Source organism: Engraulis encrasicolus, chromosome 13, assembly GCF_034702125.1.
Source record: "Engraulis encrasicolus isolate BLACKSEA-1 chromosome 13, IST_EnEncr_1.0, whole genome shotgun sequence".
Lineage (NCBI taxonomy): Eukaryota > Metazoa > Chordata > Actinopteri > Clupeiformes > Engraulidae > Engraulis > Engraulis encrasicolus.
The window spans coordinates 16,911,584-17,033,505 of NC_085869.1; the positions used below are offsets into that span (position 1 = coordinate 16,911,584).

Below are 121,922 nucleotides of genomic sequence, written 5' to 3' on the forward strand. Positions count from 1 at the left end.
TTTGCCTAATGTAAAGCCCGTCTCTGGCTGCGGCAGCCGGCAGGGCTTGCACTGGGAGGGAGGCTGGAGGTGCCCACAGACACACAGTTGGCCAGATGGAACCCATCTTGATTCTTGACTGGAAGTGAGCAGCAACACTTAGGCTTGGCAAACAATGCTTCCATCTGCAAGTTACCATAGACAGCATGAAATTGAATGGAACCAATGTTTGAATTCAATCAAGCCAAGATGCCTAGTGATTATTATTAAGGTGCTTCTCTGATGACTTATGCTAGCTATGATATTTACTGTTGATACTGTTGATTCTCACTTGAATGTATTTATGGTAATTATGGTAATCATCAACAATTTTAGAGAAAATGAAAAAGTGTAGCCAACAATGCCAACAAAAATGTTTTACAGTATTTCAGGACATTGGACTTTTTCTATATAGTGTTGCTTGCATAACACAATGAAGTGTGTCTGCACACATCGTTTTTAGCATTGCAGTTCATTGTGACATTTGGGATTAATCTTACTGGGTCATTTTGCTGATAAAAGCAAAAAAAAAGAAAATGTGCTAGCGCTTTGGCAATGCTGTAACTTGTGCTACTAGAAAGTCCAAATGGTGAAGTAAAAAATGAGATTGTTTTGCCATGCAGGGCATTTTGTACAGCCTGTGACGTATGTGGTGGTTTTAATGGTTTTTGTGTAAATGTGTAAGGAAATGGCTACCATACACACCCGGATCCTGACGTGCGTATACATTAAAACACAAACATAAGGCCGCTTGTTGACCAGAAGTACCAGAACGATGTGTCATAGCACTACCAGGAGAGAGGCTGGTTCTGGCTGGCTGCCTTTTACACGGCCGTAAAAGAGCACAATATTTCATTTCTGAATAGTTGTTTGTTGGGGAAAAATTCTGGAGCCAGTATATGGTGGCCTTCTCTTCAAAGGGATAAGAATGCTTCTTGTTTGTTCATTCTCACAGGCAATGTGGATGTGGATTTCTGGAGAGTTTTAATTAATTCCCAGTGTTTTAATATTGATAGGCAAGTGGTGAGTCATAAATATGTAAGCATTTTTAAATATACAGTGTTGTGCATTTGATTTTGAGTTTGAGCATAAACACAGTGAAGTCATGAAAGTGGACAAGAACAATTGTGGTTGATGTACAGACGGTTTCCACTCATTCTTGTTAAGGATTGCTTTTGAAAATAAAAAGGTTAAGAAAGGGGTCATACCATGGGTTACGTTAAAATACATCTCAGCAAATGCAGCATGACACTTGCTAAGCTTTGATGACTACCATCTTTTGCTGCAGTGCAGATCCTGTCACTTGTGGATAAACATGGCATCCTCTCTCTCCATCACTAGAGGCCCAGCAGCATCAGCATGACATGCGCTTTACATTAAGATCTAAATAATGTCCTCGGACATGACATGAGTGGTGAAAAGAGATAAACGTAAGCCATTGAGCAGTATTCAAGTTACATACAATATACAGTGGTGTAGTCTACTTTTTTATGGTGGGTATACTGTATATTTGAGCAGTTTTTGAAGTGGGTATACTTTATATACTGTATTTGTGCCATTGAAAACAATGGATCAATCAATTTTAAGTGGGTATACTGAAATCCCTGAAATTTAGAAGTGGGTATACTCCGTATACCCGCGTTCTACGTAGACTACACCACTGACAATATATACTGTATATATATATATGATGGTCATGTGCATTGTGCTTGAAGGGGAACATGCCACTGGTTTGTTATGTGCTTAATATTCTCTGGATGTAGCAAAAGCAAGATACTGCACATTTGCAGGGGTTTGGCATGAGAGAAGCTCTGTGTCTACACTTTGAGTAGTGCAGTGGACTGCACTATGGTTGGCCCAATATACATGTAATGAAAAACATTCTGTGTCCCACATGTAATGCAGAAAACAAATGCTCAACTGTAACCCTCCTCTTTACAAAGACGCCAGAAGTTGGGACATTCTCCTGACATACATTTATGATGACATCAGAGGCGGACATTACATTCAGGCAAACCAAGGCAATTGCCTAGGGCCCTGACCAAATCTGCCCTCCATAGGGGCCCCCAACTTTCACACCAGCTTTCACACCATGCTTACATCCTCTTCAGAGGGTGCAAATCTAAGATAAATCGGAGGTAAGACCAATTAGAGGTTACCCTTGTTTTGTGTATGTGTTTAAAGAATACCTTTTGAGGACTCCATGTTTATATTTTGCCTAGGGCCCCAAAATAGCTAGATCCACCCCTGGATGGCATGAAATTCATTCATGATATTCCTGTGGCTCATACAGGTTGTCAATTTAACTTTTGTACGTCCTACACAATATCTCTGACATTGCTCAAAATTGATCCAATCTTCTATTTGAAAACAGAATGTTTCCATTTATTGTAAAATCAGATCTGGCGTCTTACGTTGTCATGAACAGTGGACAAAAAAAGTATAATTCTCCATCTTCTATCATAAATAACTCTTTATCACTACATAAACGTTCTGCTCTTGTATGCCGTCCAAATGTAGGCGTACTAGCCTACTTTTCGGTCTGAAATCTAATCACTGGAAAATTGTGTCCTGCTCCTTATCAAGCGATGTAATTAAAACTGTCAGTGCAATGGTATGCCATTTGGGTTGTAAATGTGGAGTCATTTTGAGGTGGTTTCTTTTTCAGTCCTACAGTAATTATTGTCCTAATTAGACCGTGCGTATATATCTCCACGAAAACTTGCAAAAGGTTATGTCACTTTTGCCACATCTGTGGACTACACATTAAAAAGTTATCCAATCAATACGCAATATGCTACTTTTTTCCCCACAGAACAAAGACAACGTCATATGCCAAGATTCTGCCTGTGATAATACTCTCTCTTGGATAGCGCTCTCTGTTTTGAAGTGGACATTTCCTGGCACGGTTTCTGATAATCCGACGGTTCATTTAACCTCCCCTACATTTCACTTAAGTGTTTTAGTGGTTGTAATTTTCTTTGACTCTAACACATGTGCTCTAGGAAAAATGAAAAAAGAAAAGAAAAAAAACACCTCATCACCAAGGGCTATGCCGACCCTTCACTTCAGACCGGCTGCAGGTCTTAAGTGCAAGTGCAAGCACATGACGTGAAAACATGATTTATTAAACTCTATGGTGCTAGTAGCTCCCTCGTACCCCTGTGAGCACTTGAATGTCTCGCCCACCAAATACCATCCACACAGCAATGAAGGCACGTCAGTATACCGTCTTGCGATGTACGTAAGGCCTGATCTCAGTGGAAAGGCTTACGTACCCGTACACCATTGCCATATGCATCACCCTGCAGTTTACTTCAGTGATGAGAGAGAGAGCACTTGATTTAGAATATGTCTGGCCCATTCCAAAGTTTACATCTACCTCATGGCGATACGCTGTCTGCTAATCAGATCAGAAGCACCCTGCCCATTGCATTTAATTTAGGTCTGTGGTATACCTCAATGTACAGTATAAACGAATAATTTTGCTATTTATTTGCTATCAATTAAGAGTGGTCAATAATAGCGGAACACTTAATTGAAGATCCATTATTGTGATTTCTGGGTAACTTTGAATCTGTGCATGTAGAGATACAGAAAAAACATACTCTTGCAGCACTAACATATTGACTCACACTTCCATAAATTAAAAACATAAATAATCTAACATCTCTATGGATAATGTGTTTTTAAGATGTTTGTGACAATCCCTGCAAGAACCATGTTTCTTGTAGTGGTGACAGCGGCTATGAGCGTAAGCACATGCGTGTACCTTCATATTTGTGTATTATTTTTGTGAAAGTCTCGGTGCATCCCTCTCTGAGCATCTTTGAACAATAAGCGTGTTGCCTCCGTGTGTGGGGATGTTTCTGCCTCCGGTGAGCATTAGTGGGGGGGCTTTCGGTGGTCTTCAGCAAGGGGCCCTTTAGCGTAACAACCCCCATCTGTTCCGCATTAGAGCGCTCCTCATGAAGGGGATGTGGACAGAGCTGGACTGGCCATCTGGCATAGCAGGCATTTCCCGGTGGGCCCTGCACGCTTGTGGGTCGTGGGCCCCTATTTTCAGAAATGGAAAAAATATGATTGTTTTTATAATAATTATTAAATATATATATATATATATATATATATATATGCCCCACGAGGGTGTGGGGTCCACCAGAGAGTCAGTTCTGCGTTGCTTATTATGAGGGGGGGCCCTTTAATCTAAAAGTGCCTGGGCCCTATTTCACCCCCAGTCCAGCCCTGGATGTGGAGGGTGCCTGCAAATACCTGACACTGGAGTGGCTCAAAACAAGCTGACTCGACTCGGACAGGAAGACCGCAGTCGGCCCGATAGGCAGTAACCAATTCAGCTGTGTGGCAGTGCAAGAGAAGTCAGTGTAAAACCCTGCTGAAATGCACAACACACACACACACACATACACACAGGCATGCTCATGCGTACACACACACACACACACACACACACACACACACACACACACACACACACACACACACACACACACACACACACACACACACACACACACACACACACTGTCCCTGACTCTCCCCCCAAGCAAGAATGATGACATCATACTGTACAATACAATATGTATATAACCTATGTCTTTTGGTTCTGTTGGTAAAATATTAGTATGCAGCACGTCACATCTGTTTGTAGTTGTGCTCAAAACAGCTGTGAGCCATTTATTACAAAACATAAAGCTAAAGTGTTAATGTCGACTCAACCTCCCTCACCACTTTTTAGTCACCAAAGAGCAACACTAGCACTCAGAGGAAAGATTATTATTTTTAAAGTATATCATTTAAATTGATTATTTTGTAACGTTCAAGTACCTCTTAATTGACCCAGAGCTCTGTCTACTATGCACAAAATGAGGGAAATGTTTACTTCTTGAATTTGTCTGGACTTAATCGTGTGCCATATGTTTACTCAGAGGACAGACAGAACTGAGGCCCTGTAGCAAGACTGTATTTCACTTTAAAGGAAAATGAGAACTGTAAGAGTGCAGGGATACCCTCAAAAATGCCCTCATAAAAGGCAGCAGGAAATGCGCAGGCCTGGTGACAATTAGAAATAATTACAATTTGTATCTGCTCAAAACAACATCTTGCGACTTTTTCACTTCTCTGTCCGTCTAGTGTCTGCTCCTTTTTAGTGTACACATCATACCACATGTTGTTGGGGATAGCATGCATGCACCAAACGATTTGTCACAGTCATTTGCATTGTATTTTTTTCATTTGTCATTGCTGTTTGATAGCATTTTTTTTTTTTAAATCTTTTAGACGTTTCAAATGGATTTCCACATACGTATACCAACACCTTACATCGAAGGCCAGTAAACGGGTCACGAGAAGTTGAGCTACACGCTGTGGAGAAAACAATCTTTCAGAAGTTTGTACTTGGGCTTACAAAGAAGCTTTCAATAGCACCCCAAAAACCATTAATCCCAACTTGGCACCGAATGCAGCCATGTTGGTTTATTCTATCTTTGGCTTTGGTTTGTTCTTTTGCTTCACAATAATGAAAAAAGGACTTTGAATGGATCAAAGCTGGATCTGTTGCTTTTCACACACACACACTTGCACACACAAAACAAAATGGTGTGTTATGTATGCTAGGCCTATTCCTATATTTCTGCCATGTTTTTCGCCTCAGTGACTCAACTGCTCATCTCATAATAATCCTGCATCACTGGAGCTATGAAGTGAAGGGGCATTTCATTTTGTACAAGCAGCAGTGAGTTGAAATAGATTATTATTACATGATGACAATGTACACCTTACTTTGTCTACTTAAACGGACATTGGACATTAAACGTACATTAAACATACATTAAACTTTTCATTTCTATGCTAAATTATTCTAGCCCATTCCTTGTTTATATATCTCATAAAAAGACTAACATGTGTTTGCGCAGCATGGGGTTCTCATGGTGACATAAATTGAAGGCATGAAGGAGAATAAGCCGATTTCAAAGCCTTTGCATTCACTTTATTCATAGTTTTTGCATTCTGCACTGCTCTGTGCTTCCCAAGAGTTGCACTCTATTCACCTCTCCTTCAGGTGCTTATACACAACCTAACAAAACATTGCACATTTATTCTCAAGCTGGACATACATTCGAAAAAAAACATGAATATAATTCATGAGCTGTTCAAATCTGTCTTCCTGTAATCAATCAGGACTTCACCTATGCTTTAGTGTTACCGACACATGTATTTGTCCTTTGAATAAGACCTTGGGAAAATATTTGATTTACCATACCAAGAACAGAAGGGGAAATTGAATGCCACCGGTGGAAAAGTAGAGCAAACAAGACATCAAGATTGCAGACAAATTCCTTGAGGAAACACAGGCAGATGACACAAACACATTGGACACATCACCTCTTCCACTATTTCACAAGAAATAGCTGTAATCTTTGACACAAAAAGATAACCACACAAACCACTGTTTTACAAACTGGTCCTAAAAGGAAAAGGGGTAGCCTACAATCTGTACAGGGTTTCTCTCAGGAGAAATGTGTTGATAATACAGTAATTAAATCCATGTGTCTCTTAATCCGCAACATTTTACACAGACATTAACTTATTGACCTGCACCTCTAACGTCCGACAGCGTAAATTAAAACAATGTACACACTCACATACTACACAAAGAAGGCTAATGATTATTCGAAGGTGTAAATGGTAGACTCTACATGTGCAAAACACCTACTACTGTAGATGTGAATGAAGCCATCGACAGTTCTGTTGAGTCAGTAACTCAGTTCAGATCACTGTTCACATGCCAGGTCTTTGAAGTGGTCCCTTTGACCTACATTTATGAGGAAAGGTCTCATTGTACTTTGCACTTACCAAGTTGTTAAACCCTTTTTATCTGCAGATTTTTTGTCCATCTAGTGTTGGGAATTACTTTTTGTTTGAAAAAGTGTCCAATATCAGCACAGCAGTTTTGCCTTTGCAGCATGATATAACCACACTCTGTCAAGATGGAATGTCACCAATTATGACTATGAGCCACTTTTCACATTATCCTAGTACTACACATTGACAGCAATGCTATTAAATCCAAGCTCATGCTATTATGTCATGTCTTATGTGAAGTCCGCCCACAGCATGGCAGTTGGGACAGTAGGGTGTTTTTGCTAGGTACTGTATATGATAGGTAGGCCTACTGTATTTTATAATACATACAGTGCATCACTGTATAGGCCTACAGCACAACTACAGTAGAGGTGCATTGAAGTCATTTTCGCAACATATATTTTCCTTTACCTTAGTGTTTCTCAACGGGGGCGATTCAGCTCCCCAGGGGACATTGAGGAGCCCTAGGGGGGGTGTTGAGAATGATACAGCTGAGAGGGGGCAGTGCTTATTTGCCATTGAGATGCATTAGTCTATTTTATTTTTTAAGGCGGGTGTTGGGAGGATTATGATGAGGTCAAGGAGGGGTTGTTCAAAGAAGGTTGAGAACCACTGACTTTACCTGGTGTAGCCTAAGTAGTGTTTGGTGTTAATGTGTGCTATACTTGACGCATCACAGAGCGGAAATTCACTGAACCCCAGAGAAGACCAGAGGAGGAAGCCAAATAAAGAGAGGAAGGACTAAATGAAAATAGCCCGGAGATGTGTGGTGCTCTGTGTGGTCTGCTGTTGCCTCAGCTGCTTGGATGTCAGTCACAGGCATGTGTTATGGTCAGAGGCGGACATTCCATTAGGCAAACCTAGGCAATTGCCTAGGGCCCCAGCCAAATCTGTCCTCCATAGGGGCCCCAACTGTCACACCAGTTGCAGTAAACACACAAAAAAAGTAGGCTTCGTCACTTATGCAAAGTAATCGAAGATACTGTATATATGTCTCAAAACACTTAAATAGCACAAAAACACAGAATTGTATGACTATATAATGGCTTTTTAGGGCCCCATGTTGACGTTTCACCTAGGGCCCCAAAGTGGCTAGATCCGCCCCTGGTTATGGTCACATGCTGGTCAGATACAGCACAGACGAAAGAGCCTGATGATCCCCCCTCAGGTCATTCGGGTCCCCCTCCTCCTCCTCCTCTTCCCATTCACGCTCAGCTTGAGTTTAAAGCTGGCTTTCGTCCCGCCATCATCAAACGAAACAATCAGACACTGTCAACAGGACGGTGTATAATGTCACCTCCTTAAGTCGCTAAAATTCTCCTCCTAAAGGCACTGCACTCTTAGGTGAAGACACAGATATCTTTTGTTTTGTCAATTTACTGTATTTTTCTGCCATAGAGTAGGGCCTATCTGGCAACACTTTCCAAATACAGATGAAGAACTATCTCGAGATAAATGCCTTGAAAGTCATCACCCTGTGTCTTATCTATACCAGGTGGTGGGTTACATGGTTAAATCGAAAAATAATTGTATTCCCCACAGTTACTGTTGACAACATCGGAAATGTATCTTGTTGGAGTGTGATACGGCCGGGTAATGCCGCACGCTCTCTGTAGTGACATCACTTCCAGCTCTGATGGTTGCGCTTTGATCTGCGGTGGCTGTGAAGGAGGAATGCAAAAGGCGGCCTGTATAGCTGATTAGCGGCAGCACATGCAGGAGCTAAAGGGGACCATATGGCAGGTGGAGCCCCCATAAACTCACTGCTTTTCTATAAATTCACTGTGTCAGAGGAAACCCGATCCAAAGCCTTCTAGTCATAAGACAGCTGTTGTTGTATCACTGTGGACTGAAATCAATAAAGATGAGTATGAGATCCTTTATATGTTTCTTTTGTAAACAGCACTCGCACTTGCACTCGCACTCACACAATTCTGCTTTCTGTGATTAAAAAATAAGGTGTGTTGTTTGCAAGAAAGCAGATATAATTTGAGGTATTGTTGAAGACAAACTGCTCGGAAAGAAGAAGGCCTATCTTTTTTAAAAACATTATTTCCGAAAATGTTTCCACTTCTCATGTTAAGAGATTAATAAAATGGACATGTTTTGAATGTGAAATGATAGCTGAACAATATAATAATAAAGCAGAGAAATGACAAACTTTTGGATGAATGACAGTGAATGCTTACATTTATTTTGAAGTGGAGTCCAAGCTAGTCTTGACTCATTTAAATTAAAAATGCATATCACTGCCTGTGCATTTTAATTGCTCAATAAAACCCTAATCGACCCGTAACCAATGTTTCATCAAGTCTAATCACATAGTGAAAATGGCCTGTGCTTCAGCAGTGATATTTTTGCATTGGAAGAGGAAAGAGATGGTTGTAGCTCTGACCAATAGCATACAGTACAGACAGTTGGCCGTTGACAGTTGTGGCCTTTTCAGAATGCTGAACTTAAAGGGACACTGTGTGACATTTTTAGTTGTTTATTTCCAGAATTCATGCTGCCCATTCACTAATGTTACCTTTTTCATGAATACTTACCACCACCATCAAATTCTAAATATTCATTATGACTGGAAATGTTGCAATTTTCATACATAAAAAGGGGGATCTTCTCCATGGTCCGCCATTTTGAATTTCCAAAAATAAAATTTTAGCTGCAAAAATCACTCTACTTGGACCATACAAGGAAATATTTGTTTATTACTTACTAAACTTTCATGTAAAGATCAAATTTGGCAATAGGCAGTCCAGTTTCAATGAGCAGCATAGTTGCAGTACCTTTTTTGACCATTTCCTGCACAGTGTACCTTTAAATCAGCTTGGCCAGACCAATGCTCGCAGAGCTCTATAGTGGCGATAGCCAGGGTAGGGAAATTTGGTTTATACTTTATACATATAGTAGTACAAGTAGTGTTCTCGAACTGTGATACTGCTACATGCAAAACTGTTATACGTAGCCTATATATAAAAAAACATCTGGATATTTGCCATAATGGACTTTGTTATTTACAATTCTAAATTGTAAGTGAAGCAAATATTAATGATCAGATCACATGAGTGATATAGGTTTTGACCACTTTCATCAACATTTAATCAACATGGAATCCACTGATGGTATGAAACTTTGTGGGCATGTGGCACTAGAAATTGCTGGGGCATGTGAGACGCCACCCAGTGAAATGGGTAAATGCAAAAAGAAAAAAAGACCATTTCTGGGAGGGAGGAGGCAGGAACTGCACAACTATGTCATCATTTGTCAAGGGCTGCTGTACTCACTGCAATGACCTCAATGCAATGATGAAAGTATGATGACAAACGTCAGTGGTGTTGGCCCCAGTACTCAGATGAGAGTGATGATTTCCAGCCTGAAAATTGCTCAAACCCCGCCTGGAGGCACGCTATCCCTGGAAGCAAGCTATCCATGGAAGCAAGCTATCCCTAGCCTGGTTCTGACTATCCCATAATACTACCATTTCATTTCGTATTCATGGTCTTGAGGTTGTGTGATCTGACGCGATTGCAGGAAGTGGGAAGTTTGCACTCAGTTATGGTTTGAAATGATTGGACAGCTCTCATCCAATTGCCGACAGTTACTCAACAACAACATAGCGCAGACGAGAGCCATTGGCGCAGACGTTTACGTTATCGTCACGGATGGTGTGCGAGGCTACTATATCCCGCCCAATTTGAACTAAATTCTATTGATTTCTATGCCCAAAAATTGGCAGAAAAACCCACCCAAATGTCATTTTTACCCTATTTCACCCACAGATGCCCATCCTAAGCAGCCCAATTTGGCAGGAAAACACCCAATCGGGCAACACTGGACATGAAGCCAGCTGAAAGCATGATATGTGGTAGGCTACAGGTGGACAAGGTCTTGCAGAGTAGCATTTAGTTCTTTGACTACAAGGGCTGCTAACTGTTGTGGGTTGTTTTTAAATGCAAACAAACCATTTCCAGCCTATTGTATTTGAATAGCCAGAGTTTCTTGATAAAGAAGAGAAAACAACATAATAGAAGAAGAACATATTAATCGAGACCTGGGTCAGGAGTCAAACCAGCAACCTTTGGGCAAGAAGTCTGACACCCTACCCACTTAGCCTACCCATGACTGCCCATAACATCATGTTGTTGGTCATTTTTAGACTAGGTCAAGTGGGGCTATCGCATGATCCCAAAGCGTGTGCATTTTTGTCAGTGCTTTTTATTTCTTCACCCTTCTTATAGTAGGTTTATCTCGATCAGGCACTACCAAAAACAAGACCAAGAGTGAAGAGAAACGTCATGCACACTAACCTGCAGTATGTCGCATAGTGATGTCAACAATGATCGATCCGGCGATGCAATCCAATGTGGGGCATGGACGATCCAATTCAATGCGGCAAGTTCCAGAATCGATGCAGCAATTTTTTCAAGTTTCAATTACTTCTGTGGATATTTCGGGAGCCAATGAATGTTAAATTAAATAAAAGTACTTCAAAGCATTTCAAGACTGATACAGACTGATCCAGACTGATACAGAAAACAGCCAATAAATTGTTGCTCAGTATCTGACTACTTGTATTGCCTCATCATGACTGATGAAACATTTGCTTTGCTTTCAGTAGAAATGTAATGCATTGCAATGCATTGTAGCCTGGCTCTCGCGCAGACCCTTCGGGCTTCGTGCATCTTCGTTAAACTTTGTGACCTCGCTCGAGGATGAATATCCATCTGCATGAGAACCAGGTTAAATGCATCGTAGAATTTAATTGGATCGGATCGCATAGAATCGAATCAAATCGAATCAAATTGCTACCTCCCAAATTGTCATCGAATCGGATCGTGAGGACAGTGCCAATCCACACCACTAATGTCTCATTGGAATATTCCCTGAGGCGATCACTAAATAGGGAAAGCTCCTTAATTATGGCCAAATGGCTTAGGTCTTGGTTACACACATATACGGATATTTTTTACATCAGATATTTATGTAGAACAGCTTATGGATTTAAAAAACACAGCTATTGCTACTTTTACATGAGGCATTTCATTCGGAATTAACTGACTTTAATTCTGAATAAAGCGTAATTTCGCTTTGAAAGCGTCATGTAAACATCTCTTAATTTGGAATTAAAGGAAAGATCAAAGTAAACTCGATGCAACTATTTAATTATGAATTATTAATTTAGAATTAAAAACATTATGTAAACGTAATGTATGACAGGTGTGATAGCATGCTGCTGATTAGTGAAAGTCTTTTATATAGAGAAGGTACTGTAGGGGAAGACTAAGAGTTAGCAGTTTGGTGGATGGTGCATTTGGAACTGAACCGTAATCTACAAAGACCATCAGGAAGTACCGTAGCTATGTGGATCAGTTTGTATGTATGTTAAAAACTCAAAGCCTACGGGTTGGAGGTCAAGGAAGGTTGGTCCTTAGGACCACTCTCTGAAAGCATTGCATGATGTGGAGTGCTTGTAGTGAAGGGGAGTACAGTTGCCCAGCCGGGGCTCGAACCCAGACCTTCTGGGGTAGTAAACTGGGGCTCTGAACGAGCCAGGCTTATTGGCGTGACAGTCAGAACACACCCACAACCCTAGTGATGGTCACTCCATTCCACTACCACAGGACGATAATCAGTTACTACAGTAGTGTACTGATGAGAGCTTTTTTTTGGCTCTGGGATGGAGCTGGGCAGCTGAATTCAGGATTAATGGAATGACTGGCTGGGTTAGACAGAAGTTGAAGACTAGGGAAAAAATGAGGTCAAACAGGTGGGCGTATGCTCTGAGCGTCTTGCCGGGTACGGTAGGCTGTCTGGGCAGCAGCTTACCTGGGTTTCCTTGCCAGGAGTAGCCATCAGGCATTGTGCTGTGTCAAGGGCGCAGGAACGAGTTTTAAAGTGGTGGTGCATTTTTTTTTCTTTATTAACAATGTTACTGCTGCTGCAATTCATTCATTTCTCTGTAGTAAAAGTTGAGTAAGCCTCATTTAGGGAGCCCAAAAGTGGGGATGCAAATGCACCACTGCATCCCTCTTTCCGGCACCTATATGGGTACAGTACAGTAAGTAGAAAGGAGTGCAGGAGCCAGGGCTAGTGGTGGGAAACGGTCGGAGCAGAGCTACATATGGCTGATGTGTTGACTGTCACTTGTACAGATGTCTTGATGTCTTCTCAGGTTGAAACATGATAAACCTGGCGCTGCCGTGTCCAAATGGTGCACTGGATTACTACGTTGGCGACCCAGGTTCGATTCTGGCCCGGATCATTTGGCGATCCCTCCCCGTCTCTTTCTCCTCACTCATTTCCTGTATCTACTCCACTGTCCTGTCAGAAATAAAGGCAAAAAAACCCTAAAAATATATTATTAACAAAACAACTTGATAACCCTGATTTCAGGCATACACTGCAGCCTCAGCACATCATGATGTCTAGAGTTTATAGTTGGTGTTAGTATGATGTTATACAGTAGCCACGGATTCAGTCTCCAGGAAGTCAGAGTAAAGGCCGTTGTCTGTGGTGTCCTTAACAGGAGTCCGTTTCTCGATTCTTGTCGTTGCTAACCGTCTTAAGTCGGTCTTGAGTTGGTCGTAAGTTGCTCTTGAGTTGGTCTTAAGTTGGTCTTAAGTTGGTCTTAAGTTGGTCTTTAGACGCAAGACCAACTTAAGAACAACTTAAGAACAACTTAAGAACAACTTAAGACCAACTCAAGACCTTGGTTACAACGTTGGTCTTAAGAACGAACAAAATGGCTAAAGTCGTTAGCAAAGGCACTGTCGAGAAACGACCCCCTGAGTAGCAGGGAGAGATGGATGTGCAAAAGCAGGACACAGACTGACAGCAGGGGTCTTTCATTTAAGATAAACAGTGATGTTGAAGTAAAGGCTGTCATCATAAAAAATGTTTTAACAGTGACCTACTGTACTCAGCCGAAGGGGCAGTTCTTCTCTCGCAATCCAGATGTTCCAACCAAAGCCACTCCAGTGTGTTTCCACTGTTTTGAGTAATAGCTCTCTGGACCATGATTTTAACACACAATTTCTTGTAGTGGACAAGTTGAAAGTTTCCACCGGCTCCTCCCCAATCCTGACCTATTTCCTCAGCGCAAATTGTGACTAGCGAGCTGTCTCAAAGAAAGTAGCCTACAAGGGAGGCTGAGAGCTGCAGCTTAGATTAACATTATCAGAGTCATTATTCGATTACGATGGTGCATACCTTAATGTCAATGCCAATTTAAAGGGTAGTTTCCATTTTTTTCATTTGGTATACACCTGTATTATGGTCTGTTTTGGAACTGCACTAAAGTTATTTTCCCAATGATTTTAATAACGATGCTGAATAAAGAAAACATATAAAGAAAATGTGTACAGCATTTTGGTATGTTATGGTACAACCCACTACCCTACCACAAAGGAGCTTGCATGCCCATGGGGACCCAAGTTCAAGTCCGGCCGGGGTCATTCCAGAGCCCTACCCCATCTCTCTCTCCTAGTCTCCCCCTGTTATAATCTATATTGTCCCATCCTAACGTGCACACACTCACACTCACACACACACACACACACACACACACACACACACACACACACACACACACACACACACACACACACACACACACACACACACACACACACACACACACACACACACACACACACACACACACACACACAATCATTTTAAAATGCTTGGCCCAAATACAGTAAGTGAGGTCAGAACAGCCCTGTGCTCTTCCTGATGCAAAACAGAGCAAAGTATACCCCCTCCACCCCCATCTGTGCTTTCTCTGCCTCAGCCGACTGTTAACGTCGAACTTCATAACTTTTGTTTGTTCTGCTGTAATGCTAGGTAATGGAAGCCTGGTGTCCGAAAGATGCTAGGATGCCTTGTGCAGGTTCACACGGGGTCATCATCACATATGACACACTCCAGCACAAAGTGAGATCAGAGATGCAATATTCCAATATGTGACCTTGGGTCCTCCACTTGTGCTTGTGGCCTCATACCAGGAAGTAATACGTTGTGATGACATCACTGACAACAGCACTATATTTCAATATCTTGCAAAAGCTCAATTGTAAAGTAATTTTCTCAATAGTGAATGAAGAATAGTCCCCCAAAAATTGTTGTGGCTAAGCTGACAGCGGGGAAACTTAAAGCGATGGTTTGGAGTAGAATCACCCTAATGCCATTTGAACCGTGACACCCATCCACCTTTACACCCGAAGTGTTTTCTGCCGCAGGCTTACATCAACAGAGTTGCCGTGTTATTCGATGTTTATTCCGGTTAGCTTGACTCAAGCGCATATGGATACTGGGCACCGTCTCCAAACTTTCCCCACAAAAATAACATGTCATGACACCAAACTTCTGCAGTAGCACAAATATGGTCTGTACTCACGAAACGAAGCATTTGGAAGTTTGGAAATAGTCCAGGAGTTTATTATTATCAACACAAGCCGAATAGCTTCTCTGCTGCTAAAGCTGCGCCAACGTTACTTCCGTCATATAAGACAAGCATGTAAGAGTCCTCAACGAAGCTCATAATATGCACAATGAAAAGTGAATTCAGCATCAGTATTGATAACGAAAATCCTTGTCTAATTGATAGTAGGTAAGATTTGAAATATCTTTTAAGTATTGCCTTGAAAATATAAGCCTTAATCACAATTCAGTGAAAACTTTTTTAACACTCTCGTCTGGAAGTTTGTTGAAGACTTTTACGGGCTTGTCTCATATGACGGAAGTAACGTTGGCACAGCTTTAGCAGCAGAGAAGCTATTCAGCTTGTGTTGATAATACTAAACTCCTGGACTATTTCCAAACTTCCAAATGCTTCGTTTCGTGAGTACAGACCATATTTGTGCTACTGCAGAAGTTTGGTGTAATGACATGTCATTTTTGTGGGGAAAGTTTGGAGACGGTGCCCAGTATCCATATGCGCTTGAGTCAAGCTAACCGGAATAAACATCGAATAACACGGCAACTCTGTTGATGTAAGTCTGCGGCAGAAAACACTTCGGGTGTAAAGGTGGATGGGTGTCACGGTTCAAATGGCATTAGGGTGATTCTACTCCGAACCATCGCTTTAATTGTTTTGTCCACGGAGACGGGACATCAGCAAAACTTGAGGCCATAAGTATGACAAGCACAAGTGGAGGACGCAAGGTCGCATATAGGAATGCACCCTCCAGGAGCATCTGTCTCTATCAGGCACAAGGCTGTGCAATCGCTGCATAACTGTTTACCGTAATGTGGGCCACAGTGTGTGGCATCCTCTTCTGGCATCCCAGGGCTGGATTGGCTCATCTCTATTTCGTAATAACAATAGGAATGCTGCAAATTGATCAAAGACCTCGCAAGTCAACACAAACACTGAGACAAAGCAGACAAGAATGCAATTCGCTCCATGTGGATAACAAAGCCATGTGAGTCTTGTTACTTTGTTACATCATTATTCAAAATGTAATCTTTATACTGACAGAAAACCCACAAAGTCACTAAGTATTTCTGTGATTTATTCTTTTTATTCTTTTATCCTTATTATTTATATTCTGTTATTCTGCAAATAGCTATAAACGTTTTCAACCTAAGTACTTAACTACAGTTTGCCACAAAGGATGGGACTATTGCAGCAGAAAGTGTGTCACTATGGGCCTCTCCTCGCTCACCCATTGGCAGTCCGAGGTTGCCGCCATTTCTCACAGCTGTTTCTGACATGGACTCTGTAATTTATTGCTGAGCGTTTGCTCCGAAACCCTTCATTTTACACAAAAGCCGCCCACGCATCTCTACTCACTCTTTCCAATTTATTGCAACAAGGCTGCTTGTCCAGTCGAAACAGCTGTCCTCCTCTTTTACCGCCTTGAGGGAGGGCGTGGAGTGGAGAAGAAGAGAAAGTCGAAAGAGATGTGTCACCCACACTGCCTCCCTAGACTCTTTAAGTGCCCCTCCTTCCTATTACTTGCTCTCATGTGGACAGGGCTGGACTGGCCATCTGGCATAGCAGACATTTCCCGGTGGGCCCCGCACCCTCGTAGGCTCCTATTTTCAGGAATGTAAAAAAAGTGGGTTTTTTTTTTTACACTTCTGAAAATCGCAGCCCACGAGGGTGCAGCGTTCACTGGTGTGTCAGTTCTGTGCCGCTAATTATGAGGGGGCCCTATGAGCCAAAAGTGCCCCGGCCCTATTTCTCCCCTAGTCCAGCCCTAAGCCCTAGTGCCCCTCCTTCCCATTGCTTACTCTCATGTGCATGCTGCTGTCACGGCTAATTGAACGTATTGCTATAAAAGGGGTAACACCCAGCCGTGTATCTTTTCACCACTGGTGATGTAGCTGAATCACACATACAGTACTGTATACACTTCGGATCTTCAATACTGTATGCACTGCCCTTCCTCTTTTTTTTAGGGATTTTATGCCTTTATTTTGACAGGACAGTGGAGGAGAGATAGGAAATGAGTGGGGAGAGAGAGAGAGAGAGAGATGGGGAAGGATTGGCAAATGACCCAGGCCGGAGGGCCACGGCAGGGCTTGTACGCCACTTTCAAGAGCATGGTTGTCATGACCAGGGGTCTATAGCAGCAAATACTGAAATAGGCCCTATGTACAATAAGCTCCAATGGACCCCCACCCCAGACATGTACACAGTAAATGTCGTGGTGTTAATTCAACACTTACAGAGTTCATTTAAGTCCAAATGGACTCAAATGAACTCTCTAAGTGTTAAATGAGCACTGCAGAATTTACTGTGTATAATGAATTGGACTCTGTGTGAAGCGCCTGCATACATTGGGCCCTGGTATGGTGACTCAGCAACACTTCACCCAGTCGTCATGACATTTGTTTTGCACGAATCAGCTATATGCAGTGTCTCCTCTATCAAGTTACAGCTTATACTGTATGTTGCAGTGTGGAAGGTTTGGGATTTACAATGAGACAACAATTCACAGACGTAACTCACGGAACTAAGTCCAGTCAATAGTACTATTGGCAACATTCAGTGGTGTAGTCTACGTAGAACACTTGAAATTGATTTATCCATTGTTTAGAATAGCATAAATATACTGTATACAGTATATGCCCACTTCAAAAAATGCTCGAATATACAGCATACCCACTTCAAAAAAAGTAGACTACACTGCTGGCAACATTGTACCATTGTACCTGGGCGGGCAGGCATCCTACCCAACTGTATCGCAGGGCTCTCCTAGTCCTAACAGATGACCGAACATCCCTGACATGTTAATGTCATCATGGAAAATGAAGGGAATGCGCCCTGCAGGCACATCAGTAATTAAGATTTCACCCTATGGGATTACATTTCAGTGTGTGAGAGGCAAGTAAGGGAAAGCTATTAGATGCAAATCAGAACGGCTAAATGGCCCAGTGACCTGACTAGGAGGGATGGGAACTGGTGTCTGCTAGCTGAATTTGGGAAGACACTGTCCTTATGTTAACCAGTCTCACAGGACCGGCTCGCCTCGCCTCATTGACCATACGTCTGGAAGATATGCATGTATTTCCTGCCCTCTGTCTTCAGGGAAAAGGCATACAAGTGCCTTTCGCTGGGGTGCATTTCTCGAAACCATAGTTGCTAACTTCATTGGCTGCTTTGTTGTTTGCAGTACTTTTTCCCATTCGCAACTACCCAAGTTGCTAACTGGCTAACAACTGTGCTTTCGACAAATGCACCCCTGACCTGAATTGTATGACATGGATGTCACTGTCAGGTCAAGTCATTATTCCGTAGAAAGCTGTTGGCACAATTTATGAAAGTCAAAGTAGTTTGCACGCAACTTGTGATAAAAATGGCTTAATATTGGTTGTTGTATTCACATACAACCTTAAAAAGCACAAACCAATGATGGAGGTCAGGTAACTAATAAACATTTGTTCGAAAATGTATTCTGGTATTTTTGTTGGCAATCGAACTATTCTATAAAAGCAATACATATGACCCTTGTGGTCGGGAGGGTGCTAACTGACATCCTCCCGGGTGTGATTGCCGACGGCACAAAAGAGCAACAGTGACCGTAATGAAGCGTACATGAAGATACTAGTTCACATATTGTATTAAAATATCACATTTATTATTGAAAAATGTTTGCAGTAGTAGAAAAGCGACTGACCACTGTTGTGGTCCAATTAAAATGATCACACTTTGTCTTTAAAACAGTTTTTGGCATGTAGGAAACGATAAGTTGGAGAAATGATCCAAAAAAGGTATTTCAACGGATCATTTTGATATGCTCATGAATGAGTAATGTTCATTTTGCTTTTCATATGAAGCTGTTTAAAGTAGTTACTGTATGTCCATTAATAAATGAAAATGTTTCACAAGTCTTGCAAAGACAAATAATTTAAGAAAATACATGTGTTTAATGCTTTGAAACACAAACACTAGAAAAATAAAATATAAAAAACAGAATATAAGGGTGTCTGTGTGAATTATCTGACAAACCTTGAAGCTTATTACAACACACACACACACACACACACACACACACACACACACACACACACACACACACACACACACACACACACACACACACACACACACACAGACATACACACACACACACACACACACACACACACACACACACACACACACACAAGAGCTGGTCTCTTAAACAATAAAACTCAAATTCCCTTCTTTACGTAACAAATACATAGTCAATTTGTATCATAATAAGGTATTAGTTGACAAAAGGTAAAGGTAAAATCAAATAATGCATTTGAGCAGTTAATTCTGAAGGACACTGGACAAAATAAGTTACAATTTTGTTCCCTGGTGTCACCAATTCAAAATGTTTAGTTTTGGCATCCGAATTCCCAGACACAAAATGCAGTAATTCAATTTTAATTTAGTAGAGATCAGTACAGAACATCTACAGAACATTTACAGAAGTGTAAACAGGTGCATGTTTTTTTCCCCCTGACATACACTACCACATGGATATTCCTTAAATATTGAAAGACTCAACGAACTCAGGTGTGTGAACAGTATCGTGTGCACCAAAATTACGCAGTTTTCTGGGCATGTAAAAAAAATGAAATATTTGTAACCATTAAAAAACATGTAAGTATGTTGACTTGGTGTCACTCCCTACAACATTTTTGGCAGTGCACTTATAGAACCCAGTGTCTCTGCTGGATGGGTTCTGAATGACTAGGGAACCTTGTGGATGAAGGTACTTATTACCATAGACCCGCGGCTGAGAGCCAGCTTTGAAAAGAGTTTTATCGGGCATTTCCCAGGACACATCAGCCTTGGGAATCCCGATGACCATGCAGTTCAGCTGAATGGCAACACCGGGCCTGGCGTACGTCACCGCCGCGGGGCCGTTTGTGATACGCGGTGGATAAGCAATGACGATCACAGGCACGGACAGCACAGATGTGCCGTGCTCATTGGTTGACTTGCACTGGTATGTCCCCCTGTCGTAAACGGAGGCCTGCTGCACCAGAAGGGTTCCGTTTTCCAGAACCGTGTAGCGTCCCATTGTCTGTGGTCTGGTGAGCACGACGCCACTTGGCAGACTCCACGTCACCTTAGGGTAGGGGTGCCCTTTGGAGAGACAGTTCAAGCGCAGGTTTTCCCCGTTTATAATGCTTACCAGTGAGTTGTATTTGTTGTTGATATCAGGCTTCTTTCCTGACTGCACTATGACAGTACGCTCAACAAACCCAGCAGAATTTCTACCGACACAACGGTAGCGACCTATCTCTGATGGGGTTGGGTTTTTAATGAGAAGGCTGCCGTCGGGCTTGTGGTGGTATCTGAAAATGCTTGTGCCACTGGTGATGGTTGTGCTGTTGGGGAGAATCCAGGTCACCTCGGGCGTCGGCCGGCCTTCAATGCTACAGTTCAAAGTCAGGGAAACGCCACTGGTGAGAGACACCGTTTCTGACGCTGGGCTCTTCAACTTGGGTTTCTCCACCTCATCGACGACATCCAGGGACACCTGTAAGCGTGCCTCCCCTCCCTCGTTACGTGCGATGCAGAGTAGCTGGACGGAGTCGGTCGTCCTCAGAGAACGGATGTCCAGCGTCCCATTGCGGTGCACTGTGATTCTGCTGCCGTAGTACGGGGCGGGCAGCACCACATTCTCGGGCAACACCCACATGACCCGCGGCACCGGGGTGCCCTCCGCTTTGCAGTGGAGCAACATGCGCTGGTCCCTCATGGCAGTCTCGTGAGAGGAGCTGACTGACTGGTTCAGCCCATTGATGATGGGAGGTGAGACGAGAACATCCACCGTCACAGACTTCCTGTCCATGCCTGCTGTGTTTCTCGCCATGCACGTGTAGGTGCCGTTGTCTAACCTCTGCACTTTCTGAACGAGCAGAGTCCCGTCTGACCGCAGCTGGTATTTGTCTGAGACGGGGGGTACGATACGGCTGGTGGGAGAGAGCCACGTGACGGTGGGAGTCGGCTCCCCTTTGGCACTGCATGCGAGCGCCACCGTATCCCCATAGTTCACTTTGACGATTTCATGGCTTTTATTCCTGATGACTGGGGGAGCAGCCACGACCTTGACGTGAACCCTCATCTCGTCCTTGCCAAGTCGGTTCTCGGCGTAGCATGTGTAGTCCCCCTCCTCTCTCATTCCCACCTCATTAAAGTAAAGGGTGCCGTTGTCGAAAAGCACATACCTTCTGGTGCGCACCGTGGCTCCGCTATCGTCCGCTTGCATAACGCTGTTAATCATAGTTCCATCTGGCAAACTCCACCTGATCTCCGGATTGGGGAGGCCGGAGGCGATGCAATCTACTTTCAAGTCTCCTCCGTAGGAGACCTTTTTCTGGCTGCTCCCTTGCTGCTTTGCTTCGATCTTGGCCGCCTTCATCATCACATTGGCCTTGAGGAGCACGTAGTCGTCCCCCATTTTGTTTCTGGCAACGCACAAGTAGTCTCCTTCGTCTTTATCGGTCACATCCTGAATTAATAATGTGCCATTGGCGTAGACTTTCATCCGGCGATCAAAGCTGAAAAACATGAAGATAATGAAAATGTGTTAAATTAAGTAGAAATACTGCACACCATAAAGGATATCAAACTATGAAACTAACTTAAAATTAATCTATTTAAACAAAAACTGTCCTAATATACACATGTCAGTTTCATACATTGAATGTATCGATAACAATTACACTATTTTAAATAAAACTACTGTATGTCTTATAGAGATGCACCGGATCCTGATTTTTAGGATCCTGCCGGATACCGGATCCACTGCTTAAGATCCTGCCGGATCCGGAACCGGATACCGGATCCTACGAAAGGGTTGAAACACATAGCCTACTCACACACGTGGGCCCTTTTTATCACGTTGGCTCAAACTATTTTGACTGAAAAGCCTCGGCTACCGGATCCTGGATCTTGGATCCTGGAACCGGATCCGGAACCCGTGAAAAACCCTATTATCCTGCCGGATCCGGAGCCGGATCTTGGATCCGGAGCCGGATCTTGGATCCGGTGCATCTCTAATGTCTTACTATGCACATGTCAGCTTCATACATTCAATGTATCAATACACTTCTTCATCTGACTTCAGAAATGATCTGATACTGCAAATGTTGGTCTTTAGAGTTGAACACACCTGTAATGAGCGTCTATTAATTTCTTGGACGGGGTCCTCCAGACAATCCTCGGAGGTGGGTCACCAGAGGCCCTGCAGTCTAGCAGCAGTGTCTCTCCATACAAGACATCCGTGCTTTGAGGAGACGTGGAGGTGATTTTAGCGGTAGCCGTGTTCTTTTTCACCACAAGGCTCACTGTCCTTCTTGCGGCCCCAACTGTGTTAATGGCCATGCACTCGTAGCTTCCAGAGTCCTTACCGGACAGATTGCGAATGTACAGCGTTCCGTTTGGGAAGACAAACATATTTCCCTTGACAAACTGCGACGGGCGTATCTGTGTGCCGTCAAAGACCGTCCAGCGTATGGCTGGCTGGGGCGCCCCCTTGGCGCTGCAGTTGATGAAGACGGCCTGGCCCTCCAGGACGGTTAAGTTCTCATGAAGAGGCTGCTGTATCATTGGAGGAAGTGCAGCGATGTGTAAGCGCACCGAGAGCGTGTCGGCCCCGGCCACGTTGCTGGCTATGCATTTATAAATCCCTCGGTCCGGGTAGTTGACCTGCTTGACCTGCAGAGTTCGGTTGGGTAGAAGCATGACGCGCTGCTCCGTCGTGCTCACTGTATGCAGCACAGACTTGTCAGGCAGGACCCAGGTGATGTGTGGCTCGGGCAGACCCTGGGCGCGGCACTCTAGATTGGTGTTTTCCCCAAGGTACACGGTCACGTCACGGTGCCTCGGGTTGATCACTTTGGGCTGTTGAGCCAAGACAAACAGTGTGATCGTCATCTTATCCACGCCGTAAAGGTTCTGGGCTGTGCAAAGATATTGGCCTCGGTCCTGAAGCTGCACATCACGGATGACAAAGGTCCCGTTGGGCAGCACTTCAAACCTCTGCAGCTGACTGTTGGCCGACATGATAGCACCTGGAACAAAATGACACAAAAAACAAAACAACATTGTTTATTTTCATGAAGCTGAGATTCATGGTCCAATAAATGTCCAATAAATGTGAGCTTTGGTTTAAGTAATACATTTTTAATGAAGGAATGCCTTTTTATTTTTTCCTTTGTGATGAATTGGTTATGACTCCTGCACAAAACCCATGTATCTGTAGGCAAAAAAAGAGGCTTAAACAAAGCTTTTTCGTATTAAGATATAGCTTTGTTTTACATAATTGTGATATTAATGGCCTCTGTTTGAACCACAGTTAAAGCTAAGAGATCAAAAGATTTACTGGATCCACAATTTCCTACCACCGATGTATCTTTTGGGTAATGACAGATATGTTTTACAGTCCTCAGCCTCATGGGAAAATAAGAGGAAAATGTGTTCTTTTCCACTGGCTGTCCACTCAGAAGTTATTGCTATCATTATATTTTATATTATGTTTACTTAGATAACACTTTATTTTAATGGTTTACTATTACAGTGGATCTACCACATTAGGTACAGTGAAATAATCAGTGTAGCAATATTTAATACCATGTAATACCAGTGTAATACCATGTACCAACCCTAACCCTAACCCTAATCCTAGATGTAAGTACAAAATTACACTGGTATTACATGGTATTCATGGTATTAAAATATTGTTACACTAGTTATTATTTAGTTATTATTACACTGTAACAAACAGGTGCGCCCCTACCTGTAGAAACTTTAGTCCATGTCAGGAACGGCTTGGGTTCGCCTACGGCATCACAGGGAAGCGACACATTTGTAGATGCATTGACTATAAATGTGTAGATGTTGCTGGTGGTAATCTTTGGCTTTACTTTTAGTCCAGGCACTGCGGCAGGCCTTTGAGGAGACCTGTTGTATGTGTTGGAAGAAAATACTGTGTTGGAGTGTCGAGAGTTTGTTGAACTTTGATTTGTTTGATGTGGAGGAGCGTTGAATTTTGATGAAGAGGGTGTCTTAAAGACAGTTGGCGGAGCAGTTGAAGTTTTGGTCACAGCTGGAGAGGTAATGAGTGGCTTTGCGATTGTTGACCTTTCAACTTGTCCTTTTTTCTCTGGGGAAGTGGTGACAAATTGTATGCCTACTTGATCTACTATATCAGGCCTGCGAATGATGAATGGATTCTTATTGTTGGGGTAATACGTGTGTCTGTAAGTGCCTGGATGCCTTCCGCCGTCAGGAATATAGTTTTCTCCAGGATACTTTGAGCTCTGGCCTTCCCTGTTGCTATCAGGTAATGCTAAACTGGGCTGTGATCGGGACGAGGCTGATGTCGGCAGAACAGCCCTTTTAGGAGCAGACTTTGTTGTCGTTGGGGTTTTAGACATTAACATAGTCTTTGGTTTTGTTGTGTCATCCATTGTGGTTATTGGTTCAGTGGTAGTCTCTCTGATGTGTTTTTGTTCAAAACTGCTCTCTTGTTTGGGCTGTGGTGTATTTGCTCTCGTTTCACCTGCCACGGGTGTCTCAGCAATGGGGGAGACGATGTTGGGCTCATGCCAAGAGGGTGAAATATGAAACTGTGTCGAGATCTGAGAAGATTCTGTATCTATTAGTACAGGTGATGCTGCCTCTTCAGTTTCCCTAGGTGCTGTTTTTGGAGGAATGGTTGTGGAGATGTATGGCATATTCTCTTCCAGGTGCTTGATATTGTAATTGTGGCTTACAGTCTGACTGACTGCTGTGCCTCTGATGTCTACAAAATCTTCCTCTAGACCTAAGGGATGAGAGGTTGACTCTGTGGAAGCATGATTATCATTGTTAATCTCTGATTGTGGTGATGCAGCATCGCTTGTTGTGTAGCTCTCAGTTGTGACATGCTCACTAATGTTGATCTCTGATTGTGGTGATGTAGCATCGGTTGTTGTGTAGCTCTGACTTGTGACTTGTTCTCTAATGCTTATCTCTGATTGTGGTGATGTAGCATCACTTGTTGTGTAGCTCTGAGTTGTCACATGTTCACTAAGCACTTCGTCCAGTTCCAAGTCTGCAGAGATGACTAACACGGACTCTTCATGGCCAGCCGCCATAGAGACAGATTTGTGACTTGGCGCGGTTGTAGTAGTAGTTGGGATTTCCACCACAGAAGCAGTGTGCTGGTGTCCTTGGGGGTTTCCCTGTGTTGTCACAAGTGACAGTAATGGTGAAGAAGTACTCTCTGGCGTAACAGGCTGCTTTCCCGACTCAGCATAATTAAGATTGAGCTGTTCCTGTCTTGTCAGTATTCCATCCGTGTGTAATGACAGAGTAGTCTCTGAGACAACAACTGCATTTTCAGTTAGAAGAGCAGTGCTAGATAATGTGCTAATGCTAACTTCTGGGGCTTCTGAAGATCTGACCGGCAATAAGGTGGTGGTAGTGGTGGTGGTGAAGGTTGCCGGTCGCTGTGGCTCCGGAGTAGTTCGACGTGGTGGTTGTGGTCTTTGTCTGAGTCTGTTTATCCGTCTCCTATTACCGAACCGTCTTCTTGAATTCCATGGGCTGTTTGGCCGAGATGGCGCTCCTTGTTTGGCAGATGTAGATGTAGATGGAGTAAGTGTGGTTTTGACAGAAGGTAAAGAGGTTGTGAACTTTGAAGTGAGGCTGACACCTTTATCATTCGTGTTTACCCCAGGAGTTTCTGATTCAGCTTCGATGGCAACCGACTTAAGTTTTGGGGTAGTAAGTGAAACAGTGACAGCCTGATTATTTTCCACTGTCACAATATGTGTTTTGTGCAGGCCATCGTCGTCTTCAATGTTTATGGCTTCAGGAGGAGCCCTTTGTGTGTTTGTATGGCCAGCTGCTGAGGTGGGATTCACAGCACTATCTAGCACAGAGTTTTGTGGTTTTACCACTGTGTTCAATTTAGGGGTTTGTAATTGGTAAATATCATTAGTCTGGTATGTTGTGTGAGCTGGGACTGTGACTGTTTGGTGTTGGGGAATTTGCGGAGGAATTTGAGGAGTGTTGCGGACATTTAATTCTTCTTTTGGCAGGTTAGTGTCATCTGGAGTTGATCCCTCAGTACTGTCAACAGGATCTGGCTTTCTTGAGTGGGAGGGCTCTTCAGGAGGTACTTCTGTCACCACTGCACTCATGTGAACAGGGCTAGGGGTAGTGGTTTTAGCAGCAGTCTGTTGACGAATTTTGGCTAAAATGGCTGCCCATTTTTGAGGATCTATCGGTGCTCCAGATTTTCTTCTTATCCCTGCACCATCCTGCCTATTTTGGCCGTTATATCCTTTTCGAATATGTTTTCTAGAGCCAGGCAGTCTTCGCTGAGGATATTGGTGTGGTTTTCCACGGAATCTAGCCTGGGGTATCCTTGTCCTGTTCCTACGAACACTGTTCAGATTATTTTGTCTTTTTTCCCAGTTCCCATAATCTCCCGAAGACTCATCCACATCCTCAATGAAAGCTTTTATTTTAGTGGAGACTCCTGCAGCAGACTGCGGCCTCATGGGGTACCGTTTCAGAGGCTGTAAGCCCCCCTCTCTTGGTGTGATTGTGACCTTGGATGCCAGAGTGTCTGACCCGTGCGAGTTAATAGCCACACACTTGTAATATCCATTGTTACTGAGCTGGCTGTGTGGCATAAACAGTGTTCCGTTGGCGAAAACGTACGCCTTTGACGAGTTGGCTCTAACGCTGGCTTTGCTCCCGTCCGGGAAAATCCAGTAAATGTCAGCGTCAGGGGCTGCAGAGGTGATGCATGGCAGGGATACAGGCTCTCCGACTGAGTGTGCTACCGCCGGGCCTGCCTTATCGCCTGGCGGTGGAGCCGAGGACTCCACCACGGCCAGGCGAAACGCTAGAAAGTCAAGATCGTTCTTCACCTCGGCAGTGCAGTAATACACCCCTGCATCAGTGTGGCTCAGTGCTTTTATGACCATCTTCCCATTGCTAGAGACTACAATCCTGCCGTCTGTGCTGGTGTGTGGCGCCCTCATTTTTGAACCGTCAGGCAGCAGCCAACTGACAGATGGGTGACCTGAACTTAGCACATTGCAGTCCATTTCCATTGTGCCCCTCGCTAAACCAGTCAGGGAAGTCTCGGTTTTGTTGTTGTGTTCGATAATAACCCATTCTCTCCGTTGTCGTCTGACCATTTCAGTCTCAAATTTGGAGGAAAAATGTGTCCCTAGGAAGAGCTTGACGTTTTTCCCAGTTGATTGGGGCCTGTTCAGTTGTAAGTTCATGGAGGACTGCATCAGCCAGGACGGCTCAGATATAACCCTGGCTTGCACTCCCGTATAGTAATACGCGTCCCTTTCCACATCTTGCCTGTACCTATAACTCAGCTTGGGCTGTTTACTCAGCATGATGTCTCTCTGTAGGTGGACAGGTGCCTCACTGTAGTACGCAATCAGCTTCCACAGCCTCTCATAATCCTCCCGCTCAATGGGGCAGTCCAGATTCAGGGAGAGAGTCATGTTAGCCGCAATCTGCTCAGAGTCCATTCCCCATCCAATTTTAGTGGAATCTCCCGGTGCCTCGATTCGACAGCTGAGATCCACTTTATTTCCATGCTCATCAGAAAGATTGAGTGTGATGTTTCCAAACGGCTGTCGTAACTGGTCTGTGGTCAGCAGTTCTTCACTTGGGCCGGGCTCCGAGGTGGGATCCGTCTCAGTGGAGGCGATACGGGGTCCTGAGCACGGGGGGTCCTCGAGGCCTGAAATGGTTTTGTTTGCCAGATGTTTTGGGGATGTGCACATTGGGCAGAGAAGCCCCTTAGGGTATGCTTTGTCCTTCTTACATTTCAGAACTCCTGAAAAAAAGAAAGGGGAACACTTGTTAAAATTTCACGAGTTTGTGAAAACGAGCCCAAAATCCCCTTGTACATCCAATTGTATTGTTATGCAGGGTGCTGGTGAATTACAGGTTCACAATTCAATAAAAAGGAAGACTCACTACACACCATTCATTTGTTTCCCAATAAATCATGCCAACAGAGCACATTTTAAAAGGCATTGTAAAAGTCTGCCAAAAGTATCCTTCAGTATATTGATAATTTAAATAAAATGTAATAATAATAATAATAATAATAATAATAATAATAATTAATGTAAACAATTTGTCCTTACCAGGATGACCAGCAATCCAATGCAAGAAAGGGTTCATTCTACAATCACAGCTCCAGGGATTGCCATAGATGAAGAGACTTTCCAGCTGCGGCATGGTTGTCAGCATGTTGTTAGGGAGGGTGGTGAGCAGGTTGTCAGCCAGGTGCAAGTGCTTGACGGTGGAGAGGGGAAACTGCTGCATCAGGGAGAAGGTGCTGAAGGTGGAGGGGTGGAGCTGCTGGAGGTGGTTGCCCTCCAAGTTGATGAGGCGCAAAGACGTCATGCCGTGGAATGCGTCCGGGTGGATGAACTCGATGCGGTTGTGGTCCAAGTGTAGTCTCATCAGGCCCGATAAGCCCACCAAGGTGTGTCCAGTGATCACTTTTACTTTGTTGTAACTCATTTTCAGGACCTGTAGGCAAAAAAGTATTTTCAGCTACTTTTGTATGTGTTGTGGAACCATTCAGATTTATACAGAGTATAGCACTGTAATATGTCAAATTATGTTACAGCTGTTTATTTATGAATTATATTTATGCCTTTTAAAAAAAACAGAGGCATTAGGATATACAGTACATTTAACAGCGGGGATGTACTACAAAAAAAGACTAACAGTGGCCCTGCCGTGGCCTAACGGTAGGGCACTGGGTTACTATGACGGCGACCCGGGTTCAGTTCCAACCTGGGTCATTTGCCAATCCTCCCCTCATCCCTCTCTCCCACTCACTTCCTGTCGCCTCTCATGTCCTCAAAATAAAGGTAAAAATGCCCTTAAATATATATATATATGTATATAATAAAAAAGACTAACTGTACCTGTAAGGACTCCAAATCCTTGAAGGCACCATGGGGGATTTTGTGGATGTCATTGCCATGCAACATTAGAAGGTCCAGTTTTCTTAATCCAGCAAATGAGCTTTCAGTTATCTCATTAATCGTGTTGAATCTGAAACAGAAAGAATATGACACATGCATTCATTCATTATGTGCTTGGTTTTGGTCAATATCCTGTTAAATGACTCAGTGCTTGTCTTATACCAACAAATATGTCTTCTACAGTATGGCAGCCCCCAGTTATTTTTTGAGATCCTGTGCAGAACATTGGACAATTAACATGGACTCTGAGTAATTTTCTTCTCAGGTTTTTTTGTTTTGTGTGTTTGTTTTATTTGTCTGCTCTTTTTTTGTCTATTTTGTATTCAATCCTTTATGTTGATTGTTTGGTATACACTTAAATAAACATTGGCAAAAAAAATAAAATGACATCGCAACACAAAAGTGTTTCAGAAGTCTTTTGGAAATTTTTCTTGCCTCCCGACCACAGTTAAAAGTCACAAATGTTAATTTTGATCCATGTAATTGTTGCGTCACAGAGCCTTCCTTAATGTGTAAGTAAGTCTACTACACAGTGCCGCAGAGCCTCGGCTGGGACCAGGAAAAAGTCCTCTGAAAGGGCCCCCAGCCCCATACCGTACACATTATGTAATGAGGACCCAATTCGGACCCCCCCCCCCCCCCCCTCTCTGGGCCTGGGACAACTGTCCCCTTTCTCCCCCCCTGTCAGCACCCCTGCTACTACTGTACAGTGCAGGTCACTGCAGTACCAGAATAGCTCACAAGGGACACTTGACTTACCCCAGATTCATGCGCTCCACCTCCCTGGGTATAGCAGCAGGCACTTTGAGCAGGGAGCGGAAGGTACAGTGCACTTCAGTCGGGAGGTAACAGGCACACGGGTGCGGACAGCACAGTCCCCCGCCCAGCAGAGCCTCCAGCAGCATCAGCACCAGCGGTAGTGTGGCAGAGGGGGGCATCTTAGAACTGGAGCTCTAATTACCATCCTGTTATTGCAACACACGCACGCACGCAGGAACACACACACACACACACACACACACACACACACACACACACACACACACACACACACACACACACACACACACACATATGTGATGCGCCACATGTAGGCCTTGGCCTTTAATTAGGCTATATTGATGGCAAACCTTTTTTTGGGACTAATTACAGTTATCATCATCATCATCATCATCATCATCATCATCATACTCATCATCATACTCATCATCACACAACTTTAAAAGTAAAAAAACTCAACCATTCCACTTAACACCTTACTGCATTTAAACTTAATCAGGAATAGTACCGTTGTCAGTTCAGTCGCCTATTTCACGTGTGATACTGGATAGATATAAACCCATGTAGCCTATTAGCCATATTTAATTAATTAATGCAACATTTCATTCAGACCTGCGTGGACAGGTCATTTTTTATTTCACCAAAGAATATCGGCCTGATGCCAATTGGACAACGAAATTGCAAAAGTGGAAACGTCTAAACAATGAATGAAGTGAATGTGCTTTCATTTGGGCACCACCATAAAACTCACCATAAAACAGTCGGGAGTCAGTAGATTATCTTATCTCGCAACCGTGTCAGCTCCAATTCCGTTCCAAAGTTATAGTCCTTCCATCTTCCTTAGTCCACTGTCGTAGGGTTTTCATTAAGAAAATATATCAGGAAAAAACGCCGAATAACCCTACGTTACCCACAATGTCTGCTGTACAGATGCCAAGTTCTTCAAAATGATCCGCCAATGTGTGCGTCTTGCTTCTGCAGCTGATGGGTCCTGATATTTCTCTTTGGGCAGGAATTCAAATGGAAAAAAATAAAATCAAGTAGAAATTCCGGAGATGGGCGACTTCTTTAATATTCCTTTTTCCACACAAAAAGCTAAATAGCAAGCTAAACAGCGCTTGCAAATCAGAGGTGTGAAACTTATGGGAAGGGGTGATATTTCCAGCTGCCACTTCGAGGGTGCAAGTCTTTTGTCCCACCGAGAGGTGGACTCACTCTGAAGATGATCATGACGTTCAGTCTGGAGAAAGCGCTCCGCTCACAGAGGAGGGGCCTAGCTCGCAAATAGCTCAATCTACCATCCTGCCAGTGCCAAGTAACCGCAATCATTATTGACACCGACCAACAACACAAGGTATGATAAACTAATGTGGACATCTAGTGGAATTACCCACTTCTAAACAAAAAAGTTGAGACTTAGGGCAGACAAACGGAATGAAACTTTTTTTTTCAATCTAACTCCATGACCTCTGGTCATTTGACACCATTTTACTATTAATACATCCAGCTAAGAATAAACCAATTGTGTCACGCCTAAAACAGTTTAAGAAGAAGTCCTGTTGGCTACCCATGTAGGGGAGGTATAAATGCATGTGACTTGCATGCTGGCTATTTGTGTTATTTCAGCAGCTAGGTAGTTGAGTTGAAGTATCCAATATCTATTCTTGTTTTTTTGTTTTCTTTACCCTACTCCAAAGGCCACCACAGCTTTATTAAAATGTTGTAGTAGGCTTTAGATAGTAAATTAATTTCTGTGGGCCAAATTACACAATATCTAATACACCCAAAGAACAGTGCAAGAAATGTTGTAGACGTATGATAGGCCTATGATAGTTAAACTTATTAATTTCTAATGTAGGCCTTATTGCACAATAGCTATAACACACCCAAAAACAGTGACACCATTGGCAAGAAATGTATTCATGCCTCCTAATTAATCCACCATTTATAATAGTTTAATAATGTAGCTACTCATATTGCATCACTTATGTCATGAACAAGCATGCTTCTCTCTTGATTCGTTGTTACCACTCATATTTGACACAGGCCATCCTTTGCCATCCTCACTTTACTACATAAAGTATGTCACTCAACCATACCAAACTCAGAGAGATTATTTGTGTCAGGCGGTTATAGCTGGTGGGGAATGCTGTCCGCTTGTATTGCATACAAACTGAACAGAAGCCGCAAGCATTTAAATCACTCGTGTGTGTTTACATTACTTTGGAGGGTTTTCCAAATATCCTGCCTGATCAAACGCTTGTTCTGGGGGAATAAGCTCTAGAGTTGGTAAAAGAGGCTTTGTCGAGACACATGGCAGATGGGAACTGGTGGAAATAGTGAGTGAGAGGGAAATGCGTGTAGCCCAACGGGAATTCTGGTGCAGTTGGCTGCAATTGCAGAAGATTGATTGCCCCTCTGCCACAGGCCATGCTGTCAACCAATTGTGCTGATCTTAATTCACTCACAAACAGAACTCAAAGTGTGTTAAAAGTATTACATCAGTCATTTCCGAATGCTGGGAATGACTCTGGACATGACTTTAGCACATTATTAAAACTGTATCAAGACGGGTCATTTTATTTAGAGCCATGATATCACCACAAAAACAGAAGTCGTGCACATTAAGAATGTTTCATAATCCTTGAAGTCAAGTGGTAGTAGGAAATGCATGTATGGAGCTCATGTTATGATGACAGGAGCTAAAATTGGTTGACGGTATTTGGTGTGTGATGAGCTGTTATTGTTACTTTGTGATACACCAATGGCAAAAGCAAACAGGTTGGCAGCAAGATTATGTCACAGGTTACTTATATGATGTGAGATGCTGTTGGTAGCCTACAGGTGCATGCTGTATTAATTTAAACATATTTCTGTCTTGTTGTACTTCAAGTGTGTGTGTGTGTGTGTGTGTGTGTGTGTGTGTGTGTGTGTGTGTGTGTGTGTGTGTGTGTGTGTGTGTGTGTGTGTGTGTGTGTGTGTGTGTGTGTGTGTGTGTGTGTGTGTGTCCAGGGAAGCCGATGGGGGCCACAAGGTCAGACTTTGTCCTGGGCCCATGACTTTGGGCCCAGCCTGTGTGTGTGTGTGTGTGTGTGTGTGTGTGTGTGTGTGTGTGTGTGTGTGTGTGTGTGTGTGCGTGTGTGTGTGTGTGTGTGTGTGTGTGTGTGCGTGCGTGCGTGCGTGCGTGTGTGCGTGTGTGTGTGCGCGCGTGTGTGTTTGCATGTATGTGTGTGTGCAATGTTCATTTTAATGGAATTAGGCAACATTTTATTTGTCCATTTGTTCTGTTACATACTGTTGCACACCAGACAATATTGCTAATAGTCGCCGTTAGTCTTGCTTTGCCATCTGTAAACTTCCCGTCAATTTCCTTCCATGTTTCTTCCGGGTTGGGTCTTCTGGGAGGAGATTAATCAGCCAATCAGTAATCAGCAATCACCTGATCACCAATCAGTGGACAGCAGGGCTGAAAAATCAGGCTGGGGCTTTTTTTTTTGTCAAGACCAGTCTACTTGGCATTGAGAAACACAATGAAGCCTGTGACAACATTTTTTTAGTCATCTAATATGAGCTAATATGAGCTGTTTTGACTATCGCTATTTTGACCTATGGCCTGGGGGCCATTTACGGCATGTGAGGCCATCTTACATTACATTACATTGCATTATTACATTACATTGCACTTAGCTGACACTTTCATTTATTCAAAGTGCCTTACAGTTATTATTTTTCAGGGTATTGGTTACAGTCCCTGGAGCAATGTGAGGTTAGGTGCCTTGCTCAAGGGCACTTCACCCAAGGATGGAGACGTAGGTAGAGGTCAGGGGGGATTCGAACCCGCAACCCCTAGATTGAAAGACCAACTCTCTACCCACTAGGCCACGGCTGCCCCTATCCCGCCCCCCAATATCAATTTAAGTTATGCAATTTCACATGAAATATGACACGTTTTGTAAAGCAATCTCAGAAATTACATTTGCAATATAATTAAGTTATATTTTCAGGGGACCCAGTGAAGGTAAAGTCTGTTGTAAAGGTGACCTCCTTCAAAATAGGCCTTAGCGTGCAAGGGGAAATCCTGGTTTATGCTCATAGTACAGCCCTTGGAAGACTTTTGTGAAATTTGAATGAAAAACGTTCCTCCCCCCTGATTTAAGCCAACTAGGATGATGAAAATGACCACTTACGGCATAGTAGGTTTGGCCTTGCTGCAAATGAGCTGATCAAGCACAAGCACGCACAGTCTTTAAGACATCTGGTGAGCATTGTGTTGTTTTTAACAGTATGCATCTGGTCAGTCATTCGGCTCATTATCTTTCCAGCAGCTACGGTAATTAAATGAACTGACATCCTTTTATCTTTGATTTTAGCCTGTTGCTTCTATGATTTCTATTCAGCAGTCTGCAACCAGGCCATTGGGGCTTTGACAGATTTATTAAATACATTTAATAGATTAAATATGTAAGATTGTCTTTGAAATGTAGAGAGACAGCTTTCTCAGTGGACACCAGCCTTGTCCAGAGATGAGTCGATGGAGAGGTTGTATGCCGGTCATTATCAAAGGACACAGAGCTGTATTTACGGTACACTAACCTTGCTCTATAGGCTATGTGATAACCAGAGACAGTCAGAGATTCATGCTCTGTATATTACAGTAATATGGGTTTCACCTTGAACCAACAAATATCGAGGTGTTTTAGAAAATAATGGTCACACACATGGTTTATAGTTAGATGCAGTTTTAGACTGGTAAAATACTAAAACCTTTCCTAAAACATTCTTATATACCATTCTTCTTTTTACAGCCTTCTGTTTAATGACTTCATACAAATGATTTAATAACACTGTGTGAGTTCGTCTCCATGTAGTATAATGACTGCAAATTGTTTGCCTTGAAATCACATACTAAAGAATCCAGTCTTTTCCAGATGTGGAAATGATAACAGATGGTGAGAATTAGTTGTGAAATACAATAGGAAATCTGTTGTGTGATCTCAGCTTTATCCACCTAAGACAAAAGATAATGTGTCTGAAGATTGAAGATCTTTAGATACATTTGGTTGTGGTTAAGAACTCTGTGTGTGTCTGTGTGTGTGTGTGTGCGTGCGTGCGTGCGTGCATGCGTGTGTGTGTGTGTGTGTGTGTGTGTGTGTGTGTGTGTGTGTGTGTGTGTGTGTGTGTGTGTGTGTGTGTGTGTGTGTGTGTGTGTGTGTGTGTGTGTGTGCGTGCGTGCGTGCGTGTGCGCGCGTGTGTGTGTGTGTGTGCAGAGGAGCTAAGAGTGGGGAGTGGGAGGGTTTGCAAAAGTAGGGTTTGCAAAGGTGTCCATTGTACCTGGCCCAGGAAGGGGGGGCAGAATTGTGTCATGTGTGACACCTGCAGTACACTAGTTTGAATATTCAAAGTTTAACTCTGCTTTATCTTTTACATACACTTACATGTATAGAGGGGTAAACGGTCAGGTTTATGTAAAACCATTTGTTACATACAATGTACACACTGCTGAAAGATGTCTTTTGTATTAATCAATTACACATTTACACATTTACACATTTTTCTGAACTGATAGTGCTGTTAATAGTGATTATATAAAATAACAAGGCAAGTACAACACAGTAGTACACTATTTGACAGGACTACAGGTGGTATGGAATGGGTGAGAGAAAACCAACCAGACAAGGTGGCTGAGTTTGTGCCAGACTGTGCTATCTCCTCCTCACCTCCTCCTCATCTCCTCCTCCTCCTCCTCCTCACCCCCTCCTCCTCACCTCCTCACCTCCTCCTCCTCCTCCTCACCTCCTCCTCCTCCTCCTCCTCCTCCTCCTCCTCCTCCTCCTCCTCCTCCTCAACTCCTCCTTCTCACCTCCTCCTCCTCCTCCTCAACTCCTCTTAAAGGGGAAATTGTTTCCTGTGTAGTGGGGCCGGGGAGTGGAAAAGAGTGGAACACTGGAAAGGTCATTTTATGTTTAGTGAGTGAGTCGTCGTACATTCAGGAAAAAGGCTCTAAAACACACCATAAATATTCAAAGTAATGAGAGAGATATACTCTTAACATGCCAGCTCGTGGAACTGTGGAATAGAGGAGAGCAGAACTGACAAACTGTCACACAAGATCAGATGCATCTGCTGGTTATAAAGAATCTATTTGAGAATCTGACTGGTACGGCATGACATGGGTTAAAAAAAGAAAACAGCCCAAGGTTTGAGCTCAAGGTTTGCATTTCAAAGAATACAGACACGTTCTTGCCAGCACGCTGTCCTCTCAGTAATTGCAGGAATGTGTTGGCTAATCTTTGGTGCCGAAAGGACAAATGTCTTCATCCACCATTCACTTGATATTGACATAGTGCTAAGATGGGCCTATTTCAACCATATGTATGTACTTTTTCATGCCTTGCGGTTGGCAGTACTGCAGACCACCTTTGTGCTGAAACAAATAAAGCTTTGTATGCAGAGGATTACTTTCCTTACTAACGGCAAAACCCTTTGCTGTTGCTGTAACTCAACGGTAAATATCCCCCATTAAGCCCACTGGACATTTTCTGAACCACATACCACTATAGACATTTACATTTTTGTGTGAATTAAATCTGTGCTGTCACACATCAGCTGATCAAAAGCCCACAGAGAAATCCTCTAATAGTGTAAGAAAATGTCCCATGCCTTTATCCCCAACCGACAGATATAGAGCTAATTTTACACTGTATAAGTCGTTATAACACGCTCACCATATTCCTTGCATAATTTTTTTGTGGTGTCAGTTAATTCAGTAATGACAAAATTAGGCATGTACCGAATCTTGGATTCGGTTTCAGATTTCGGATTCGGAGTAGGATTCAATATCCCATTTCGGATTTGACCAAATCTTAAGCAGTGGCTTTGGTTTTCTGCAGAGCCTTTAAGTTATTGCTTATTACAATGACCGTATCCAAGATTCATTGTTGGATTCGGACTTGTCGATGGGGTTCAGTATCCGTTTCGGTGATCGGAGTATGATTCGTTTTTTGGATTCAGCTAAATCTTAAGCCGTGGAATCGGTATATTCCTAATCAGGAATATATTATTACAGGAATATTGAAAATCAGGATTCGGTATATTCCAAGATGAAATATCACCTTGTATAATTGTTGTATTATCACTATGTATAATTGTTGCTATACAGTACGAGTGATATGACTGATGATACGATGCGATACGATACTTTATTGTCAGTTTACACTGAAATTCATTTTACTTCCCTGAGCAAGACTCGTTTAAGACAGGACATACACATAACATCACATCACAAGACTATTGCACAACTGACAAGAACAAAGGACACTGGCCTATATACAGACATACATGCATACACTAAGCAGTCTTACGACTGATTTAGCAAAAGAATAGATTGATGTATGAAGGCATGTTTAAGTCTGTTGCGGTTGAGGCGGCGAACTCTGAAACGCCTACTAGAGGGTAATGGCTGGTATTCATGATAAAGAGTGTGTGTGATGTCTGTAGAGATGCATGTGGTCAGTCTATGATACAGTAGGTAGTGTTGGTGAAGGTGGAATGTTTCTCAAAATCTATGAAGTTATGAAAAGTTTTGAGATCATGAGTATGTACAGTTTTGACCTTCAAGCAGGCGCCTCTTAACAGCGAGTTTTGGGCAACAGTTTTAAGCTGACCATGGACATCACCCAGCACAGCACATGGAAACAGTTCTTTAACAGTTTAGGAGAGGTGATTTCAACGTACCCTTTATAATTGCAGAAAATGGGACTTCTTTAGCATCCTAACAATGTGGTAGCTGCAATACTTAAGCTTATAGCTCATAAAAGTAGAACTTGGGGATAGTTCAAAGTAAGGGGGCCAGGGGTTGCGGCCATGCGGTTGTGTGGTGGGAGTGGTGGTACATGGGTCACGGCCCAAACCAATTTGAAAAGTGCTCCATGGCACACCGAGTGAGGAATGAAGGAGTGAGGAAAGTCCCTAACTTCGTTAAAGCACCGTTATCAGGCCAACCGGTGGGGCGCTCATCTGCCATGCGGCCGACCCGGGTTCGATTCCCAACCCGAGTCATTTGCCGACCTCTGCCCATCTCTCTCCCCATTCGCTTCCTGTCCACCTCTCAAGCTGTCCTGACAAATAAAGTCGTAAAAGACCCAACAAAAATCTACAAAAAAACCCAAACACCGTTGTCAGGGGAAGTCTGCAGGAAAATAAGACATGTTCCTTGCACCCTCACCTCTGTCCCGAGGAAAGTTATTTGCTTTGCCTGCGTGCAATTTTTAGAAATCCCCTATTGTCCAACACTGCTTAGCCAGATAGCTGTGATCTCTTTATGAGCTGTTTGGAGACAAACACAGTTATTTCTGCCGAGCAGATGTGAGGCGCGCATTAGGGCTGTCATTGTGGAAACCATATGGCATTCAGCAGTTAAGCCACCTGAAGTGCATGCAGTGTGAAGAAGCACTTTCCAGTGAGAGAGAGAATGGGCTCTTTTCTCTGTAATTCTCCGTGGTGAATGCACTGCACATCCCCGTTTAACCGCTCGCTCAGGGCGAGGTGTCTGACTGTGTTTGACATGATACAGTCAGGGTGCTGAATAGGCAGTATTATGGCCGGGCGTGTTGATGGCCCCAAGGAAATGAAGTCTATTCAGGCCGGTCCAAAAAGCCTGAGACATACAGTATGGTTGGGTGCTAGTGTGGTATGGTGCGCACAGCTGACAGTGTGTTTCAGGGCTGGACTGAGGGAGAAATACCGGTAGGACCCGGGCTCTTTTGGATTAAAGGGGCCCCTCATAATATTAGCGGCACAGAACTGACTCACCGGTGGGCCCTGCACCCTTGTGGGCCCCTATTTTCAGAAACGTAAAAAAAATTGTTTCTTTTTTAAAAAAACATTTCTGAAAATAGGGACCCATGAGGGTGTGGGGCCCACCAAGAAATGCCCGCTATGCCAGATGGCCAGTCCAGCCCTGGTGTGTTTTCACTGAAAGCGCTCATAAGTGTTGCGAATGTGAGACAACGCAAACAGCCCGTTGCCGTGTGAGCCTCATCTCCAGCGCGCTGCCAACAAATTGTTGGATGGCCTAGTTTTTTGGGGGGAACCACTCCTATTGAGGCAACGCAGCAAGCAAGCGAGCTTGAAGTTGAAGTTGATGGGGGAGCACAGGAGGAGAATGAATGTCTGTAATTAAAACATGTGTCAAGCACACACCAAGTCTGTGTCAACAGCCTCACTACTTTGCTTATAGTATGTGATCGTTTGTGCTTTGATTTAGTGTGTGGAGTCAACAGCAGCTCATGTTGCCTGAGATTTAAGCGCTTCTTTGATATATCTGTTGCTTGGGATGGTGCATGAGAGCACCATTTATCAAATGCACATTGTGTCTGTCTGCAGGCTGGAAAGACACTGTGATGAAGGCAGGATATTCCACTGTTTAAAGTACAGCATATCTAAGAGCCCATCTTCTGAACCTGTTACATCACTGCTTTTGGTGGTTATAAGGGCCTACCTAATGCTAGACAATTCACACTGTGCACTTTCCCTTTGCACGGTAGCCATTAATGCACACTCCAGTGAAATGACTCAGTGTTTGCTTATAAACAACTTTACAACTTTCTAACTTTGAGTAATACGGCTCCGTCTGAGGGGATTACGATAGTTTTGTTTAGAAAATAAGCTAAATAAGCCAGGCAGAATGATGTTTGTGTAAGCAAACTAATGCTTGGGTCATGGAATGGGTGTTGGCTCTCTGATGGCATTGGCATTCTGTGCTCTGCCTCTGCAACCGTCTGGTTTGGAAAAGGATGAAAAAGTGAAACAAAAACCATAACTAAAAAGGAGAGAAAATGCAAATGTAACAGCAATCCGCTGATGCGTCGGTAAATATTTATGCTCCATTCCTCTCTGGCAGGAAATCCCCACGGAGGTTAAACACTATGAGGAGTTAGGGAATGGATTACACTCAGCTTTTGTCTCTCATTGCAGGGCCAGACACAATGTTTGAATAAAAGAGAAGAAAAAACTGAGTGCGATCCATTCCCTATCTGCTTGATTACTTCAGAGACGCACCAACAAGACGGAAGAGCGCGGTGTGTGGAAGATAAACAGTATGAGGAGGAATGCGCGCTGGACTGGAGCATCTCTCTCTTCCACCCTCCTGGCCCCAGTGTTGTATGTGGGCCTCAGGACCAGGGCCGCTGACAGCTTTGGCAAGGCCCAGGACAAAGTCACTAGAAAGGGCCCTTCACCCAATACATACAATGTAATGGGGACCCAATACTGTGCCCCCTTTTTTTACCTGGGCCCAAATCAACTGACCCCTTTGCCCCGCCCTGTCAGATTCCCTGCTTAGGACATAACACTATCAGCCTTGGACCGGTCCGTCTGGCGCAATCAAAGGCAGACCTCCCGATTTGCTCATGATGACACAAATCGATAAATATGCTATGCAACGTTGCGCAGCTCAAATACTGTACAAACAATTCTCAAGAGAGTGTGTGTGAGAGAGAGAAAGTCAGGGAGTTGGAAATTGTGAAAAAGGCACAGGAGTGACACAAGCGCAACTACTGTGACTCACAGTATCCAAATGGGAAATGTTCAATGCTGATGCAAGACTTTGACATTTTAAGGCGGAATGAGAGAAAGGGGGTAACGCCAGAATGTGTCCTAATTTATTCTATTGCAAACGACTGGGTTCATTTTTCCTCAAGACCTATAGGGCAAGGTCTATTCCTCAGTCTCACACCTTACAGACGCAGCATGCTGAGTGGCAGGTCTTGATGGACGTGTTTTGAAACGTTTTGGCCCCCAATTGGCCGCACAGTTTGTGTAAAACGAACTCATGGCATGTGTCTAGGCAGGAATTGAACCTAGTAAAGTTAATGAAGACCAAATGAAGACCACCTGTGGCCAAAGTGCTCAATAACATGCCTCCCATTCCTATTCGGAGAGCTGAGAGGTACCGACCGGAACTCCATTAATTATAGCTGACACCGAGAAAGCAAACACCCTCAGAAGTCACAGGTCTTTTGAGGAAATCATATAGCTAGGTTGCAATAACGGGGTGTTTTGCATTCTAAGGGTATTGAGCTGAATCACTCGTCTGTGTCTGAACACTTGAAAAAACTAACTTCTTGGTTGTAAAAACGCATGACTTGTGGTTCTAGTAATTGTGGTTATTATCATATTTGTTTGAGCTTTGTGCTTGACTGTATTTTGACGGCAGCAGATCCCTTTAAACTGGGTGTGGAAACATAAACTTACTTCAAAATGTGTCAAATGTTAACTCGTTATTTTGTCATTTGTTACTTCTTGTCAAACTGTCTTACAATAATGTCTAAAGAAAACACCAGGCCGAGACAGTATTGTGCCTTTAAGAATTAGGCTCTAACCTAGTGTTTCTAAACGGGGACACTACAGCCCCCCTGGTGGCGTTGGGAAGCCCTGGGGGGGTGGGGGGTTGAGAAGGATACTGGGGGCGGGGCTTGGTTCCCGTTGGGGTGCATTAGTCTATTTTATTTTTCAAATCTAAGGGGGCATTGGCAAGCTTATGCTGAGGTCAAGGGGGCGTTAGGAGGCTTATGATGAGGTCAAGGGGGCATTTGTTCAAAAAAGGTTAAGAACCACTGCTCTAAACTATACTCAGTATCTCGTAAGAACAAAAACACTCTATCCATGTTCGATAAAACTAACGTAGGCCTATTAAACAATGGAAATTATATACACAGTCATTAAATTCATAGTGAAATGTTATTAGTCGCCGATTTAACTCAATAATAAGTAGAGATGTGGTTACCATTGAAAGGAAATGGAATACCATACCTGGGGTTAAAATGAGCACATGGTCTTTGACCTTGACTGATCTTATAAGGTCAAACTCAAGGTAATCAGATTTTAAGGTCTATAGTTCGAGAGAGACTGAAGATGAGGACTTCACCATAACCATTCGTGACATAGGAAACCTGGCCAGGGGTTCACAAAGAGTACATGCTTGACCTTCAGTGACACTTAAAGGCCAATCTGGAGGTCATCTAATTTTGAATGCCCATAACTCAAACACAGGAGAAGATGGAGACATGTTAGTAGGTAGCAATAGCTAGTCTACTACTGTTGACGTATGACTTTGAAATGAGCACATGACCCTTGACCTAGAGTTACCTTTTACGATGAAACTGTTTACCTCAGACATTCACTATGTCTCAGTTCAGGGTCTACATACTTAGAAATGATGAATCATCCGCTATACACTGTCATTTGGAAGGTGCCTAAAATCCATCTGACAAACCTGCACTTTATTTGCTGTTAGGAGAAAGGTAGGCTACTGATAATAGATCATCCATGGCCTTTTTATCATTCATCTTGGTCAACAGACTTAGGCCTACAGATCGAAAAGTTTTTGACGTTGAATGCAAAATAATTCATAATTTCTTGCGATGTACAGTATGTACTGTATACTTGTGACGCTTTGTTGTGATTTACCAATTTTATATCACATGCATGGCAGTGTGCCAAGTACCAAACTATGTTTGATTGTTGCTTGGTGATCAGAAAGCTCTGCAATAGGCTTGTCTTCTTCCATTGATTGCTAATAGACACAGTACACTATGTACTCTCTACCACACACCTTTTCCGTGTAGAGCTATTGTTTAAGAGGGACAGGATTTGCTGTGAACAGCACTACTGGTTTGGAATTGCATTACACAGCTGCTAGACAGTTTTTTGAAAACTTTTGCTCCATAACCTGCGACGACCGCAACCTCCCCGCCTACAGTACAAGCCTGCATTACATAGGTTTGTGGAGTATAAAGAAGTATGCCATCACTCTTTTAAATGTTTACGGCCAAACCTGAGTGAAAGCTACGGTGTATTTTGATATTAACGGCATTCTTGAGTGTCTGGTAAGTTTCACGAAGGGACCAGCACATGGAAGTGATATTCACTACTAAAACTAATGACGTCTGGCCTTTTGAAACAATCACAGACGAGTCAGAATCTTTTGCACGGCACTTTCAGTTCCATTCGGATTAGAGCTTTGCTCAATGCGTTGTCCCGGGAGATCTGGCACTAGGAGATGGATCTGAGCTGCAGAGTTGCCAGATGAGACTGATGATTTCCAGCCCAAAAAATGCTCGAATCCCGTCTGGAAGCACTATATCCTGCCTTATTTTAACTAAATTCTAGGGATTTCAATCGCCATAAATTTGCAGAAAAACCATCCCAAATGCCCTTTTAACACATTTATTAACCAATTTTTTACCCATGTTACCTATAGACAGCCATCCTAAGCAGCTCAATTGGGCAGGAAACCGCCCAATCTGGCAACACTGCTGAACTGAGGTCACAGCCTTGGAGCAGGACGCCATCACATCAGATACACAGCACATTCCTCTCTCACAGTTTGGTCTGCCTGAGAGTCTGGGGTATCACTATCCTGACCTGGCAGACAGCAATTCCACCCTCGCTGTGCGTCCATCTCACTTCTATTCAGCAGAGTGGGGAAATGAAGTCTTGCAAATGATCAACACAAATTAGAAAAACATGTAAATGGGTGATCTCTTATGTGTTGCTTACTACGGATGACAAAAGGCATGACAAAAGGCAAATTGACAAAAGGCATGGACAAAAAGTCACACATCCCAGTTCTGGTTGTTAAATTTGAAGTCATTGCCATGCAGGTCAACTCACTTGCATTACACTTGCAGCCTAAACCATTTTGCATAATCAGACAGACTACTATATTATCAGACTGGTCATGTGCCTTCCTCCTGGTGGTTTCTATGAGACAGGAAGGTGGTTTGAAAAGGAAGCAGACCTGAATCACTGCAGAGTGACACAATGTCTGCTCCCTCCATCAGATTGTCCTCTCTTCACCGACATGGAATATTTCCAGGCTCTACCCCCTTGTCTCAAAGCAGTGGCTCCAATCCAGAACTTTGACTGAGAGATATAACAGTCCTTGAGGACCAGTTCCCATGCAGTGCCTTACAATACAGTGCAGTGGGGTTTGTTTTTAATCCAATTGAATTATGTTCAAAAGTATACATTCAAATCATTATCTACACTATTGGTCTGAAGTTTGTGTTGCAGAGCCGTTTGCACAAAAGAATGTGCCCCAGAGTCTACTGAGACATCAGGGGAGAGCACAACGATCTCAATTATGTATTGAGCTATGCCACTTATTTTCACAGTGTGGTGTCATGGCAAAAAGTGCCTCGATTGAAGGCTGTCAGTTTCTGGGATCTATTGTGGTATTCTGGCAAGTTTGTGAGGCAGGACCTAGCGTCGCCACTACACAGCAAGGAGGCTTTGTGTGATGATGGATAAAGATGTTTACATTTTTTTAAAGATCTGGTTGTCTTGGATGTAATCTGGTGGACAAGGTGATTTAGATTAGGCTCCTTGCATTATTTTAGTCGTGAATTGTGGTACAGGGCACCGTAATTAGAGCATAATACAGTGCTATAAGGGGTAGAAAATATACAGTAGTAGGCGTGGGCCTACTATAGTGTGTAGATATGTATGTACATTAGTACTTATAACATCTTTCTTGGTTGTGAGAGATTCCCTGTGATTCCCTGATGTGCCCTCAATACAGCTCTCTCAGAATTTGACGTTATTCTACTTGATTTTGACCAATTAAGAGCCTTGTCAAACTCTTTAAAAAGGCACAACGAGGTGTCAATCTTCAACGTTACAAGTTACAACAGACTTGCAGAGGTGATAATACCCATTGGTCCATCCTGTAACTTCTACCAAAGCCCCTTTTCTCCTTCAGCCAAAATATGGCTGTGAGGCCCAGGGCCGTAACGAGACATTTTCAAATACAGGGGTCAAATACTGTGTGCTGTACTGTAAGTTGTACATTTAGAATGCTTCAAACTCTTCAGTCAAACTCTTCAGTTTGGTTTCATTAATCAATGTCTTGAGGATAAATGGGAGTGGTGTATACAGACTAAATGTATTATTGTTGATCATAGATCGATTTTCATCATAGATAAATTCTACATTTAAAAAAAAAAATACAGAGGACATGACCTCTGTGTCCTCAATGGCAGTTACGGCCATGGCGAGGCCCAGAAGCAAGAGTACTGAGAAGAACTCTACACTACACTATGCAATTTAGAGTAATCAAAAACAGGTGTCCTTTGAGGGTTTTATGTGCTCATTTGAGTGTATGGACCGATGCCTGCTTTGTTGACATATGTATTCATTTAATTTTGGTAACTTTTTAATGTGGAAAATGGACAAATTCAAATGAAAGGCAAGGAAAAAGGAAACACTGCAGAGATGAGAAACAGAAAGACCCTTCCAAAAGTGAGTATCAAAATAAGATTATATTAAATCATTCTGTGACAGTATCACAATTAATTTCATATTACAGGACTCGTTTGGCCAGATGTACAGGTGCATGTCACTTCATGTTAACATTCAGGCCAACTATTTTCTGTCATTCATCCATTCACATGCAGTCATCATGGGTTTGACAGCACAGACATGGCAGTGCTTCCACAGATCAGTTCAGGAAATGCATTTATTTTTCACGTCAACATTTCCAATTTAAAAGCCAAAAACTTTAGTGTTGTTATACATGCAGATCATCAAGCCTTCTGTGTTTTTTCTGACTCCTTTGTAGAGAGCAAACCACACATGTTGGTCACAACTCTGAGACTTTAACATGTCACCATCTAATGAGGATATTGTTTTGTTTGTCCACACACAGAGTGTAAATATATGTTACCTTCTCTACTCTACAAACCATCCTTTCATATGGATTAAATATTGACTCCCAGAAAAAATGTAACACTTGACAATAATGTATAATAATGTATCACCAAATTCTAAGAAATGATTTTTAATTTTCCCTTAATAAACTGCTGCTCTGAGAGCATATGGATATATTTGCTGTTTGAAACTTTATTATCATTCCTAACTATACGTGTTTGGTGTCAAAGGTTTTATCTTTCTACATCAGACATATTTTAATGTCAAACTAGGAAGCATTTAATGTTCATTGATGAACTTACTAATTCATCAGGTATGTCAATACATGACAAATAAATCAACAATTTGGTATATATTATACTTTCATAATAAATACTAAGTATACCACCATACTTATACCTACACACGTATTGTATTTAGAGTGTGACTTGCAAATGAATGGTATTTCAAATATCCTACAGTACTTCTCAACACATTCAGCTGAGACAATATTAAAATTTGCCATCATAGCACGCTAGCCCCAGTGGTCTGTAGACTGGTGCTGTTCTCAAGTAAACTATATATACAGTATTCATGTTGTGTCTATACTCTGCATAGCTGCATGCTGCCGTATTTAAGGCACTGAATAAAGACTAACCATAGCAAAATAGACTTTGTGACAGACTCCCGTCTTCAGTGAGATAATATTATAAGAGATATTATTATAAGAGCTTGCTGACAGCCCTGCTACAATGTGTAAAAAACATTTTTAAAACAAAACCATACCAGGACATTAACACTCACACTATGGTTGAACGGAGTGCATCTTTATGATCTCCGGAAAACATACGCTAGGCCAGTGGTTCTCAACTGGAACAGTCTTGGGACCCACCATTTTCCAATCTTATTCAGTCGCGACCCAATTTTTTTTAGCGATACTCGAATGACTGGTTGCATGCTGCTATCGCACGTAAACATTCTGATTTTATCTATGACGACAGATGACACAAGTTCAATCGCCTATCAAAATGAAAGCTGTAAATTGCTGCAGGAAAAGTTGGATGTTTTTCTGTTTTTTTAGCGGGTCAATGAATTATGATTTTTTTTTTACACCATGGCTCTGCGACCCACCCTTGACCCCTCCGCGACCCACATTTGGGTCACGACCCACCAGTTGAGAAACACTGCGCTAGGCTATATACATGGCATGGACTGCTAGCATAGGCCTGCACACTCCCCTGCAGAAGTTATCAGGCCCTCCATCTATCTATCACACAGTGCGCTCTTGCAGACTTTGACAACCTTGCCGCAATAGGTTTATTTAAATAGTTGCGCACATGATGAAGTTATGAAGGCCAACAGCTGTGATGCTTGTTAGACAGGGAGCCCATATGGTAAACGCATGATGTGCATTACCTGTGTCAATTTTGAAAAATATGCTGAAATAAGCTTTATGCCAACTGCACACAGGTATCGGCACAAGACCACCTGTCTCGTGCGTGTGTGTGTGTGTGCGCGCACACTGCTTACATAACATACTCTAGCTATACATTATTGTGGACGCCACCACGGGCAAATAAAAAGAGTTAATGAAAATAGGACTTGTTGAGTTATTAAATGCACTTTGCTATGCAGAGACAAATTAGGTCGTCCAGGCTGGTGCCAGAACACCACACAGACACCCTGTGCACGGCACTGCTACCTGTATACTGCACATGTGGTCTTACAAACACAAATTTGGGTCAGAGCACAAACCACCGAGGAAAATGACTCACACAGGGAAACAATTCCAACCCGAGGAGGTCTAAATAACAACACACATGTGAGCCACTTCAACACCTTTTGGCATTCTCAACCGAGTTCCCATTTTCACATTCAAGGGGAATAATTGGATTATTACAGCGGTCATTAGCCAAACGCTCTCCTGTAGGGCCTAATGTACCAAGAGAGAGAAAGGAGAAAATGAAACCGGAGTTGAAATCATTCCTGTTCACATGCTTCAAAAACAGTTTAACAGTTGTCCATTTTCACATTTCAATAAAATAGCAAACACACGGCAATACAGATAGATGAACACACACACACACACACACACACACACACACACACACACACACACACACACACACACACACACACACACACACACACACACACACACACACACACACAACTGAATCGGATATTCGTAACTTCCCTGTATTCAATCGTAATTTCATGTATCTTACATTCACACAATACTAACATATACTGTTTATTCAATATTAACATATAGATGCTAACGTAAATGTGATATCATCCCGACTGTATGATCCTGTATTTAGAGCATTATCACATTTGTCATCAACAGCCTCTTTAAAAGATGGTAGGAAGCACAGATCATTCTCTGTGTTAACGAGAACATTTAATTGGCTACGTTTACATGATGGTTTTAATTCTGAATTATTAATAGTTCCGTCGAGTTTACTTTTGATCTTTCCTTTAATTCCGAATTAAGAGGTGTTTACATGGCGTTTTCAAAGCAGAAATAAGATTTATTCAGAATTAAAGTCAGTTAATTCCGAATTAAATGTCTCATGTAAACGTAGCAAGTATTGGCTAATAAAACATGTGTTATCCAACATGAAATAGAACCGGTAGACTACACATAATCTGCAACATGATTAACGGCAACATGAGAAGACATGCAATATTTTAGGATACAGGACCTACATTTTTTTTTTACTGGGAATAGGGGGTAGTGCAACTAGTGCTATAACTTCCTCAATCTACATCAAGATTCACCAATTTTAGGGAATTACATAGTCTGAACCCTGGTAATATTTCACTCAAATGACTCAATGTTGCTTGAACAATGCAACATTAATTGATCTTCAGTGTTCTTTAAAATTGCATTTACAGCTTTGAATATGTAGGTTAAGTTTTAAAAAGCCCTCTATTAAGACCTAACATTTCACAACTAGACTAGTTGTAAAACTGATGGGTGTAACTTTACCTGTGTAGAAACAAACATTGGCTGTTGCTATATTGCCTACAATCCACTAAGTATTTTGTGAACCTGTTTACTTGCACGCAAACATATACTGTACTGTAACAGACACTCCATACGTCAATTCCCAACAAAAATCTATCTTGAAATGCATATCCATGTGCACACACATTTGATATGTGTACCAAAATCACAGTAGAACCCCTTCCTGTGTAATCATAAAACATTGAAAGGTAGTTGTCATATCACTTTCTTTTGGTTTCAAAGACTAGCAATATGAAAAAAATCAAAACACTTGTAGACATCTGCAGTGTGCTTGTTTTGTGGAACAACAGTGTCCTTCAAATACAGTAGCCACGTTATCAGCAGGAAAGAAAATCACACAGTGCAACCAATGGTCTTGAAAAGCTCTTGCCAAACATCTAAGCAAATTACCGAAAGTATACAGTAGTCTCTGCATTGTCCAGTCTGTGGTAACACTTTATAATAATGGATGCAAAAACACCATTATAAAGACTTAATAAATAATTAACTATTGATCAACAAAACATTAACAACTGTTTGTAAATGACTAGGAAATATTAACTGTTTGTAAAGGACTAGGAAATGTTATGTTAATATCTTATATTTATCAAACATTTACAAATTGCTTGTAAATGAATAAAATACTCTGTTATAAGGTATGTAAAATCTTGTATATATTATTTGTAGATATTTTATAAAGCATTAATAAAACTTAGTTAATGATAAAAAAACATTTGTTAATGTTTTGTTCATCATTAGTAAATTATTTACTAAGTCTTTACTAAGCAGACATTATTATAAAGTGTTACCGAAGCTTCCTCAGGTGATGATGGTCTTCAGGCAAGCTTAACTTTCTCATGCCAGTACCTCTAATGGCGACAGCTAAACCCTGGAAAGGCCCCCGGATGCCTGGAGTGTTTAGAGTGGGGCGGCCTGTAAAAAATAAAAGAGGCTCATCTCCACAACTCTTTAGTGGAGCTCATTACTTTTAAATAGGTCTAGAAAAGTCCACTTACGTCTATTGTATGTAACCAGAGGCCAAAAGATCAGACCACTTAAAAAAGACCGCAGACAAACAAGAGGTGGCCTGAATAATGGAGTATGTGTGCTACCGAAAACACAGAAACGAATCATCGACAAAAACAATCGATTGGACAAACTCAAATGTGCGGTGACAGTAAAAGTCCTTTGACTGAAAGGAGTTCCGTCACTCACAGTAGCCGTAACGTCATGCTATTACATTGGATGCATTCAAACGATGCAAGAAAGCAGTCATTGTTTAGGTTTAATCAATTTGATAAACAATCTACAACCTGTACACTAGATACCATCTTTAGGCATTTGACATCCAGTGTCATTTGTGAAGGGTAAGTATCACTTCTTTGTCAGTAGCCAAACACTATGTGTAGACAAAGGGGAGGCCGTTGCCTCACTATTACTCTAAGGAAGACAAAAAAGAGAAGCTCTTGGCCTTACCCAGAGGCGATTCAAGGGTCACCTGGGGCCCCAAGCAAAAAACTGAAGCCATGAATGAACATTTGAACCAAAATCACCACTTGTTTAAAGTGTGAGTTGTTGTTCACTCACAATAGTGGCTTGGGGGCCCCACGCGGCTTCCTGACTAGCCTGGTGACAAGATGCGCCTCTGCCCTCACCTACTCTGAAAAGAAAAACAGACCACAATCTGCATCAGCAAACCACGTTTGTTTCCGTAGCCTCTCAAACTAACTGCATGGATTTTTCTGCGGACTTCTGAACAGCACAAACCACTCCATCTTTTTTTCTTCAGCTTGGGTACCATGAAGCAGCACTACATTGCAGTAATGGAAGGGCATTTCAAAAGTTTTTGAATGTCTCTAGGTCCTTTGGAGATACAGGAGGGTCCTTCCTTCGTTTCTCGTCAGGGTAGGCGTCAAAGTTGGACGTGTCTCCTTCATGGGTGACTTTGGGAACAATGGGCGGCTGAGAGATTCAAGAAAGAAAAACAGGAGGTCAGATACAGTGTGCACTACTGGCACCACACCAAATAAGCAGTACTTTGTTGCTGTCCTGTATTAGAAACAAACACATGAGTTCCTTGGGAAATTACATTCAAATTGCAGTACTACAACAACAATCACTAGGCAGCATTTGAAATACAAAGTACTTTTAGAAAAACTGAGATTCACCTTCAGTCTTCTTTGTGGCACAACATCCCAGTCAACAGGTTTGAACCATCTATGTTTTTTCACATCTTCAGCTCCATTCTGTAAAGACACGATTAGTCAGATATTAATTTTTAAAATCGTATAATATACTCACTTGTTAAGCAGTTAGACTATGTCACACTCGCGGTATAAACCAATCTTTTGTCATTCCAGTGTGCTTAGTAAAACGTTTGTGGGTTGAACATGTAAAAACATGGGTCTCTCTTCCTTCTGTTTGTCTACAGTAAGCCTGCTGTACTGGTGGTTTACTGTCTGTAGTTCTTACATGGGAAAGAGGAAAGAGCTTTCCTTTTCCTCCTGGCCTATGTCTGGCCATGAAAGATTTTGAGTTGCCACCCGTCACTAGCACCAGCACATTTGCCAAATCCACATCGAAATACCGCATTTTAAAGTCTTTTTTTCAGCCTTAAAATATTTCTTCTAAAATTGTTCCAGTGGTTCTTTTAGGCCTTGACTGAAGAGGGACGGAGTGGGGGTGGAGGAGGAAACCAACTGGAGGCGGGCCGTTCAGGTTTCCCTCTCACACCAGACAGTTTGTTGCGGGAGAGGTCCAGTATGCGAAATCAAATGCCAGCTTACTGCAGCGGCTCATGGCAGTCTCTGTCAGCGGTAGCAAGGGCTGTAAACGATATACTCAACTTACGATTCCGTTCGTATCATGATTTTTGACCTACGGTTCAATACATCCCATGATTTTGTTTAAAAAAAAAACGTTTGAAAATAATAATGATAATGATTTGATGATTTTCATATTGTGGGTTTTTTTCTGGACTGAAGGGTAACAGAACTTTGAGAGGGCGTATCACGATACTGGCTTATGGCATCGCAATACAGTATCATGACTGCGTATCGCAATTTCTCGATTCGATACAATATCGTTATAGCCCTAGTGATAGGATAAAAGAAGCCCTGTTTCCCATTGATATCCATATGATAAACACAATGATTCATTGCTGCCAACATGGCAAATATCATAATAAAAAAATCATACAGAAATAGCAAGTTCAAAAGCTCGGAGGAAGAGGGTACAAGGAGGGAGGCAGAATCTGGCCACGACTGATCATGAAAACTTCAAAGCTATTCCTCCTATCACTACTGCATGCAATTGTGTATGGTAGTCAAGTGAATGGTCATATTTTTTCAATCTGTTGAGGTATCGCTGTGTCAATACATAGATACAAACATACAATAACCTGTTTGACATAGAACATACATGGATATTCCTTCAACGGGACAACCCTCACCACTCGTTCAAGCCAGTGCAGAAAAAAAGATTTCCAAGTTGCAGTGTGGACCAGAGCACAGCTCCCCCCTCCCTACCATCCCTGCAGAGAAGCTCAGTGTAAATGAGGCCTTCAACATGTTACATAATGAAAGGCACTTCAGGACTTGCTCTGCCAACCTCCATGGGCAACAACCAGAGAGAATACAATAAAATACAATAAAATTAATGTACCATCTCTTCTACAACTACACAAAGCAATTTAGGAGGAATGGGCTTTTCTCTCTTCAGTGCTTTGTGAGAGACAAATCCACTTCTAACATCAGGCGACCAAAGACAGAACATATTTGATATTACTTTAACCATTTCAATAACGGCAATCTAAGCAAAAGTACCTGACAAGCATCATCATCTGTTTTAAAGAATCAATGTTGCTGTACAGACAACAATATCACAATGAAAAACAAAACTGTGGGCATGTGGAGCAGATGAATGTGTTAAGGGTGCGTGCACACAGTAGCTGAAACAATCTATTTGCACCATGAGTTGCCTAAACCTAAGGGAGTAACCTTTACATTACAGGGAAAAATGTCTTCACATGGCCCGCGGATTGACCACTTAACACCACCGGTGATCCAATTCACTCTTACTCCCCAACACTACATAAAATGTACATGGCATGACGGCACAAACCAACAGGTTCTGTAGGTTCCCAATGGCAAGGACGAATTAACCTGGTTCTCACGCAGATGGATATTCATCCTCGTGCGAGCTCACAAAGTGTAACGAAGATGCACAAAGCACTAAGGGTCTGTGCGAGAGCCAGGCTAAGGAAGAATGGCTACAAGCGGTCATTTATCCCATCTGCTGTGGCTATTCTAAACAAAGAACTGTAACAGAGAGTAGATAAGCTCTATGTGCTCCTCAATAGTCTTTATGCTGTGGTATTCTGTTCATTTTAAATTTTATACAGTAACACAGTGCATCGTAACTCAGTGTAGAGAGCTTTGTGTGCTCCTCTTAGCAGTAATATGGTAAAATGTAAATGGTTTTTAATATTTAATTGAGTGACATGGATAGAATAATGGGATTTAACATTATTCCACAGATTTTATCTGATCATCTACATATACAGTTTGTATATCTATTTTTTTTTTATATTGCTGACTGTGATGTGTGTTTGTCTTGTGTGTCTTTGTGCGACCACCAAAGCTAATTTTCCATTTCATGTAAGTTTAATGGACAACAAAGGAGTCAAAGTCTAAGTAAGTCTAGAGACATAACAATTTATATGGATCTGGTTGGCTATCTGCCACCTCCGTGCATGGCTCACAGAGATCGGAGGTGTTAAGAGTGCCGCTCCACAGCAATCTGTGTCAACACAGCTGCTATCTCACTGACTAACACTGTACTGTATGCACACTTAGATCACCTCTCTGAGAAAGCACTGGATTGCCCTGCGCTGGCCTGGAGAGAACTTCCTAAAGGCATGATAAACCAACACAGAGACAGACACAAACAAGAGCTTCAGCACCAGATGTTGCAGAGACTCCCTCTCTGCCCGGAGAAGCAGCAGCACTTTCTCCACTTCGCATGCCATGGCTCATGTCCAGGAGTAGACTAGCGCTACAGTTAACTTTTAAGAGTGTGGGTTTTTGAACATTCTATAAAAGAATGTGTTTTATAACAATGCAAGATTCTAGAATTCCAAATTGTATTGTATGGCACCCAGAATTCTATAGAATTTTCACTGCCCGAACATTCCCGTCACACTGGTGTGACAATACACCTTTAAAGGTTCTGTTGAGCTTATATATACGTAGACATAATAAAGTAAGTAAAGAGACGTGACTATAATTGTGTGTATTATACAACACTCAAACACAATTGCGAACCAATTTGTGGCAGAGCTACTACACTGAAAATACACACAGGAATTCAAATAATTTCTATTGCCGCATAAAACATAATGACACAGTGCTGTGCATACACCCACCTCAAACTGCTGGCTTGAAAATTAGAAGTGAGACACAAAGTCTTTTCAATGTTGTACATTTCATTCACACATGGCGAACACAAGACAGTCATGACCCACAAGCGTCAGTTCTTACAATTTGCCTTATGATTTCAAACCAAATTAACATACTGAGGAGTTACACTTTCATTCAGAATTTCGATCTATCCTGGACAAGGCCATACAATCTCCTGCTGACTAGAAATAACTTTTTTCCCCCGACATATGTTTCCCTTCCTGAGAATGAGAGCACCTACTGCAGAATGCTGAAATATTGCATTGGAGTTTATATGTCCCCTAAACCATTAAACACCACAGTTCATGCAACATCATTCAATCCCATGTACACGTTGTATGCAATATTATTATGAATTATTATGCCATGGGAAATGTGTTTCTGTTTGATTTATTTACATATTTTCCTCACACAAAACAGTATAAAGACATTGAAGAACAATGTGTACAGCAAAAACAAAAGCAATATACCAGAAAAGATGAAACAGACAAAAACACCAAACAAGGGTGAAAAAAACAAACAAACAAAAAAACAAAGCAAAACAATGAGGGGAGGATGGGAAACGTTTGTTATGGGTCGGGAAGTGTGTTTTGTTTCGATATATAATTTAACAAAATGATTGAATAGCAAGCTGAGAAGTGGCCTCAGGTAGACTCTGGGGAGAGTGGGGGCCCTAGGTAGTACCATCTGGGCTGGCCAATGCCTCACTTTAGAATAGGGACCCTTATTCCACATCTGATTTCATACTGTTCAGGGTTTGTTCACACAGTGTGTCGGGAGCTTATACACAATGTATTCTGGCACTTACTACTTACTAATAGATAGAAATATAGGCTTACAGGTCCTTACTAAGGTTATATTAGTAATAAATCCCTAATTGTGCATGAACAAGACTTTTGCGAATACATGCCTAACAAATGCTGGATTTTGCTTAGTACATGTCTCTGACGCCAAGTTATGTATACAGGCATTAACATTGTACTGTATGTGTTAGTGCTTATAGATGTAACGCTAAAATGAAGTGTTACCGAAATCTCAAATGTAGTACTCCTGCACAGAAAATCTTTTTTCCTTCACAAGAGACATTGTGGCTTGCTTCAAATGAAGCCTATGCTTCGTTTGATCCATGCACAGGTTTGGAGACATCAAGCTGAGAAGGACACAAGGCTCTTGGACAGGTCTTGGACAGGTCTCTTGCACAGAGCTGAGAGGAACGGAGAGCCGGGTGAGAACACACTGACCTCTGACCAGGAGTCGAGTTAACACACACACCCTCTCAGCTGGGTCACCGAGTCGGAGGTGAGGCCACAAGAAAAAAAAACATCCGATGTAACGGGCTTGCCTTCTTCACAAGGACTGTGCCCACTCTGTCTCACTTCTGAGATATATGCAGCCATAGCAGAAGAGTTGGTAGACCGCTACTAGTATCCCTCAAAACCAATTGGTGCTCTTGGAAGGGGTGGAATTTTCAAAAAAAACTGAAGGAAATCTTCCAGATATACAGCCATGTTAATTTTTCTGTTTCAGAAACCCTGATGCACCAAATCCCAGACGGCCAGATAGGACTGACTGAAGACGTCTCCATTGAGTACCAGAGAGTTAAATGTACTTGACCCGACTGGTACTTAGGGCTCATTAATGGCCACCATAAAACACATCAGAGGGGGCTTCTGGACATGCAGCGACACACCCCCACCTCATAAATCTCCTCTGACTCAGCTGGCGGCTCAGTCAGCTCCAAAATGCACAAACATTTGGAAAACAACACTCCCCAGGCCACTCAGCGTTCACACTGAGCAAGCGTGGTAAGTGGGAGATGAGAGAGGGAAAGTGCTTTGAAATGGTTGGAAACATATCAGTTGGGTGCTGTTTAGGGGCCATGGCCGAAGCAGAGGTGAAAGGCATTAGTGCAGTGTTTGTGCAGGGCCGGTTTAAGATGGCCTGAGGCCATCCTTCTACAGGTTTCTGTGGGCCCCCTGACAGGTGGGGGGGCCCTAGGCTGCAGCCATATCTACCCTGTGCCTTAAAGGGACACTGTGTGAGATTTTTAGTTGTTTATTTCCAGAATTCATGCTGCCCATTCACTAATGTTACCTTTTTCATGAATACTTACCACCACCATCAAATTCTAAATATTCATTATGACTGGAAAAATTGCACTTTTCTTACATAAAAAGGGGGATCTTCTCCATGGTCCGCCATTTTGAATTTCCAGAAATAGCCATTTTCAGCTGCAAAAATGACTTTACTTGGGCCATACTAGAAAATATGAGTTTATTACTTAGTAAACTTTCATAAAAAGATAAAATTTGGCAATAGGCAACCCAGTTTCAATTATCAGAATAGTTGCAGTACCTTTTTTGACCATTTCCTGCACAGTGTACCTTTAAGGAGCACTTCTGCCAATGTCAATATGCTGTTGTATTGCTCACGTTACCCTTGACTAGTCAGTGCCCGGTGATGCTGCATTTTTCGGCACAGATCTTTTTCCGAGATCTGAGCTACCGGTATTCTAATGGGGGCAGCCTTTGTTTACATTAAAAACCTTCTTAACATAGGCCTACTCCAAATCTTATCCCAAAAGGTATCGCTGTTTGCTAGTTGTCTGCTGATGTTGCAGAACCTTTTGGATGTTATAGGGAATAAATCAAGATGGGTTTTTTTATGTAAACAAACTCTGCCCCCATTACAATGACCAGGATCTCGGAAAAAGGCTGAAGCAAAAAAAAAACCTCTCAGTAACTGACAAGTCCAGGGTAGTGTGAGCATTACTGCATGTCGAAGTTGGCTGAAGTTATCCTTTAATGCGGCCGTGGGTGTGTGTTTGGTTTTGAGCAGCAGGCCACTCACCCTCAGGTTTCCCAGTCGTTTGGTTTTGTCAACCATGAGCAGCTTCTTGATGAGGTCTCTACAGAAGACAGTGGATAAAAACTAATAAATAAATACATTAGAGAAGAGGTGTCACCTCAAACCTACTATTAACTACATCACAATACATTACTTTTCACATTATAATTACATTATTATACTATTAACTACTACTCAAACTGTGCCACAGACACCATAATGTCATCTTTATCTGCATTGTTGCGCCTTAACATGAATTGAATAAGTAGAGACTGTAGAATGACATGCATCTCTGTGTCACTCTTTAAATCTTCTTTTATCCGGCACCCGGTATAATTTCAATGTTATGCAGCTTCACATGAAGTATGACACACATATTTTGTAAATACATCTTAGAAATGCCATTTGCAATACAATTAAGTAATATTCAGGGGACCTAGAGACGAGGGGTCTGTTTTGAATGTCTCTAACTTCAATATAGGCCTAAAGGCCCTTAAGGCCCTGGGAAATCCTGGTTGGTGTTCGTAGTACGGCCCTCAGAGGACTTTTACAGCCCTTGGAGGAATTTGAAATGGCCCCTTGAATAAAAAAAGGTTCCCCACCCCTGCCATAAGGGTAGTGTTCATTACATGGCCTACCAAAGCCCTTGATGCATCTATCTACAAGTACATTCTGATGGATGTGACCTCTCCGGACAAACACTGCTGCTGAGAAAGTGGCAACAGAAAGTTTCCGAGAGTATGTGCAGTTAAGCATTCTAATGCCTCCACTTAAATGTAAACAGATACAGATGTGCTCAGGTGATACTGTAAATACCTCTGGGGTAAATCATCTCACTACACACAACCTGTGGCATATGAACTGTAGGTGAACGGGCTGTATGTTGCTGTTTGAGAAATAAACTGTCTTAGATTACAGGGTCTTTTTTCTGGAGCACCACTATCCCAATTTCCCTCAAAGTTCCCCTGGTTCTGAGCACATGCTTGTAGGCCTGCGACTTGGCCCAAAACCACAGAGAAAAGGGATTTTTTTGAAGGTCACTCTCATTAAGCGCATCAGGAGGACAATAAACACAGTGCATAAGCACATTTCCATCGTCCGATAAAAACAACAACAGCCATATCTCTGGAGCTTGGGTAATGAGAAGCACACGAGACGGATCCAATTCCACTTCCTTTGGAAGTCACGCAAACATAAATAAACAGGTTAGGCAGAACTGTACTCCATGCTATATTCTGTAGCAGTTAGGGCATTTTCACCATCAGACACTCCTTTTTTGCTCTTACTTACTTGACATAGAAATCCAGATGGCGGGGACATTCCAGCTTGCCAGAAAGAACCTTTTGATAAATGCCAAAAGGGTTGTCATCAAAAAAGGGAGGGTGTCTGAAACAGAAAGCATACGGCGTAAGTTATGCCAGCATCGTTATGCAAAAGCAGGAAAACATTAATGACATTAAATGCTTTCTAAGACGGAAAGCATTGAAAGTATATTAACCATACCCATGCACATACAGTTCAAGCATCTGCCAGGAATTGAACTATCCGGTATTGTAAGAAAAGCTACCATAGAGGATATACACAGCGTGGTTGGTTGACTCACAAATGTTTCCATGGTAATCCACCAACAGGCTGCTTTTTAAATTATTGAGATTTTATAATAAAGATAAAATAATAAAATATCAGATTCCTCAGATTCTTTTTGTTATCTTTACATCAAATCAAGACTTTACTCTGGCATGGCAGTATTCAATGACAAGTGACTATAAAGAAATGACCAGCATGATGGTTATCTCCTCAACATGAATTACATTTTATATTGTTTATGTTGGAGAACTCTTCTGGAAATAATTAATTTTTAAACAAGGACAGATGAGGGGAAAAGATCAAACTAGCAGCGAAATGGGTCAAGTATTCAACCCTACCGGTAACAATTTATGGGAACTTAAAGTTTTATGGTTGACTTTTTTTATATTTCATAGTTAACGTCTTTACAGGGGGTCCAGTCGTTCCAAAAAATGAGCGTTACAAAGTTTGTTCTCATAATAAACATAAGCAACCAAATCGGTATAACGTCATAACACTTGAGCGAGCAAATTAGTTGTTACGACGTTTTTAATGAATTCCTATAGTCGAGGGTTTTCAATAGGCTACACTTGGCTTAATGGCTTTAGCAGGGGAGGGCGTCTTAACTCGCTGTGAACACCAGAGCTCTGTGGGTCTCGGAGGCCTCTCTAAATCTAGTCGGTGGGTCAGTGGGCGACAGTGTAACCGTACAAATGACTTCTACAGGATAACAAAGTCTGCGGAGGCATGCCAGAAACCGTGGAGGAGGTGAGGTGGTGGCCTGGATCTTGAGAGGACAACCCTGTCAGCTTTAGTCTCTGACATGAGGGGGGTCGAATGCCAGGACAAACTCCTGTCCAGACAGCCATTATTCAAACAGGTCCTAATGGATGGCCAAGCCAACTTCCCCAATGTTACGCAAGCCCTGAGTATTTATGTAACACCTGTGAGGAAGCCAACATGGCTCTTTCATAGACTAGAAAGGGGGGGGGGACTAGCTGAGGGGATAGGCCTATTCATCTTTCATTCCATTCAGTGTTCACACACTGGCTCTGTTTTTTATCTAAGTCTAACAAATACCTATTCCATTCCTAACGTAGCCTAACGTGCATTGTGTATGATCACCATAGAACCTCATTAATACACAGTAATAAATCTGTATGTCATTTAACAGAAGATGTGTCATGGGGGAGGGGGGGAAAGGTGTATTAGCACACATATGCTAAAGAAACACATCCATTAGGCTTCTTGCTTAGGAGCCTACTGTATACCGTACATAGTACGCCAACAACAATTTTCATGATTAAAAATGACAAAAAATCAGGACCAAAAGTTGAAAGAAAGATTTAAAAGGATGAAAAGTAGGCCTACTTTTTTTCAAGTCTACTTGTGGAAAATGAGAAGTTCCCACCCACATATGGAATGCGATGGCTAAGAGCTCAGAAATGCTTTTGACATTTACAAATAATGAGAATATACTTTGTGTTTTTGAAGCTGCATGGGAGAGAACACATGCACTGGTGTAAATTCTTGTGGGTAAGAGCAAGGGACAATAACAACTTCACGGATTCAATACACAAGCAGTGCAGAATGTTTGTCTTTCAAAGCCTACACGTCGGACGTTCCCGTGTGGATTACTTGACAGTGTCTCAACTGGGAGGTATGATAGTTTCAATGGCCAGTCATTAAAGCATTTCGCTGTATTACTGAATTGCTACTTAGCACAGTTGAATAGTAAATCTCAAAAAAGGTTTTTAGCAAAAGTTCTGAAAGTCTTGGAAACAGTGTCTGCATTCCTAGAGTTAAAAGGAGGGAAGGCATCATAGTGTTTTTACTATTGAATTTTGTCACACAACTGTTTACTAGAAAAGTTTTGGCGCAGGACTCTGGGTACTGTCAATATAAATGCCAATCTTAATGCCAAACAGTTTCATTGTGTTATCGTCCGAATGAAATGTAACAAGAAGCGAGGTGCAGCAACAGCTGAGGCAATATTAAATAAACACGCGCAATCATTCATTTCCATATTTCAATTATTGACTTGGATCTCAACTTAACTGAGAAATCATTCAGGAATTTGCACAGATATGTCAAACTATGTCAGCCTAAAATCTAAAATGATGAGCTATTCACTCAGTGACCTCCATCAGTGGTGACCCAGATGTTGAGAGCATTATGTAATGCAGAATAGGTCACGACTAAGGCAACGGCATCACATCACCTCAAGGAATAGGAGGCGTTTTTTTGGAAAAGACCTTTTCAATATCTCAAGGTGCAAGTATGAGACCTTTGACAAACCATGTTTGCCGTCATAAAGCTGTTTTCCAGCCTTTGAATGCCGGGAGACATTCGTCTTGGCTTCCCTGAACCGCGGGGGCAAAGGACATACACTTTAGGGGGGCAGGCACTTCAAAGCAACTGTGATTTATTGTGACTAGACCTGGTGGGCTGCAGTTTCTTCATACGTACATACAAGGAGCCTGGCATCCTTTATCTCCCTTTTCGCTGCGGCGCAAGAGGTCAGGGCGGTGCCTGTGTTTGCAGGGTTCAAAGCAATTAAGAGGCACCAGTGTCACGCTCAAAAATGTCTCCTGCATGTCATCCCAGCTCAAGAGCTTTGCTCGCATCCGATCGGATATCCAGCACACGCAGATAAATGCAATAACACAGAAATTACTTTTTTTTAGGGACTCTTGGAAGTTCCAGTACTAAGCACTAAGCAGCTGCTGTCACTGTCATGTCTAATACGAGAACATCTCGCGTGTGTGTGTGTGTGTGTGTGTGTGTGTGTGTGTGTGTGTGTGTGTGTGTGTGTGTGTGTGTGTGTGTGTGTGTGTGTGTGTGTGTGTGTGTGTGTGTGTGTGTGTGTGTGTGTGTGCATGCGTGCGTGCGTGCATGTGTGTGTGTGTGTGTGCATGTGTGTGTGTGTGCATGGCACAGTTAAACCATGGAAAGCCACACTTCCTTCCCTTTTTGAGTTGTGGCCAAGAAGGAGGAGCAGACGAGGAGCCAAGGATAACACTGGCTCCCTAAAGCCAGCCGCCACCGCTCGTGGGCCACCCTATGGGGAGCAGGGAATGGGGTCGGGGGCACACACAGGGCCTGTGAAAGGTACACACACGCTGACAGGGCTGGCCTGGGATCGCAAGACAGCCCGGGCATTTCCGAGGCATAGACCAGCCCTCAGGTTTACTACGATATTATGATTAGCTCCACTGTCAACTGCTCCATGTCCATTGTCTATATTACAGAAGAGATACACAATGCACAAAATACACAACTCGTTCCCTATGCGGCCGACCCGGGTTCGATTACCAGCCCGGGTCCTTTGCCGGTCCTTCCCCATCTCTCTCTGCCTACTTGCTTCCTGTCACCATCTTCACTATGCTATCACAAATAAAGTAAAAAAAAAGAAAAAAAATATATATAAAAAGAAAAAGAAAAAGATACACAATGAGTCACACCATTTAAGTCGGGGGGCGGTCTCTAAGGAAACATAGGCTACAAACAAACAAATAAAAAAACAGCAGCATCGGCCCCCTGAGGGCTGTCGGCCCCACCGGGAAAATGCCCTGTATGCCAGATTTCTGTAGCAGTCCAACCGTGCACACAGATTAGGCTGGCCGAGTCAAACGACATCAGCAGGAGTCATCGGCATGGGGCTCACTGGGGAGCGAGCGTGAGGAGGTCGCCCTTTCAAGTCACGGGGGTGAGCCAGTGGAAAAAGCCTTAATGAGATCTTCAACACACAAAGCAGACCAATAGCTTGTCCAAACAGATATACAGTAGGCTGTATGAAGAGAAGAGTGTGCGCACTTTAAAGTCGCTCAGGCTGAGTTTGTTTGCACAGGGTGTCTTCCCTTCATGCCTGTCTTGCCTTGTTGGACAGTAGAATACAGCATACAGTAGATGATGCCAAAATACCCAAGTTCTGCTGCCTTTTTTGTCAGGTTAGCAAGCATGTACTACAATGTGATATCTTTTTGAGTCAGTGACATTTCAGCAGTAGCATATGTCGAGGCGCCGCAACGACAGCCAGTGCCACTATTAAATGGATTTTTGTTTGTTTGTTTTTAGTGGACTATCTAAGGAGCATATTCATTGCAGCATATCAACCACCAATTACTAATTAATTTATGGGCATTAAATGCCGTTACTCCACTTGACGGCTGAGCCCAAAAAAAGGCATCTTTCACCCTATTACAACTTTGAAGTCACGAGTAAACATGTGATGATGAGATCCAGCTCTTCTTAATCCACTAATTGGTGCTGTTTTGAAGTATCTTGATGGCGCGGACTGTGAAATTACAGGTTTTTATTGTTTTTTACTTTCTGTGTGGGTTTATTTATGGGGATCTACCCTGAGCTGGGCTGCTCCTGAGTGCTGCCAGTAAAACAAATCCCTCTTACCTTACTCGCAATAAACATTTTACACTCGCTCACTTCTTGTAACGGAAGCCTTGTTCCTGGCTAATTATCGCTGGCGCAGAGACCGGCGCATGCATCCAAACATCCGGCGCTCATTTGAAGGAAATTAAGGTTATTTTCTGCACAGGCAGCCAAGACGAATGTAGGCCAATTTCAGACAAAATGTACCCAAATCCTTTAAGCTCCAGCTATCAAATTGCCATGAGGGGGATCACATTTGCCTCTAATATGAAACTCAGTATATAAATAGCCTGGGTGACACACGAATGACTTTGTTGCATTTCTGAAATGCTGTAATGATGCTAACTACCACAGGGCTTCAAGAATGCCACACTGCAGTCTGTGGGGCCGTGCGTTAATCATGGCACTACTAGGCCCCCTGGTGGCAGAAGCGCATATAGAACCATCAGATCAAGAACGCATTAGCATACAGTATTTCAACACCGCTGTGGGCCTACTACACCAAGGCACCTGATTTTGACCAGAACACGTGTTTGCTGCATGTGTGTCATTGGAGATTCTGAGTATAATCGTTCAATCTCAGCCATTGCGTCATGTCGCAAGAGAGACAGTATCCTTCATAAGGGACTTGTAAATTCTCCAATCTTACTAATTCCCTTTCCAGTTCATTTTAATTGCCAATTTCATTTAGTTTGAACTTCTGGACAAGCAATTGTAGTGATATAATAAAGACTAATACGGCCATGTTGCGTAGGACGTCACACTCGACACAGACGTTGACACTTGAGCCTTAAACCTCTGAATAGGGCCTCCTCTCTGTCCAGACCACCACAGTGTGTCTGACTTGGCAAGTCACCACTGGATGGATATCAAGGCAAACTATCCACCAGGCAGTGCTGCTTTAGCTTTAGCGCCGCTGTCTGAGAGGTTTCCGGACCTTTCTCATCATGAATGACTAAATGACTGTACCATATTGTGGATGTCTGCCCTACTACTGGGAAAGACTCACCGAACATCTACTTCAGCCCCTTTAGGTGATGGACGATACAATACATATTTGAAAAATGTGAAAAATGTGGCTTGGTATACATTGCATACAGGTACAGTTGGATGGATTATACTGTAAAACAAACAAGATGCCAAACAAGAGCCAAAGGGATGAAAATTGTTGCCATTGTCGTTGTTTTGCTTTCCAAATATTTAACTCTGCCTTACTGTATATATTACATATTCTAATTTGCCAAACCATTGAAGTATTATCCACTGTAGTAATTATACATGCATGTGGAGGTATATCAAATACACTGCAGTCAATCGGTAGCTTACCCAGAGAGCATCTCGAAGATGAGCACTCCTAGAGCCCACCAGTCCACTGCCGTGCCGTGTCCTTTCCCCTGGATCACCTCGGGAGCCAGGTACTCTGGTGTACCACACAGGGTCCAGGTTCTACTTCCATGGGGAGGGAAAGAAGAGGAAGAAGTAGGTTAAAGGGACACTGTGCAGGAAATGGTCAAAAAAGGTATTGCAACTATGATGCTCATTGAAACTGGGCTGCCTATTGCCAAATTTGATCTTTTCATGAAAGTTAACTAAATAATAAACTATTATTTTCGAGTATGGCCCAAGTAGAGTCATTTTTGCAGCTAAAAATGACTATTTCTGGAAATTCAAAATGTCGGACCATGGAGAAGATCCCCTTTTTCATGTATGAAAATTGCAATTTTTTCTGTCATAATGAATACTTAGAATTTGATGGTGGTGGTAAGTATTCATGTAAAAGGTGACATTAGTGAATGGGTAGCATGAATTCTGGAAATAAACAACTAAAAATCTCACACAGTGTCCCTTTAAAGCCTGCACATCCAAAAGCATTTGACCTGGGACAACCTAATGACAAGATCAAAAAATGAAAGAAGTCCTCTTCAACCAGGATTTTTCGGCTCCTACTTTTTTTAGCGTAAAGTTTCGGGTGAAAACCCTTCTTCAGACGTTCACCCGAAACGTTACATCAAAAATAAAAATCCTGGTTGAATAGGACGTTTTTCAGTTTATTATCTTGTCATTTGGTTGTCCCGCTCCCAGGTAAGACCTCTCTGGATGTGCAGGCTTTAAAGGGACACTGTGCAGGAAATAGTCATTTTTACAGCTAAAATTGGCTATTTTTGGAAATTCAAAATGGCCGACCATGGAGAAGATCCCCCTTTTCATGTATGAAAAGTGCAATTTTTCCAGTCATAATGAATACTTAGAATTTGATGCTGGTGGTAAGTATTCATGAAAAAGGTAACATTAGTGAATGGGCAGCATGAATTCTGGAAATTAACAACTAAAAATCTCACACAGTGTCCCTTTAACCTACTAAAAGGGAAATAAAAAACCTGTTAACCAGTTCCAACATGTTGCCTGCCCTGCATCAGGCAACCTACACTGTTAAAGACACACAATTACATGCAGCACTGTTCACGTAGACAAAGCCATCTGCAGAATATACTGTACGTCATTAAAAAGTCTTTATATGCCCACTCATCTGGAGAGATTATTTATATAGGGCAAATAATAGACTAACGATACTGTTAATTTCCCAACTGGCTGTCAGAAATGTGAGTTAGTCAGGCCTGCAGCCACTGGGTGGAGCTAGCGATGCACTGAACACATTGTTCCATTACACTAACTAACTCTGTGAGTCATTCCTCCCATCTATTAACAGATGTTGGATTGTAGGACAGTGTGAACAGCATTAAATGCTAAAATAAACGATGGCGATAAATACTTGTCTTCATCAGTGAGAGAAAATTACAGCTTATGATCAACTGGTGACTCAACTGCTTCATAAATATACTGCATTTGTCATCACAGCCACACACTGTCTTCCATGACTAAAGTAATGGAGGTGTTGGGTTTGGTCTCTACACTATGAAAGACAGTTTTATTACTAGAAATTGGTAAAGTACACTTGGAAGGGTTATCTCACTGAGTGCAAGGCAAAAGTTCTGAACTGACAGCCACAACTGTAGCACTGAGAAATGTACCAGACACTTGTGTGATCTGTAATTACAGCACATTCATTTTGAAAAGCCTTAAAGGGGAACTTCTGCCAATTTCAATATGCTGTTGTATTGCCCACACCACCCCTGACTTGTCAGTACCCGGTGATGCTGCCTTTTTCGGCTCCCTTTCCGAGATCTGAGCTATTCTAATGGGGGCAGACTTTGTTTACATTGTTACATCTTCTTAACTTACAACCTAGGCCTACTCCAAATATCATCCCAAAAGGTATTGCTGTTTGCTAGTTGTCTGCTGATGTTGCATAGCCTTTTGGATGTTATTGGGATTTTTTTTTTTTTTTAAATGTAAACAAACTCTGCCCCTATTACAATGGCCAGGATCTCGGAAAAGGCTGGAGAAAAAAACATATTCTCAGGTACTGACAAGTCCAGGGTAGTGTGAGCATTACAACTGCATGTCAAAATTGGCTGAAGTTCAAAGATCCTTAATGCACACTCATGTATATCAATGAAGCTTTTGTAATTTTCTTATTTCTAAGTAAAAGGCAACATGGATTGAGCCTAAGGTAAGTGTTGTGTCGGGCAGCCATGGCTTAGTGGTTAAGGAGGTGGACTTTAGGTTGTTGGTTCGAATCCCACCCTTCCACATCCTATCTCACTCCATAGCTGAGGTGAACTTGAGCAAAGCGCCTAACCCTACCCTACTCTAGGGACTGTAACTAATATCCTGTACTTAAGAAAGCAACTGGAACAGCCATGGCTTAGTTGGCTGGGCACTGGACAGCTACGCGGGCGACCCGGGTTTGATTCCCGACCCGGGTCATTTCCCAATCCTCCCCTGTCTCTCTGTCCCACTCTTCACTGTCCTGTCTAAATAAAGTTGAGCCCCCATCCCCCAAAAAAGAAAGGAACTGCCTCTTTTCCGCTGCCGTTTTTTTGGGTAGGCATACGGCTCGACACAGCGCGACTTGGCCGCAACTATTTGCTTTTCGATTGGGCACAACACAGCTCAATCGAAGAGCAAAAACTGCCGTCTGAGTCACGCTGTGTCGAGCTGTAGGCCTACCAGAAAAGCGGCAGTGGAAAAGAAGCACATGTCGCTTTGGAGAAATGCGTCAGCTAAGTGTTATGTAATGTACATGTAATGTAATGTAAAAGCCTTGATTTAGCCGCCCATACTGTACCTGTCCACACAAAGCTTTTTGGCAAAGCCGAAGTCGGTGAGCTTGATGTGTCCCTCACAGTCCATCAGTATATTCTCTGGTTTCAAGTCTCTGTATACAATGTCCTTGGTATGCATATACTCTATGGCGCACACTATTTCCGCTGAGTAGAAGAGCCCCGTGTTGTTGTTGAACTTGCCCTTGCTACGTAGAAAACTGAACAGCTCTCCCCCAGGCATGTACTCCAACAGCATGTAAAGGCAGCGGTCATCGTGATGCGTCCAATAACTAAAGAGTTGAAATAACACAATATGTTCAATAAAGATTCAGAGCGCTTTCATCGTGCATTACATACATTTGTAAAGCATCATGGAAGAAATTTCTGTAAAGACCGTAGAATTTCACAACCTATTTCAGAAGGACTTATAGTAAAGCAATAAAACGATAAAGTCGTAAAGCACACCTAGATCAAAACATGCTTTGGCAATATGTTGCATCAGCTGATTTTCCCCCTTTTGTTTGCAATCTCTCAAGAGGGATAACCACACCAGCTGTTCAGGTTTTCTGTCCTGCTTACTGACAAAAAGATTTTCAGTATGTTGACAAGGCAGAGGAATTGTGAGTACATGCATACTGCAAATGGTGTGTGATGTTGAACTCATTTTCAGTACTGAGGTTTGCTACAAGCATTGCACAAAAAAAATTAAACAGAAAATCTGTTTACTGTTTGCTCGCCAGATCGTGTATGTAGCGGCAAGAAGCATCTATTGATAACAGGTAATCATCAGATGACTTACAGCCGGACGATGAAGGGATGGTTCAACTCCAGGAGAACTTCCTTTTCATTATGGGCATGTTGTTCTTGTTTTAACCGTATCACGTCTGCGATCTTCATGGACTTCAGTGCATAGTAACTCTTTGTTCTCCTGTCTCTGACGAGGACCACCCGGCCAAATGTGCCCGTCCCTACAGGCAATGGATACAAGAACATACAGTGACATGCATCATATAAATATGCAAAAAATATCAGTTAACTTAGATGTACAGTAACACATATGACAAATGATTCGCTAAAACTATTTCATAAATTACTTTACCTTTAAAAAATGAAGGCAATATTGGCTATATTCGTTGTTATAAGAAAACTTATACACAGTATGTTATGCCTTGTATTTGAGAACATGGAAAAGCAACTGCTGTGAACCCCTCACACACATCTCACAAAAACAGTCCAGATGTAAACATCTCAGCTAATGCTAATAAAGAATGAGTTTAAATCCCGGCAGTAGTCTAACACAAGTGACAAGAAAAGCACTGGAGCTGCATATCAACTGCAGCCACTCACTGTATCATGGGAATGGAGTTGGCACATTGGGATATCTATGAGCACCTTGGAAGCTGTTTGCACATATATGGGTATATTTGAAAACGCATTGGTTTTGGCCTCGCGTATACACGTCAATGGGGTTTTAGCGTGCACATTTAATAAATCTGGTTCTAAAAATATCCCATTTAGGGCCCTGCTGGGGCTAATGGTAGGGCACTCGTTTGCTATGCGGCTGACCCAGTTTCGATATATCCCATTTAGAGGGCTAAAACGCACCCTAATAATAATAATAATAATATAATAATAATTGTATTTGTATAGCACTGTGTCATACAAGGCATGTAACTCAAAGTGCTTAACAAATGAAAAAAAAAACATTGTTAGAGATAGATTTAAAAGGAGAGGTATAGAGGAGAGGCAGAAAAAGCAGGAAGGCAGAGGAAGAAGAGATAGACAGAGAATGTAGAGTCATAAGGTCAACGTAGGATAGGACCAGGATTCTTAGATGACCCTGTCACAATGGAGATTTTCTTTTTATCCACATGTCACGTTTACACCTAAACGGATTAAAAAATATCTGGATTTAAACATATCCGTATACATGTAACCAGGACCTTAGGTGCTGCTTACATGCGGATAAAAATGTAAACTCCATTGTTACTGGTGGTTTTTAGTCCCCTAAATGGGATATTTTTAAATGTGCATTCTAAAACTCAGTATAAATTTACACAAGAGGCCAAAACGTGTTTTTAAAAACATATGTATACATGTAAACAGCTTCTTAAAAACAATACAACAAACAGTTGCCAGAAATGTTAGCATTCACTGCCTTAATTGTATGCATTCACAGCACAAGGGAAGTCTTCTGGATTACTACTGTCTCCTTGCCAGGTAAAGCCAGCAAGCAGCTATTTTTCATAGTTCCAGACATAGCAATTATAGTGGGCAATATCATGTACTCATACAATGACCAACAAGACAGCTTAGAGACCATAATAGTACAGCGGTGATGGAACAGGATTTGGAAATGTTTTGAGGAGAGAGCAAGACAGCATCCCAAGAGTAGCCCTACGATGGACCCCAGAAGGAAGAGGATGACCTGACACTTGGAGGCACACAGTAGAGGAAGAAATGAAATCTATGAGCCTCACATGGGATAGTGTCCAGACCAAAGCACAGAACAGACCAGAGCAGAGAACCTTTGTTGCTGCCCTACTTGCCAGGAGGCAAAATGGGCAGCCAGTAAGTAAGTAAGTAGGTAAGTAGGTAAGTAGGTAAGTAAGTAAGTAAGTAAGTAAGTAAGTAAGTAAGTAAGTAAGTAAGTAAGTAAGTAAGTAAGTAAGTAAGTAAGTGATTAAGTAAAACAATGACTATGAAAACTTGTCCTCATCTCATGATGCTAATCTGGGCCCAACCACACTTCCTGTAATGCTGCAACATATCTCATTTCATTTATTTCATGTATTGTTTATTTAACAGGGACAGTGCACAACATTAGCCTGAGCGAATAGCCGACTGTTGACTCCGTCAATCAGTCTGGCAAAAGCCATGAGGAATCCGTCTCCGTGGACGATGGGAGATGGTCTGATCTTACTCTATCATTTAAATTAATTGAAGTTCAAAACTCAAATTAAAACCCATATTGTGCTTTATTAGCATGCCTGTTACGTTATAGCGTAGCAAAAGCATACAAATAACAAAATGAAAGTGTGAATATAATTATCTTAACCAATCAGTAACGGAGCTCGCGGGTGAGTTCTACGTCACCACTCTCAACTGTTTGCTGATTGGCGAAACACTGAGAGAACCGAGCTCGAGGCTTTTGCCAGACAATGTGCGGAGCTAAAATCTTTGGGTGGAGTACAGAGGATGGCGTCGCGAGGCTAGCACAACATAACATTGAGCCAGATTATAGCCATAATGTAGCCTGGTGAACCAGCGCCACCCGCTGGACGGCAAAATGTTTTGTCTACGGGTGGGTCTGGCCTCGCATAATGATTCAATGAAGCCAGAATGCCATGAATCTGGCAAACCAATTACAACGCAAAGATGTGTTTTGAATCAAAGTGGGCAGGTTTTTGAGGGAAGGTTGCTCTCATCAAGAAACTTCGGATGTATTATGCATCGAGGCCAGACTAAATTAGACATCCACATTTAGTCTGGTTTATCAGGCTAGCCATAAGGCATATATTTTCATCTGTAGTCCCTGGACAGGAATGAAAAAAAGCTTTCTGTCTTTGGGTCATTTTAAGTTTAGTTACATAAAAAATACTTTTTTTTTCCTGTAACAAGGCTTGATCTTATCCTCAGACATTTTCACACAACATTAATTTTCAACATTTTAATAAATTCTAAATGTCTCAAAAAGAAATGTTGCAGATCAAACATGACCCCGTAGAGAACACTACTGTAGTTTGTATCAATTAAAAGCTGCGGGTTGCTCTGTGGATTAAATATGGCTCAATGACACACACACACACACACACACACACACACACACACACACACACACACACACACACACACACACACACACACACACACACACAAACACACACACACACACACATGCATGCACGCACGCAGGCAGGCACACACGCACGCACATCAGGGCTTGCCATTAACTTTTTCACTCACAGGCCACTGTAGCTAGCTGTTTTCCAGAGTCACTTAGCTCAGTGGTGTAGTCTACGTAGAATGCGGGTAGACAGAGTATACCCACTTCTAAATTTAAAGGATTTCAGTATACCCACTTAAAATTGATTGATCCATTGTTTTGAATAGCACAAATATATACAGTATACCCACTTCAAAAAATGCTCAAATATACAGTATACCCACCATAAAAAGGTAGACTACACCACTGACTTAGCTATTCTACTAGCCACACATTTGATATTGTTTTTTCCTTTCCTTTCCTTTCTCATGACACTCTACCTCTAACCACAGAAGATGAAAGTAAGAGGATGAGTGCATACCTTATACGTGGAAATAAATCAAAGAAATAAGAAACTTAAATACAAACAATTGATGCACAAGGGGAAAATAACAGAATATAGGCCTCGGGTATTCTGATATGTCATACCAAGGAATAAGCTACCTGCCAAATTGGTTAGTGACGCTGAAATTATTACCAGGCACAGGCAAGTTTTACCAGTATTTGGCCGGTTGACAGGTGCCAATGGCAAGCCCAGACACACACACAGAAAGACCCTCTTCACCCCACGTGAACTGCCCTCCAACTGTCTCGCAGCACATTGATACCTTTTGAAGAAAACAACGTCATAGATAAACAGGGACTGGGTGAGATAGCATCAGTTGCATTCTGGGACATTCGTCAACATGAGCAGGAGATATACTGTTTGCTATCTATGAGTCGCTGGATCACACATGTATCTTTGGTCGTGACAGTGATCCTGGAGAGCTGGAGGAAACTCTCTGGAGGAATCACATCACATGTGATTCATGTACGTAAACAACAACAACAACAACAACACACACACACACACACACACACACACACACACACACACACACACACACACACACACACACACACACACACACACACACACACACACTGTATTGCTGTCTATCTACGAATGCAGAATGTCAAATGCACCTACCAGTGCCGGCTATGTTATGCTGTCTCACACACACACACACACACACACACACACACACACACACACACACACACACACACACACACACACACACACACACACACACACACACACACACACACACACACACACACACACAGCTATCAGTGTGGAACTGGAGCGTTGAATGGTAGGTGGCGGGTTCGAGCCCCGAGTGGCAAACTAATGCAGGATCAGTTCGGTTACACTAGTGACTAGTGCCGTCCCATGGGGGGAGTAATTAACCAGTGCTCCCCATCCATGACTGAGGTACCCTGAGCATGGAACCGTGCCACCACACTACTCCCTTGGGGAGCCATTGGGGGCTGCCCACTTGCACAGGTGAGGCATAAATGCAATTTCGTTGTGTGCCGTGTGAGCTTGTGTGCTGTGAGTGCTGTGTCACAATGATAATGCCCAGGTGGGCTTTCACTTCACTTCACTTCACACCTGTACTAAACCTCAAGCATCCCCAAGCACCTTGGCAAGTTTAAACTGATGTGACCCAACAGAATGCCACAAGTCAAAATTAATTAACAGATGCATGCGTGAACTGAGAGAAATAGGCCAATAATCAAAGTGAGCAGCTGTGAAGATAACAACAGCCCATCTTTGCACTGAGGTTCTTAAATGCTATAAGGCCTATTTTTGCACACACCAATATAAAGACAGAGAATGCACCCAATCAAGGCTCGTCTCTAGCGTCTCCCAGAGCCGATTCTAGGGTCAAGTGGGGCCCCAAGCGAAAATGCAAAAGAATGAACATTTGAACCAAAATTGCCACTACTGTGGTAAAGTTTGGGCTGTTATTCACTATCTGGGGGCTTGGGGGCCCCAAGCGGCTGCCTGCCTTGCCTGGTGGCAAGATGCGCCTCTGGCGTCTAACCCCCCTTATTGTTCTGTTTGAAGGGACAAGGGACAAAGGGAAGGGGTAGACATTAGAAATGGGATTTGGTCAGGGCAGGAATGACTGAAGTGTTTAAAACCCAGGTCCTGGGATCTGTAAGTGAAAACACTACTATGGATTTCACATAAAGATACAGCTGTTCCTTTACATACACCTAAAAATCTGCATTTTGTGTAAAAATGTTAAGATGAAAAGATTGAGAGGCCTTGTTAGCACATCCAAAACGTCTCTACAAGACAAGTAAGAAGGTGGTTTTTTTTTGCAGTTTGGTCTGCTGCCGTGGCCTCTAATGATCAAGAAAACCCCCATCACAAACGCTGGAAAGAACAGCCAGTTCATTTATCAAAACAATGGCTCCCAGTCCTCAGCCGCCTCAGCAGAACCCTCTCATATGGGACAGATGCCCTGGAATTGCCTGTCTAAAGCCTCACGGGTGAGCATAAATTCACCAAAAAGGGAGGCTAAACAAGACTCTGACAAAAGATGAGTCAAAATATGCTGTGTGATCTAAGCAAGAATAGCCAGCTTGACAGCAACGAAGAACTGCACACAATCTGAACATGAAGACATCACTACAAGGTGCAGAGTGGAGGAATATCAAAAACATAAACCAATGTCCACAGTAGAGAGAGAACTCAGCTGGTTATAAGTTATGGAAAAACTTTACACGTCACAAGCTAACTAGCTTCCATACCTACACCAATGTACGTACATTCATTTCCAATAACTCATTCAGCCTCATTCTCAGTGAGACTGTGGGACAAATCGAAACAATAAATGGCAGATAAGCCTAAATAGATACATACTATCAAGTGTTTAAAAAGCACTGTTGGGAAAGTTACTCAAAAACTGTAATGCACTACTTATTACATGTTACTGTCATTTAAAAGTAATGCCTTACATTACAACATTACTTTTTTTTAAAGTAAGGCATTACACTACTTTTGCATTACTTTTAGTTACTTTAGCCAAAATGACTGGAAATAAGGATTTGGCAATCTACAGTGCAAATCTATGAGGTGGCATGACTTTCACCTGCCATCCACAAGTCGTTTTGGAAGCCTGCAGACTGAAAAACAACATTTTCAGGAATTGCGTCTTACCCACATACAATAAGGCCTAAGAAAAATAAAAGTTTGGTTCCGGTTGGTTGTCAGGTTTGGTCATCGTCCGGTCGGATTTTTTTTTCTTTTTTTTTTCAATTTCTTTTTTTTTTATGTCCGATCCCCCAACCCCCCACATGCGCCAGATTTTGACATAAACGTTGTTGAACAATGCCAAGGACGATAGTGGAGTTGAGGCTTGATAAGTACACTGTAAGAAATAACTGTTAATTTAGGGCAATTCTGCAACAGCATTCTACTGTTTTTCAAAAAAACAGACAACTACTGTGAAAATATTACTTTGAGTCACATATTGAGCATAAACAGTAAGTACTGCACAATAGCAGCATTCGCCGTTGTGGAAACTAGAGATGCACCGGATCCTGATTTTTAGGATCCTGCCGGATACCGGATCCACTGCTTAAGATCCTGCTGGATCCGGAACCGGATACCGGATCCTACGAAAGGGTTGAAACACATAGCCTACTCACACATGTGGGCCCTTTTTTATCACGTTGGCTCAAACTATTTTGACTGAAAAGCCTCGGCTACCGGATCCTGGATCCTGGAACCAGATCCGGATCCTGTGAACAACCCTATTATCCTGCCGGATCCGCAACCGGATCTTGGATCCTGTACATCTCTAGTGGAAACAACCAAGTTAATTTAGGCAGCACCATTGAAACCCATTCATCCTCCACTTGTCCGTGATCACCATCAAGCTTCAATACCACCTGAAGAACTTAAGTAATTCTCACTGGTTAAAGATTCTCTGATACTATCAAGCATGATGAAACTATTTCTAAAGAAACTACAATACTTAAAAAGTGCTTGATGCAGCAAAGTATGAGTAGCACATGCATTTTGATAGTGATGAAAGTGTGAATGGCTGAAACATTTTAAGAACTTGTAACACTTGCAACAAGCAGTCCCATCTAAACCAATCTGCTAATCAGTGCCTGGCCTCACCTGAGTACTAAGGGCTGTTATGCCATTATTCAATTACGACCTTCACCTGCCAAATCCCTGATGACTCTGGTCACATGGTACCCTTGCACCTGTATATAAATCTGGACTATCAACACTTCAGTTGCTTACCTGCCTGCTGGCTGGCCTGCATGGCACTTGCTTGCCTACAAGCTTGCTTACAGGCTTGCATACTTTCCTCTTTGTGAAAGCTTGCTTTGTGGCACTTGCTGTGTGTGGCATCATTTGTGGCATCGTTGCATATAATGTGCCTTATTTCAAATTGATTTATTTCAATTTTAGTGATGTTTAGTTGAACAAAAGTGAGGGGGGTGCAACATAGGCTACTCATCCCCCCCGTCGGATAGCCTACCCAGCCGTGTCCCTGTCTCGTGCGAATGGGATGCATCCCCTCCTTTCCTGACTAATTTGAAATCGTCAAATTGTTTGTAGGCTACTGTTTTTCGACGTGGAAAGCGGTTTGGGTTTCAAGTACAGTGTGCATTTAACTTAAATGTTCTTGGCGTCCTTATTTTCAATGGAGTCAAAGTAGTGGGCATGCCCATCTTGAAAACGAGCAAGGTGGGTCTTCTGGATCGGTCATCCTTTGTCAGCCTGCCATTTCGAGAGACGAAGCGTGAAAGAGGAAGCAATGTTCTGCGTGAAACTTTAAAATCTCTGCACGGACGTTGGCTATCGTAGACAATAGCTGATCTCGCGGTGATCCGCGAACATTAAAGAAAATAAAATACCCACACAAAATTTAGGTGAAAAAAATGCGTTGTAATGTGTAAGTTACTTGCATTGTAACGAGGACATATTACCGATTTTTCCCCCTGTAATCAGTTACATTACTGCGTTACTCAAAAATGTAATGCATTACAGTAATTAGTTACTTTTGTAACGAGTTACTCCCAACACTGTTAAAAAGTATCCCATTGTTCCATTGTCTCGTACACTGTGCGGCCAAAAAACAGTCACTACCACTCTAATATGTTATTGGAATGCCATTAGGTTTGATTGTGTCATACATTTGCTCTGCCATTTTTTAATATACAGTATGTCTCCGCAATGTCACAAGACTAGACCGCCATCCAGTGCTCCAATTATTTTTCACCAAGATCTTGTGTGCATTCCAATATGCAGACTTGTGTCTTCCACTTGTGCTTGTGGCCTCGTACCAGGAACTAATATGTTGTGATGACATGACAACATTATATTTCAATATCTCGTAAAAGCTCAATTCTAAAGTCATTTTCTCATTTGCAAACTGGATGGTGAATGAAGAATAGTCCCCAAAATTTGTTGTGACTAGGCTGACAGCAGGGAAACAGAGGCGGGACATAAGCAAAATGTGAGGCCACAAGCACAAGTGGAGGACGCAAGGTCACATATTGGAATGCACTTGTATTGATGATGAAGATGATGAATGAATGCTGTACAAGGCCTTCTCCAGCACATCCCAAATATTCCCCATGGGTTTTTGGTCTGGACCCTGTGATGGTCCACTAAGCCTATTCATGAGAGAAAATTATGTCTCGTGGTCCTTGAACCATCCTGCTGCAATAGCTTCTCATTTCATTAACAGCCATGTCAGGAGGTAAGGGTATTGTTGCGCTCTAGATGTTACGAAAAATAACTAGGTGCGTGGACCCAAAAGAAGTAAGGTATAGGGTTGGAGCAGGTTCGCACACTAAACAAGACACAAAGGTCAAGCACAAGGAGTTTTTTTTATTTTAGTCAGAGCAGGGTAGAGCAGACGTTTCAGGCTGTTGCCATAATTAGTGCTCTCTGGCAACAGCCATGGCAAAAGCACACATCCTGTGGTTGTGGAAAAAAAGGTAGATAAGGGAGAAATCATTGGCATTTGCAATAATTTAAACATTTGGTGTCAGCTCTATGCAGTGTTGCCAAATGTACAATAATTATCATATTTGTACCATAATTTTGAGTTGAATTTTGTCCATTTTGTCCTCTGCAAAAACATTTAGAATCATTTCAATTTTCAAAAAGTTTAGATTCAGTTCATTTAGATCAGTGGTTCTCAACCTTTTTTTTAACAAACGCCTCATCACAAGCCTCCCAACACCCCCTTGATCCCATCATAAGCCTGCCAACGTCTCCTTTAGGATTAAAAAATAAAATAGACCAATGCACCTCAATGGCAATTAAGCGCCACCCCCCACCCCCCTCAGCTGTATCCTTCTCAATGGCCCCCTAGGGCTACCCAATGCCCCCTGGGGGGCTGTATCTCCCACGTTGAGAAACCCTAAATTAGATGCTTTGAAACGTCAATGCGGGTCTTGTACGATAATTTCCTACGATCATTTTGAGGTTGTGGAACATTCATTCATCATTTTCCATCTGGCAGCACTGGCTCAGTAGCAGCATGTGCTCAAGGTCAGCTGACTATACTGCCCTACAATCTAAGAACGCAGTAACTCTGAAAACGGCAAACTGAGAAAAAAGGCTTCAAAGTTTCCCGTATAGCGCGACAACTGTGTTGTCGGTAAATTGGTGGTGACACTTCCTAGTAATGCTTGTTTAGGAGAGAAATTTAATGCACACAAAAAAACCCAAAAAAACAACATTTATGTGTCTTTTTGTCACAAAAAACAGAGTTACTGCGTTCTTAGCTGGTATTACTGCCACAAAATGGAGTTACTGCAGGACTTACTGCGTTCTTGGCTTGTATTACTGTCTACTCCCAAACCAGTCCCATTGAAACGTGCAGCAGTAACTCGCCGACTTACTGCGTTTTTGTTTTGTACGACATAACCTAGTAATACAACAAACAGTAACTTTTTTTTGGTCATTTTTGCACTTTCAAAATGAGTTTTCTCCAAAACGGGACGGTGTTGGACCACCATTTTTTGACACAAGACAAATGAGGTAGTTTAAAACCCATTTCCGATATAAAAAAAAAATCGACCATTTTGAGTTACTGCGTTCTTGTTTTGCACGGCAGTATAGTACCTGAATACAGTGAATTACCAGGTTTATTACAAAAGTGGATTTTTCCTGATGACAAGGGCATTTTCCAAGATTACAATGCCAGGATTAATTGGGTTCAAGTGCGTTTTGGGAGTGTGAGAGCATGACAGATCATTTTCACACATGGATTGCCCACCACAGAGTCCAAACCTCAACCCTTGGCATGTGCTGGGGAGGGCTTTGTGTAGTGGGTCAGAATCTGCTATCCTCAATACAAGATCTTGTTGAAAAATGAATACAACACTGGCTGGAAATACATACTACAGCTGGTGACACGGCAGACACTTATCGAAACAATACCAGAGTGCGTGACCATATTTTTGGTGGTGACTTTTTTTTCGTTGTACATTTGGAGTGTTATAAATGTATATTTATAACACTCCACAATGTAGTGTTGGGCGATATGGCAATAAATGCCACCCTTTTTTTATCGCAATCTTCCATCGAAAAAAGGCAAGAACAGGCAGGGCTACAAACCTCTTAACCTTTAATAGGGCGTATATAATTCAATTCAGTTTGAATATTAAACCTGGATAATCTCCCTCAAACTGATAGAGGAAGACCTGCTGAGAACAATGGCATGCAATACCAAAATCCAGTCAGTTAAGGTCAGTGACCTTTAGTATTCATTGAGATGATGAAGCAGGATCATGTGGGAGACTGTGTCAAAAGCTGTTGAGCGTTGACTGAAGCTATGAGTACGTATGTCATTCATGATCTTAATGAGAGCGGTCTCCGTGCTGTGGAGGGGTCGAAAGCCAGACTCGAGGGGATCAAAGAGGACATTTAGTTACATTGTAGCATTTAGTTACATTGTAGTTGGAGCTACAGTGCAACCACTGCTCTTTCGAGAGGAAGGGTAGGTTGGAGATTGGGCAGTAAATACCAGGGTTATCAGGGTCCATGCAGGGGTTTGTATTGAGAGTGGGCCACAGCCATGTTGAGGCTTGATGGTACCACACACCAGATGTCAGTGAGGTGTTAATGATGGCCGCAGTGGTAGGGCATAGTGGGTAGGGGCGCCACCAGAAATTTTGGGCCCCATAAAAGATAAAAATTTTGACCCCCTTTAAGGGCCCCTGTCATTGCTGTCAGTGCTTGGGCCCTTAGAATCTGTAACACCTTCTCCCCCCAGCAGCGCCCAGGATAGTGTGGGCAGATATGCCTTTACCTGGGCCGTAGGCAGTAGGTCCAGTTTGCTATAGGTGACATTAGATTTGGACTCCATGACCTGGTTATTGCTGAGAGAGGATGACAAAAAGACCAACAAAGGTCGGCGTCTGCGCCTTGAACTTAATGCTCGTGTATTGCTTGGTGCGAGCACTCCCAAAAAAGTAGTAATCACTCAAGGTAATGGAAAAAAGAAGGCGCACACAAGACTTGTGTGAAAAATTGTATTGAAGCCGAAAATATACAACAGAAGTCTAACTGGAGATACAGACGTTTCGGAGCTAGTTCATTCTCAATGTCTCCAGTAGGACATTGCTGAGAGGGGAGAATGAGGAGAGGGAGCACTGCTGTGGGTGGGCACTGGCAGCAGAGGTTGAGTTCTGTGTTGCCAGATTTCCCGCCCAATTGGGCTGCTTAGGATGGCCGTCTGCGAGTGGGTGGGTTTTTCTGGCGATTTATGGCCATAAAAATCAATAGAATTTAGTTCACATGGGGCGGGATGTAGTGCTTCCAGGCAGGTTTTGAGCATTTTTGGGCTGGAAATCATCAGTCTCATCTGGCAACACTGGTTGAGTTGCGGTCCTTCAGGTATAGGGCAGATGGACATGGAGCACCCGTGTGATGGAGCTGCATGTGAATGCCATCCACTTTCTGCTGAATGAATGCTTGGAACCTACAGCAGAGTTCTGCAGCATCTGACTGTTAGACCAGCTACTCGTCCTGTCACACTGACAGCGTTGGCGTGTGCGGCCAGTCCTGTTCAAAATCCACCCCCCACCCCCCCCACAGCCAATGATAGTTTTCTACTTTGCCATTCATTTCAATGGGACACTGCAGGCCGCTGCTGTCAAAATTCTGCTCAGGTTCTATTTTCCAAATGCAGCATGGTACGGAGCCGTCTCTGATGCCGCTACCGCCCTACTGGAGGGCGAAGGAGGTGGTTGACAGTGGAGAAGAGCTTTGGGTGGTTCTGTGGACTATTGATGAGAGTGGAGAGTAATATGAAGTTTTTGCCCTAGGGAGAACACTTAATAACTCCTCACGTGGTCTTTGTAGGCCTCATGGTGACAGTGTAGGCCCAAGGACAGTTTTTTTTGTGAAGTCTTTCAAGCCGACTCCTAGGTGCCTTCAGGAGGCAAAGCTTAGGGGTATACCAGGAGCAGGCTGGCTGAAGGAGATGAACCAAGTCTTCAGAGGGGCTACAGTGATATTTCTCAACTGGGGTGGTATAGCCCCCCAGGGATGCTTAGTTGTCATTGGGGACATTAGTCCATTTCTTTTTTTAATACTAAGGGGGCATTGGCAGGATTATGATGAGGTCAAGGTTGCCGTTAGGAGCATCCAGACTCTGAGAGAGAGTTTGTGTTGTGGTACACAAAAAGGGCATTCACAGTGTGGCCGAATAGGTGGCAGGCCAGATGTAATGCAAGCGTGCTTGACAGTGCAGGTGTAGACACGCTTGATGTGATTGACACGCTGTCTGGATGGAGGCTCAGGTACAGAGAAGAGTATGGAGTGTTGCCGGTTCAACTCCCGATCCGCTAGGTTGGTGGGGGGAGTTACTAACCTGTTAAAACAGATTTGCTGTTACCAGAATGGCAATGACCAAGTCATACTTAAGGCCCTGTGTTATGTAGTATGTAGTACTATGGTAGTTAACTTCAATGGCTATTACAGGGTGCCACTGGAGGTACGGCGTGCATTAAATGGCTACCCAGTGCTTTCCTCGTCCTCCTCCATGACTGAGGAACCCTGAGCATGGTAACGTCCCGTCGCATTGCTCCCTTTCGGGCACCATTGGGGGCTGCCCCCTTGCAGGGGTGAGGCATGAATGCATTTTTTTTTAGTGAAAGTGAAAGCCCACCTGAGAAACTCCAACTCCCATTGTCAGTGGGACATCACTCCACAGCACACAAGTGCACACTGCACACAACGAAATGTATGCTCACCCGTGCAAAGGGGCTCCCAATGGCGCCCAAGAGAGCAGTGCGGCAGTATGGCACCATGCACAGGGGTACTTCAGTGGGGGAGAGCACTGGTTAATTGGACCCCCCCACCAACCTAGCGGGTCAGGACTGGAGTCGATCTGGCAACCTTTGGGCTAAGTCTGATGCCCTAACCACTTACCCATGGCAGACAAGTAGAAGAGTAGGGTGAGTAAGCTGAGTAGGTGAATTAAATTAGTCTATGGTAAATATTTGGTATGGTAGGCTACATTTCAGTATACACATTACACATTAGTTTAGTAATGAATTACTGTAATGCATTACTTTTTGCTCTAATACAGTAATGTAAGCTATTACAGGTGAAAATGTGTAACTTATACTAGTTACAATGGTATTACCTCATGTTAGGCTACAATACATTTTAAGGTGTTCATTGTGGTGGGTTAGAAAGTCTATTCCTGAACCTGCTACTTTTAAGTCTGCATGCTGTTGAAACACCTCCTTGATGGGAGGTAAAGAGACATGCCTCATATCATTGATTTCGACTATTTACCTAGCTTACACTATTAAGTATATGTCTGCCACAATGCAATGACAATTAAGTTCTACCGTTCCATCAGATCTAACGCTCCAGACTCTAATTTATTAGAGATCCTTACATGCATTTTGGGAAGCATGTTAATATCTTACAGGGGTCATTAAAAGGATTTTAAGAACTCTTGGGCGCATCTAACTGCATAGGAAACCCGGGCATTGGGCAATCGTGCGTAACTTAACTAATTACGCACATTTCCATCTTCGTTGACGGTGTCCTCTCACTCCATATCAATGTCATGTAGTCAACGAGACTAACAGTAGACATGAACAATTCCAGTGATTCTACTTTTCTTATACTTAGGACGCCCTGTGGCCTGTTTGCTTGAACTGGGAAAGAGTGCTAACACGGCTACCGCCATGGATCGGTCTGGCTTTGGACAACGAACACAACCAAAGCAGATGAAAATGATTTATCTCACATCCCACTATGTCAGGACAGAGGGCACACACAGGAACTGCTAACGAAGCACTTTTATATCATTAGGTTACAGGCAACATTTAAACCGCCGAAGCCATTAACGGATGTAAATGAAAGGCTGTGCGCTCACATCCAATAAATGACCAACCCCATTATGAAGGTAGCCTAAAACCAAATAAAAAACCGTTCACTGGCTAAAATGACACACAATAAAACAAACATAATTTGCTTTCTATCACTCACCAACAGTAGCAACATTATCAAAGTCATCTAATGAATATCCTCGTGTGCTTCGAACTGCCAGTGATGTTGCACCGGCAGGTAAGGCAGTGCTGGTACCTCTCCTCTCACTGTCCCGAGGGAGACCTGAGTCGCCTACTCCAGTGGTGGCTTTTGCGGCAGTCATCCTCACAAAACCATCCGTGCTACCGTTTGGGCTCACGTTTTCGGACGCTCAGGAGCAATATCCTTTGCATCTGATCATTTGATCTCATCTGATCTGTCCCAGATAAGATATGTCATCTTTCCTTTTTGTTCGTTGCAATCCTTGTTAAGTATACATGCAGTCTAAAAGGCAAGTGCTCTGTTCTGCAGCATCGGATTAGTTGTACTTTGCCAATTTCCCTCAGTAGCCTATGCGGTATTGCCCCGATCAGATGGACGCTTCAAAAGTTGCTGGCGTCAGGGAAGCCCTTTTCATTATCCGATTCCTCCCACGCATTCGCCTTAAGCACGACCCCTTAAAGGTCCGTCATAAAGACGCGATTTCAGTCTCTCAAAGGTCTTATTAAGGCGTGAGAGATCAATGCACAGCCCTAATGTCCATGCACATGTAAACAGTGACTGGAGAGGAGGAGGTGGAGTCTAAACGTGATGGTAGCAGCCCTGGACCGACAACACTTTTACTTTAAAGGACGCACTGACTGCGCAGTGGCAAAGGTACGGTCTGAGATCACACTTGAGTTGTTTATATTGCATGATGACTAAATGGCCTTTCCATAATAGAATAATTAAACGTCTTGTCGGATTGTCTATTTGCTTGCTTGTATTTACAGTGATTGTAGCCTCACTCACACCAGGATATCCATCTTTCTCTGCTTAGCGTCTCAGCAAAATGTCGGGAAGAGCCATTCATTTACATTATTTATCAGCATGATGTGCATGACTATTCCACCTCAGGAAGTGTAGCTTAGGCTCGTTGTAGTAACTGAAGCATCCATAATGACTTACACTCAGTTAGGTAGTATTTTGGGTTATGTAAAGGAAGTAGGCCTCGACAATTATTAGGCCCTACATGTCAATTATACTATGTTCATCTGAAAAAGCAACATGGAAGGTTTTGCAGCAGCAAAGGAGAGTTGAACTCAATTTATTTTAAATTAAGGAAATAATAAAGATTTGCATACCACCAGTGTACCCTTATCTGATGCAACTTTTCTGCACTGTGCAATTTTAATGGTTTAGCTTCAAAATGATGTGCTCAGCCAAAGACACTTGATGCACCCTGAGGCAACCGTGTGCACTTGTGCTGGATGGACCAATGCTTTCATGTTTTATCCCATTCTTTCGTCTGTCTTCAGAATATGCACTCTACACTGACCACTTAAGGCTCGATATGTACAGTATGATATGCATTGTACAGTATAGGATACTGTACATAAACCTTTCTCCAATCAAATTCTCAATATGTTGGTTGGTTGTAAGATAACAGACATTGGGTTGCCTTGGTGAGTCCTGTTTATTTATTCCCTGCTGTCTTGCTTTCTTACTTTTCATCCATTTAGTTTAACAATGCAATAAACATACAGACACTGTTGAAACTCTAAAATGACCGGCCTGGTTTGGAAATGTTAAAACATGACCTGGTGCCCAAGTACCTCTTGTCGTTTTTTTTTTTTTTTTTCATTATTATAATTTTTCTGTGACTTGGTTTCCCTATTGAAATGATTGGTGGAACGCTCATGATGATGTCACACACTCCACAAAGCAGAGTGAGAAAATATGTTTTCAATCATAAAATCTGACCGCTTTCATCTGCAAAATTGTCTGAAACTTCATGAGAGAGGTCTGAAATCTGACTATGACTGGTGCAAATTTCATTTGGCAGCTCCATAGTTTTTGAATAACAGCAGTTTTAAAAAATAAGCCACTGGCCTACCGTGGCTGTACCACTGGCCTGTCACACCGGCAATTCAGGTTAGATTTTGGCCAGGGCCGTTTGCCTATAGTTCCCTGTCTCCCTCTCTCCCCACCCGATTCGTGTCTGTCTCTCACTATCCTGTCACATAAAAAAGAATTCTAGAACTCTGTTGTAGAACACCCCTAAGCCAAAGAGACTGAATCATTCTTATAATGTCTGCCTAAGCAATCACTGGTCATTCTTTTGCTGGAGGTTACCAGTACAGTTGCTTGGCATAGTGGGTAGGGTGTTGGTTTAAAGATATGAAGGTTGTATTTCAAAATTTCAGGCTATATACAATATGTATGCTATTTTTCCTTAAACTGTTAGCCCTGCCACAAAAAGCAAGCCCACCTTTTGCATTGTCTGTGAGAATGCAGTCTAGTTTGAAGGTTTGTTATGAGGTCAGGAACAGAGGTGTTATGCTTTGTGGTTTCAAAGGAAGAGGGCTGCATGTGTTCCATAATTTATACCCTTAACGTCACTGTAACTCCAGCAGATAACCTTAGCCCCCATCTCAGAACTCAGAGCTTTTATCAATTGCGTACACACATCTTTATTTCTCCAAAGCTAACTACTGCTCATACATAATACAAAACGGGTTGTCACAGAACTGAAATCACAGTTTTTGATAGGCAGAGCAGTTTTTAGTATTGAAAGTCAATTTTCTTATCTATTAATATTGCTAGATTTTCCATGAATAGAGTGTCCGCTACAATTTCTAGAAATTCATAGGACAGCAACACAACTTACAAAACAAGTGAATACTGTTATGAACCCTTTTGTTCACGACCCCACTTCAGTAGGCCTCCGCGGCCCCCCAAGGAGTCCCGACCCCCAGTTTGGAAACCATTGGTTTTCACTAACTTGATGGGTAGCTGTGGAATATGATTGTTTATAAATGGTTTGATACATAACTGTTTAGATGCGTCCTAGCCTCTCTATAAGAGGTTATGTCCGCCCGTTGGTCTGTCGATCTGTCTGCCGGTCGGTCTGTCTGTCTTAAACGCATTCTCTAAATTGTCATTCCCTCTAGTGTCCACAAGGTGGCAGTGCATAGATGGACACGTCTTTGTCCGCCTGTTGGACTTGTTTCTGTGTATGCAGTTGCAAGAAACTCTAAGAAAGTAGTTCATAACCGTCTTAATGAACCCAATCCATGACAGGCCTCTGTTACAGGTAGCATTAGGGAAACTTGGGGCAATTTGAATATGAGGGGTAAAATTATGCACAGACCTATTTTCGGGAAAGAGTGAAGAGCAATTATACATTTTGCATGACACATACTCATAAGTGTCCCAGAAACACAAAAACTACCTTTTTTAGTTATCCAGGGTGGCCCATTTTTCCTGCACCTTGCGGAATGACACTAATTATTGCGACTGTTTACTGTGGATGACATTGAATTACTGGTCCTTCTCTCAGGCCAGACCCTTCACTCACTCTCTTCTGCAGTACAGGGCAGTGGTGTTGGGATGGTCTGGCCATCACTAGTGTGTTCTCTCACAGTCACACCAATTAGCCTGGGTCTGTGGTGTAGCAGTCAGAGCCTTGGATTGGTACCCAAGAAGTTCTAGTATGTTCAAGTCACTGCAGGGAAGCTCTACTCTTTTTTTGCTACAAATGGTGTCAGAGGTGGGGATGGCTGGCTCTGCCAGGACGCTAATGGTAGGGCACTTATCTGCTGCGCGGCCGACCCGGGTTCGATTCCCGGCCCGGGTTCTTTGCCAACCCTTCTCCGTCTCTCTCCCAACTCACTTCCTGTCTCTCCTCCACTATCCTGTTTCGTAAAAAAATGCTTAAAATTAATTAACAAAAAAAGAAGTGGAAGGATTGGTTTGCTGTGAGGCCATCAGAGGTACGCCATAATTGAGACCCTTATACTTGTAAGTGAGCCTGCTTCGAGGGACCCCAGTAATGGATGAAGCATAATGCTGGGCACTTAGGATAAACAGAAACACGTTGGGCTGTTGCATGAGGGACACCCTGAGTGTGCACACAGCACAAGGATGTGCTTTCCGAAGGGGAAGGCAGTGTGATGGTGTGACCATCAGTAGGTGTTCTCTCACGTCATGCTCTTTGGTGTGGCGATTAAAGGGCAACTCCTGCCAATTTCAATGTGCTGTTGTATTGCTCACGCTACCCTTGACTTGGCAGTACCCGGTGACGCCGCAGTTTTTGGCCCAGCCCTTTCCGAGATATGAGCTATTCTAATGGGGGCAACTTTTGTTTACATTTTTTTTTTTAAATGAGCATAGGCCTACTCCAAACGCTGTTTGCTAGCTGTCTGCTGATGTTGCATAACCTTTTGGATGTTTTTAGGAATTAAAAAAAAAATAAAAAAAATAAATGTAAATAAAAGATGCCCCCATTAGAATAGCTCATATCTCGGAAAGGGCTGAGCCAAAAAATGTGGCGTCACCGGGTACTGACAAGTCAAGGGTAGCGTGAGCAATACAACAGCACATTGAAATTGGCAGGAGTTGCCCTTTAAGGCCCTGATTTAGGACCCCAAAGGTCTGAGTTTGAGTTCTGGAGGTGCAGCTCTATACCACTTCTCTACATATGCTTTAAACAGTTGTTCCATGTCATTGGGGATTTGCTCTTATTTTTTGTGATTGTCTTTTTATTATATTTTTTTCAAAAATTATACATCAAAGAGCTATCAAAGAGGTACCTTAGTACAAAATAAAATAAAATAAAATACATAGCACTCTGAACTCGTGCTGGCAGCAAACTGGGGATTTGCTCTTATGGCCAAATGATCTCATACTTTAACGGGTGTATATCTCGTCTTAACCCTTTGAGACACAGTGTTATAAATTTGCTGTTGCTGATGACCAAGTCGTAGTACATTACTAAAGGCCCTGTGTTGTGTTATGTTATAGTATTGTAGTACTATGGTAGTTAACTTTTTAATGACTATTACGGCGTGCCACTGGAGGTACGGTGTGCATTAAGGGGCTACCTGCTTTTTGGAACTTTTGTTTTCTGAAATTGCTGCATCGCAATATATAAACAATTGTGAATATATTCCACTTAATATATAACAGAGTAATATACCTGCTGATTAATAACTGATATACTTTCTCTGATACTCCTGTATTGTCCTGATGATATGGGCATTTTCAAGGTTCATCGTATTCAAGGGTAATCTAGGCTCACATTGTTGTGAAAGAGTGCATTGACTCCTATTTGTCCTTATCTGAATCTTAGTTAGAGGCATTTTTTAGATGTGCGAGAGAAGTCTATATGGAGCCTACAAAGGTAAATGCGAAACGTTTTGGAATGAAAACAACTTGAAAAAAGTTGACCTGATGAAGGTTGATGAAGGTCTAGTTGAAACGAAACAGCAAAATGGTCAGTGAGCGGGACGTTTTTTTGACATTGTCTGATGAGTGACCCATGGGCCATCTCCGAGTTGTGCAAAAAAAAAAAAAAAACAAGTTGAATGAAAATATCACTGCAATCTCAGACAGAAACAGTTGATAAAAATAATAGGCCTATGTCCCGCAATTTAAATAAACAAAATAAATGTGCAAATGTCATGTCCACACGCTGCCTTCTGCTTGTCCATGATATGAGAAGGATAGACTGATGGAGGACTCTGATTGTGTTATCATTTTCTTTTTTACAGTTTTTATAGGTATGATGTTTTCTGTTTTACTTGCATGGGTTTAGGAATCCGTAAATTGTCTGTTTATGCAGTTGCAAGACACTCTAAGACATGTAGTTCATACCCATCTTAGAGAACCCCAGCCATGACATGCCTCTGTTACAGGTAGCATGAGGCAATTTGAATATGAGGGATAAAATTATGCACAGACCTATTTTGCACCAACTCCATTTAGCTGTGAAAGTGGTAGCACAAAAAATAGCGTGGCACGGGTGGTGTCAGGGGGGCCTTGGCTGGAATCTAACCGTATATGGGGGGGCCCAGTGGTGTAGACTACTTTTTTATGGTGGGTATACTGTATATTTGAGCATTTTTGAAGTGGGTATACTGTATATCTGTGCTATTCAAAATAATGAATCAATCAATTTGAAGTGGGTATACTGAAATCCCTGAAATTAAGAAGTGGGTATACTCCGTATACCCGCATTCTACGTAGATTACACCACTGGCGGGCGCGCATCAAGTCTTGGAGCCCCTGTTACAGTGCACTGTGGCTCAGTGAGCTAATGCTCCATTCCATAAACCTGTGGACTGGGGTTCGAATCTGAGTCAAGCTCTTTTCCAGATCCTTCCCCATCTCTTACTCCCACATCTTTCTTAATTCTTCTCACACGCCTTCCTCTCAATAAAGCTGTAATATGCTAGCCTGGTGGTATGACCCACCCATAATACTTCTCTTCATTTGTATTCATGGTCTGGAGGTTCTTTGACGAGATGAAGGGCGGGAAGATTGCACTCAGCTCTGGTTTGAAGCGGTTGGACAACTCTCACCCAATTGTTCACTTATTGGCCAGCCGCTTGATAGCCCTCCCCAGAAAAGAACTTCCAGACCGTGAATGCGAATGAAGAGAAGTAGGGTACGTTCAGGTAAATTGAGCCATCAGGTAATTGGGCCGGATAAGCAATGGGTGTCTCATTTATTTTAATTCTACAGACCAATCACCACAAATGTACTGAAATTGTTGCAACATTACTACTCTATCTATTTAAAGTCATTTGAGTAGCATTTTTAGATAGGCAGGGGGAACCCTCATATGGAGAGTGACAGAGGAAGGTCAATGTTCAGTCTTGCCAAAATAAGAAATCATCTAGATAAAATAAGGACGATACTGTTTTCAGATGTGATAAGCACTAGAAAACTGATGTGTTTTTAGATTTGAATATGTGCCATTAATCTGGAAAAACATAGTTGTGGCAACACTGTGCTGTTTAAATACCGAAAAATTTCAAAAAACCCATCGGCCCATTTTAGCTGAACATGTTAAGGTAAAATGGGCCACCCCTTTCAGGTAAATTGGGCCGTGTTTTACATGGGAATTTCCATTCATATTTTCTACAAAAACAATGTGACCATTATTGAAGAGGGAGGTGTCAGGGGAGCTCTTTTAATGAAGCTGTGATATCTTTTTGGGAACATATGTGTAGAAAGCAAAAATAAAAATGGAAAAATATGAAAATCATCACTAATTTTTTTTTTCTTTTGTGGAATTCTTAATTTTACCATTGGAATGAATAGGTGGCCCATTTTACCTGAATAGGTGGTCAATTTTACCTGAATGCATTTTTTCCATCCAGGAAGGCACACCTGTCACTAAAACTTGTATAAATGTATCATTTTTTGAATTGTTTTTGGCCATCAAATGGAACATTATAAGTGACTTTATGCACTCAAACGAGACTTTGGATAATTTATTGATGTTTCATATTCAGATTTCATCAGTCTTTCTGAATTTGCCAAAAAGTGGCCCAATTTACCTGAATGCACCCTATTATGGGCGCGTCATCAGGCTAGTACAAAGTAATATGCCCCAAAAATATCCAAACAGAAGAGCTCAGGTTTCAGTCATGCCCCAAAAACCTTTGTGTGAATGTAGACAGTTTAAACAGATCTTGGAAAAACACAAAAAGAAAAAGGAAAAAGGAAAAAAAAGTTTTGGATTAACCTTGGCTGCAGTCACCTTCCTAGCTAAACTGAACCTGACTTCCCCATTCATCAAAGTGTGAAATGGGGGAATCTCTGATTAGCAGCATTTGTATGGCTAACAATTAAAATCTGCCATGCTGGAAGTGATACAGTCATCCATCCTTAAAATTAGTACACCCACTCCTCAACCTAGTACCAACACAGGCACACACACACACACACACACACACACACACACACACACACACACACACACACACACACACACACACACACACACACTCACACACACACACACACACACCTCTGTTATTAGGAAGAGCCACCTTCTCCATTCAGCATGCACACACGCCTATATACACAACGCACACGCAAACACACGTGTGTGAAAGAGATTGTGTGTGTGTGTGTGTGTGAGAGAGAGAGAGAGAGAGAGAGAGAGAGAGAGATAGTGTGTGTGTGTGTGTGTATGTGTGTGTGTGCGCGTGTGCGTGTGTGTGTGTGTGTGTGTGTGTGTGTGTGTGTGTGTTTGTGTGTTGTGTGTGTGTGTGTGTGTGTGTGTGTGTGTGTGTGTGTGTGTGTGTGTGTGTGTGTGTGTGTGCCTGCGTGCCTGCATGCGTACATGCGTGTGTGTGTGCAATGCATCCATGAATATTTATAAGGGAAGGTGAAGTGACACTGTGAGTAGAATAGCTCACCTGGCTCTAGCAGGCATCCAGCGGGCTTACTCTTCCCCTCTTCCCCCAGACACTAATTAAAACAGAAGTACGGGTGGCTGGCCTAGCTTGACAGTCTAGTCTGTGACTGATGTCACGATGGAGGGTTGCTTGGCACGGCCCCTGGAGGGAAGGGGGGAGTAGTGGCTGCCTGCAGGGCCGGATTAACGCACAGGCTAGATATGGCTGCAGCCTAGGGCCCCCTAACTGGCAAGGGGCCCCTGATTGCCCAAAAAATGGGGTGGAAAAATGAAAAAAAAAACGCAGCATTGTGACAAGATGCAATATTGAAAATCCCCATTGTGTTGAGTACAGTTGGTAGACATGTTATCCTGATTTTTTTTTTGTTCCTAATTATGACACTGTCTATGTGTACATTTTACGAAATTTGCCTTCGGGGGGGGGGAGGGGGCTACAGCAACCTGTAGCCTAGGTGCCTCAGGTCATTTTAACCCGGCCCTGGCTGCCTGCCTTCCCTGCCTGCCCTGCCTGGGAAATGTTGTCTCCTTTTCTCATGAGCGTGCTCATCTCTGTGTGTGTGATGCAATCAAACCTTTTCATCCGTTTGCCTAACCCATTATTCAGTCCACTGATGAAATAGAAAACAAGGCACCTGGATGACTGCACACACAGCAGAGCAGAGCGATGGCTCCCACAGACTGATACTGTGCCCTGGTGGTGACGCCGATTTCTTTTCCGTCCACAGGAAGGCAGCTCATTCACAGAAATCGTTTTTATGCATCTACCTGACGTCTAACAAATGCAGGTGTATTTGTGTATGTGGTCATGACCTGTGTGTATGTACGTATTACACATGCATTTTTAGCTATGTTACTGGAACCATAGGCCTATATAGTATGTATATTATTGCTAGTGGAGAGGTGCATAAATGTACCTATCATATGTAGGCTATGTGAATGGCAGAATGTCAATGTATTTGCATGTGTGTATGTCAGCCAGGGAATCTAAGGGGGGGGGGGGTACAAAGGGGTCAGTTGTCCTGGGCCCAGGGAAATGGAGGGGCCCAGATTTGTGTTCTCAGTTAATTGCATGTATTGGATTAGGTGGGCCCCTCAGATGATTTAGTCATGGGCCCGGCCAAAGCTGTCAGCAGCCCTGGTGTCTGCATGAGTACATATTTGTTTCCACATGCCCTGGTGTTTACATGTGTGTTTTTGTTTATTCTATAGTGTATGTGTGAGTAAAGCGCAGGAGCTCTTGTTAACCCTACAGCACCTCTACATCACCTCCATGTCAGTTCTCAGCGTTACAGAACAACACTAAAACAAAACCTCCGGGAAACAAGGCTGCTGATAAAGACGTCAGCCGAAGCGGAGCAGAGGAAATATACTTATCCAGCGGTGTAGTGTACCGGCCGATACAGGAAGCTGTCAGTGCCAGAACGATAAGAGAAAAATATGAGAGAGATGTGGGATATTATTACCTACCGTACCCTCAGGCTTCCAGCTCCTCCAACAGCAGCCAGAACAATTTGATAAATGCAGAGCATTCTTTAGGGATCTGATGGTGCTGTTATATAACATCTAAATGTGAAATAGCGAATAATGGGCGAGGCATACCTAAGTGATGTGTTCATATGAATTACACAAGGTTGTTCCATGGTGTTTATGAAGTTGCGCTGAATGGTATAGTCTCTCAACCTTGTTTTATTATTATGATGATGATGATGATGATGATGATGATGATGATGATTATGATGATGATGATAATTATTATTATTATTATTTTTATTCCCTGAACACGAAGTGTTTGGGCCCAAACAAAAAGTATTGTGCATTATGCATGCATTGTGCGTCACCAAACAACAATTAGTGTAGAAGGGCATTAATTAAAGGCATGACTCAAAACTCAAAACCGGTTATATTTGTAAAAGCCTCACTCATGGGCAGCTGTTAGCAGACTCTGCTTATTCTAGACCAGTGGTTCTCAACCTTTTTTGAACAAACACCCCCTTGACCTCATCATAAGCCTGTCAACGCCCCCTTAGTATTGAAAAATAAAAGAGACTAATGCCCCCCAATGGGAACTAAGCCCCGAGCCCACTCAGCTATATCCTTCTCAATGACCCCATAGGGCTCCCCAATGACCCCTGGGGGGCTGTAGCGCCCCTGTTGAGAAACACTGTTCTAGACACAACAGGTGATCTACAGCGCACTGGACCACGGGAGTATTCCAAGAACATGGTTAAGTCCGCAGGGCTTGACATTAACTTTTTCACCCACCGGCCACTGTGGCTAGTGGTTTTCCCAAGTCACTAGCCATTCAGGTATTCCACTAGCCACAGATTTTATATTGTTTTTATTCTCTTCTTCCTTCATCATGATAGCAGAGATTCTTTAAGTATAGAGATATGCCAATGTAATAGGTTTCTATGGGCACCTAACATGACCAGGTTCCAGTCTGCCTAAAGGGGCGTGTCATAATGCTCCTGGCATTGAATAGAACAGTCATTAGGTCTGCCTAGGTCTGCCTAAAGGGGGATTAATAGAACCAGGAAACAATGGGCCAATGGAACCTCTCTCTCTCTACTCTCTCTGATGATAGTGTACGTCTAACCTCAAAAGATGAAGTGCTAAAGCAAGATGAGAGCATTGCTTTCTACATGGAAGTATATCAAGCAAATACAGTAGAAACTGAGTCACTGAGATTTTTCTTGGACTTAAATACTGTGCAATCAATTGATACACAAGGGGAAAACAACAGAATATAGGCTGCTATGATGTGTATGTCATACCAAGGAATAAGCTGCCAGTCAAATTGGCTAGTGACACTGAAAGTATTACTAGCCACAGCCAAGTTTTACCAGCATTTGTCCGGTTAGCTGGTGCCAGTGCCAAGCCCTGGTTAAGTGATAAACCTGCATGAAGTGGTAATCCTACTAAGACAGCCCACTGCAATTGTCATTTTGATAAGAAAAAAATCCAGCCTCTTGTATTAGATGATTTACCACTACCTCAACCTGGATTACTACTTAGCAGCCAGGTTCTTGGAATACTGAGTCTAGAGCAGCTTGATGTTGAAATGTGGTGAGGTTTTTGGTTGCGGTGCAGACTCTATCAAAGAGGGTGGAGTAATAAAGAGGCTTCGAAACCCGCCCACCCAATGCAAAAGTGTGTGCTCAAGTTGGGTCTCCTAAGGGGGCGTTGTCCCCTCCTTCTTCTTCTATTTTTGAGGTGTTTGCACAAGAAATGCGCTACCGCCATCTACAGTGCTAAGGGGACTCCATTTATTCTCAACCTGAGGACTCCGAAGGTCTCCTAACCGAAGGTCTCCTAAAGGGGCGTTCACTCTACAGAAAGTGGATACCAGAAATGAACTGAAATGACTTATCTCTGTCTAGAGTATCTCTGACTCTATGCTGTAAATTGGTTGTGAGCATTGTTATCCAGTAGGGGGAGCTGTGGGACTATCACTTGGCCTTTGGACACATACAAAGAAAAATACCACACACCAGTACCAGGAGGAGGAATAATATTTACCTCAGATTAACCCTTTTCAATGACAACAAAGGCACATTGAGCTCTAATCTCTGTTAAATCCATGTACACAAAACAATAGAATCAGTGGTAGTGAATATTTTAGAAATATGTGTGGAATGAATACTGGAAATGTGTCACACAGAGAGTTTCACAAAGAGCATGCAGCCACAGTGAGATAGCCCTTTCATGTGGGGTGCACTTCTGTGATACTTACCGTACACTGGGTCATATTTATTGATGATGTGATATTAAAAATACATCGGGTGTGGCGATGGGCGAGGGGCGAGTCAGATTAGCTCAGCCCTTTGGATTAACAGGAGAGAAGAGAACACATGCAGCCAGGAGAAGAAGAACAAAAGCCTGTGGTGGTGCACTCACTCGCACTCATTTGCATTCATCTCCCCTTTTCAGAGGAGCAGAAGTAGAACAGGTGAAGGTACAATCTTGCATATTTGATGTCGACGGCGCTTCTGTGAAATGAAATTAGCTTATTTTTCGGTCCTCATCTCATCAGTGATAATGTATAGTCGCATTATTCCGCATTATCTCTCTTGTGGAATACATTGCACATTGCACATGGAGGCCCTGTGTCGCCCATGTGGCGTGCTCCTTTCAGAATCATTTAGCTTGTAGCCTGAAACATGGTTTGTGTTTCAATGTAACATGGATATGGCCATTTGTTACACAGCATGCATGCAGAATGAATACTGTAGCCATGCAGCCAGCCAGCCACACGTGTGAATTGTGTACTGCAAAGTAAATGCATATTCTTACTGTATAGGACTGTAGCAGGCCAACCAACCTTTCCTGATGCTAATTTCCATAATGGGTCCCTCCTCAATATGCCCTACATACAGATTTTTCAAAGCCCCACCGATATGAATTATGACCTCAAAACACCTCATGTCTAATCTTGCATGAATTTATGTTATAATGTGGGTTGCATTTTCTACCTGTTATTATAGCCTACGGCTAAAAAGTCCTACTGCAGCAGCGTTGTCCCTCAACTACAGTGTTTTGTTCAACTTCTGAGGGTTGCGATTTATGTTGGGAATCAGTTCAGTGGCTTACGGAATGCTTTTTTGTGCTGTCTAGGGCAAACAGTTCAGGGACTTGCTCTCTGTCTCTCTCCTCTTCTCTCTCTCTCTCGTCTCTCTCTCTCGTCTCTCTCTCTCGTCTCTCTCTCCTCTCTCTCTCTCTCTCTCTCTCTCTCTCTCTCTCTCTCTCTCTCTCTCTCTCTCTCTCTCTCTCTCTCTCTCTCTCTCTCTCTCTCTCTCGTCTCCTCTCTCTCTCTCTCTCTCTCCCTCTCTCTCTATCTATCTATTGTAGTGGAGTGGATCTTGCCAAATGTGCAGTAGCCACTCATCTTGGGCGACAGGGAAGCCGACAGAGGGGGACAAAGGGGTCACTTGTACCGGGCCCAGGGAGAAAGACGGCCCAGAATTGGGTCCTCATTACATTGCACTGATTGGGTTTGGGGCCCTTTCAAATGCCTTTTGTCCCGGGCCCTGCCAAAGCTGTCAGTAGCCCCTCATCTTGGGCGATCCCCAAGACATGATTGACTGGGGCTCCTGGTGCTGTCCACTCTGCCATCCATCTGGCTTTCAGAGCATAGGGGGCTGCAGGAGGAGACGCAGGGCTTTCAGAGGGGCTGCAGGAAGAGAGGAGAGGAGAGGAGAGGAGAGGAGAGGAGACGGGGATAGAGGAGAGGAGAGGAGAGGAGAGGAGAGGAGGAGACGCAGGGCTTTCAGAGGGGCTGCAGGAGGAGAGGAGAGGAGGAGACGCAGGGCTTTCAGAGGGGCTGCAGGAGGAGAGGAGAGGAGAGGAGAGGAGGAGACGCAGGGCTTTCAGATGGGCTGCAGGAGGAGAGGAGAGGAGGAGACGCAGGGCTTTCAGAGGGGCTGCAGGAGGAGAGGAGAGGAGAGGAGAGGAGGAGACGCAGGGCTTTCAGAGGGGCTGCAGGAGGAGAGGAGAGGAGAGGAGAGGAGAGGAGAGGAGAGGAGAGGAGAGGAGAGGAGAGGAGAGGAGAGGAGAGGAGAGGAGACGCAGGGCTTTCAGAGGGGCTGCAGGAGGAGAGGAGAGGAGAGGAGAGGAGAGGAGACGCTGCTCTGCTCCATCTCTGGGGAAACAGCTTTAGGACGCAGTAATAAGCCCACCACAAGCTAACCTGTAACCTAACCATACACTCAACTCACGGTTTCGGTTCGTATCACGATCTTTGACCTACGGTTCGATATACCCTACGATATTTAAAATGTATCTTTTTCAATTAATTTATTTGCTTTTTTTCACATTTGCTAACATTATAAAACGAAATCATAAATAAAAACTAAGATGGTTCATATGTACAACAGGTTAATAGAGGTTATTAATAATTAAAATAAAGTTTAGAAATGATAATGATGATTTGAAGCTTGGAAGTACTATCACATCGTGGTAGTTTTCTGGACTGAAGGGTGACAGAACTTTGAAAAAAATACATCATGACACTGCCTTCTTGCACTGGGTTACAGTATCGTGACTCTGCGTAATCACCATTTCTTGGTTCGATACAATCGGCCTATCGTTACAGCCCTACACCACACACAAGACTCACAAGAGATAAAGACACACACTTGCTTTTGTGGTTTGACCTTGACCATAACAACCATGCGCTCATAAGTCCAAGTTATGTAAGTGTAAGTGCAAATTCTTTCTAAAGATCTTCTGCTATACACAAGGGGCATTCATATGAATATCCTTTATTTATCGGCATTGAAGGTGCTAAAAATGTATACAGATCTGGTCATTGGAATAAAAATACTAAATCATCGTCGTCGTCACCCTTCTAAACACGCACCCAGTTTGCGGGCTGTAAATTCAGTTTTAATTTGAACATTCTGGCAACCAGTGTTGTCCACGAAATCAATTTTCAGTGCAACATGTCCTCTTAATCTTTAGTGACCACTTCATGATGATTTGCCATAAATGTCTCACATATATTCCTTTAATGATGGAGAGCCTGGCTCATCAACACTGGGATGAGGCAAGAGGAGAGGGAGAGAGGGGGGCAGGCAGGGAGTCAGGCAGGGAGGCAGGCGGGGGGGGGGGGGGGGATAGGCAGGCAGGGAGGCAGGGAGAGAGGGAAGAGGAGAGGGAGAGAGGGGGCAGGCAGGGAGGCAGGCGGGGGGGGGGGGGGCAGACAGACAGGCAGGCAGGGAGGCAGGGGGATAGGCAAGAGGAGAGGGAAGCAGGCAGGGAGGCAGGCAGGGAGACAGGCAGGGAGGCAGGCAGGCAGGCAGGCAGGGAGGGAGGCAGGCAGGCATGCAGGGAGACAGGCAGGGAGGCAGGCAGGCAGTCAGGGAGGCAGGCAGGGAGGCAGGCAGGCAGTCAGGGAGGCAGGCAGGCAGGCAGGGAGGCAGACAGGCAGGCAGGCAGGGACACAAGCAGGCAGGCAGGGAGGCAGGCAGGCAGTAAGGGAGGCAGGCAGGGAGGCAGGCAGGCAGGCATGCAGGGAGACAGGCAGGGAGGCAGGCAGGCATGCAGGGAGGCAGGCAGGGAGACAGACAGGGAGACATGCAGGGAGGCTGGCAGGCCGGGAGGCAGGCAGGAAGGCAGGCAGGCAGGCAGACAGGCAGACAGACAGGGAGGGAGGGAGGCAGGCAGATACGCAGGCGGGCAGAGAGGCAGGCAGGCAGAGAGGCAGAGAGGGAGGGAGGCAGGCAGGCAGGCAGACAGGCACTGGAGCAGGCAGGCAGGGAGACAGAGAAGGGAGGCAGGAAGGTAGGCAAGAGGAGAGTGAGGAAAGCAGGGAGACAGGCAAGCAGGCAGGCAGGGAGCTGGGGAGTAATGAGCAGAGCACAGGTAAGGCAGCAGTGGGGGAGGGGTGGTTGTACTCTGCTGTTCACATAGCCTAACCAACCAACCAACCAACAAGCACAGCCACAGCCGTTTCTGCCACCTCTCAGCTTCAGATGTGCTGCAGGGCTGTTGCTGGCCTGCTTTTAAGCAGGAAATGATTGATTTGTGCACAGAAAATGTCTTTTTCGTGTCTGTCTGTGTAATGCTCCAAACAAATCACGTCTGGTCCTCCCATATCGTGCACTACTGCCATTGACTGCTCTGATGAGATACTTTAAAGTGTTGTTGATGAAAAGATTGGATAAAAACATACCATGTGCACAGGTACAGACAATACCTCATTGGTCAGAACATAAAAGAGTATATAGTGTAATAGCACAACTTGCAGTTTATGTTGGTTTATTTGCAGCTCTAAAACATCTCTAAAACATTCTAGAATGCAAAATCTTTATAGGAGATGTCATTCGGAAAGACGGGTTATCACAAATTTGCCCCCTTTTTTATTTTCATGAAATCATTTTTAAAATCTGATCAATAAGTTGGGTATTTCCTTTTACCAGAGGTCATGGAAATAAATTATATTTCATGGTCAGGGAAAGTCATAGAACTTTGCATCTGACTTTGAGTGGGAACCCTGTTTAAAGAAAAAAACGTAATAAAACGCAATAAAATTAGGATAATGCATTTTCGTGTAAATATAATTTCCATAGACAAGGCAGTAGAACTTTGCATCTGACTTTGAGTGGGAACCCTGTTTTAAAAAGACGTAATAAAACGCAATAAAATTAGGATAATGCATTTTCGTGTAAATATGATTTCCATAGACAAGGCAGTCTACCATTGCAGTACCACCACAGACTCATGAGAGTTGGGTAAATACGGATCCTCTGCTTCAGGCGTACACCTTACATCTCGCGAATAACAAAATCATTTAATGTGCTTCATACAATCCTTTTGATTATTTTTTTCTGTTTGGCATCAGCACAAGTAAAACATGGTTATCTGCAAACTACAGTTAACAGACACTAACTTATAATGACATGCTTAGAGATGGTCTGTAAGTTCACGGTCACACAAACTTTAAAGTAAAAGCGTCTGCAAGTGTTAAATGTTCTTGTGGGGAAAGGCTGTAATTGCAACCCATTAATATTTAAACAGCCAAAGTGCTTTGATCTACAGTATCTCTTTGCACCTCAATCAACATTGTTAACTATTCAGATTTTAGCAGTATTTTCTGTAAAGTGTGTTATAACCTGATTAGCATGCTATGTTTTATTTAACAATTTTTTTAAAAGAGAAAATATAAAAAAGTGTTTCAACACAAGTCGCAACACAGAACACTAGCCCTGGGAAATAGCAACACACTGACTCACTTTCTACATCACTGAGATCCATGCAGAATCATGTAGAGTGCAGTGTTCGTCAGTAATCAAGCGGGTGCAATATTAATGTTGTTAGAATAATGTTTCAGTTGTAGCACAAGATCAACAGTGGTCACAGGAGTATAGTCATATAAGACTTACATCGGCTTAAAATGCAGTGCATCAGGGCAAAATGACAGCACTGCAGTTGTAAACAATGCAGTTGTATACGCCAGCTATAATTAAGCCCTTAGCGCAGAGCCTATGTTATAGCCTTACTGTCACCAAAATTGTAATGGCAATGTCTTAATCTGTCACTTAAGGCTCTCTACTGTCATAGCAATGTTGTTGTGATGTAGTTGAGTATTTTCAGCAAATAGTGAATAGGCCCGCCGGCGACCCCATCTGCACTAAGAGGCTACGACTTCCTATATGAAGTAATGTATGACTTAGGCCTATATAATGTGTAGTGTATTGTGTCATCTGAGAATGAAGGGATTCACAGTCAAAATAATCTGAGTTGTTTCTGTCTCGTACAAAAACGCAAAACTTCATTACCTGGGTCTTTGCCTGCTTCTAAAGTCCTTTGTAAGTCCTTCCACTGTTTTCAATCTGGATAGCATTAGCCTGCCCCCTCTCTGGATAATAGTGACATTTCTCATACGGTGTGTGTTGTTTTCTGAAAACCAAACGACCTCCTCCAACAAATGTGGGTAGCAGATGAAACATCTTATTAAAGCATTGCTTTTGCTCAACACAAAATGTATCTTCTTCACGCTTATTTTCACCTCAGCAAAAGCAATGAGGCTTTTCTTTTAATGACTTCAGTTGGAAAGAAGGTTCTCCGTATTGTTGTATCGTTCAGGGGAAGTGTGATTTCTTGGCCAGCATTCTCCTGATGAGACACCCGAGGTTATTTAATCAATCTATTTAGCCTACTTACTTAATTATTTATCTATTGTTTATCAAGTCAACACCTCTTCCTCAGTAACCCTTGATCTATCCAACCAAGATAGCTTTCATTCTGAGCTTTCTAATTAACACCCTCCTCTTCAACTATCAGCTGATCTCTTCTTTACCTTGTGGGCTCATCTACAGTACATACAACTGAAACTTGCAAAATGTTTGTTTTGCAGTTATGTATGGTAAAAAAGCCGCACTTTTAAGATGCTGAAGAAGGCTTAGGCCGAAACGTCTGTCTGTCTGCCATGCTAACCCAGTATTAAAACTGCAAGAAACTGATCCGGGAATGCAGCTTTTTTACCATACATGAACTTTGCTGTTTTCTCGCACCCATAGACCTTGTAAGAAACTTTTCGGAGTTGAATGCACTTTCTCTACTAAATGTTTTGCAGTTATGAAAGAATGACATTGTAGCTACCCTGGCATCTTGACCATTTCAGATTTGGTCCAAAGCGATAGGCCCATTCAAAAGTTATATGATGCAAACAAAAAGCCATCGTGTGCTCTTCTACAGAACATACAGTTTAGTAACACCAACTGAAAGTATGTTTTGCAGCTATCAAAGAATGACACAGCCTAGCTCCTCACTGACTTAAAAGAAATATAGCCTATAATTGGATATGTCTGTTCTAGAATGACGTACGTGAGTGTGCCCCCATGCATAAGAATAGGATGTAGAACAGGCTTGAATGTTATGGCTTTTTTCTCTTTCATATGCATAGATAATGAAGTGAACATGGTTATTTTTTAATTGTAATGGCGACGTGTACTCCTAAGACAGTGGACAGCGGTTCATTGACTAATAAATGACTTGGCGATAGAGATGCATGGACATAAGATAAGTCATGCAAATGATGGAGTAAATGAAATCATAAAGACTAATATGGGGGATATAGCCTACTGGAAGGGTAGCAAGTACTCTGATGGTGATTTGATGATTGATACAGTGTACAGTAGACTGACATTATTTGGTCACTAACTCCTTGTGTTTTGTATGGGCATACATTAAAGGATAAACTAGGTCCATGTCTCAGCAGAAAGACCTCAAACCTCAGAGTAGTACATAAATCATCTGGCATCTTGACCATTTGAGGCCTCAAACATGTTATCAGTTGATGTGCCGTTTATAGAGTGGGTAGCACACAAGATTTGGTGCAAATCTGTAAACCCATTCAACTGTTGTCGCACAGACATTTCATGTCCACATGGTGTGTAAGTACAGAAGATTGTAAGTACAGAAGATTTGGTGCAAAGCCAATCTGAACCCATTCAAAAGCAAAAGCAATGGCCACCAAGATGTTGTCAGTTCATACAGCTGTATTACGTGTAATGGTATAAATAACTACAATCATAATGTGTTTTGTTAATCATAATCTCGCAGGCCGAATAAAATGGCACCGCAGGCCAAATTTGGCCCCCGGGCCTGAGTTTGACATCCCTGCTCTAAATTAAACAGGGAATTTGATCTAATGTACAGTACAAAGATTTATATAGTTTACTTTTGTCTAAGAGACGCTATAGTGTTTCTTTTGCTGCAGAGCTGCAGTTATCTTTGTTATGTGTTATGCTGCTCTACCTGTTCTGTCACAAAGGTGTTATTCCTTTAGCTGACCCAAGACCTCATATTAAGAATATCTTTTAAATTATTTGAAAAATGACTCAAAGGTGAGAGAGTCCCTGTTGACAGCAGAACAAAATTCGGAGCGTACGTACTTGACAGCACTGTTTGTTGTGCACATAGCGCTGTGTTCGGGGGGCAATCTCTCTTGTCAGCTCCTCTGTTTGAATTGTAAGCCCCCTGCCCCCTAAACACTCACTCTACCTTCTCTACCTTTCTCCTCGATGTGTGTGAACAGCAAGCCCCTGTCTCCACTGTCAAATGCTGTAAATTGGTGGGGGTGATAATAACTCCTCGATTCCAAGTGAAGAGTATGGTGACAACATGGCCATGACAGTCATGCAACAGGAAACCACAGGGATGGAGTGGCCCGCCTGTGAACACGTCACCACGTGCCACCAAGACGCTGACAGGAGAGAGGGAAGGTGACCGACCCACTGCAACCCACACAAGACAGCAGCTATTGCAAATGGGGAAGACATCCCCATTTATATTCACAAGTTTGATTCGTCATTCAACAAGATACTTGCCCTACTGTGACTTTGGTATCAATAGAGTATATTATTCTTTCGTTTTACTGGTATTCATGATCATGTAACATTCACTTACATGCCCCACTCTGTACAGTAGCCTACTTGTCTTAACAGATGCCCATTAACAATGTTGCATCTTATTGTGAACATTACTACGAGTATCCAAGGAGGCCTATGTCTGTTTTCGTCAAGAGACACAAGAGAAGGAGAAAAGCCTTACACATTGGATTGTGGACTGCACCATTAGTGGGTTTTTGATTTTCATGCATGTTTCATGCAAACCATTTGAAAATCCATAGACTAGGTTTACTACAAGATTTTTGTGGTACTACATACATATCAAGACATTGAATTGTTTCTGTTCTGTTCTATTCGTTCGATTGCATTCATCAAAGAAAGAAAATTGGGATGAATTTCACAGGACAGTGTCTGGGACTAGCTAAGTCAAAGGACGGCCTCTAGTGAAAGTAGGTACTATAAAGCTGATGATCACATTAGTGCAAGTCATTTAAAAACTTCAGTTTTAGTTGGAAAGTACACTAGCCTACATGATTAAATAATTTACCTGTCTAACAGGTGTTTGATCTGTCTTTGATATGTCTATTATCTTGCTTAAGACAAAGTGTTATGCCATTAGAGCAACCAACCCTGAAAGTGGAACAAAAACGGAATGTTTTATTGACTGGGTTTGGTATGTGAAGCAAAATACCTGCTTTCAACCAGTTTGTATGTGTGTGTGTGTGTGTGTTTCTTAATAGAATGTGCCCACTAAATGTGTCATCGATAATGCACTGAGTAAGAGAAATGAGTAGACCTGAAATGCAGTTAAAAAAATACATCTGAAGGATACTTCGCACTGATAACAATTTAGGACATAATCTTTGATTTCATCTGAAATACTCATTGAAGACGTCCTTTTTGTTCATTTGGTCACTCTGCCTCTACTCTTTGATGAGCTGAGGAAGCATGTGGTGGTTAATCTGTGCCTCCAGCCCAACTCCAAAATCAATCACCATGTTAAGGCTCTCACCACGTACCTGGATCTGACACCTATTATTCAGATTTACATTTCTGCTCAGGAAGAATAATGGCATAAATCATTGTGGTGTCATCAGCACAGATAATTACACTGTGAATTCCTCGCAAGTGGCTTGTCGACGGAAGCTAGCGCTCTCTCTCTTCTCTCTCTCTCTTTCTCTTTCTCTCTCTCACTCTCTCTCTCTCTCTCTCTCTCTCTCTCTCTCTCTCTCTCTCTCTCTCCCTCTCTCTCTCGCTCTCTCTGGAAGTTGCGACTGTGTGAGGGGAAATGACAGTGAAAAATGGCCTTGATATCTATGTGAAAATGAGAACTTATACGATGCAAATCAGGTTCAGCATTTTTTCCCCTTCACGGCAGTAAATGTAATCTGGTTAGATTTTTTTCCCTTAAAGGTGCACTGTGTAGGATGGTGGCCAGAGTAGGTATTGCAATTAGCTGCTCATTGAAACTGTGCTGTCTATTGGCAAATTGGATGTTTTCATGAATATGTTCTTCTAAGTAGGCCTAATAAATAATGTGACCAAAGCACAGTGCGATTTGCTGCTAAAAAAAATCTATTTCTTGAAATTCGAGGTGGCATGGAGAAGATCCCTATGTGAAAAGTGCCATTTTCCCAGTCATAATGAATACTTACAATTAGATGGTGGAGATAAGTATTTGTGAAAAGGCTAACATTTGTGAATGGGCAGCATGAATTCTGGTAAGAAACTGCAAAAATATGTAGACCTGTATATTATATACGTGTTTACATGATGTTCTGAATCAAATGTCTGAGGTGAACAAGGCCAATGTCCACAGACCTATAGGCCTATTGTATGCAAACCCTCCAAAAAGCAATCCGGTGTCTGGCGGATGGATGAACTAACCGACACATCCAGTGTATTGTAAGAGTGAGTACACACCTCACATTTCTGCAGATTTGTAAGTGTCTTCTCATGAGACAACATATATATTTTTTAACTTTGTTTGACACAATGAAAAGTAGTCAGTGTACAGCTTACCGTTCATATTGTAGCTAGTTGGTGTGGGCTTGTGCAGGGACTCCAACAGGGGGTCAGTTGTCCCGGGCCCACAGGAACAGGGGTACTAAGAATTTGGTCCCCGTTACACTGTAAGGGCTTTGAGACGACTTTGTCCCAGTTGTCCCCTTTGTCCAAAGTTGTCAATGGCCCACGGTACCTGTAATTACTTTGACTGAGCACTTCAAGCATCTGTAGCTTGGTAAACCTTATTGCACTAGGTTTTGAATACAACTAGTTTGGCTGTAAACATAACCAAGGGATAATTATGTACTGCCATGCTCAAAGTTCACATTACACTAGATTTTGCGCTGACATGTCTATTATTGTGATTTACCAAGACAAGTGGCTGCAACACAAGCAATCCTTCACCACGAGCAGCAGTTTCAACGCCAGTATGGAATACACAACTGTGGAGTTTTAAGTGTGTGTGTGTGTGTGTGTGTGTGTGTGTGTGTGTGTGTGTGTGTGTGTGTGTGTGTGTGTGTGTGTGTGTGTGTGTGTGTGTGTGTGTGTGTGTGTGTGTGTGTGTGTGTGTGTGTGTGTGTGTGTGTGTGTCGGTGGGGAGGGTATTGACTATTCTAAGAGTATAAACACAAAATACAAAACAAATGCTGTTGGTAAACAGAAATGGGTTACTGACTCAGTCTCTCAAATTAAAGCTCTTGAACTGGACTCGTGAGAATTAGCAAATAAGTGACTATAATATCTGTGTCAGTTAGGTTCTTTAGGTAATGAAAAAGCTTATTTCATGGTCCATTGGGCAGTCAGCATTTTTTTCATTAGAGGATATTGTCACTGATTCGGCATCTCTAGTCCAGACCACTTTTCGCTCATGGAGAATTCAAAACAACCATTAACCAGTAATGCCTAAATCGCAGAACTCACTGGATGTCATGTCAGTCATGATGAGCCCTACGTCCTATGCTTTAAATGGATTTACATTTGCATAAATTGCATGGACACATTCATTTTCTACATGATCTTGATCAGTTAGCGCAATAATAGACCCCCCCGCTCAATTTACAGTCCCCAAATGAGTCTAAATGATGGCCTCAGAATGAGATCACTACCTTCAACCCTGTCAGTTCAGTGAAATAGCACATCGTTTCTCACTGTGGATATGTCTGGATATGTAGAATTAGTAGCTGATTTCTGATTTCTGTGATTAGGTTTAAAAAAAATAAACCTTCTGCCATTAAAGGGTCAGTTGGTTTGCAGAAGGGGAAGGGAAATGAACCTTTTAACAAAGTCTATCAACCTTGACCTTGACCTTGGGGTTACAGACCAGTGGGGACACAAATATGAGCTTCATATAACAAACAGTAAAGCTAGCCAATGGGAATCGGTTAAATGGACTTAGAAATGAGGATCATCCCTGTACACTAGTGTTTCTCAACAGGGGCGCTACAGCCCCCCAGGGCGCATTGAGGAGTTTAATTCCCATCGGGGAGCATTAGTCTACATTCATTTTTCAATACTAAGGGGGCGTTTGCAAGCTGATGATGAGACCAAGGGGGCGTTGGAAGGCTTATCATGAGGTCAAGGAGGTGTTTGTTCAAAAAAAGGTTGAGAACCACTGCTGTCTATAGACTGATGATACACAATCTCTTTCCCAAATGCAACTCTCTGCCTGCCTGCCTACTCACCAGCTGAAAGCCAAGCCCAGACTTACATGCAAATAACACATCTCAGGGGTATCATCCCTTTTCCACAGGTGAGTGGCACGTTGTTTTATTGCCGTGTCTAGTGTTGTTAAGAGGGCCTCTCAACATCAACATCATTCCTCACTAATGCTTTATGCAAGATAAGCCCTCATCCCCCCAGCGGACAAATTCATTAAAACATACGTAGCAGCAGTATCCGAATGTGAACCCTGTCTCTCTCTCTCTCTCTCTCTCTCTATCTCTCTCTCTCTCTCTCTCTCTCTCTCTCTCTCTCTCTCTCTCTCTCTCTCTCTCTCTCTCTCTCTTTCTCTCTCTCTCTCTCTCTCTCTCTCACACACACACACACACACGCACACGCACACTCACACACACACACATTCAATTCGCACGCATGCACGTACGTGCACATTCAAACACAGACACACAGACACACAGAGACACACACAAACACACAAGCATGCACACGCACACACACACACACATACTATGCACGCAGGCACGCAGGCACGCAGGCACGCAGGCACGCAGGCACGCAGGCATCTCTTTTCATAAGACTAGGAGGAACAGGAAGAAGAACCGCCAGCCATTCCACCCACCAGGGGTATTGTGTCCACATAAAAGAGACAGTGGATTATAAGAGGTGTGAGCTTCCCCCGAGCTGCACACTACCGTCTCCGGTGTAGTGGGGCTACACGCAGTGATCTCTCTCTACCTCAAAAGATCTGAATTGAATTTCCCACAAAACCCACAGGACCTTTTTACAGGCGGACTGGCGAACAAAGACACGGGGAACACGGGAGAGCGCTGACCAGGAAGGTGGGAGAGCAAGAGGGGCCTGGGGCTGTGTTTGCTCCCCGCGGTGCCAATGGTACGCCCTTGACTTTTTGCTCAGGGCTGGACTGGCCATCTGGCATAGCGGGCATTTCCCGGTGGGCCCAGCACCCTTTTTTTTAACCTTTCTTAAAATAGGGGCCCACGAGGGTGCGGGGCCCACCGGTCAGTTCTGTGCCACTAATTATAAGGGGGGGCCCATTAGCCAAAAGTGTCCGGGCCCTATTTCTCCCCCAGTCCAGCCCTTGACTTTTGCTCCACTTCTACACCTGCCGAGCCAGCTACACCACATAATGAGACACACTGCATCAAAAATTTAGCATGGTGTGGTGTGGTGTGGTGCAATTTATACATTTATGGCCCAGGTGTGGTGGTGGGCTCCAGAGAGGAATGTTAAATGCAGCCTCATTGTGAACGGCAAGATTGACTCATTTGCACTATTGGAAGTATGCTGAAGAATTTGCCAAGACTCTGGTACTATAAAAATAACTTGAAATGGTAGGCAAAATAAACATGCAAAATTAAAAAAATGGTGCCTTATTGGCTTTTTTGAAGCAGCATATTAGGCTACTTTGTAAATATGCACTCAAATTGGATTTCATTTTTTGTGTGTTTTTGTTTTTTTAGTGAGTCTAAAACACCTGACCTGACAGTTCACATTTTCGTAATTAATTGTTTGCACAGATTGAATCCATTGATTTAAGCTGTCAGGCACTGCAGGCTTTCAGTATGGTAAAACCACACTTGCAAAACCACAACAACCACATTTGCAAGATCAGTGTTGAGATTGTATTATGTGAGTCACAACCAGCAGGATCACATACGAGCCATAAGAATGTCTGACTTTATGTACCTCAGAAGCAAGTTTACATTTATGAATTGCTCACACTCTGGGATGAAAAACATTCAGAGTGTGAGCGGGAAAGGGAGAAAACACAACCATATTTTTACAAGTGTAGATTGTCAGGCAGCATAGGCAGATATAGGGATGAGGTGGTGCTAAAGCATCTGCACCTTTGCCCTACGGGACACAAGCGCCCTTTTTGAAAGTTCTTTTTTTGTCCCACAATGTATTGTGATCTATGTTGACATAATCATCTAGAAATGCTTGCCATTAAAAAGTGTGTGATGCCGCAATACTCACCTGGCCCCAACACTCAACTGACACATCTCATATAGTGCATCGTATACTGTAGAGACAGAGGATAAAAATAAGTTTTGATTATTCTTTCCATCGTTATCTTGTGTGCCTAAAATATGAACCAAACAATGTGACATAGAAGCAGACACGAGTCGTACAATCTGTGGCACGTGCACCCATTTTCAATTACCGTACGTAGCTGTTTTGAATTTCCAATTACATGACATTATCAGCTCTTAAGTAAAAACTTCCCATTTGTTCCGACTCCATCACGGCGTTCATCAGTATCAGTGTGGGTCAGTAGATATGGAACGTCACGGCCGTAACGGCTCCATTATCGCAGCAGGTGACCATCTTAGCCATAACCTCTGCACCATTAAACATAACCCTGATTTCACCTCATATTTTCTTCACAATTGCATGCAATTTCCCCCCTTTTGATAAGAAAGGCAGCCCTGGGATTGTGTTTGGCATTTTGTGTTTCTGGAGTGGGCCGGCATTCTTTGTCCCCCAGTAATCCCTGTGGCGCTGCCAGCAGTCAAACTGTGACTGTAGGATTAACGCACCAGCATGTTTCCATGGATTCTCTCTTTCTGCTCTAATCCTCTTTAAATCACTACTACAGACAAATATATGTCCTTAAGAGCATTTTGCTTGTTTATAATGATTATTTGTAGGCCTCTTATGTCTAACATGACTATGGTGTGTCGATTAATCAATTCAAGCCAAATAATGACTTACATAGGCCTACATTTTTTAACATAGGCTACAGTGCATTTAACCCATTTTGCAAATATAAGGATAGACTAAGTACTAATGGTATGTACAGCGTACATGCAAAACTCTATTAATACGAAGAATAGGGAAAAGGCTAAGCAGTTTGAGAATAAAAAACAGCCATTAAGTCATCTTTTTTTCTGTGGGTTAGCTATTTTCACATTTCCATTCCAAAAGACGGCGCAGCGCCGACCCATTCCAGCAGCGGAGAGTTTGTTTGGAGAGCAAATTGCATAGAATGCTTCTTGAAGCGTCCCACTCCATATGCAGAAAGGTCAAGTGGAATTCTGGGAAAGACACAGCACAATTTCTCAGACTAAATTACTTTGGCAGATATTAAACCCCTGCAAGCTGAATATACCCTGAATGGTAATTGCAACGGACCACTAACCTTTAACTTCAGAGGTCATTTCTTATACCGAAGACACACATAGTTGGGGAAAAAAAGAATGATTTTCATTTATGTTTGTTTTATTTTTTTAGGATAGGTAAGGCTACAGCAAGCCATCTCCGGGGCACAAAGGATTTGTCTAAGTGCTGCTGACACAAAATGTTCTTTTTTTTAGCTTTCTGGTCACAACTGTCCAACAATTCAAGCTAGTGTTCTCAATATTGTAAGGTGCACTCTGAGTGCGTGCCTCGACTATGACAGATACCCAAGTAAGTTGCAAAACCAACTACTGTATTTGCTCATTCAAAACATTGCATGCAAATGTACCCCAAGTTCTTGTATTTTTTAAGGTATCCCAAGTTCTTGTTTTGTTTTTTGTTTTTTTCGACAACAAAGCTGAGCTATCATTGGGATTCTAAGGATCTGCTGTTGAAACGGTAGATATTCAGACAAGCTTAAATTAGACTTGTCAGGCGTGCTGTCCATATTATGCTGGTCAACACTCAGCTCCTAATGTGTCTTCCCTTCTCTCTGTGCAGCTAGGAAACATTCCGTATGCAAGGCCCCTGTGATGGAGGCAACATGACAGTGATTTGTGTATAGCAAATCCACCTACACTGGCAAAAAGCTCTTTTCTGTTATGCGCCGGGTTAGGCATGGTTTACAATCCGGCTTTGCAAGTTACAAATAATAGCAAAAAAGCACTAGGCTATATAGTGTATTATGCAGGTATCTCATTTATTGCATTTGATGGCAAAGGTAAATAAGGCAAATAAGGCTGCTTCATGCTACAGTATTTCAAAGACTGCAACTATAGGCCCATTATATTTATATTAATAGGCACCTGTTGAAATGAATAGGCCTGCAACATCTTACAAAAACCCCATATGTTTTCCAATAAGTGATGCATATTTCACAATGAAATACCTGGAAGTTACTAAATTATAGGGAGTGAATGACCATGTTTTACAAGTGGTAGATTTAATCCAGAGGTATTGAAGAATTCAAAGAGATGTACAGGTCAAGTAACCAAAACAATACTTCAGGCCATCACAGTTTCTTAGTATTTGAACAAATTTCCTTGGAAATGATTTCCTAATTTTAAAATCAGCCTTAGTCATTGCCTACCTTCTTTTAGAGTGATTGAGCCTATCAACTTTGAATTATCAGAAATATGTGAAAAAACTGAAACGGAAATGCTGTGTTAATGGTCTGTGTTTGTATGTGTGTTTGTAGATCTGTTACAGAAAAGCAGAGAAAGTGTAAGGGATGTGTTTATGCCCAGTAAACAGAGTGATGCAATGCATCAAAGTGTGAGCAAGCAAGTGTAGGGCGAGATTTGCTGTGAGTCAGAGAGCCGCATAGAAAGAGATGGAGCTGGGCTGATGGACAGGCCATCATTAAAGGTGAGTGATTTGACCTTCCAGGGGCTGCCTGGTATTCAGCTGGGTGACTTGGGATGGGAGGCAACAAGCTTGGTAATGATCACAGGTTGAAGTGCAATGACTTTAGATCCATGGCGCTGGCTGTAATGTATAAGTATTGATCTGCTCCTTGTCTTATCCAGGGGGTTGCTCCAGGATGCTTTAGCAAGGGGGGAAAGACTTACTATAAAGCATTGGCGAAGGAAAATCACTTAAAAAATTCATTGGTGTGATGGTGCCCTTCCTGTGGGTGTATTGCCAGAAAATGGATTTTTGTCCTTTCTACAGTGTGGTGGGGTAAAAAAAAACCCAGAAGGAGAAAACACAGATTAGACTCCACGTTCTTCATCTGTTGTTGCTCCAGCCAGGGCCGCTGACAGCTTTTTCTGGGCCCAGGACAAAGTCATCTGAAAGGGCCCCAAACCCAAAACAAACAACGTAATGGGGACCCAATTCTGGGCCCCCTGTCTCTCTGGGCCCGGGACAACATACCCATTTGCCCCCCCTTCTGTTGGTGGGCCTGGCTACAGCGGCTCCTATCCCTCTGCTGGTGATGTATGCCTCTACTTAGTGAAACTGATGCTGTCGCAGACACAGGCATGCTCGCCAATGTGACATGGTGTAATGAGAAGGAATGAGTGAAGCTCTGGCAGACTTAATGATGAAGCCCCCCTCCCCCCCGTTATCCCCCCCCCTCCTTATCCATCCCCTTTGCTGTGCTTGACAAACACATCACAGCTTTCCATTTTTATGGGGCTTCCAATCCGGGCATAGCGATCCTCTCTAATATTCATCTTCACCACCACAACGACTTCACTGTTACTGTTGCGAGCAATCTCCAGACATTTCCATATCTGTCTCCAGAGGTAGGGCCTACTACATCACAATTTTTAAGTGACTAAAAGGCGTGAAAGATGGGCAGATTGAAAGTCTAGTCACATGCAGAGTCATATCACTGGTTACATTGTCCTTGACAAACTCCTTTTAAAAAATGAAAGAAAGAAAGTATTCCTTTACAATTTCAATGCATAACTAAGCGGTAATGCCATTGGGCAAGTTAAATGTGCTTACAACAAAGATAATAGCTTTCTTGAACCAACTGGTAAACCGGTAAATCCCTTTAAAATGATGTGTTCTATGGCAGTCATTGTGTTGTCTTCTTACAGTTAGTGGCTGATGGGAAAGAAATCCACTGTGCAACTCTGTTGTCAAACAACTGAGTGCAGAACCATAAAGCCTTTGTTACGTTATATTAACCGTGCTCAGGAAGCAGTGAGCACGCCTGGGTAAAGCTTACCTAAAATGACAGTCGTATAAACCCCTCTGTTGAAAACATACAGCATGTGAGAGTGAGCAGGTGACAGGGGAAATCACTGTTCTGACAGGGTAGGGCAGCAGGTTTTCCATTCACTGCATTTGGACAGTAAATCAATGGCAAAGAGCTGATTAGTGCAGTACCCAACAGGGCTGGACTGGGGGAGAAATACCCAAGGGCCTGGGCACTTTTGGCTTAAAGGGCCCCCCCCCCTCATAATTAGTGGCGCAGAAATACTCAGCGGTGGGCCCCGCACCCTCGTGGGCCCCTATTTTCAGAAATGTAAAAAAATGAAGGAAAAAAAAAATACATTTCTGAAAACAGGGGCCTACGAGGGTGCGGAGCCCACCGGGAAATGCCCGCTATGCCAGATGGTCAGTCCAGCCCTGGCAGTACCCAATGGCTCCACCAAGACATGTTGTCGCGAAATTTCAGAGAGCCATTACCCAAACTCCTCAGCTAATACAGAGGCTGAATAAACCAAAACATTAATCTCAAGGTCTCAAGGCTCCCATTGCGAACCCCACCATGTTTCATGACAAGATATATAATTCACCATTTCACAGGTGTATATTGCTCAGGGCTCGGGCAGTTGGTAAATAGTTCTCGAGATCAAGAGGTAATATGATAGACATTGATCATTCAGTTCAGACCTTACACAGAGACACAAACACATCATTCATGTCCATCAGACAGTCACTCAGGGGCAGTCGACTCATACCCAGAACATCTCTACCGTCCTCAGCAACTTTCGAAATCTCCCCTGACTATTTCCCAGCACCAACTTCCAATTCACTACTACGTCTGCTAAACAAAGAATCTAGGCATAACAATTAACCATACAGATTTTAAATATATATATATATATATACACACATAGGGCCTACCTATATATTTTACATCTGAAGTCACTATATGCCAAGGACATCACAGTTATCTCAATATATTTACGTAAGATGTTTAAACAGTCAATCAAATATTAGTCTTTTTTTAATGCTTTACATTATACCTTCATTTGCATTGCTAACGTATAGTTAGTATGTCAGAGCACTATACACTGTAAAAATGGCCTCGTTTCTTTTTTGATACTATCACCAATCACCATGAACTGTGGTTGGCTCACTGTGATGTGTGACAGTTTGGTGCAATGTGTCAGACTGTTGGGCTTGCTCTGGACATCATCTCTGCTTTTTTCTCAGCTTTGCTGCTTGGTCCCCAAAACATGTAACACAAAATACATGGGGAACACCAGAAGGCAGCCTTCATTCAACTTATAATGAAGCCTACACTCATGTGCCTCTATTATGCGGTCTGAATGCATTGAATTGTTTTTGAAGCTGGCCATGCTGTTGTCTGCATCTGAACCATTGGCTCTTTTGAGCCTTTGACTCTTTGAAGAGCGTGCTCAAGGGCATCAGATAATGTTATAGTCATTTATTCTGCAACAAAGACTTGTGTCTGCCATCAAAAGAATGAATGATTGCGGCGCCTGTAAAAGTCATCTTCCCCGGTGTCATCATCAACCACGCTCAGGAGACCTCCAGTGTGTCCACGCCGGCTAATGAAAATGAGCCTCTATTACTCTGATGGAAAAAGCCATCAGGAAGATGTCAATAGCAATGAGAGGGGGGGCTACACTGATGCCGGCGTCTAACAAACATGCAGGCCACAGAAACGCCATGGCTACTACCGACCACACAAGTCAACTCTCCAGTCCTCTTCTCAGATGTCTGCCTGTGAAAATAGGACACTGCCAGTCTAAGAGGAAGCTTCTTTCCGTTTTTACACGGCTATTAGGAGATCCGCGATTATGAATTCCATTTATCCAGCAGTGTGAGTCCTCCACAGTTTTTTTTTTATGGGCTCGGATGAGCAATAATAGGCAATCCAGCCTTCTATCTTCTCAGCCCACTCCCCTTGGGCTGACGAGAGTAATATAAGAGTCCGGGTTCTCCCATCGCTCCCCTCTCTGGAGACTTCATCAGCTGGATTATAAACCCACCAATGGGACTCCTCCAGAGACCAACAAATCACACGCAGGACTCACAATGTACTGGCTCTGATGGATTCCCGTGTGTATAATATCATACAAGTGTGGTCTCATTTGTCTCATCTGTCGTGCTCATTTGCTGTCCACTTCAGGAGATCAAGGCAACCTTTCTGGTGCATCAGTACGTAGATGACATTATGTTGTTGTCCCTCTGCATGGCTTGTTGGGGGAAGAAAACACGTCTTAAATATTAAATATATAATATCAAACACAAACAATAGCCTATATATTTGTACAATATTGTTAACTGCCAGAACATGTCATGTTAAATAATAAATAATGTCATATTAAATTTTTTTGGGAAAAAACTTCTCAACTCTGTACTCTATAGTCACATGTGTCTGGAGGATCAGACCTAGTTTCTAAAAAAATCAAATGCCTTACCAAATAATTAAAAGAAAACATCTGTCCATCACTCTCAAGCACAAAAATGTTAACACTGCAAATCACTGCACCTGTTTCCACTTCCTGTGTGGGTAAGCAGTTGATTGGCTTCTGCAAATGTTGTCAATGAATGTGCAGATGTGGGCAATTACACCATCTCATGGCTATGCCTCGGTCCCTCTCCAGCCAATTGAGAAGCCCTTGACAAAAGCCAATAACTGGCACCAAACAACAAAGTAGTATCATGGACCACAGCCAAGCACACTGAGGGAGGACAAGTGAGGACTGGAACTAAAGTCTCCACAAAGTGAAATGTTCGATTCTAGGATTCTCAGCATGAAGGTCAGGTATTCTATAGCAGGTGTAGCTTTGGAAGGAGGCTGGTATTGTGCAGCTGAAAGGTACCGGTAGACTCATCCTGTGTCGTGTGGCTCAGTCTTGAGTGCTTACTGTGCAGCTGTGCAGCTTTTCTCCACACATTCTGCTTTATTGGCTGATTCATGACACATAGCTTTGCAGTCGTAATTGTACTTGGCATATTTGCTTGGCAAGAGGCCTATCTGTAATCTATTGTTCTATCTGTTGTTCTAGATCTATTGTTTCTTACAGTGTCGCTGAATGGGTGTGAATGAGTGACTGTTTGGTGTGTTAGCACAGCTACAGCTGGTTGATGAGACCCAGCTGCTGCTATTCACAATACCACTAACAAATGAAACGGACAAACAATAATAGCTATTCATTACATGGGTTATACATTTTTGTTTTGTCCTGGCTGCGCGACCCTGGCTGCGCACAACTCAACCTCTGATTGTTGGAAACCTCTGTCAGTCAAAAAATGAACTCAGTTGGTTGGCTGCCAGTGTCTTGCCCCTCCTGACAACACCGTGTTTATATATATATATATAAAAAACATGTATACAGAGGGTGTGTTTCTCAACAGTGTCGTTGCAAACTAAGTTGGCAACTCACTTGGTTGTAAGGCAATTTCCCATTGCCAACTTCCTAAGTTGCTAATTGGTTAGTAATGACACTGTCGAGAAACGGGGTCCAAGTTTTTAATTTACAAAGATTGGTGTGGTGAGGAGGGGCAAGAAGCTGGCAGCCAACCATGTGAACTCATTTTTTGACCGACAGCAGTTTCCAACAATCACAGGTTGAACAATGCGCAGCCAGGGTGGCGCAGCCAGGGATTGTTTACAAATGGGAAACCCATGTGAAGTAGAAAAGTTTAGTAGAGGACAAATATCCAAGATGGCCGGCCTGAAGGGAGGAAGAGTGAAAGTTTGGTAGAGGACAAATATCCAAGATGGCCTGTCTGAAGGGAGGAAGGCGCACAGGAGCAGTGGCTAGCACTGCAGATAAAGTGCTTGTCACAAACCCTGGTCAGATGGAGGAGGACGCAGGCCCGGAGTGACCCCACAGTGTCCGGAACCTCCAAGCTGCACCAGTCCTCTCGCAGGGTGGAATACCAGAACATCACCGGGTCACGTGGCCTGCCGCAAACAACAAGGAGTGGCTTTACCTGGACATGGACCTAGACAAGATCATGGAGACTGTGAAGGCGATGTGGACCACAAGCTCCAGGCTATGTGCACCTTGATAACATCAATGGGTGCTGAGCGCTTTCGTGTGTCTGAGAAGCCTGCGAGCAGGGAAGCATCGAGACCCAACCGGCGAGAATTCAAGATCAGCCAACTGAGACAGGAGCTGAAGACCTTGAAGTTCCAGTTCAGGGCAGCGAACGAGGAGGAGAGAGGCGCCTTGTCCGAACTCAGACAGATCTTGAGGAGCTGAATGGCACAGGAGGAAGGGGAAGGAGAGGGCCAAGAAGCGGAAGGCATTTATCACCAATCCATTCAGCTTCACTAAGCGTCTACTGGGGCAAAAGAAGAGTGGCAACCTGACGTGTCCTGTAGAGGATATTAACCACCACCTCAGAGCCACCTTCAGCGATCCTTTAAGGGAGCAAGACCTAGGCCCATGCGAGGCCCTGGTAAAGCCGCCAGAGCCTGTGGTGCAGTTTAACACCGCAGAGCCTACCCTAAAAGAGGTCAAAGATGCAGTGATGGCCTTAAGATCAAGCTCCTCCCCAGGCCCCAGCAAGGTCCCATACAGAGTGTACAAGCAGTGTCCTAGGCTGCTTGTGAGACTCTGGAAGATCTTAAAGGTGATCTGGCGCAGGAAGAAGGTTGCCGCCCAGTGGCGTGCTGCAAAGGGGTCTGGATCCCAAAAGAGGAGGATGCTAGTAACATCGACCAATTCCGCATCATCTCGCTGCTCTGCATCGAAGGGAAGATGTTCTTCAAGATTGTGTCCCACCGGCTCACAGACTCAAGACTCCTTTGGCCCTTGCTTGTCTATGAGGTGCCCAATGTCAATGGTGGAGACGCTGGAAAGAACCATCAGCCAGTTTCTGTGCAGGTGGCTGGGGCTTCCTAGATCCCTCAGCAGCATTGCATTGTATGGCCATTCCACCATGCTGCAGCTTCCCATCAGCGGCTTGTCGGAGGAGTTTATGGCCACATGCTCCAGGGAGCTGATGATGTACAGGGACTCCTCTGACAAAAAGGTTGACACTGCAGGAATCCAAGTAAAAACTGGGAGGAAGTGGAAGGCCCAGGAAGCCATTGACAGAGCAGAGGACGGCTGCAGCAGTGGGTCGGGCCGGGCTTGATAGCTTCCCCAAACCTCGCTATGACAAAGCCGGAAGAAAGGAGAAACTGCAAATGGTGCAGGATGAGATTCGAGCAGAAGTGGAGGAAGACCGGCAGATCAAGATGGTGGCTATGTACCAACAAGGTGCCTGGACGAGGTGGGAGCACACCGAACAGCGTAAAATCACCTGGCCAGAGCTCTGGAGACTAGAACCCCAGCACCTTAAGTTCCTCATCCAATCCATTTATAACGTTCTTCCAAGCCCAACCAATCTACAGCGCTGGGGCATAGCAGACACTGTGACATGCCAGCTTTGCGAGAGGAGAGCCACACTGGAGCACATCCTCAGTTGCTGCCCGAAGGGGAAGGGCGGTATCGCTGGCGTCATGACCAGGTCCTCAGGGCTCTGGCGGACACGCTCAGCACTGCAATAACCAACTGCAGATACCAGCCTCCCTCCAAGAAGTCCATCACCTTCGTCAGAGCTGGCGAGCAGGCACAACATCAGCCAGGTTCCTCTGGAGGGTTTCTCACCACAGCACGGGACTGGGAACTCAAAGTCGACCTGGGGAGACAGCTTAAGTTCCCAGAGCACATCTTTGCCACTTCACTCCGCCCAGACGTGGTGTTAACATCAGAGTCAACTAAGCAAGTGGTCCTGGTGGAACTTACCGTCCCCTGGGAAGACAGAGTGGAGGAGGCCAACGAATGCAAGAGGGCCAAATATTCAGAGTTGGTAACTGAGTGCCGGAGCAGGGGCTGGAAAGCCCGCTGTGAACCAGTCGAGGTGGGGTGCAGGGGTTTTGCTGGCCAGTCACTACCCCGCACCTTGATGCTCCTTGGAGTGAAGGGTCAGCTGTGCAGAAAAGCCATCAGGAGTATCACAGAGGCTGCGGAGAAAGCCTCTAGATGGCTATGGATCAGGAGGGGGGATCCTTGGAGTAGCAGGCCACTTGAACACAAGTCAGGGGCTGATCACCCCCGGCTGGGTCGCCCGGTTGAGGGTGTTTGATGATCAAAGACCCGAAACACCCAATGAGCTCGGGTTCATCACTGATGATGTGTCCAAGTAGCACCTAGTGGTCTATTCAAGAACATATCCTTCAAAGTGATAACTTACCATTTCTGTGAATAAGCTCATTTTACACCTCTGCTTGAGTTAAATAAATACGTTTTACATTTCTCCTGTACTTGCAGCCGGTCTCTGAGTCTGGCAGTGCAAATTATAGGCCCTACCTCCAAGCTAGCATAGATCATTTGGCACGATCGTGATGAAGCAGTGCTGCTTTTGCTAGGCAGTGGGCATCAACCAGAATGCCAGAACTAGCAAAGTGCACATGCCCACTCCCTAGCAAAAGCAGTACTGCTTCATCACGATAGTACTAATTGAATCTTCTGGGTCTAGCGGGCAGCTACCTGGACCCATAAGATTCAATTACATCACTAGCTTGTAACTAGAAGTACCATTAACACACTTAGACAGTGGTCATCAACCTTTTTATTAGTGACTAAGGGCCAAAACATACCAAGGCGGAACGGAACGGTTGCGGGACAAACGCGGCCTTTCTGCTTAGTTTCGGCCGGTGTGTTTTTCTCTGCCTTTCACACTGACAGCGTTGGCGTGCGCGGCCAGTCCTGTTCAAAACCCTTCCCACAGATGAAGCTAGCATGCTACTCTGCCATTCATTTGAATGAGACACCGCCGGTCGCCGGCGTGAAAAATACGCTCGAGTTCTATTTTCCAAATGCAGCGCGGCGCGGAGCTGGCTCCCGCGCCGCTGACGCTCAACTACCGCCGGTTGGTGTGTAAGGACAGATATGTTTCAATGTATTTTCACCGACGCCGGTAAAAAACGCGGCCGTTCCGCGACGCTTTACCGCCCTGGTGTGTAAGACCCCTAAGAGAATGGCTGAAAGAACATAAGAAAGGTAGCCTAAAGCTCAATTATTAACTGAAGGAGAGGTAAAATTTGGCCATTTCCAGAAATGGCACTCTATTGCTTGAAAATATTTAGTTGAAGAGACTACAGTCATACACAAGGGATAGCACCATGGTATCAAATCTATTATGTTTTATTTTAGAAAAACCAGCAGTCTTACACATTTGACTAGCTCAAAGTTAACCCATCAATATCACCTTAAAAGTGGAAGGTAACAAAATGATCAACCAAAACTTTAAGACAATATCTTACATTTGACCCTGATTCCCTCAGTGCTGACATCAATGTTGGAAATCAATCAAATGTTGGTAACACTTTACTTGACGCCAGTGTCATATGCATGTCATTACAGTGTCATATCAGTGTCATGGCACAGTTATGCACGTGTCATAAACATCTTAAACAAAGTTGCCATAACCGAATGTCACTTAAGACCAACAGTCATAAAATGTTTATGACATGGACATAATGTTTATGCCTTATCTATGACCGTGCCATGACACTATTATGACAATGTAATGACACACATGCATATGACACCGGCGTCAAGTAAAGTGTTACCCAAATGTTTTCAGATGCCTCTTTGAGTACATTGAGTTGCAATGATTTTTTACATCCCGTTTGAATTTATCTGTATGTTACAGTATGAAGATTTGAATTTGTTTTGATGTGACACTGAAAGCCTCTACCATTTACTGTAGATGTGATATCTGTCACCGTTAATCACTCTTGAACTCTTGTCAATTATAAACTATTTGAAGATTACAGTATGCTGAAATTTAAAGTTTTTCAAAAAGTAATATTTCTGTCGCTTTATATATATACATGTCTATTACGGATTTCACGATTCACTAAGACTTTGTATAGTATACAAAGCATTATTTATGCTGAAGCAACACTGGTGAAAAGGCCTAAAATTAAGTAACATTCCTTTTATTCCTGCACAAAAAAATTTGATTCTCAAGATGCAGAAGATGACTCCTTGAGTGAAGATGAAAATTTAGCCTTTTGATGTCATGTAGACACAAAATATTGAATTTCAATACTGTAGACACACAAATCATGGTTTGAATGGCAAAGAATTGCTTAGCACTGTATTGCCATGTGAATGAAACGCAGTACAGGTAGGTACAGAAGATCACAAAACCATGCAGTATAGAATATGAGCGTAGAAAACCAATAGAAAAAATAAGGACATCAATGGTATGGGGACAGTGTCATTTACATAGAGTTGTATATATTTTTAAAAACTCACAGGGCCCTTGAAATCACGTTTTGATGCAAAGCAACACTGAAAGCATTTCTTTTTTGTTTTGCCATTGTGCTTAGGCCTATATACACACTTTATACAAAAAAAAGTTTCAGTCCAGGCTGGGAGATTGCACTACTACTGCCTTGTGGAAAAGAGAACTGAATTAGACATCAATGCACCGCAACCGGAATCGGTTGCTAAAATATGTAAAGCATCTGTTATGTACACTCTCTCAGCAGCATGAGGGGTCGCCCATGTGGAAAGCCGTTCCATTGTCACCAGTCCCTTGGTAGCAGTCTACAGCTCTCAGATTAGAAGCTACAGTTGGCAAGATTGAGCCCATTGTTAGCAATTTCAACATTAACAAATGCAAACATAATAAAAACATAGTGATACTTCATACTTACATACTTAGGTCAAGAATGGATAGGACATCATTTTACCCACATCGAATGTCATTGTTGGTGCTACTGTTAACAGTACAATACTGTAGCTGTAGGAGGTTTTTATGCGCAGACAATACATGCCAAACTCCATTTCCGAGATATCCTTCACTCCAAATGGTAATCACCCAATTAATGCAGGTTAGCGTAACTGTTTGTCTTGAATGCTCTTCAGAATTCCTGCTATCATCACTATGAGTGGTGGAGTCTAGGGCTGTAACGATATTGTATCAAATCGAGAAATCGTGATACACAGTCAGTCATGATACCGTTATTGATATCATGATGCAAGAAGACAGTATCGTGATACATCCTTTCAAAGTTGTATTACCCTTCGGTCCAGAAAAATGATGTGATTCCCAGCTTGCAATCAATATCATTATTCTCAACTTCTTACATTATTATTTACCTCTTGTAACCTACTCTACCTATAAACAATCATCAAAAAGATAGATTTTAAAAGTCGTGAGGTGTATCGAACCGTAGGTCAGAAATCGTGATATCAATTGAATCGTTAGTTGAGTGCATCGTTACAGCCCTAGTGGAGGCCCATGGCCACTGTGCCACTACTTATGTGGATATCCCTTTACTCTTTAGGAATGATCACATTTATTTTGCAATGCACATATATTGTTTTGATATAGCGTAGTAAACATGAGGAATGAGGTATATCCTTAAATGACATGCCTGCAATACTCTGTCTGCAGACACCTAAAAACATTTTCATTGCAAACCACCCCCCACAAACACCTTACAGTATTTTGGCAACTGCCCAGCAATACTTTTTATAAAGATGTATTTTTCTTTTGACCTAACGTTCAAGGATGAGACTCAGAACATGGCGATCTAGCACTCCAAAGGCCATGCAGTGTGCATACACACAGCTTGAGAAAAGTGGTTTGGGATCAGAGGTAAATGAGTTGGGCTTTG

At 42.9% G+C, this 121,922-nt stretch overlaps 2 protein-coding genes across 2 annotated transcripts; both read right to left on the reverse strand.

The window, feature by feature from the left end:
• Nucleotides 1-18,990: 18,990 nt before the first annotated feature.
• On the reverse strand, nt 18,991-31,353 carry mxra5b (matrix-remodelling associated 5b). The gene is made up of 7 exons (XM_063213289.1): nt 30,902-31,353; nt 30,130-30,335; nt 29,311-29,440; nt 28,516-28,906; nt 24,135-28,199; nt 22,509-23,409; nt 18,991-21,894 (listed from the first exon to the last, which is right to left on the reverse strand). The coding sequence occupies exons 2-7, from the start codon at nt 30,306-30,308 to the stop codon at nt 19,974-19,976; spliced, it is 7,587 nt and encodes a 2,528-aa protein (XP_063069359.1). The 5' UTR covers nt 30,309-30,335; nt 30,902-31,353; the 3' UTR covers nt 18,991-19,973.
• An 18,772-nt stretch (nt 31,354-50,125) lies between these two features.
• Nucleotides 50,126-116,543, reverse strand: LOC134460465 (cAMP-dependent protein kinase catalytic subunit PRKX-like). Its single transcript, XM_063212854.1, has 8 exons — nt 116,399-116,543; nt 68,080-68,248; nt 67,304-67,570; nt 64,441-64,560; nt 58,450-58,545; nt 57,163-57,220; nt 51,022-51,099; nt 50,126-50,815 (listed from the first exon to the last, which is right to left on the reverse strand). The coding sequence occupies exons 1-8, from the start codon at nt 116,541-116,543 to the stop codon at nt 50,690-50,692; spliced, it is 1,059 nt and encodes a 352-aa protein (XP_063068924.1). The 3' UTR covers nt 50,126-50,689.
• Between the last annotated feature and the right edge of the window lie 5,379 nt (nt 116,544-121,922).

What these genes read in the sequence shown, in the direction of transcription:
- mxra5b (XM_063213289.1), bottom strand. Translation starts at nt 30,308, where the DNA reads ATGCCCCCCTCTGCCACACTACCGCTGGTGCTGATGCTGCTGGAGGCT. An exon ending in GTGGAGCGCATGAATCTGGG is followed by an intron (nt 29,441 to 30,129) that starts GTAAGTCAAGTG and finishes TTTCTGTTTCAG; the next exon opens with ATTCAACACGATTAATGAGA. An exon ending in ATGGACTAAAGTTTCTACAG is followed by an intron (nt 23,410 to 24,134) that starts GTAGGGGCGCAC and finishes ATTTTGTTCCAG; the next exon opens with GTGCTATCATGTCGGCCAAC.
- LOC134460465 (XM_063212854.1), bottom strand. Translation starts at nt 116,543, where the DNA reads ATGCCTTCCGCTTCTTGGCCCTCTCCTTCCCCTTCCTCCTGTGCCATT. An exon ending in AAAAAGCTTTGTGTGGACAG is followed by an intron (nt 64,561 to 67,303) that starts GTACAGTATGGG and finishes CCATGGAAGTAG; the next exon opens with AACCTGGACCCTGTGTGGTA. An exon ending in ATCTTCGAGATGCTCTCTGG is followed by an intron (nt 58,546 to 64,440) that starts GTAAGCTACCGA and finishes TTTCTGTTTCAG; the next exon opens with ACACCCTCCCTTTTTTGATG.